Below are 144,179 nucleotides of genomic sequence, written 5' to 3'. Positions count from 1 at the left end.
AAGGATATTGTTTCGGATATTCATGATGTGAAATCTGTTTGGGTGGAGAGAAGAAGCAGCAAGGAGCAGGAAACGTCGGTAGGGGTTGTCTCCTCGCCACGAAATGGTAAATGAGATGTAAGGGAAAGCATTAAACAGGAAATTAGAGACGCATGCAAAAAGGATAAAACTATAGTCATGGGTGTATTTATTCTACATGTAGTTTCTACAAATCAAACTAGCTATTGTACTGTGGAGGAGGATTTCCTGGAGTGTATACGTGATGTCTGTTTAGACCAATATGTTGAGAAAACAATTGAGAGCAAGCTATGCGAGACTGGGCATTGTGCATTGAGAGAAAAAAAAGATTAATTGGCAATCTTGTTATGCAGGATCACTTAGGGAAGGGCTCCCATAACACAATAGCATTGTTCATTAAGATGGGGAGTAAGAAAGTTGACTGACTCAGCCACGGGTTACAAAATAAATTAAGGATCTTCTTAGATGTAAAGGTGCTGGAAAAATTAGCAAGTCTGAGGATTTGGAGCAGTTTTAGAATTCAGTAAAAGTGGTCACAAAATTGATCATGAAGGGGGAACTGTAGTATGAGAGTAAACTTTCGGGAACATAAAAAACACGGCTGTTAATGTTTCTACAAATATGTGAAGAGAAAACGATTAGCAATGGCAAATGTGAGCCCCTTACAATCAAAAAGGGGGGAAATTATAATGGGGAACAAAGAAATGGCAGAGGAATTAAAATATTATTGTTCTGTCTTCACAAAAGGGGACACAGATAATTTCCATGAATTGTGAGGGAACCAAGATTATATTGAGGGGGAGGAATTGAAGAAAATCAGTGTTAGTTAAAAATAATGGTGCTAGAGAAATTAATAATGTTAAAGGCTGAAAAATCCCCAGGGCCATAATCTACATCCGAGAGTAATAAAGGAAGTGCCCCTCGAAATATTAGATGCATTGGAGGTCATCTTCAAAAATTTTACAGGCTCTGGAACAGTTCCTACAGATTGAGGGGTGGCAAATGTCACCCTACTATTTAAAAGAAAAGAGGGAGAGAAAAAGAATAGAGAATTACAGATCAGTGAGCCTAATATGAGGAATGGGGAAAACGCTAGAGTCCATTTTAAAATGCGTGATAACATGAGACTTGGAAAGCATTAATAGGATTAGACAAAGTCAGCATGAGTTTAAGAAAGGGAAATCATGCTTAACTAATCTGCTAGAGTTTTTAAGGATGTAACTGGTAGAATAGATAAGGGAGAACCAGTGTGTGTGATGTATTTGGCTTTCAAGAAGGATTTTGAGAAGGTACAACAGAAGTGGCTAGTGGGCAAAATTAAAGCACATGGGATCGGGGGTAATATATCGGCATGGATTGAGATATGTTTAACAGACCAGCAACAGAAAGTGGGGATAAATGAGTCTTTTTACCATATAGCAGGCAGTGACTAGTGGCATACCTGCAGGCCACAACTCTTCACGATACATATGAATGGCTTGGGTGGGGAAACCAAATGCAATGTTTCTAAGTTTTCTGATGGCAGGAAACTGGGCGGGGTTGTGAGTTGTTAGGTGGATGCAAGGAGGCTTCAGGGCAATTTAGACAATATATGTGCGTGTGTGGGCAAACACAAAGCAGTTGCAGTATAACGTAGGTAAATGTGAAGGTATATGTCTCGATGTGATAAACAGAAAGGCACAGTATTATTTCAGTGGTGATATATTGGGAAATGTGGATGTACAAAGGCATCCGGGTGTCCTTGTACACCAGCCAATGAAAGTACACAGGCAGGTGCAGCAAACAATTACGACGCCAAATATAATGTAGGCCTTCATTGCAAGACAAATTGAGTCCAGGAGTAACAACGTCTTAATCCAGTTATACAAGGCCTTGGTGAGGCTGATACCGGGGATGGCAGGACTGTCATCTGAGGAGAGATTGGTTCCACGGGGCGTGTATTCACTAGAGTTCAGAAGAATGAGAAAGGATTTGATTGAAATGCATACAATTCAAACAGGTCTAGACAGGCTAATGCAGGGATAATGCTGAGGGTCCAGAACCAGGGGCCACAATCTCAGGATATGGGAAAGGCCATTTCGGGTTGACACAAAGAAAACGCTCTGCACCTAGATGTTCTTCAAACTGTGTAATTATTTACCACAGAAGTCTCTGGAGGACGCGCCACTGAGTGTATTCAAGAAAGAAAATAATTTCTTTGGATGTTATGGTATCGGGGGTATGGAGAGAACGATGGAATATGGCTTTGAGATAAATTGTCAGGCATGATCATATTGAACGGCGGAGCAGGCTGGAAAGGCAGAATGGCCAACTCCTGCTCCTAGCTCCTATGACTCTATGGTCAGAATCATAGAATTGTTGCAGCGCAGAAGGAGGCTATTCAGCCCGTTCCTGCCGCGGGTCTCCGAAAGAGCAATTCACTTAGTGCCATTCCTCCGCCTTTTCCATGTAACCCTGCACATCCCTCTCTTTCAGATAACAGTGGAATTCTGATTTGTATGCTTCGATTGAAACTGCATCAACTTCAATCTCAGGCAATGAACTCCATACCGTAACAATACGTCACCTCGTGAGAAAATGTGTTTCCTGTTCCCAACTGTGTTTCTTTTGCTCATTACATTAAACCTATGCCCCACTGTGGTCGAATATTTCACGAGTGGAAACAATTTCTCCTTATTTACTCCGTTCAGCCTTCTCATGATTTTGAATAACGTCGTTCAAGTCTTCTCTCTGCTGTATCTTCTACAATTGCAGCAGTCACAAATGCTTTAATCTAGCATTTTAACTGAAGTTCCTCACCCTTGGACCAATTCACGTGAACCTTTTCTGTGGTCACTCCAATGACTTGACACCCTTCACAAAGAGCAGCGCCCAGAACTGGAGGCAACACTCCAGCTGATGCCGAACTATTGCCTCATACAAGTCCAATCCAAACTCTGCGCTCCTTTACTGAATGCTCGTATTGAACAAAATAGCTTTCTGCATGGTTTGATAGCCAGGCTCTCGATCTGTCCTGCCACTTTCAATGACGTATGCAAATGTACAACAAGGCCCCTCGGCGCCTGCTCCACATTCAGAGTTGCATCCTTAATGTACAATAATTCACCATGTTTTTCTTACATAAGTGAATCACTTTACATTTCTCAGCATTGAAATTAATCTGCCATAAGCCCGCTCATTCCACCAACGTGGCAATTTGAGGCTCTATACTTCCTGGTTCAATTCTTCCAATTTCATATCAATCGAAAATGTTGAAATTATGCCCTGTACACCAATTTCTGTGCCACTAACTAATATCTGGAAAAAAACAAGGTTTCCAACTCTGTCCCCTGGGTGATTCCGCTACGATACACACTCCATCCTATTAACCACCATCCCCAGTGTCCTACCAATCAGCTAATTTAGTATTTCCATTAGTCCTTTCCCATTCATTCCACGTGGTATAGCTTTGCTCACAACTCTGCTGTGTGACACTGGATCAAATACATTTTGGAAGTTCATGTCCAACACATCAACAGTATTTCCCCTTCAGCCCTCTCATTTAACTCTTCAAAAAATTCCAGCAGGTTACTTAAAAAGGATCTTCCCTTAATAAATACGTGCTTTCTCTTCTTGATTAACCCGCATTTTTAGGGATATCTGCTACCCCGCATGGCTCAAGATGCCATAGGAAATGGAAGCCTTTGGGATTCACATAATCATGGAGTTTAACATACAAGCTACACAATGTGTGCTTCAAGAATCCTGAAAACCTTGGGGAATCCCACATTTCTGAAAAATGTGATGGCTCTCTCAATTATCTATGTGGGATCCTTACAAATTATACACATTAAGCTTTCAATTTAGAGCAGTGCCCAGAAAACTGGTTTACCTGACTAGAATCACAGAATCACACAGTGCAGAAGAGCCCCTTCGGCCAATCCAGTCTGCACCAACACATGAGAAAAACCTGACCTACCTACCTAATCCCATTTGCCAGCACTTGGCCCATAGTCTTCAATGTTGTGACCTGCCACTGCTCATCCAGGTACTTTTTAAAGGATGTGAGGCAACCCGCCTGCACCACTCTTCCAGGCAGCGCATCCCAGACCGTCACCACCCTCGGGGTTAAAAAGATTTTCCTCACATTCCTCCTGCCCCCTAACTTGAACTTATGCCCCCTTGTGATGAAACTTCAACTAAGGGCAACAGCTGCTCTCTATCCACCCTGTCCATGCCACTCATAATCTTGTACACTTCGATCAGGTCGCCCCTCCATCTTCTCTGCTCCAACAAAAACAGCCCCTGTCTATCCAACCTCTCTTCATAACTTAAATGTTTATTTCCAGGAAACATCCGGTTGAATCTACTCTGCACCCTGTCCAGTGCAAGCACATCCTTCCTATAATGTGGCGACCAGAACTGCACACAGTACTCTAGCTGTGGCCTCACCAAGATTCGATAAAACTTCAACATGACCTCCCTGTTTTTGTAATCTATGCCTCGATTGATAAAGGCACGTCTTCCATATGACTTATTCACCATCCCACTAACATGCCCCTCCGCCTTCAGAGATCTATGGACACACAGGACAAGGCCCTTTTGTTCCTGAAAACTTCCTAGTGTCGTGCCGTTCATTGAATACTTCCCTGTCAAATTACTCCTTCCGAAGTGTATCACCTCACACCTCTCAGGGTTAAATTCCACCTACCACTTATCTGCGCACTTGACCATCCCGTGTATGCCTTCCTGGAGTTCAAACACTCAGCCTCACTATTAACCACATTTGTCACATGACGATTCATTTCTTTCTGAATTATTGTTACCGGAAGTATCCCCAACAGCAAAATTAAACTGATTTCAAGGCATTTTAATAATTTTGAAGTGTCCTAACAGTTACAATTTGGGAACCCCATTAAATCAAAGAATAACACTAAATCAGTCAGTGGACATATCTCCATTGGCAGCAGTCATATCTTGGAAAAAAGGACTATGGACATGGTGCTTGGATGCCAGTTAGCTCAGACTAAGGATATTGTTGCCAGAGACCCTGGCTTTGTGTCCTCGGTTCACCCATCGTCAGGTGCTCTGTTGATGGAGCACTGTGACGGAAATTGCACAATATTCGAACTACAGATTAACGCATAGCAAGCAGCATTCTCTTAAAATATCTACATCTATCCATCCATCAGATCATCCGTGCTTCTGCACGTCAATTAACCTGTCCCGAAGAAGAGTCATTTTGGACTCGAAACGTTCACTAAGTTTCTCTATTCACGGATGCTGACAGACCTGTTGAGGTTTTGTTTTCTTTACCAGCAATGTTTTTATTTAAATTCGCGGAATTGAGATGCTTTTGCATGGAGCAGTGTTCCAAATTACTTTACGAGAATCATAGGAAGGGAGGAGCCAGAATGCAATGGATGTTGGTGGGCGTGATCTGTGCAGCAAGAAACAAAGGGAAATTTATCAAATAGAGAAAGTTCAAGGTTCATTTCTACAGGCGGTAGCATTTCTCCCAACGCCCCGGCCAACATTCATCCCTTTACCAAATAACTGAAAATCATTCAACTGGGCACTAGTCCCATTGCGTTTTTCACTAATCTGTTGCTGCTTTGCAATTTCAGCATAGATTTGACTCCTTTCAAATCAAACACTCGATTTATGCAAGTGACGATCGAAATATATGAAAACGAATTTCAACTGCAGAAGATACATTTTGTTAATAATCACATCATACTCCCGAAATTAGCACATAACTTCATATATAAGTAATCTCCAAATATTGAAGCAATTTCCGAACCTGGTATCTTTATTCTCGGTTTGAACAGCAGTTCATTTTCTGGTATTTTCTGGTCTCCAATATATGATAATTATTATCCTTTGCGCTGCTTTTTCGTGGGGCAGCGTTCTTTCCAGGCGCATTACTCGTCATTCACGGCAGCGACCAATCTGCTGGTTTTATCGCTGCTTCTTACATTCAGTGAGTGGCGTTTAACTGTGGGTTATTTTGGCATTCACCACTCTACCAGTGACGTCAGCACGATGCTCAATCTGCATCCAGAGGATTGTTCTGTCCAGTTATTCGTCACTCTCGCCTTCGATGACTACATATGTGTTCGTTGCCCGAATATAAAGTTGCGATATTTCTCTAGGAGAAGTGCCCATATGTTCGTTTTTGTGCTTTAAAAAGATGAACAAAAATAAACCTGAGGTACATTGTGCATGAATCAGTGAGGGTAAATAACAAAGTGCATCATTTTGAAGTATCGAATTACACTTCTACGTTTCATTTGCAGGAATAAGAACCCACTAGATCGATTACGTTTTATCTTCTTACTTCCATTTCTTGTATTATTCATCTCAAGGTTTTAAACGTTCCATGCATTCAATTCGCTGCCTGTGAAATCTGCTGGACTCTCTGGCACCAAAGACAATGGGAAGAATGAGAATGAGCCATAGATGCAGAGCCAGATAAATTCCAACATTTTACTCTTCAGGCAGTCTCTTCCTACTGTGGGCAGTATGATAAGTAAGCATTATGTATTAACTAACTGCAGTATTTCATATTTCACAGCTTATAAGTAAATTACCCCAACTTTAATGCTGAAGGAAGCGGGGCTTTGCAGCTGCTCCTGAGCCGTTGCATCTACAAGTGTAATTATGGATACACCCAGCGTAAGTTCCAAAAGGGACTAAGGCATGTGCTGGAATGTTCAGTGACTCGCTTTTTCAAATGTAGACCGTGGAATGCGGGCTTCACTGATAAGGGCAGCATTTATTACCCTAAATGTCCCTGAGATCCGTAAGTTTAGCTCTGTTTTCCGCTTTCTACATGCGCTGCCAGACCAGCCAGGCTATTCTAATTTTGGCTGCACATTTCAAGCAGCTACAGTTTTTGGTTTTGCACAATGCGGAATAATTTGAGGAAAAGGCGCTGCTTGATCCTGCCTTGTTCCATGGCAGCCGCGACAACGTCTAGAACAATCAGAACTGACTTGACAACCAATCACAACGCTTTAGCTGATGCAGTACACCTTGCTGTTCCCTTTGAAATTCGACATTCTTGCGTTTGCTCTGATGAGTGCAAAACTGAAAGTTTCGACAGCCTCTCTCTTTTCTCAGCAACACTCAGGATCAGTACTGCCAAGCAATTACTTATATTCCTCCTTGTGGAAATATACGCTGTTATACTCCTTCATAGCCTTCTGCAAGTTGACGACCCATTGCCATTTTTTGACGCCTTTGTTTCTGATTATTCATTAACTGGACTGTTTCCCTCCAAACTTGACAGGCGAGGATTGCAGTGCGTGATGCCATCACGTGATAGGCAGGGTTAGTGGAAGTTTTCGGATGGTAAGTGGAGAACTGTTCCGATATTACACTCGCAGTGCATTGTACAGGCCATGGGACACTACTCGACTTCCCACACTTATGTCCTGAACACTACACAGTATTTTAACTTTGGTTTCCCCCATATTTTGTCCCAATTCACCACACTGTGGATACAAGTAGCTTCCGATTCTCCTCTATAAATCCCAGAAAACAAGACGCCTCATCAGATAAAGACATCCAACATCTTCAATACCATCCCCTCACCCCAACCAACACCCCCACCCCCTTGCCCCGTCCCCCCAACCCGGACATCTGTACCAATGAGATTTTCGAAACAACTCCCGAAAATGCTACTTTTTTGGGGGGGGGGTTTCTTATTCTCTTGTAATTTTGTCATCTCTCCTCACAAATCGTGACATTGCCAATTTGGGATCATGAAAAAAACGCCCTTAAAATTCTTCAGGGAAATTATTTATGTTCAACTTCATATCATGGGAAATAGCACAAGCCAATGAGCAACGATCTGAGCGACTGCCATTTATTCCAAAGTTTCAATTCTGTCTACTCTACCTAACCTGCTCTCTCCACTCGCACGCTTTCAGTTGCCCTTTTTCTCCAAGCTACCTCTTCCAATTTTCACCTCTTCTCATCTGTGCCATTTCGCTTTTACACATAAAATCCCTCCTTCCACCTCCATTTAACCATTACAGGTTCCCTCTTCTTCTTCTGTCTTACTCCGCCTATCTGTCCCTGCATCTTCCATTTAATCCATTGTCTCCACTCTGCCTCTTCCAGCTATTCCCCTACCTCCTTCCTTCGTCTTCCCTTTTACGTTTTTCTACGCAGTCTGCTTCTTTCAATTTTTCCTCCTGTCCACCCTCTTTGTATTCAAATTAACCGCCTTTCAGCACTTTGTCGTTTTAGTTAAATAGCTGTAAGTAGGCTTGAGAGAATCTGTTGAATAGAACAGAAATTAAAACATTAAATGTTCACAATTGTTCCCATAACAACATAAGAATGTAGAGAGTGGAAACTGGAGTTGACCATTCAGCCCCCAGGCTCCGCTTCAACAATCAATGCGATCGTGGCTGATCTTCTACCTCAGCACTATTTTCTTGCACTACCCCCGTATCCATTGATGTTTGTAAGATGTTGTTGACATTTATCGATCTCAGGCTTGAACATAAGCGAGGACTGAGCCTCATCGGCCCTCTGGCCTAGAGAATTCCAAAGATTCATCACTCACTCAGTGAACAAATTCCTCCTCATCTCTGTCCTAAATGGCCCATCCCTTATTCTGACATGGTGTCCTCTCATTCTAGAAAGACCAGCTCGGGGAAACGTGCCATCAGAAATGAGCAATTTTTGCACCTCTGCTTAATTTTCCTCTGATATGTTCCACCTCTCCAAATATTTGGTTGCCTATGGAATACATAGAGTGATAATACCTATTTTGATAGTATAAAATCTGTTGTTCGGTAATTATTGAATGTTATAATGAAGGAGAGGCTGGTATGCGCTTATGGATTGCTCAAGTGGATTTTTAAAGCGCATGTCATGTCTACCGAACTTCTTTAAAATTTCTCAGGAAGAATGTATACTTGGGGACCGTGGCATGAGTATGGAAATCGTTGAAATGACCTCCAGAAAATTTTCAACTAGGTTTTTCCTTTGTGTCTAATAGCTATAATTAAAGCTCATGGAATCAATACAGATATTGACCAAAACAGAAAAAAATGATAGTGGAGAGAAGGCAGAGTGCTGTAGTAACGGACATGAAATACAATTGGAAAAAAGATTAAAAACAAAAAAACTGCGGATGCTGGAAATCCAAAACAAAAACAGAATTACCTGGAAAAACTCAGCAGGTCTGGCAGCATCGGCGGAGAAGAAAAGAGTTGATGTTTCGAGTCCTCATGACCCTTTGACAGAGTGAACTCAAGTTCTGTCGAAGGGTCATGAGGACTCAAAACGTCAACTCTTTTCTTCTCCGCCGATGCTGCCAGGCCTGCTGAGTTTTTCCAGGTAATTCTGTTTTTGTTTTGGAAAAAAGATTGATCGCCAGAGGGCGATGTGCGGAAGCTTCACCCATTCATTATAAGCATGAATGATTTTGACAACACAATAAAAAGTTTAGTATAAAGACACACAACAATGTTCATTGCTTATAACCAGAGAGCTTAAATAAACAGGGAAGGGCAGGATGACGTTTGCTACAGTTATAACATTTTGAAAAAAGCGAAAACTCTGGAGATACAGCACCCGGATTATTGTATGAATTTCTCGGCACTAGGCCATAAAAATAATATATATGCCTTGGATGAATTAACCAAAATGTTATCAAGATTCCAAAGGCTAAATTATTAGAAGTGATTACACAAGGAGAATCCGAACACGGAAGTTCCAAGCGGGATTTGATTGTGGCTCTTAGGTTTTATAATGGAATTGAAGATTCATGGAACCGTGTTGCTTTGATAGGATAGATTTGGGACATGCGAGAAAAAACACTTAAAATTAGGGCTGGAGCATCGATAACAGAAGAAGGGAAATAATTATTCATGCAAAGAGTGGCATAAGTGTGAAAGGATCAACAATGCAAAAATAAAAAGTATAATATCAAGTTATTTTTTCAACATGAGATGGCCACAGTTTTGGAGAGAGAGGGAGGGGATAAATATTTTGAATTGATGCCAATGGACATTCTTCATTCAGTTAAGGGACTTGGGCGTCGTTCACTGGGCCAGAATTTACTGCTCATCCCTAGTTCCCCTTTCGAAGAGAGCGGTTAGCTGCCTTACTGAACCTCTGCAGTCCATGTTCTGTAGGTACACTCACAGTGTTGCTGGACGGGGTCTTCCAGAATTTTGGCCCAGCGGCAGCGCAGGGAAAACAGTGAAACGTCGGGTTAGGATATAGGTCGTTCATGATCACAATGAGTAGCACAACATCGTCGATAGGCTGAATGGAAGGTTCGTTTTTCCCTCTCTTCTGAAATCGTCTTTAGCTAACCGACTACCCACTTTCTTTTCCTTTCAATCCGCAGACCCACAACATTGTTTCTTTAGCACATGTACCGACATGACACCCGTCATATTGACCTACAGCAGACATGTTGACTTCACAGCCGCATTAATGACTCTATGGCACACACGTGACCATATATTCGTAATCCTGAACTTATGACACAACAGGCTGAACGCTATATTCACGAGGCTTATTTTATGACTGATTTAGGTTCCGCCATATGTATATCCTACAACGAATATGCTGTGCCTCTTCTCAAAACACCGACTATATGCATACATCGATCTTATACCCACAATACTGACATGATTCCAAACATGCTGACCCGATAACAACAACGATGATCCTAAAGCCCATATGTAGATTTTATAACCACATTTACTTCCCACCAATTATTGCCTATAACAGTTTATTGGCCCTATACCAGTTGCAAATGTACATAATACAATTCCAATAATTTAGAATATAAATTTGAGTCTCAGGAATTAATTCGTTCAATGTGAGATTAGTGGAAAACGCAACACTAGTTTATCTTACAACCACACCGTAGAAACTGATTATACTTATAAAAAGCATGACCCACTTCGGGAATTCTTGTTGGGACCTGCGTGTCTGGAGGGAGGGAATTTATAACAATTGGAGATACAACTTACTCATCTGCGTTTTATAACTGAAGAGTAATATTGAAGGGAAAATTATTATTTAACGTTTAGGTTGGCAACACCCCACAGTATGCCACATTAGCATAGTGATGCGTGTGGGATTGCTGTATTTAACCTACCTGTATGTGTACGTTTGTTCATAGAAAGGTCCATGAAGCATTCAGCCAACTTCGAATGGGCATTTCGAAAGCATGTTCCATGAGCAGTGAAACAGCTATGAAACAAGCAGCTGTACTGAAAATGTGGTAGAATTGAGGATATTAGGGGCGAGAATATGTACTTGATGATTAAATCCCTAAGCAAGGAGGCAGTTAAGAAGAAGCTGAAACTGCAGGGACCACAATAGTGAGGTCTTTAAATAAAATTGGAAAATCGCTTAGCCAAAATCTCATGGAAGAACCCACAAGGATTTTCATACCTCAGAGAATTTCTGATGATCTGAGGACAATAACGTAAATTCAGGCTGGCTAAGGCTTGTACTGGGTAATCCCTCACATAAATGAACGGCCTTGACGATTTCTCCAGGTAAAAAGAAAAACTCTTGATGGGAAGTTACAAGAAAACCTGAGTTTCAGCAAGATTTTTTACAAACTACATTATTAGGTTAGTGGGGCTTAATTTGCTATTTTTTTGTATTTAACGAAGTGTGTTTTCATGATGTAAACGTGAATTTCCGTGGTATGGTTGTTTAAACTAAGCACTGGGTTTTCGAATTTCACTTGAAACTTAAACTGTCCCCAATAGGATCCTAATCTAATCCCTGAAAAGGTATTAAAGAATCTTAGCACAGATATTATACCTCCTATATACAGAGTGTATTGCATTGCAAATATAGCTTAGGAACATAGGAACATAGGATCAGGAATAGGCCAATTAAACACCTGCGTGGCTGCTCTGTTATTAAACCAGGTCACAGCTGACCACCTGTTTCAACGCCATTTTCGCTCTCTATTCCCATAAAGCCTTGATGTCATCAGTGCCCAGAAATCTATCGATATCTGTTTTGAGCATTAGTCAGTGACTGAGCTTCCACAGCCTTCTTAGGCAATGAATTCTAAAGGTTCCCTCAGAACGAAGAAATTCCTCCTTATCCGATTCCAAAGTGACTGGTCCCTTATTCTGACACCGTGTTCATTGGTTCTAGATCCCGCTACCAAGGGAAACTTACATTCCACATCCAACTATTTTTAATGCCTTGAGAAATCTGTAGGTTTCAATGACACCAAATCTCTTTCTTCCAATCTCAAGGGAAGAGAGACTCAGTCTCCCCGATATCCCTCCATACACCAGTCCTGCAATCACATGAATACGCCTGGTAAGTCTCTGCTGTTCTTTCCCTATGGCAAGTGCATTCTTCCATAAGTGAGGAGACAAAAGCTGTATGCAATGCTTCAGCCGTGTTTTAAACAAGCGTATATACATATGAAGCAAAACCTATTTACTCCTGCACTATGTATCCTTTTGCAATAAAGGCCAACATAACCCTTGCCTTCCTGATTGATTGCTGCACCTGCATGTTAGCTTTCAGTGACTAATGGACAAGGAAACCCAGGGCCCTTTGGACATTGCCACTTCCAAATCTCTCACCATTTATGAAGTGCTCTGTACATCTGTTTTTCCTACCAAATTGAATAATCCGACACGTAGCGGCATCATATTCAATATGCCTGGTGCTTGCCCAGTCACTTTGGCCTGTCGAAATGCGCTTCAATTCTCTTTGCAACCTTCTCACAAAACACATTCCCACCTATTTTTGTAACATCCGCAAACTTTGAAATAACAAATTTAGTCCTCGGATTCAAATCATTCTTATAGATTGTGAGCAGCTGAGACCAAGTCCTGACCCTGTCATTCCCCCACGTGTCATAATCTGCCCATTTGAGAATGACACATAAATTCCTACTTTTTATTTCATTCCGTTAACCAATTCTCAATCCATGCCACAATATTACTCGCTTTGTCGAGGGGCATTTTGCTGAAGTTATTTATAACTTGGATGGAGGCAGGCTGAGTTCTTTGTGTGTTTTGGTGGGGGAGTTGGAATGGGTGTCGTTCTATGAGAAAGATTGAAAAGGCTGGCCCTGTATCCATTGGAGATAAATGAATGAGGAGAGTTCTCATTGAAACAAAAATGACCCTGATGGTGCTTAACACGCTGAATGCTGCAATGATGTTTCCCTTCGTATTAGAGAGTAGAAATGGGAAACACCACTTTTTTTTAAAAAAGGATCTTGTATCTTGGAAGGAGATGAAGAGGTTTTCTTCTTCTCTCAGAGGGTTGTAAGTCTTTTGAACTGTCTTCCTTGGAGAAGGGCTGAGGCAGAGTTTTGCATATCACATCCTTTTTAATAGATTCCAGGATTTGCCCTACTACTGGCATCAGGAAACAGGTCTACAGTCCCACATTTTCCCTCTCCCTCCTTTCTTCAGTCGTGGGGATACACTTACAAGCTTCTTATCTGCAGGCACCGTTCAAGAATGTATAGAAGCGCAAATGGTGAGCACCAATGCATCCACACTCTCTATGGATGCTTCTTTAAACGCGTTGGGATGTAGGTCATTGGGCCCCCGGGATTTGTCGACGTTTCATCCCATAGGATCCTCCAATACTGATCTCTTACAAATACTGATTTCCTTCAGTTCTTGATTCTCATGGACCCGTTGGTTCTCTATTGCTCCTAGGGGATTCCTTGTAATTTCCTCGTGATGACAGACAAAGTAATTAATTATCACCTCTCCCATTTCACATGATTAATGATAAATTTTCCTGACTCTTCCTGTAGTGGGGCCACATTCGTCCCTAATAAACATTTAATATTATCAGTCCTATAGACACTGTTTGTCCGTTCTTATGTTTCTCGTTCGTTTGCATTCATATTCTATTCTCCCTTTCTTGACCAGTTTCTTGGGCTCCCATTGGTGAATTCTAAAATGCTCCCAACGCTCGGGCTTGCTGCTGTATTTTTTGGCAAATGTGTAACCTCTTCCTTTCATCTCTTGCAATTGTTAACTTCCACTGCTAGCCATCGGTGATTCACATTTCCTTTCTGGTTTGAGTGCCTTAGGGGAATGTTTCTTTAGTAAATTATGTATTAGTTATTGAAATACTAGCCATTGAATGTATCCAGTCATTTACCTTTTAATGTGTTTTGCTAATGCATAGCATGCAAATTGTCCCTCTTACCGTAATTGTTTCATTTTCTTGGAATAAGATTATAGCTTTAGATTGAATTTCATTGTTCTCAAACTTAATGGAACAATGTCATACAATGGTCACACTTCTGGAATGGCTGTTCTACAATAAAATTATTAATTATCCCTCTCACAGTGCACAATGCTGCACCAAAACTTTCCTGTTCCGTGGTTGGTTCCTCAACTTTCTGCTTTTGTTAGCCAACTTGTAGTCGCTACTGGAAACCATCCTAAACATTAGTGCTCATTAGGTTTACCAAGTAAATAAGTAGATTTAAGAATATTATGACTATTCCATCACAGTTGTTACAGGCGGCTCCATTTTTCCGATTTTTACAGTGCCCTAAACTACCATTAACATTTGTTTGCCTATAAATAGCCCTTATTAAATTTTGCGGTCCTTACTGTTTTTTTAACACCATCCAAACTGATGCTACATCTTGTTCATCTGATCTAAGATCCTCTGTCACTAATGTAGTGTCTCATCCTTTATCATCAGCGCTGCCAGATCTCCTTTGTCTTTTTGCCTGCCCTTCCTAAATTTCGAGCATTTTTGAGCATTTGATTTTTTCCTTGTATAATGACTAACTCCATTATTGCCCATACTATGAACACGTTCACCTCGCGGACTCGCACAACATTTAATAATGGCCTATAAATATAATGAATCTGCATCAATCTGGGGAAAAAAGTTGGTGCTTATAAAAAATGAAGCTGTCAATAAAGTTTACATCAACTTGACATTGACAGAGAGTTGGAAGTTGCAGAAAAGGACAAGTAAAAATATGACAATGCAGAGAAAGAGACACGTGGTGGGAGCGGATGGAGGAGAGAGAGCGAGAAAGAGAGAGAGCATGAGATGGAGAGGGAGACACTTCGAATGAGATGTATAAAGAGAACGTTGAAAGGAACTGAGCAAAGTTTGAGAATTCAATTGCCCAGCAATAAAGCCAGGATATCACTGGTACATAAGAGTTGAATTCCTAAACACCGAAAAGTAGGATGTGGCCAGCTAGAAATAATATTTGTAGCGGAATATAGACTATAATTAAAAACGCTGATTAGTTGCATCAATGTTCCTGGAGCCCTGAAAACTTTGCCAAATCAAGATATGACCATCAATAATCTGAGAAAATTGGATTATACAACTTGCCCGGGCAGTAGGTCATAAAAAGTCATCAATTTCAGCCTTGCTCTCCCAAAATGAATGCATAAAATGAAAAATATTATGTAGATATGGCAAGCATTACCCTCCTTTTGATTAACAAGGCCGTTTATCATCATTAGATCAAAAATAGTGGAACGCAATGCTCAAACTAAATGGAAGCTATCAAATATGCAGCCTAAGAAAACCAATATAAATTAACTTCAGTCTCTTCCTGGAGCGGCCTACCAATCAGCAACGCCAAAAATAGCCCGGAGTGAAAACGTAAATGTGCCAAAAGGCCTCTCCAAGTGTCTATGACGGAAACCAGAATCAATAGCGTGGTGTGGGATTGGATTTGTATGTAGACTTGACTCGGGATAATTGGAAATATCCATCGCCTGAACGGCAGTATGAAACAAGATGCGTACATGCAGATCCCCTGGGATTCTTCATCGATATGTTCGATGCCAACTCAAAGATAAACAGAATTTAATTATGTTCAATTTTACAACTTCCTCCCGTGGGACTTGGAACTCTTCGTAGCCATCCCAGTACCATACCAAAAGATCACAATATCAGTTGCTGAGGCAGACGTAAATTTATGAACATTAAGACCAATAATGGAATTGAACTAACACTGTGCACATAGGCCGAATGCTGGCTAAACTTTCTGCTCTTCTTTATTGTAATTAGAAATGGAGGCAGGGTAACTGCAATAACTTTTATAGCTATCTTCAGTTTTTGTGCCATTTCTTAATTACATTGAAGCCGTGTTTGACTGCGTCTTTCAACTCTCCCCTGAATTTTGTCTGGGTCCCTGAATATATACAAGTATTGGTGCTGGAAGTCAAGAGTTGCAGCATGTACCCGCTTTCCTGCAAGATAAATTTCGGGTCGTTGGAGTTAGAACCTACCGAATAGTTATTACCTGAAATTTGTACAAATAGGAAATTTACAGCATATGTTAAACAAAGCAGAAGGAAACTGCCCAAGATGATGAAAAGTAAAATGATGGACTTTCTGCGGCTCTACATTCTGGGTCACTCTGATTCTGTCCACTGTTTTGGGCTCGGAGTCTCCTCCGAGCCCAACTGGCTGATAAAATATGTCTGACAGTCGGTACACTGAGCAGAAAGATCAGGATGAAAGGAAGACATGGAGTTACAATACGGTCCAGCCAGTCAAACACTCTCCATTGCACCGAAACATAAGTGATTTCCCTTATTTTGCAGCACCATATTGATGACACCTATAGGTTCATATATAAAGTAAAACGGGGCGTTTTTCAAAAAGAACAGCACACAGACCATTCCACTTGCCACAGCTGCTGTTTTTTCAGTGCAATATTTTAATTTCAGCTGCTGGGAGCAAATGGCCATGAAGCGATCGAAGGTGAAAGCGACAATTAACCAGACAGAACTGTCTCTGGAAGCATAGTTGAGGACAATAACCACGCTGTAGGCAGGGGTACTGGACAGGAAACTAAGTGGGAAATAGCGCGAAGCCGGCTTAATATCACAGCAGTGATAACGACAAGGAGGGTCATTCACTGCCATGGATGCCAGGTAGGAAGTGATGCATCTGGAGAGACCGCATCTTCCTTGGAATAGGGCCACAATCGTCACTAAGTTAGCTATAAGACAGAGAGAAGGACCGGAGTTAGTGATCACAGTCACAGCTGCAACATCACTTTGGCGGCAGGGTGGGATAAAATTTGCACTGATCAACACTGACGCTGATTGGTTTACCAATGTATTACTCTTTGTCGAACAAAACAAATCACTTAAAAATAAAACTGGAATGCCAAACATCGAATAAAATGTAGCATTTCTTTCTATTATATTCATGCAAATTTTAGAAATTATCCAAGTAGATGGAACATAGTTGTCAAAGGTATTACATGGATGAAATAGCTACATTGGCACAAAAGTACTTATAATAAAATTCAATACGGTGATTCTTTTTTAACCATAGTAAATGATGACTATAGGAACTGCGGAAGAACTGGAATAAAAGGAAGAATAAAGCAAATGACAGGAATTAAAATATAGTTAATAAGGAGGCAATAATAAATATAATTGAGGATCAAGGCTGAGGAAAATAAAGTCTTGCACCAATCATGTTGATTGTAATCGGCCTCTACTCCTGTGAACAGAAGTCATGGAGGGTCAGCAGTTCTTTTGCAGTGGACTGGATCCATTATAGCGAGGTGCCATCACCAGCGAGATCCTGCTCCATTAAGGAGGGAGATTAGAGATTCCTCTGCATTTCATTCTGACATATTTTGCCGGTGCATTATTGTTTCTGGCTCAAGGATAGAGAAATATGATATTCCAACATTGTCACGGAGTCCTGTAATCGAAGAAGCAGGACGACCTCCACTGAACATTTCCTCAGAAAAACGGCAGACCTGATGGTGTTGCAATTCTCCAACAATGCACGGGGAATACGGACCTTTTTTGCAGACTCGGGATTTGGAGCGGAGTTCAGACTTACTGCCTTCTGGTGGAACAGGATAATTCGACAATATTTTTCAGGGAAACAAATTGCCTGAGTATGAGTAGAATGAACTTCGTCCCTGAAAGGTCACATACAGCCTGGACAATAACATACATTTATTGACAGAGTTGCTGAAACAGTTAAAGTTTATCGAGGATATCAGGATCTATTCACGATCTTCATAAAATCTGGTTGATTATAATGGTATGATAACGTCACTCCATGCAAAAGTAGCCACTGCAAATGTGAGGAGTGTAAACAAAAATTGCTGAAAATGCTAAATATGTTACAAGCAGCTTCTGTCAAGATGGAAACAACAACAGAAAGAAAAGAATCATATCAACCTGCTTCAGTACTTCTAACCTAGTTTAAACCCCTTTACACAGAGTGCATTACATTGTCCAAGATATTAATACCATTGTTTTAAATTATTTTTTGTTGCATTTCTATCGTCCACATCTATCTATGCCGTTGACATTTAAGAAAATCTGGCAGTGGAAAATCGTCAACGCAAGAGGAATATCCATGGAACTGTGAGGGGTTAATAAAATTATGTAATTCCAGCGCAGTTTGTAGACATGGATGTATTATAATGCGTCTTGAACGTTCAACAGCATGTCATAGAACACAATTCCCTTACAATAATCCACAGAACATTAATATCCTAACTGGGTCCTTTATTGTAGAGACGGACATAAACCTAACTTTCATGAAGAGACCACAGAAGGCACGTAGTGGAGAGTAATCGTACTGCAGTAATGAAATACAATGCTCGTAAATCAGTAGAGAGAAAATGCATGAAATCTGTGGTAAGCAATGAACAACTCATAGATAGCGCAGTTAAAGATTGACTGCCCAGTTATTCATTTTCGCCAGAAGTTTACCTGGAACACCGAAAGCAGCAAGAACAGAATAATAAATGGGAAATAATGGTCCATTTCGTGGAGCATGCATTTTCTGTGAAAGTGTTATGCTGTTGTCTTCTTCCCTCTGATTTAAGCTGAGTGGCACACACATTTATATCTAATGCTCACCGCTAGAGGGGCAATTCGCTTGCAACATCAAAGCTGTTTGTTACAGTTGTCTGAACAATCAAAGCAATGCAGTCATTTTCATGCTTATATTAATTAATGCAACATAGTGCAATCGAACAAAAACGACTACTTTAGAATGCAATATAAAATAGTTATAACTATAATCTTACATAGTTGCAACAAAGTGTACCTAAATGATGTGAAATGCATTTCAACTATAAGCTAATGTGAGGCTTCGTGAGGGATCTATAGTTGTCGAAGTTCCTATGACCTCTCAAGGGGTCATAAAGTTGTCTTGATCAGAAATCTAAAACGTGCTGGAGTGAACAGAGAGGTGCAGTGTGGCGTCCTCATTGCTTCACGATCCAGAAAGGATGGAACAGGAATGAAATGTTTTCTGTTTTGATTCAGACGGAAGGAAGGTAACATTGGTGTTCCACATGGGTTGGTGTTAGGGCTACTGCAGTCCTGAACATTTCATATCAGTAATATTGCAATATTACTTTTGTCTAATCCCTTCAAAATACCATATACTATTTTAAACTCCTGCATCAACACTTCGAATACTGTAAGTTGCACTTTATACCATTGGGTTATCCCTTGAAGTACCTTTTACCACAACTGAGGCATTGCTTCCTATTTGTTGCCAGCTACAGGGCAATATCTTATAGTTTAAACTTACGTATTAGCTCTGCAAGTTGGCTTTACTGCATTTTACACCCATTTTCCCTTACATCTAAGATGTTATGTTGTACATTGTCGCGGTGCATTTTCAATTAAATCTCCTTATATTTTATATCGGGCCACTGCTTTATCTTTTTCTATATCAATAAGGCCATGATATTCACGCAATGTAAAGTTTTGGTACCTCGCCGATAAATGCAAAACAAACAAGCCACCCTAAACCTAACGAATCATAAGCATTTCCACGACCATATGGTACAACCGATAACCCCTCGAGTATTGAATTTTCAATTCTTACATCTTAGGCCAATAGTGTCCATTCAAAACCCACCTTCCATATTGAACCAACTGTGAATTTTTTAAAGTGTCATAGTGCCGATACAGTGCAGAAGGAGGTTATTTGTCCCATCGAGTCTGCACTGGCTCTCCGAAAGAGCATTCCACCTACTCCCACTCCCCTGAATTATCCGTGTAACCATACACTTTTTCTCCTTTCAGATCGCAATCCAATTTTACTTGTGAATTCCCTTCAAAAGCTTCTGCATTGATTTTAAAGGCATTACTCCAACTGTGTATTCCACGCTAATTTTATCCTATTTATTATTAGCCTATTTACAATCTCCCTCTATCTTTACACATTTGTTTTCACTTCTTACAGATTTTCCTACATTGGTCCTGATTTCTCTATGTGCCTGTTTAGGGGTCTATAGGGAAGAAGGCAGGTGAGTTAAATGACAAAACGGATTGAAAAAAAGGCAGTTGGGATAGCAATAGGACAAGTAAATAAGCAGGAATGGTCGAGAGGAAGTGGAATGAGTGTTGCTAGAATAATTGCCTGCAGCTGTTGTCCAAAACAAAAATGGCAGGAAGGCGTATGATATGAAATGGTTTAACTCAGTATTGAGCCCTGGACACTTCCTAAACCTAAACTGAGGTCCTGTTTCATTGTTTCTGTTGATTTTTAACAGAGCAGTAGGGAAGGTCAAGGGCAGAGGGACATCAGTTGGAGTGGGATGCAGAATTATAACGGCAGCTACCTGAAAGTACAGATTCACATGCACATTATGAATAGATGTTCGCCAAAGTTCCCACCAAATCTGTGAGAACTTTTCTGACACATTCTCCTTATAACTCAGAAGAACAGAAAAATCGGGATGCCTCAATTATATGGTTTGCATTTATACTGAGACACAATCAAACGATCTTTTCACCATCTGATCAGGGAAGGTTTCTTCATCATTTAGCTGACCTTAGGACACGCCCATTATACTCGATCTACAGCACTGCGGCAGTCAAATTTGCTCCAGCCACTACCTCCCAGAACAGTTTGTGTACAATTGCCTGTGTGGTTCTGATCAAAAGCAAAAGTCTGGCATGGCTCTCCTCTAACCTGATCAGTTAGGATAAAATAGTATTCAGTTACAATGGCAAGTAGAATAGGAATAAAAATATAGACATCTGTTTTGCTACCCCGAGTTTAGATGACACAGCATCACGACCAAAAAATCCAATGCAATACCTTTGAAATAGGTTCACACAAATCGCCGAATGCACTTGGAAAGTATGTGTGGAAGTCAAATGGAAGAAAATGGGCATAAAAGGGAAGGTGTTGCACATCATGAAGGTGATGCAGGAAGAGGAGGAGCTGCGGACAGTGGTTAAATAACGGAGCAGGGGGCAGCGAAGGGAACGGTCCCTTCGAGATTCTGAAAGGTCAGGTGTCGATGTTTTTGTGAGGTCATCACGCTGGAAGTAGCGGAAATTTCAGCAGTTTGTCAAATGTGGAGGCTGGTGGCCATGACTCAACTTCAGGGAAACGGGCAGTGCTGAAAATACAAGATAGCTGGTAAATAAGTGAGCATCGATTTCATCCCAAGGGGGAACGTATAGAAGCTTTCAGAAATTAGAGTTATTAGATAACCAATTCGATTCAACGGCAACATGGGAGCTTCATGGTCTTATATCAGTTTTTAATTTGTATCCAACTGTATCCATTTTCCCACCAGCAGCAACAGCTCAATTTGATGATCATCTCAAGTTTTTATATGTATACTGTCATCTTAAAAGGATGTTCGGAACTTAGGTTATAGTTTTTTTGGATTACTTAATTCTATTTTTAGAGCCATGTTGCATTAATGATCGGCAATCACATTGGTTTCTGCTTTACATGGTGAAACAGGGGGGAAGATGTCATATTTGGAAACCAGTCCGTCTTTGAGCCTCAAATAGATTTCCTTGATTTTTGGGGAGCTCAGGTTTTACCCCCTTAGCCTTCAACCCTCCCAAAGTATCTACAATGCAGTGAAGCCATTTCACTGTAGCTGGCAGTTTTGTTCATGAATGCTGGTATAGGGTCCAACCCTACTCAGAGTTCCACTGCAAAATTAGCCTTGGGCCGCCAGGGTCCAAGCTCTCGGGTATTTTCACCAAGAGGCACAGCTGAAGACTTACCGATGTAATGTCTCTTTGCAGACAGGGAGAGATTTACAAATTTGGCTCTCGTTTTCACATCGGTGCTAGACAACGATGTGGGCTAATAATGAAATGCAAACTCAACTACAAAAGCATAAAGCATGATAACTCTCTTCACCCGCACACTCGACGCATCACAGCGACTACATATGACACATTGTTTTCAACATACCAAGTGCATTTGCACTTTACTAAAATTACTTTCTCATACATGCATGACAGTGGTTCGCAGTCTCCTTACTTTTTATGAGCACCTGCGGATGCAATGCATCTGGAATCATGTTTTTCGTCTTCATGAATGCCCTATTTCGCGTTTCTTTCTATGCTAACTGCAAAAAATGTACACAATGAATACGTTATTCCTTGTTCTTCGGCGGAAATTTAACCTAAATACATATCAATAAGACTGTAACATTACCAATCTGGACCTCTCGACATCTTAATTATTCTGTTCCTTGAGTGTCCGGGCAGCACAATTATTATGAGTTTCTATATCCTTTCATAAACCCTGTTTATGTTGCACATATTCACAGAATTGTTCCAGTGCAGAAGGAGGCAATTCTACCCTGACTGCCTGATTCAGCTGTATGAATAAGCAATTTACCAAGCGTAATTCTACCACCCTCTCCCTATAACCCTGTGGAATACTCTTGTTCAGATAGCAATCTAATTCCCTTATGATTGCCTCTATTGAACTTCTCTGCATGATATTTTCAGGCACCGCCTTCCAGATTTAAGCACCGCTGCATGAAACAGTCTTTTCTACTTTTGCTTATTTTTCCAATTACTTTAAATCTGTATCCGGTCGTTCTTGATTCTTTCACGATTAAGAATAGTTCTCCCTATTTGCTCCGCTTAGATCCCTCATGATTGAATACGCCTTGCAACACTCTTCTCAGCCTTCTTCGGAAAATAGTGCTAAATCCTGTCACCTCACTAGCTGAAGTTCCTCATCCCTGTCACCATTCTCGAGAATTGTTCCTGCACACTCTCAAGCTTTCACAAGCTTCCGAAAGTGTGGATGCCAAGAACTTGTCGCAATATACCTGATGAGGCAGAGATAGCATCTTATTAGAAATCGGCATAACCTCCTTATTCGTGTAATCAATGCCCCTGCTCATAAAGCCTCGGGTACCGAATGCTTCATTCATCGTCATCTTATGCTCTCATTCAACATTAAATGGTTTATGTACATATACACCCAGGTCCCTCAGTTCCTGCAACCCCTTAACTTTATGCCTCTTATTTGATATTGTCACTCCATGGTGTTGCCATCAAAAATAATAACTACACAGTTACCCACATTGAACTCCACTTGTCACCTGCCTTCCCATCCCAGCAACATGCCTAATGCCTTTTTAAATTCTCAGCCATCCTCACTGATACCTGGGGAGCACAACTACAAACATTCCTCCAGACCTCAAATAAAACGAAGAACCTCTAATTCCTATCACCTTCGATCATCCAATTTGTATCGATGTTGCTACTTTTCCATTTATTCCATGTAACGTTTCCCACAAATCTGTTGTGCGGCATTGTATCAATTGTCCCTTGGTAAACCTATGACTGCCACATAAAATGCTTTGGCTCCATCATGCATCCATATTACTTCCTAAAAAACACTCCAGCACGTTAGTTAAATATGATTTCCCCTTATGGAATCCATGCTGGTTTTCCTTAGTTAACACACATTTGTACATGTGATTATTTATGTTGTCTCAAATTACTATTGCGGAAGTTTCCCAAGCACCGAGGATACATTTACTGGCAAATAGTTTTAGGCACTTCTATTTTCACACGTTCTTTGAACGAGGCTTTAACGTTTGCCAATCTGCAGTCCTGTGAAACCATCCCTGAGTCTAAGGAAAACTAATAAATTATGGCCAATGCCACAGCAATTTCCAAACTCACTCCTCTGAGCATCCTTGGATGCAGCTGATCCGGCCGGAACTCATGCTTTACCAAATTGAATACAAGCTGTCCATTCCCCAGAATCTCCCTCCATAACCCAACCACCCTCCCCCACCACCCCCCCCCCCACGTCCCCCCACCACACAGCACCCCACTCCCCCCTCCCCCATATTAATTGTCAACAATTCTAGTGTCTACATTGCCTCCACTTTCACCATGGCCTGTTTAATATATTTTTCAATGGTAAAGACCAATGCGAAATATTCATGAAATATTCCAGCTACACCTTGTGTACTTGGTCCCTAATCGGTCCGACTCCTCGTTTTACCACCCTTTTATCATTTTTGCATTTACAGCAAACATTGAAATCAGAGTCTCGATTCCGACGCCCTCTCTCCTTCTCTTATTTTTTTCACCCTCTCTTTGGACGTTCTATATCCAGCTTGGTTTCTAATGTTATTTTCTAACTGCGATCTGTCCTAAACACCTTTGTTTTCTTCGTTATTAAACGTGAGAACTCTTCTGCCATGCAAAGAGCTCTGTATTTCCTTGCCGTACCTCTCCCTTTCGAGGAAATGATCTTGACTGTGTCAGAACTATCTCTTCTTTGAAGGCTATTGTTTGGTTGTCATCTTTCCTGCCAGTATTTGACTCCAGCTTATTTGGCCATCATCTGTTCTTATTCTATTCAAGCTAGCACTCCTCTACTTAACCATTCTAAGTAGAAATTTGTTTTGTCCGATTAGGTAATCAGTCAAAAACGTATGATACATTGGTCACTGTCACTTTAATGTTCACCTATTAACAGTTGATCTACTTGGCCCACCAAATTGCCAAGAAGCAGGTCTTGCTGTGCCTCATTCTTCGTTCCACTGTAAAAAGGCTGCTGTAGATTATTTTCCTGAACACTCTCAAACAACAGTTGCCACCATCCCCCACCACACCGTCCCACAAAACTTCCCTTTAAACCAATACTATGTCTACCTAAATTCAGATAATTATCGTCCCCCATTATAATTACTCCATAATTTTTGAACTTCTGTGTGATTTCCTTGCACACCTAATCTTCTAAATCCTTCCGATTAGTTGGTATCCTATATACGTCACCCAGCCATGTAATTGTACCTTTTTTGTCCCTCCCTTCCTGCCAAATTGATTATATCTTTGCCGTTCCGTGATATGTAATTTCTCCAACACTTCAATTCTCTCCTTAATCAAAACCACCACCACTTTCCAATTTCACCTTTCGCCACCTTTCCTGAGCACCTTGCATTCAGGAATATTTAACCAGCCCTGATGTTCTTTGAGCCAACTTTCGGTGAGGGATACAACATCATGTTTCAACACGTAATTTGCCTCTTTAAATCGCCAATCTTATTTACCATACTCTTGCTCCCTTATCATGACCTACTTATTAATTCACTATTCCCTGTTCTACTATTATCTATCGACCCCATTATGATTTACACTTTGTATTCCTCTCTAATATAATCTCCTGTTTCCACCGCACCTATAAAACTGATTTACAACTTTCATGCTAAGTTCATTACAAAACAGCCCGCCAGGAATCCAGGCCCATGTCTATTTATGTGCAATCTCTCCGGCATACAAATGTCTCATCTCCCCCAGGGCTGGTCCCAGAGTCTCATGAATCTAAAGTTTTTCATCATGTACCAAATTTCCATTCATGCATTCATCGGCTCTACCCTTTACTTTCTATACTCACAAGTGCGTTGCACTGGTAGCAAACCAAAGATTACACCGTTTGGGTTCCTATTTGCTAATTTCCAACTTAATTCCCTGCATTGTGACTGCAGGATGACAACCCTTTATCTGACAATGTTGTTCGTACTAATGTGCACCAAGATTTCTGGCTGTTCACCCACTTCATTAAGGATTCGCATTTCACAGGTGAATTTTCACTCCCATCAGTTTTCAGCAGTGAAAATTGGTTGTAGTGAGGGAAGCACTCAGTTCAACTCCTGCACTACTGCCACTTCCTATTTAATGGCTACGCATTTCCTCTAAAGCTTCATAAGCTAAAGCTGCGGGCTGACCACATGTATAGACTTGCTTCTCATGTTCTGAAACACTGAGCTAAATCTGCTGCAACTGACGACGTTTCTTGCTCAAATGGTTATGCAAGATATGGGAAGTGTACTGGGGTTCACACAGAGCAGCAGATGTGAATTCTGTCTTCTATCCATCTATCCTTTCTGTTGATCATAATTTATTTTCAAGCTCCCTTCCATTCTTTATTCACTTCGTGTATCTTTGTTTATCCATCAGCACATCTTAATATGTTTGAAACGTAATGTTTTCATGGAGCCCCTTCACTCTTGCATAGGCTTAGTTCCATCTGGGAATACACTTACCGCCTCCCCAACACCAGTATCCAGATCATTAATTGACATGAACACTTAAAAAATGTGTTTGCGCAAAGACACGCATAAACAATGCTTTCCCTATGTCTGTGTGTTTTTGAGAAGTTCAAATCATTTTAAAAATCAACAAAGCATCTTTTACTTAAAAAAGAAAGGGCCCATTAATTTTACTCAATTGCTCTTGCAAATAAAAAATGTAACGTAGCTAACAGACACAGACACAGAAGGGTGGATAAACGGATAAAACAATATTTATGAACATTAGTCAAGATGGGTCCATATTCGGTGCATTGATGATCTGTTTTGAATTTTGAACACTTGCACTGTCTAAATTTAATAGCTTGAGGTTGTAGTTTTGGCTGTTGAGGTGCGATGGCTTCCACTGTATTTTTGCCAAATGTTGCTTTACCAGATGAACTTAGTAGGTTGAATCAAGTTTACAGGGAGGGCAGAAGCCCCCTTACTTCTGTTCTGCAGGTGTGGCATTTGTAACTGCCTAGTTACTTTACAGCAGAACTTTACAGTAGCTCTTTTTAGGCTGCTTTCTCTGTCTCTCCCTGGAGAGATGCTTCTTCAGCATGGGTATCATTATTGTAGCCAGTTTCTTAACAAATTCAATGTTTTTAGCAGGTAAACTATGATGGCCGTTGTAATCACGAAACTTGTAGAAAATGCCAAGTCATCTCCCAAATAAGGGAATGACACTTCAAACAGACTCTCTCCTATCTCTCATTCTTAGGTTTCGTCCTGGCTAAGACACATTCATTTATTTGTGATAAGGCATCGGAAAAAAAAGAATTTGCTATCTCCTGAGGAGACCTGAGCGAACCATCATTAAATAAAAGATTGTCCTTTGCCCCTCCGAAGAGAAGACCTCTTTTAAAACGTACAATACCATTTGTTACCTTGGTGGTATTTTGAAACTGGCTTTGAACTCTCTTTTTAAATTTTCCAATTAAAGCATTATTCTAAATAAAATGTGATATCCTTACTGCACTTTAAAAGCCTTGAAATGCATTCTCAATAATGTTGACTCTCCACGCCACACGATCCTCACTGTGTCTGAATGTCACATCTAAATGTTTTTGTTGTATTTCTGAGATAGGCCAAATCCAGGGATGCTGTTGCAGCAGATTGGCTGATGACATGATCCAGAGTGTAAGACTATGTCTGGTTGCTGCTGAATTAGGGTTGCATCAGCTCTCCCAAATTTAGCGCCGGGATCCAGACGCTAGTGAGGATTAATATGCAGAGTCAGCTGGTGCAGAAGTATTTTTGTTAGCTCTAACTCTAGCAGGTAGAAAGGAATAGAGCAGTTAAACCGGGTAAAACACTGGAGCTGGGATCTAGCATACCTGAAGTGAATATCTTGAGTTTGTAGTGTTGCTTGTGCAGGTGCAATGGCTTCCTTTGTCGAGTTGAGGAATGTGGCTTTACCAGGTAAGCTTAGTGGGTGGAATCCTGGTTACAGGGAGGACACAAGGTTCCTTACTTCTGTTCTTCAGGTGTGGTACTTGCAGGTGTCTAGCAACGTTACAACAGAAAAATCGTTCATTTTAAATACTGATTGATGCAAATGACTGAATATCATGGCCAGGGTTCAGACAGTACGTAAGAGTCAATAGTTTTAGAGTGAGATTGAAGTTGCAAAAGCAAGTGTTAATCCTTAAAGTTATCAACTTTACCTTTAAATAATTGGGACATCGTTCCTATGCACTTGAATGCATCAAAACTAGAGACAAAATCGACTACATTTAATTATTTATTCAGCGACTGTACATAATGTAAGTGGTTATGTCAACAAACATGTTTGTTCAGTGACTGTAATTTATAGAAATGTTGATAATATGTAATTATGTCTCTTGGGATTGACATCAGGTATAATAACTGATTCTTTGAATGTCGAACAGAGCACGTGGAGGATCCCAACAACTAAGCGCTGCTTCTCTTTGACAATGCATACCCCGCCAAGAGGTCTGGTATATGCCGTTTACTACACTGCCCTTGCAGCTATCGCTGTTCCAGGTAAATTATTGCAAAATGCTAATCGCTACCTGAATGAATGCTGTCAGTTTCCAGAGTACAAAAAGCCTGCTAAGACTGAATTCAGCTCCGAGTTGCGAAGCTCAGAAAGGAATAATCGGCTTCAGATGGCGGAGGTTTAGGGGCTGGGGCGTTGGCAACGCAGATTCATTACAATGATACCGGGAGTATGTCATTGGGGACTTTTGGCTCAGCTGGCCGCATGGAAGGACATGGTGCCAAATGCTGTTAATAAAGCGAGTTGAATCCCACTACTGAATGAGTTGGTTATTACGGTGTTCCCCATCAGGTCACTCCCTCGTGACGTCACGGCATAAAGCATAATTGGCAATCCCAGGACAAGGAGCATGCTGTACGAAGAGAGGGATATGATACCGAAAGGATCTGTTGTGTAGATAAAATCTAACTTTCCTCTCGTGTGTAAATCCAAAAGATCGCGTGATGAAATTAAAATTAGAGTGAGACTAACAAGGCATGATTTCATGAAATGCTTCCACACACAAAATATATGCTGGTTTGGAGGGAACTGAAAATGTTAACGCTCACGTTGTTAATTTTCTTTTCATTGGAACGTAGGAAATCATTCGGCTGTCGATCTTGCTCCACTATTTAACTCGATCGTTTTGTAATGTAGTTAATTTTAGTTGTTAACTGTAGTTAAGCAGTGCAGTAAGTGATATGAAGCCACGGCGGTACATGGAGTGAATACATGTACTACACCTGCTGCAACTGAAAGGTCTGTATGTTTGGCGTTTGTGGAAACAAAAGCCATGAACAGTTAATGTGCTGTGTGACATATGAGGACGCCGGTGATGATTTCAAATGCAATCCCAACATTAAAGTGAGAATGTTTCAAATCCTGTGAGTGGAAGATGGCGATGCGGAACCAGACCTCCTGACTATCTCAGAACTGAAAAGAACATGAAAAAGCAGATGGGGCATTAATTAATTAGCATGCTTGTAAGAATTAACTGGAAATAAAAAGTGTATCAATTCTGAACGGATGCTGTCAGAATGGCAAGGTATGGCTATTGTTCAGACATTAATTGTTAATGTGCTGTATTTAGTATATAGTTAACTTAGAGGCTTGGTTCCGAAATATGTCTTTACGGGGAATGTATGAAAATTTAATCACCAACTGTTTGGCTAAATAATATAAGAAATTAACAATTGCTGACTTGATAAATTCAGAGGTGAAGTAATCATTTGGTTTGATGTAATTAACTTATTGAAGGTAAGTTGCAGCTCATTCTGGTTTGATCAATCAGAGCAAGGAATTCAGTGACAGCAGTGATGAATAATACATGTCCAGGAACATGCATCCCAGTCTCGCTATTCCTTCCATTCACTTTAGCTCTGAATTCTCTTTGAAAATTCTCTGCTGTGGGACATTTCACCTGAAAACTCCTTTCACTCTAAAAGTGGTTCCTGATCCTTGTGCCGTCCTTGAAATTTCCATTTCTGATTATTTGATCCATCCTCGCTCAAGACATGGAAATTCTGTCTAGAGTGCAGATTTCTCATTTCCCTCAAGGACTATTGATTTTCTGTACAGCAGCCAGGCCAGTCAACCTTCCATTTAGAAACACAGGTCGGGAAATGTATATCGAACTTTACCTTCTCAGACTTAATAGTTTATCCATTTGCTTCTGTGACAATGTTCATGAACAATCTTGGAAGAGTTCTTATATTAAAATGCGTACGTTCATTTCAAGCTGTCAAATCTTTTTCAGTTCGGAGTGCTCTTAGTTCGGGAATTATTGAAACCTTACTCAACGATCATAGTTCATAATTTATGCGGACATTAGAAATATTCAGGGAGTCCAGCTTTACACATGCAATGCTATAAACACGTTGTATTGATGAAAGTTAAACATTGGATTAAAATGGGGCCAACAGCCCTAATTTTTCTTTGGACAATAATCCTTTCTTGACTGATCTCATCAGTTCCAAAACAACATGTAAACAGTTTCAATTGAGCATGTGAAGCCAAAATCATTATGCTGGTCTATTGTATCTGTAATGTAATGTGCTCTGATCCATTCAACTAACTCTCTGGGCGAACAACGATGTAAGTCTCCTCCAACTTTGTTTCCTTCGTTGTACAAATGATTATGAAGCTGTTTTGAATTGTCTTCGATTTGCTATTCTGTTGGTTATGCAATTGTAATATATTATCTGAAATATGTATGCATTGCTTTTTAATCATTTTCATTTGTCAGTACACAATCGCCTATGTTTATGTATTGATATTTGCATTTTATTAACCTATTTATTTTCCTAATTGATTTACATATGTTTGTTTTACCTGCAAAGACCCCTGCCCCATTGCATAACAAGGGGGAGAGTTATATAATTCAAATCAATGTAATACTTCTGCTGGGAGAGTATTCTGTAACTTCCCTCTCTATCTTCCCTGCAGTTAATTTGCTGGCTATTGCGATCCTGTCCCGAGGAAAGTGCGGCCTCTCCAAATGTATCACTCAGTACCTGGTGTCCATGGCCATGACTGATCTCCTCGTTATTATCACTGCAGTCATAATAAATCGGATTCCTGGCATTTATTCTCCAGGTAGTTTTATGTCCATCACTCCCGTGTGCAGCCTCAGCATTACATTAATTCATGCAACCAGAGACAGTTCTGTCTGGTTAACAGTCGCTTTCACATTCGATCGGTTTGTGGCCATTTCTTACGATAAGCTGAAAACAAAATATTGCACTGAGAAAACGGCGGCTGTGGTGATAGGAATGGTTTGTGCACTTGTTTGTTTTAAATGTATTCCCTGGTATTTTATACACCAACCGATTTACCTATTGGACAATGTACCATGGTATTGCAGACTGAAGGATATACGTTACACCTCAGTTGTGTGGACAGCGTTTGATTGGTCAGACCGTATTTTAACTCCTTGCCTCTCTTTCTTTTTGATTCTTTTGCTGAATGTGCTGACGGTCAGGCACATTCTATTGGTAAACACAGCCCGCAGGCGACTCTGGGCCCAGAGCAATAGAGAGAATAAGAATGACCCAGAGATGGAGAATCGGAGAAAGTCCATCATTTTACTGTTTGCTATTTCGAGTAGTTTCATCCTGTTGTGGATAACGTATGTTGTACAGTTCTTTCATGACCGATTTACAAACAATTATAAAATCAAAAGTTTCAGTGACCCCAAATATATTCTCCGAGAAAGTGCAAATATGCTTCAGTTGCTGAGTTGCTGCACAAACACGTTTATTTATGCAGTGACCCAGAGGAAATTCAGGGAACAGTTAAGAAATATATTGGAATATCCTCTCACTCTAATTGGTAAATTGGTTCAATAAATACAGTAAAACACGTGCTGCAATATGTTGGTCTTATGACCATATCTCTGGCATTCTTTAGTGTAAACATAAGGATGAAACTCTGGAATTAGTGGCAAGATGTTCAGAATGGGGCAGATGAAAGAATATCCTAATGTATTCACTTGCTACCTTGCTGTAGCATTGACACAAATATCCCAATTTACTAACAGGTGCCCTCCCTTTAACAGTGTCACAAACATTCCCATTTACAGTAATCTGTCCTCACTGTGATCTTCATTAAACATCAAGTTATCAATCACTCAAAAATAAAGTTTCATCTGCTCCACGTTGATTTTTTCAGCTACAGATGAGAGTTATTATATGAGCTCGATCTCAAAATTTGTTGGAGGTTAATTCATGTTCACCCAGGCAACAAATGAATGGATGTTGATGTTCTACTTTCTGGATCAACGGGTATCTGTTCTTTTGGAATAAAGCTAATAATTTTCCTGTGTTTATTAAATACTGTGCACCCTTTCCACCATTCCTTATTGCACTGTGCAATATTACAGTGCATTGGGCCTTTGACAGGGATCAGATTGGTACAACTAACCACCATCAAAAGAGATTGAGATGCTGGAGATACTTTACACTGGAGATGCTTTGCCGGTTCTTTGAAGAAAATATGTTGCACAATAATGTGCCTGGGATTAATACAGGGTATGAGTAGCAGGATCTGCAAAGTGATGAGATTATTTTTTGTTTGATATGCGGCTCTGGGGAGAGCCTGGAACGTTCGGATCCAGGTGTAAACATCCCTGTGATGGATACACAGCATACTGAGTTGTTTTGAATTCATACGGGGCATTTGGGAGTGTGTGAGGCAGTAGGATCAATGTTAGATTTTGTAATGGCCATGGGAAGTGTTAATTGATTATGATCGGTACGTGGCTATAATGAGAGCAGGGGCATAGGAATATTTCTGACTGAATACTGGGCTGTAGTACGAAAGACGGGCAGTGCAAATTGTTCTGCATTAATGCAGGCCTATAATGAGAAGGAAGAAAATGATGAATTGTTCTGGATTGGTGCAGTATTATAGTGAGAAAGAAAAAGCAGTGTGAATTATTTCAGATTGTCAGATGCTTATACTAACAAAACAGGGTGGAGTGAATTGTTTCATTTTGTTGTGAATTGTAAGTCAATGTGAAAGGTTTTGAACTGTGACAGGCCTATAATGAGAGAGCTGAGACTTATTCATAGATACAGCGTTGGAGTGAGAATGCAGCAAGTGTGAACGTAAGGGTTCTATGACTATAAAGAAAGGAAGGAAATAATGATTTTTTTTGGATTCAGAGAGGCCTTTAGCGAGAGGACAGGGCCGTCAAAATTGTTTTGGGACGATACAGGGCCACGGTGATAGAGGAAGGCATTGTGAATGCTTTCTGCATTCGCTTGTTAACGTTGGGAAACACTCACGTGATAAATTTAGCAAGACCTTTCGAGACAGAACGAATTCATTCAGCCGTTTGTACACATTCAGGCTTTTGCAAGTGCAATTCAGTCACGCTCCTCCCCATTTTATATAAATGGCCCTACGTGTTTATTTCCATCATAATTCTATTGAAAATCACGAGTTATCTCCGTCTCCATCACATTCATAGGCAGAGCTTTGAGGTCTTGATCACTCGCTACATAAACACCTTTGTTTGTCACATGCTGCCGGCAGGTTTCGCAAGAACATTAATACTTCGTGCCCAAGTAACTTTAGGATCAGCAACTGGGGACATATTTGCTATTGTCTACCTCATCTGAACCTGCTTAAACTAGTAAATCGCTATCAAAAGTCCCATCAATTCCCTTTCCTCCACATAAAACAACCGAAGCTTCACTCACCGAATATTGCTGCCAAGACGCCTCACCTCTGGAACCATTCAGGTAATTCTCCTCTACACCATCTCAAGGACACAAACATCTTACTTGGAGGATGGTGACAAGAAACGGACACAACAATTTAATTTCGTTCTAATCAATTGTAAATTGCTTCAGTACAGCTTCCCCGTATTTTTGCTCAATTTCCGATTTATGAAGTCTGAAATTCCAAAGCCTGTTGTAACAATACTCTCAACTTGTCAAGGCCCCTTCACATGTCGATTCACGTGCGCCCCCCCAACCCCCACGTCCCTCTGTCCTTCTACACTCTTTAAAACCTTGGCATTAAGTGGGTATTGCTCCTCACTGGTCCTTTTACTAAATCTACCATTTCCTGGGTTAAGTGCCATCAGCCACTATGATTCATGTGCTGCTTGGCTTTTGAAAACAATAGGCCTCCTCCCACTCTTTTAAACATTCCAATCTTCATAGTCCTCATAGTATTTTCTATCAAGTAATTTAAATGTTGCTTGTCTAGCACTATCCAAAACTCTCATTGCTTTCTTCATCTTGTAGCTCGCTTTTATTTCTGTAATTTGATGAGCAGACACTCGCCAATTCAGTTTAAATTATTCACAATGACACTAGCCGTGCAACATCTCTGGTCATAGTTCTGTTGATTTGCACAATGTGTTTTTTGAACAAGTGCCTCCAACTGATTTCCCCCCACTCCACACAACCACGCACCCAACATAAATCGCTGATGAGTCAGCACTTCTACATGCTGAGCACCACTAGCAAGAGCATGAAGGATTAGCAAGGTCGCAGAACCTATTGAGGGTTAGGGGGCTTCAAAGTCCACCACCAAGCGTCACTTGGAAATACCGATACTAACTGACCAGGCCGAATGCCCAAGGAAATATCTACCAGATTGTTCCTGTGGTAAGTGGTGAGAGAGCCACAAACAGGGAAGAACATAAGTAACCTGATCCTAAGTAATCTAAGTGTCGCAGATGCACCTGTCCACCACAGTATTAGAATGAGCCTCCAATACACAGTCCGTGTAAATATGAAAACAGTAACAATCTATCATGTTGTGCGGCGCTACCATGGTACTACATGGGCGAGGTTCAGATCAAATCCAGAAAATCAAACCCGGGTTTTCATGAGGAGCAGTGAGCCAACAGCAGCCATAGCAGTTTTTCAAATCCTAGTTGGTAAACTTGTGGCCCGGTATATACCTCACCCTGACATTAACAATAGTTGAAGGGATCAATTCTGATGAAGTGATGGTTGTAGGACAGAATGCCAGGGACAGCACCCACCAGATATATAAAAGGAGGGTCCAACCAGCTGAAGCATAAACACAGCAACATGTGCATGCTAAGCAGCAGAAGCAGCATGCGATTTGCAGCGCCAAGAGATCCTCCAGCCAACGGATCAGATCAAGGATCTGGAATCCTTCCACAGCCAGTCATCAATAGTGGTGGAAAAGAGAAGAATTAAGTGAAGGAGGCTCTTCCACATATTCCCAGTCTTAAGGATGGCTGAAGACAAGCGCATCAGTGCAAAAAGGCAAGGTTGAAGGTTTTTAATCCGCCTTCAGCCAGAGCCCCCGAGTGTATGATCCATCTCGGCCTGAGGTCTGCAGCGTCCCAGGTGCCTGACGTCAGCCAATTCGATTGATTCTACTTGATATTAAAGACGGTTGAGGACACAGAATGTCACCAAGGCAAGGGGCCTTAAAATAAAAAAAATTCCAGCTGTAGAAGCGAATACTTATGCTCCAGAACAAGCATAGCGAAGATCCTTCAGTACAGCTTAGAAAACTGGCAGTGACCTAATATTTGGAAACTATCCAAGTGTGTGCTGTCCAGAAAAGGAAATAATAATTTAATCCAACCAAATGAAGCCGCAGCAGTCTATTCTGCATTACAAGCAGAGTGATAGAAAGCTCCATCATTTTTTTTCATCATTGGCAGAAAGCAACTCCCAGTTATAAATGTGAATGACGCCGTTCTTCAAGGAGAGCTTCAGAGTTTCGTTGAAGTGCTTTCTCTTTCCTCCCATAGAATGTTGACCATTTGAGAGTTGAAAAAGAAAAGGGATGTGGCGTAAAGTCAATTTCTTTGGGGCTTCAGCACAAGCGTAAAATCTGTGATAGTTCAGAGCAGTATTAATGGAGAGATGCATTGGCGGAGGTTCCATCCACCCAGAAGATTCTAAACTTAAGGAATTTGCACTCTCCTGGGTGGATGCAAGAAATATCAGTTGGTGTCATTCGCTCTGGAAGGGCATGATTTAAACGAAAATTCTCCAATTTTTGCCCTTAAATTCTATCGCATTGAGCAAAAGCGTGTGGCCACTGATGGTGTATTCATCAGGTTATCCAATAATAACGTAATATTGACCTCATGTGTATATTGTGAATATGTATGTTGACCGCATGTGTATATATGTGAATATTGGAGCGCATGTGTGTAAATGTACAAAGAGTGGTCGCAGTGGAAAATGATAGTCTAGCCATAACATCAATCTGAAATGTATTTTTGCATCTTTTTATTTAATACATGGAAGCCAAACTTCTATCGTCTTCCCACTGCCTTCTGACCTATGACATAGTCCAGGAACTGTGATGATTCAATCATAATTTATTATTGCCCACTAGTTTGTTTAGATCGTTGAAGTATTGATGAAATTCTCTCCAGGGCTGCCATATTGTCTTTGATCAGTACTGATCCTGCCTTCTTATTCATTCGTAGGATATGGCCATCTGTGACATGGTCAATCATTCTTTCCAATTGCTAACTGCCTTTAGAATGTGGTGGTGAGCTGCCCTCTTGGGCCATTTTCGTTCTTGTGCAATATGGACACCCGTATTGCTGTGAGACAGGGCGTTTCAGAATTGGACCAAGCAGCGATGAATATTTCCAAGCTTGGATTGTGAATGAAATAGAGGACATTTGCAGCTGCTGGTTTTCCACTGAGCCTGCTGTCTTTGTCTGTCCACACAGTAGAGTCTGGAATGTGACAGCTGCTTTTGCAGAATACTTGACAAGTTGACACTTACTTATTTTTTTATTCATTTCAGAGGGTGTGGTCATTGCTGGCAAGGCCACATCTGTTGCCAATTTGAGGGAACGTAAGAATCAACTACGTTGCTATGTGCCTACAGTCACATGCAAGCCAGATTTGGGAACGACGGTACATTATCTTCCCTAAAGGACATTAGTGAAGCGAGTGGTTGCTTCCAACAATTGATGATTGTTGTGAGCACAATTACTGTGACTTGTTTGATGTTTCATTTGCATTAGTTGAATTATCTGCCATGGTGAAATTTGAAACAATGTCACAAGGTTATTAGCCTCCCATTCATGATTGCTAATCCTGTGACATCACCAGCATACCTCCATCTACCTATTAATGCGGTTCATCTCCTGGATTGTTACACATGTCACCCCAGATGTTCCAGTGGGAGCGATATTGGGTTTGACAGATAAATGGGGTGGCAATCAAGCTGGCTGTGTTGCCCTGAATGTTGTCGAAACTTCCTGATTTTCAGTAGAACTTCCCACTCCTGGGGAAAAGGCAAGTGTTCCATCCGGCCGCTAATGTATGCCTTGCAGATTTGGCGGAACCTTATAGAGTCATGAGTTTATTTCTCCCCTCGGACTTCCGAGGCTATGACCTGCTGTTCTACTGATAAGTGATGCATTTGGATTGCACAGATTGAAGCTAATGGCGCTGAACAGGGGCAGTTCACACCGAAAATAAAAATGCCCATTTAAAGTAGTTCATTCTGAACACAGAGATCGAGAAGAGAATATTGTGCAATGAATATCATTCTCCAGACCTGGGCCAGTTCACACTCATTATAGTCTTACAGGCCCAGTCTCTGTCAAAAGGGGCCGAACAGGAATTGAACATTTTGTCTTGAATGTTGGACTTTATTTTCACAGACTGAGTGAGCATGAGCAATTAAACATGTACACAAGGTTGGTAACCGGGCTTCACCGGTCTACAGTGAACGTAGGGGTGCACAATGGAGATTATGCACATTCAATGTACCATGACTGAAAGCCCTGCGCATATTGAGCGCAACTCTGCTTAATTTGGCCAGACGAAAAGGGAAGAAATTTAGAAGAATTGGACGTTAAAGGTTTCAGGTTAATATCTTTTCATAAAAACTGGAAAAAGTAAAGCAACTGTTTTTTTTTGTAATGATGATATGTACTTTTGTAGTGGAGGACGTGAGACAAAAGAAAATTAAGTTAGCTATGTGTTGGAGTGGAAGGCTGAAAAGATTAAGCGACAAGAGGTGCAGGAAATTGTGGAATGTGAAATAAGTTGTTAATGGGGGAAGTAAAATCGCCTGTAATATGCCTAGAAGATTTGCAAAAAAGAAATAGCAGAAGCATCACCAACTGCTACTGCCGAAAAAAAATAAAACAAATTACATAAATAGAGAACAAATAACAGATTACTGGGAGAAGACGGTTAATATCCACAATTTCTGAACTTGATCTGAGGAATGTTCTTCAGTTCCTAAATGAAGGATTGGATAGTATTCCTCAATCTTCATTAGGATAAATGAAGATGGCCGTACACAGAGGGTTCCAAGTGAGAGTGTAGCAGATGAATAGAGTGACAAGCGATCAGGGACTTGGCGTCACATTGGTGGACTGAATGGAGGTGCTGTGGAAAAACATCATCCTCCCTGTTTTGTTTTGCATTACCTCGGTGAAACTGCATCTTGAGTAAAGAACGCCGAATACCCAATGGGAAGTATTGTGCAGAAACCAGTGTTTCAACTGGAAGTAGTATTTGAGGTCTTGGGCTTTGAGAAGGGCGGTGGGACAAAGTGCCTTTCCTCTGATTTAACGAGAATTTAATTTAATATGTGCTGTGTGAAACCTGGTCTGAGAGTTATTGTGGAGTAAATCAAGGCGGCAGTGAATAAATGGCCTGTTCCGAATGCTGCAGTGGAAAGGGGGATTATTGACTATTTGTGGGTTGTGTCATGCTGCTTGTCGCTGTAAATCGAATGATAGACGTTGGACGTCAGTAGGAACGGCACTGATCCTTTTATCAATCATTCACCAAAAGAGTGAATATTTGAGACATGAGAATGGTTATAACAACGAAACGTTCCTCATATCATTTAAAAAGGCAAACATAGCTGGGACCCATGAGGATACACAGGTCAATAGTGTTTATTTGTTGGAACTGAGTGGAGATAAATGAGAAGTTATTCGCTGTAATAAAACCTTCATCCAGGTGGATGTGTGTGGTTCTGGATGTCTACTGGGTGGACCTTCACGCAAGACAGTAATGTGAGGACATTGAAATGGTCCTGGTGGGAATGCAGAGGTGGAGAAATTGGTTTCAAAGCAAAGGTTTATTCCAGTGATCTGATAACTGGTTAAATGGTGGAAGGCATAAGAAAATTCATGCAAGAACATGAGTAGAGAACAAATGGAACATTTCCACTGTACACTTAAGCACTCTGCAGAGAATCAATGCACGCAGAATGTGCACTGGGGTAAATAACAGGGCAGTTGAAAACTGAATATAGCCAGGCAGATCTATCTATCACCAACTTGAAACCTATCTATCTATCTATCTATTTATCTATCTATCTGTCTGTCTGTCTGTCTTTCCCTCTATCTGTCCGTCTATCTATCCGTCTATTTATCTGTCCATCTATCCGCCCCTCTATCCATTTATCAATTTAACTATCTATCAATCTGTCCATTTTGACCTGTCCATTTTGAATATAACGACACTGACCTGGGCAAAACTGCATAGGAAATAACCATTGTGAACCGGGTCTCTGCACAGCCATTGTAATTGAGTCGATCTGTCCACACTGATTGCACACGCCATCGCGTTAAATTGGATGTACAGTCTCCGAGATATCTATTACAACTGATCAGTGATCAAAATGACGAACAATGATCAGGTGCGAAAACATGGCTACATTTAACCTTCGAGCCAGTTCTGCTTTGGTCAATTATACCTGATGCTGAAGTTTCTTAACACAAGACTTCATGATTCTTAACGTGAGGAATCTTCGTTTACAACGCTCGATTTCACTTTTGCAACAGCCAACCTAGTTTGTCAATGTCTTGCAGCTTCAGAATGCTTTTCAGAAATTGAAAATTGAAACGGGAGAATATAATTCGGTCCTTCTTTTCTGCTCTACATTTCAATATGAACATGTCTGATCCTCATAGTCAGGCTCCCGCTCTATCCCCCTGTCCTTTGAGGCCTTTAAAGTCGAGAATTCTATCTATATCCTTCTTAAATATTATCAGTGGCTTGACCTCCACATCCTTCTGTGGTAGAACTTTACAAATGTTCACCACCCTTGGAGAGATGAAATTCCTCCTCATCTTTGTCACCAATGTCCTAAAACTGTGACCATTTGTCCGAGACACCAGAGCCAGATTTGGCATGATCTCTGCATGCAATCTGTCCAGCCATGTCAGGATATTATTTGTTTCAATTTGTTTTGAACTCCATTGAGTGCAGGCTTAGGAGACCAAATCTCTCCCTAAGCGACAATCCTGCTATCCCAAGAATCAGTCTGCTGAACCTTTGCTGCACTCCCTCCATGGTAAGTATTTCTTATGCAAGGAGACAAAAACTGTACACAATATTCCAGGTGTGGTTTCACCAAGGCCTGGTACAGATATATCAACACATCTATGTTCCTGCTCTCAAATGATATTGAAATGAAAGACATTATGCTATTTGCCTTCCTTACTGCTTGCAGCACCTGTATACTTGCTTTTAGCGACTGGTGTACAAGAACGCCCAGGTCCCTTTGTATATCAACGATTCCCAATCTATCACTATTTTTATAATAATCTGCCATTCTGCTTTTCCTACCGAAGTCGAAAGCTTCACAGTTACCCTATATATAATTTATCTGCTATGTATATGCCACTCACTCAATGTGTCTAAATTGCCTTGAGACCTCTTTACATCCTTCTCACCATTCACAGTCTGACCAAATTTTGAGTCCTAAGTAAACTTCGAAATATTACATTTGGTTCCCTCATCCAAATCATTGAATAGTTGGGCCCCAAGCACTGATCCATGCAGTACTCCAGTAGTCATTGTCTGCCGCTCGAAAAATACTTTTTTTCCTACTATTGGTTTCCTGTGTGTTAACCAAATCTCAATCCATGCAAATATATCACCCACAACCCTATGTGATTTCGTTTTGAAAACTAACCTCTTATGTTGGACTTAATTAAAAGCTTTCCCAAAATCCGAATATGCCACAACAACTGGTTCTCCCTTATCTGTTCTACTACTAAAGTCCTCAAAAACCGCCAGTAGGTTTGTCGAAAGTTATTTGGCTTTCATAAATGCACGCTGACTTAATCCAATCCCATTAGTATTTTCTAAGTGTCCTGTTATCACGTTCGTTATAATATAATCTAGCATTTTCCCTACTATTGAAGCTTTGCTAACCAATGTTTAATAATCTGCCTATTCCTCACTGCTTCTAAAAGAGTGGGTTTGCATCTGCTAACCTCCAATATGCTGGGACTGTTCTAGAACCTACAAAATTTTGGAAGTTCACCACCAACTCATCCACTATTTCCATGGCCACCGCCTTTTGTGAGGATTGTTCTTCACAACAGTGTCAGTGGCCTTGAAGAGCTTTCAACTCCATCAAAACAAAAGCAAATTCCGGGCCGCGGCAACATTAAGGTTTCTACTTGAATTAGTGTCATTATTGCGACAGATCAAAACATCTAATTATCTCCCTGGAGCCTGGACTGAGATATAAATGTGAAGATGTTTAATTGTCAGGCAGAACACACTCGTAGCTGGAAATAGAAATGCACGGATTACCGAAAGATCTGTTTTTTGTCATTTACTACCCCATTCGTGCAGCGATCGGGATTCCAGGTAAACCATTCTCATTAGATATTAGTTATGAGAATTATTGTTTAATCAATTCTCTTTTCTTTGATATGAGTTCATGATTCCTCTCATTTATAATCAGTACTTTTCCATCATATTCATTCTCCCGTTTAACAGGGTAATCTAATACGATATTCTCCCCTTTTTTGCCTTTTAGAGCATGTTCTTCTTTCAACTTAAGGAAGAATTTTCCATTTAATTCTTCAATTTACTGACATGATTGCATATCATCACTGGTGAGGTTCCTTCATTTTAATGTTGTCATTCCAGCCCTTGACAATGGCTTCCTCCCATTGCCTGTATATTTTTATCCAATTTAACAATGTACTGCCTTTAACTGGTCAGTAATATTTCATTACTTTAGTTGGATAACTTCTGCTTACATCCATAATTTTACGTTTCAAATGTATTCTATTTTATGACTGACATCATTAATACTGAAGTATCACACAGTTCAAACTGCTAAGCATATTTCTATTGTGTTTGTGGCACTGCATGCGTAGGTCCATTGTTACATTCTGACTGTATCTCTCTTACATACATTATACACACACAGACTGCATTATCTCTTTTTTTTACGTTTTGCCTGGAATTAGAAAAGCGTGTACCTTATTAACCTGCATAACATATTAAATTACGGACCCTCCATTTACTGGCTTTACCAAAATGTGGCACCCGGGGCAGCAAAGCATTCTCTCAAAGCTGAAGCAATGACATTTTGACACTGAAGCGATGTTTCTACCAACTTAGCACCAACTGAATCTGTAAATGAGGGTAGCTTTTCTCGCTGCCATGAAGCACTGTTTTGTTAACTTCAGGTAATTTTCAATCAGGAGATCCAGGTATATTTGATGTTCCTTACAAGCTACTTCCTTTCTATTCAATGTTATTATCCTTCATTCTGCCACCATGGGAAGAATTTTATCTTTGTCTCCACGGAATGATATCTTCTAAATTTACTGCCCAATCCTCAGGTCGAAGTAACGTTGTGTTTCTTCGATTTTCAAATATTCCGTCCTGTTCTTCCCTTACCTAATCTCTAGGTTGTATGCAGGGGCATACTTCTGTTTCATATATCTGTGTCACGAAGTAAGAATTTAAATGTTAACTATATGACTTAGCCCATATACTTGCAGGGAGCACAGTACAGTGTTGACGATTAGCTGTGTTTTATGAAGTTATTTTTTCTCAAGTGGAACAGAAACATCATAAACCTGGAATACTAAATATGTTTCACTTCATAATTGATTCCTGGTCTGTGAGTTCACTAGCGTTTTTTGTCCTATATTCATTTGTCTCCACCACATATTCACTGGCTATATTTTTCTGTCACAGCTAACCTGGCAATCATTGTCATCCTATCTCAAGGAAGATGTGGTCTCTCCAGATGTATCACTTACTACTTGATGTCCATGGCTGTGACGGATCTTCTGATCATGATCATGGCCGTGGTATTAAACCGGATTGTAGGTAAATATTTACCATTCAGCTTTCTCTACATCACTCTGATCTTTGTTCTCAGCCTTGTCTTAATATATGGTATCAGAGATTCATCTGTCTGGTTAACAGTCACTTTCACGTTTGATTGATTTGTAGCCATTTGTTGCCAATTTCTGAAACGCAAATATTGCACGAAGTAAACAGCTGCTGTGGTCATAGGAACTGTCTGTACTTTGCACTGTGCCAAACAAGTTCCCTTGTACTTAGCTTGTGAACCTTCTGTTATCATTAACATTGTACCCTGGTACTGCAAATTGAAATCAGTATCTTGTACTTCACCCGGATGGGCTGCATAAGTTAGCATAAATGCTGCTTTAATCCCTTGTCTCCCATTTATCCTGCACATTGGCAGGGCAAGCCGAGCCCACAGAAGACTCCGAGCCCACAGCAATGGAGAAAATCAGAGTGACCCAGAGATGGAGAAGAGGAGAAAGTCCATCGTTTTACTTTTCACAATCTCGGGCAGTTTCATCCTGTTAGATGTATTAGTTGTTATAAATTTCCTCTACGTCCGAATTGTGAGCGCTAGTTATTTAGGAGGTTCAATTTTCAACAAATCAACATTTATTCTAGAAGAAAGTGACCTTATGCTGCAGCTTCTAAGTTCCGGCATCGATCCATTTATTTATGCATGGACCCAGACCAAATTCACGGAGGAGTTAAAAAATGGCATGCAATATCTATTGAGACTGATAGCTAAATTAATTAAATGGTGACAATAGTAATATACGACATGAATTTCACTTTTTATTACATCTATTGTGATTCTTGTTCATGTCACATTTGCCCTGCCCACGCAGAAGGAGAGTCATTTCCTATCAGAAACTTATCCTCTTTGTGGATTCAGGAATGAACAATGAACACTGCTCTCAGTTAGTTTTTAGTTCTCTTCCCCGTGCTGACACAGGCTTGGTGCATTCCCAATGGCTCCACGGGCCCCGTGCTATCTCTATATTCATGTGGGAGACAGACAATCCAAAGTAGATATGTAATTGGATAAAATGTTTACCCAGTTAATGTAGGAATCTCAACATCACCCTTATTTTTGATTTGCATTTTCAGTGTAGAAGAAGCTGTGAAATGAGGATAAATACTATTGTTCTCTAATGTGTAGGCACCCGCTGCACCCTCGAACTCATTTGACACTAAACATTATATTGAAGAAATTGCTGCAGGAATAAGGCGAGGAAAAACATCTAGTTCGCCTGATAATCTTTCCATTTTTCAGTTGAGATGACATCCCCAGACCAAAACGTTCTATGCTTTCAAGAAGGAGTTAGAAATAACATTTTTTGTGATAGGGATCTAAGGATATGGGGAGAAAGCAGGATCAGGCTATTAAGTTGGATGATAAGCCATGATCATAATGAATGGCGGATCAGGCTGGAAGGGCCGAATGGCCTACTGCTGCTCCTAATTTCTACGTTTCTATGTTTCTATGTCATCAGCAGGGCACTTCGACTTAAGCAAAGGTTTCCGATTTTAAACGTGCAAAAATCATATGTAACTGAATCATAAGAAGATATTATCAACTTTAATGGCGACAATACCTTGATCATTGACTATTATTGCCTTCCTGATACCCACAAAATGCAACGATATTGAATTAGCAGACTACTCATAGCAATGAATTTCCATCACAATCTCCGGTGCACATGCATTGGGGTATGGAATTTCGCCAGATCACGACGTACAACACAGGCAAAAGTCTGAAGATACTTTTGACACCAGAAATTCTGGCCCCAGGAAGTCATGTTAAATATTTATTATCCCTCAGTAGGTCTTTCAGAGTCATGCCTGAAAATGGCTTCCATTTCGCTTTATTTGATTTTTGTCTAAGCTATTAAATCTCAGTCCCAGATTAGATTAATACAAGTATTATATAATATAAGTAACAGCAGTAGCGAATCTCTGCTCTCACAGGGAAATTCGCTGATGTCACAGGTAAATTCGCAGTTCAAATGAACGAGTGACTCTCGCCCCACCACATACCATTTTAATGCCTTTTTACTTTGCGGATGTACTGGACTTTGAGCAGCTGAGACACATGGCAAAATCTTTCCTTAGCAATGGTGCACGTTAATAGTTTATTAATTGTGCAAACATTTCGATAAATACCCAGTTGGATTGGGGGAGCAAACCCTGCCTAAAGCTTCCATGTTTCCAACATTTCTCTGTAAGAGGGAGTCCTTGTGTCTTTTCAGGTTGGATAATGAGTTGAAACCTCGAGCACACACAGAATATGTGTACGATCTCAGCCAATTGTAAAAGATGTGATTTTATTTATAACTGTTTAAAGCTTCTGGACAAATTTCGACACAAAAGTGCAAAGCCAATCAGGTGGAGTTTATTAATGCAACCATTAAGTCTACAAATAATACTTCTCACTGGATCAGAGAATTTGATTGCAGATATGTTCCCTAGACTTTGAAATTTAAGGAAAATTGGCCTAGTTTCAGTTTTGCATGTACCAATACTCCTTGTGTTCCTCTCTGGAGGATGCTGACTCATATGTAGGTATATTGTTATGTTAATGCAGGCATCTGGTTATGTAATCGTCTGATAGCAGAGGAGATACTGCAAGATCCATTATTAAAAATGAAGCCGTCTCTTAAAATTATGATTGTTCATTTTTCAGTGAGGGGGATGTGATGAAGTGGTAATGAGCTGTATAATTTTATTGGAAATGATTTTTAAAAAATAGGATTCCAGTGTGGGTCTGTGTCTAGGTTTGTGTCTGCATGTGTCTTAATTGGATTAAAGCCAGCTCGCCTCGGTGCTTTGGTGTAAAGTAATTTTGAGATGTTCATTCGGTGAACAGTAAGGAGAACAGGAAGGGAAAGTGCTCATTTGCATTTGTTGAATAAACTATTCAAGATTGTAGTTAAAATCTTGCAATATCTAGAAGAAAGCAAATAATATTTTGATTTTTCTTTTCGCCTTACCAGTTAAATTGGTGCCATGAAAGGGGTTTTATTGTTAGAAGAACTGAAGTTCAAAATATCTAGTCATGTAATGGAAAATTTACGTTGATAGGAAAGTTAGCTACCTAAATAAAGGAATTTGTGTACAAGGTAGAGGCAGTTAAGTACTCACCAGCTTGTATGCCACCAACCAATTTGCAAAAGCACCTCATTTCGAATTTGTAATGTCAAATTATTTTGCCTGGTGTCTGTTTAAAGTCTATGGGCTGGTGTTGCCTTAGTGGAGATTTAGCTGCACGTGATTGATTTGGTGACGTGTTACAAGTTATTTTCGTAGTAACTTTCAGCCACATGTATGTGTCTAATTTTCTGTTAAATTAATAGATGTTTAATTTTGTTTTATATCAAAACCACGAGACTCTGTGGTCGTATTCCTACCGAATGCAAAGTCTGCATTCGAAAATTTGAATTGCAAACAATGGTCATGACAGTTATTTCAATTTCTCTCTGGGATTTGAACAATTCAGCCATTATCATCGACAGTGACATAATAATGGTATGCAGTTACTGGGCAAGAACTATGTCATACGGATTGAAAACGTTACCTCTGTTTCTCTCTCCACATATGCTGTCAGACCTGCTGAGATTTTCCAGCATCTTGTGTTCTTCTTTCAGATTTTTAGCATGCATAGTAATTTTTTTACACATCTGCTCCTACTTAGTTTTTTTCTGGTCGTAAGATGGTGGCTGATCACTATTTTTCATTTCTTATTACCGATAAAGAATAAATGCTGGCTTAGCCAGTGGTGCCAGCATTCAGAGGTAGAACAAGAAAATGCAGCTCAACAACTATTGTGGATAAAAATGGGATGGCAAAAACAATCCTTTACGACTACCAGTGATCTAAACAGATGGTTAAATCCACAGTAAAAAAAGAAACGCATAAATAAGCACCATGTTTAATAGAACCCAAAATGGTGATGCGTAAAGTGAAAGATAGAGTATCGCCAAATTGGCTCATTGTTGCTCCATTTGCGACAAAAAAATCTAAGTGCTTGCAAATGACTTGTCATGAGAAAAGACAAGAGTCATCAGAAGTTTATATTTTTTAACCAATATTTAGCATTCTACGTGCTCTGTATCATTTGCATTTCTGAGTGTATCATGACCAGCTGACTAAAGACTCAGACATTCCAATGAACTTAATTGCCATTCTTTCGAAACCCTGGGAGTGCAGATGCTTTCCTTCAAACACTCCCCCCTACACTAAATGTCCCATTGTTTGAATCACTCTGCTCCACCTCTGTTATGCTCAGACCATTAATGAAGCACATTGATCCAATTGAGTTTGATATGAGTCCATTTTACTGGGTTCATCATGGATGCTCCATTGGCCTTGAAGTTGCAATTATAAGTTTGAGTTTAATGTGCAAAAATGTGAACTTGACCACTTTGACAGGAATATTAGTATAGTAGCATGATATCTAAATGGAGAAAAACGACACCATTCTGAGGTACAGTGAGTCCAGGTGCCCTGGTACCTGAATTCCCAAAATGTTAGTATGTAGCTACAAACAATGATTAAGAATACACATGAAATATTGCAGTTTATTGCAAAGGGAATGGGATATAGATGTATAGATAGTTTTCTACAGTTCTACAGGACATTGGTAAGACATTATTCATACTGTTGTGTACAGTTTTGGCCTCCATATTCAATAAAAGACAGAAGCAGTTCAGAGAAGGCATAGTGATTTCTGGGATGAGAGGGTTGTATTGTAAGGGAAGGTTCAACGGTTAGGCCTCTATCCATTGGAGTTTAGAAGAATGAGAAAAAATAACACCCCAAGGGAACATGAAAGGGTCGATGGTGAGAAGATAGTCGAGACCAGGGCGGGGAGACAGATTTTAAATTAATGGGTCTGCTCGTTGAGACCTAGCTGACGAGGTTGATTTTCTCTCTCAGAGTCTAGTTAGCTTGTGGACCTCCCTTTCTCAGATATCTTCAGAGGCAGGGTCACGGGATACTTTTTTTTAAGACAGGGTTACATAGATTAGTGACACCCAAGGGTGTCAAAGGTTACATGATGTAGGAAGAAAAATTCCAGGACTGTAGGAAACTCTGCTACGCGTCAAGGGAAATATTTTGATCAGCTATGGGCAACGCACCTGATGTATGAACTCAGAGAGAGAAGGATTGGAGAATTTACAGTGAGACAGGCAGATCGAACAGGAGCGTGACAGAACGAGTGAAATTGTGTGAAAGGCAGGCAGCTTGAGAGATATAAACTCTGAGAGAGAAGGAGAGACACAGAAGCTTGCAGAAATTGAGATACAGTGAAAGACAGGAGAACAGGAGGAGGGGAGATACTGAAAGGGAGATAGAGAAAATACTAAAGGAAGCTCAAGAGAGAAATTGAGAGAGACAGTGAGAGTACAATACTATACCCGCTGTCTGCCAAAAACTGGGTGACGGAGTCTTATAAACAGGGAAAATGTAACTCCAGCAATCATAATTTGAGGAAGTCTTTTTCGTTCAGGGGGATCTGTAAGTTTCAGATATTGTTTGGCTCATAGGTCTGTGTGGTTCAGCGTGTTAGTGAAATTCAGGGGGCTGTGGGGTGAAGGAGCCCATTATATTCAAGATTTGTGTGTTTCAGGAATTCTGCATTGTACTGGGTGCCTGTGCGTTCAAGGAGGCAAGTAAGATCAAGTTGGCCTTTGCTATCAGAAGCATTCACCGCATTAAAACTTGGAAAATATAAGCTGGTCATAGAGAGAAAGACAACTGATGTGTAACACGCTATGCCATGCCCAACAAAAAATGCTTACGTTGGAGGAGGTTACTATTATAGTTGGTAAGGGAATGTCTATCGATCTTAATTATACTGCCTTGCAGGAGGCATTCAATAAGGTTCCACGCAAGAGACTATGATCAAAAATAAAAGTGCCTGGAATGAGGGACAACCAATTACTTGTGCAGTTAATCGATGAGGAATTAGGTAGAAGAGTTCGGGTTTTGGGGATCTACTGCAGTTGGCATTATGTGCCCCGCATTGTCAAACAGGGTTCTCTATTCGGGCTTTGGCTTTTCAGTGCATTTATCATTGACTTCGATTAAGGAATTGGGGTGTCTATATCCAACTTTGTTGTTGCTGTTAAATTATGTTGCATATTGTGAATCGGGGAAGAAAGTTGTGAAGGAACTTTGATTAACTTAGAGAGTGGGGGTGACATAGGCTAGAGGCTAGATGAAAGGAATATGAATCAGGGTTTCACCTAAGTGATTCTGAACTTTTGAGAGGGCAGAAAGATATAGGTTTTATAGGACAAGAGTCATTTAGAACTGGTGGACAGGTAGGAAAATGAATTAAATGACTCCTGCGATGTTAGTCCTTATCTGAGGAGAGCGGGGGCAGAAAGGGATGAAAGGAATGCTACAGTTGGATAAAACACAGGTAACAGCTCATCTGGATTAATTGGGCTCAAGTCTGAGCCGCTCACCTCAGGCAGCATGTATTGGCAGTGGAGGGGATGGAATACACGTTCTCTAGAGTGATATCTGGGCTAAAACGGGAGGAGCAGTCAACTAGATATTGCATTCGTGTGAGTATAAAAGATTAGGGAATGCTCAAGTTCAGGTATTCAAGAAATTAAAGAATGTGATAAAGACATGTAATTTTATATACTGGGGAGCACAAGACCAAAGTGGAAAAATGATATAATTAGGACTAAAATGCTCAGGAGTGCTATCAGGATACATTCGGTTATGCAAAGGGTTTTGGATATCTGGCATTCCCATCAAAATGGCTGATCATGCTACTGGCTAATTTAAAATGCCTAAACCGCTTATGTATTTTTTGTTTCGGGAATGTTATTAAGGAACATAAGATCATAACAGGCAATTGTGTTTGAGGTTAATATAAATTATGATGTAATTGAATAGTATATCAGATGCTATGTAAAGAATGGCCACCTCCCGTTCAAATATTCTGGTTTACAGGATCACAGTTAACTGATGCCCTGATGCTCCAATCACAATACCCAGATCTCTATTCCTCAGAGTTCTGGAGCGACATTTTTGAGAGTTTTGCAGAACGGACTAGACTCACCCCTTCACATCCACATGGTTCCAGCCATGAACTGATGGTGAGTCTGAAGGGAACGATGGGTGGGTATTTGATGTGCTTTCTTGTTCATGATGATTAAACAAATCGGTCGTTCAATATGGTCGTCCAATTAAACATGGAATTTAACTCGCAGCAAATCAGGCCCTTGATTCACTTTCTCACACATGGATGCGAACTTGGCCTATGTTATCCAGCTGATGGTTTTGGACATGGCATGACCCAGAGCGCACAGTATAGGAGAGGAAACTCTGCTTTGACATAAGGCCAAAAAACAACACACGACTATATGATTATCATTGTTTCCTTAATCTTAAAATAATACAGTGGATAATTAATCCCATTTTTAACTACTGCCTGAATTTACTCTGTGTCAATGCATAGATGCACGTGCTGGTGCAGGAACTTAAAAATTGAAGAGTATTACCTGTTTCTTGGAGGATGAATCTTTGGTCATTGATATTGGAACCTGAAGAATAATTATTGTTTGTAACTTGAACATAAAATAAGTTCACAATGCGCACCGTCCATAACAGGATGAAACTGCCCGAAATACTGAAGAGTAAGATAATGGACTCCACCTGTTCTCTATCTCTGGGTCACGCTGATTGTCTACATTGCTGTGGGTCCGGAGTCTCCTTCGGGATCGACTGGCCGCTAGAATATGTCTAACTGTCAGAGCATTCAGCAGTAACAACAGGAATAATTTAAGGCACGGCGTTGAAATTCTGTCTAGTCAGTCATATAGTGTCCATCCAAGAGATGTTTAAAATGTTTCTTTGATGTTGCACAGCCACTGACCATTGTCAACTGGGAACATCGGTTCGTAAGTGAGATAAGATGGGGTGTTTTTGAAAAATCTCAGGGCGCACACTGTTCCTATCACCGCCGCCGCCATTTTCTCTGCAGTATTTTGTTTTCAGTTTCTGGCAACAAATAGCCAAAAACCTCTCTAAGGTGAAAGTGACCGTTAACCACACAGAACGCTCTGTGGCAGCAGAAATTAGGATAGAGGTTACTGTGCAGCCCGGAGTGGTGGAAAGCGCACTGAATCTGAAATATATACCAGCAACCCTGTTTAATATCACAGTGGTGACAATGACCAGGAGATCCGTCACCGCCATCGACACTAGGTAAAGAGTGATGCATCTGGAGGGACCGCATCATCCTCTGGACATGATCACAATGGTCACAAATTTAGCTGTAAGAAAGAGAAAGACATATTCAGTAAAATTGGACATTGCTCCCATCAACAGTTTCTTTAATCTTATGCCTTTAGTTTTGAACCACACAAGGCGGGTTTGATAATTCCTAATGGAGAGATTGATCTGGTAGGAGGTGGACAGTTGCTGAGGAAGCAACAGGAACAGCTAATGTAAAGGAGCATGGTCGAATCGTGGCAACGATTGAGGATCATTGGATTGAGAACATACCTTGGAGCTCTACTTACAGTTTCATGAATAAAACCACCAAAATCATTCACGAAGTGGCAGCAACTGACTCACTGTGAAATAATTTTTCAATAAACATTCTGGTTAGATACCCATCTCAGACAATTTTTCCCATATATTTCATTTTCTGGTTTGAAATAACAGTCTGAGAAAATTAAACACATATTGTACAGGTAGACAGAATGTCAGCAGCTCTGTCCATAGGAGAATGTGTATTGACCTCTGCCCATTTACTTAATGTCGGGGATCTTGTCCGAAGACAGAATGCCTGGACCTCTAATTTTAAAAAGCAGAATATTATGGATGCTGGAAATCTGAAAGAAAAGCCAAAAATGCTGGAAATGATCGACATGTGAGCCAGAACCTGTGGTAAGAAACAGAGTTAAAGTTTTAGGTCGATGACGTTTGATCAGGAGCATCTCATCTTTGTTCACATGTGTAATAAGGAATTAGGTTTTCACAGTCGCATTTCCTTCCTCAGCAACTGGCTCCGTGTTCCAGTCATTCCACATGCATTCCAGCTGAAATCCCAACCTTCCTGTTATGATCACAGATATCTCCAATACATCCTCAAATAGCTGTTGTCACCACATCCGAAGATAAACTTTCAATTCCATGGGGCAATACACGTAAGCTCTCAACATTCCCCTTAAGTAACACCGACTCGCACAAGCTCAAAACTCTCCTGGTCCATAAGGATTCTTTGCCACATTCAAAGCTGAATAAACAACTTTTCGCCTTTCTTCCAGTTGTGAAGGATCGCAAGTGACAGAAAATCATAGTTACCATAACCTGCGTGCACTCTTTTTCTGATTCACTAAGTCTCCCATCGATCCATTCCTTGAATCTCACCCTTTGCTCTTTATTCACAAGAGCGTTTGAGATTCCCCTATCTCTCCCTGATCGCTCTGTCCTCAGCCAGCACATCAGCTTCATGCCATTACCACCGTTCCTGAATGGCGTTCGGTCATAGCTCATTCAACTGAGGATGCAGTGGAAGAAAGTCTGGATAACACAGTGAGACAAACCAGCTGAAAACTCAGACACTCAGTGCAGGCGACAATGTCCTAAAACAAAAAAAGTTGCTGTAATAACATACCCAGCACACCGACAACACCTAGAGTAGGATAGCAAATAAGAAGTACTGGATTGTTTCCCAGGGTGTGCATTCTCTGCGAGAAACAAAGTGCTGGAGAGAACAACCACACATCGGCTGCAATTCATTCCTATGACACGTTACTTATACCGAATGTGAACGCCTCATGAGACAATGACATTGCATCATCTCAGCATTAGTCCTGGTCTCCCAAACAAACAAACCATGGCAGCCAACGTCATAAAACCTTAGCTAAATTATGATATAGTTCAATAATGTTACACCATTTAAAGGATAAATAACGCTTTTCTGGCATGTTAAAAATTACATGTCCACCAGATCTTTTCATGGCGTCAAAGGAACATATACTATTTCCCAGGCTCCATCTGCGAAAATGTTCGTTTTCACCCATCACATTAGGCGAGCACAGTCATAACGGTTGTACTTAGACCCATCTACTTGCCTTCCAGAGCACATGATTCATCCCGCAGTAGGGAGAGCTAGAATTGGCAAAATGCATTCCATTCTGCGGTACATGAATCATAAGCACGTGAGAGGGCATTAAACCAGGGCATTTATTGTATTCTGGCACATCAGGTAGGGAACGGCTCCTGATCATTCTCTTGTGACTCGAAGTGGTCAGCCTGCATTGTGTGAGTGTGAAATGAGGACAGGATGATACCGAGATGGCCCGTCCACACCTCCAACGAAGTAATACATCACATGCAAACGGAAAAAAATGAGGAGATATGAAAACTATGAAAAGGTGATGGTCATCCGACTCTCCTGAAATCGCTCCATTAGCAAAGAACATCTTGTACCAGAGGGGAGGGGAAAAGGAGAAGTCAAGCTATACGGCACAGAGCTGATAAACCAGCTCACTCATGACACATTGCTGACTCTCTTCTGTCAACTGAACAAACACAGCCTGATGCTGAGTGCAGAACCAACAGCACTTACGAGACTTGACACCATTCAGGACAAAGCTGCCCATCATCATGCTTCATTATTCACCCCCCGCCCCTGTCATTTCCTAATATTTTTCGAATGTTACTGTGGGATACGTTAAAACAGTCTTATGTTTGGGTGCATGTGTGCTCTGTGTATGTGGCTAATTTCATTAAAGTTGAAACCATTAAGCTGCAAGGTTCAAATTATCGTTGGAGTTATGCACTAGAAATTGCGATAATAAACTTGGTTGAGGTCTCAGCAGAGACGATGCGAATGAAATTTCATTTTTTAGATAAATGCAAAAGGTGTTTGATTTTCAATGGGACGTGGAAAAATGTTTACAACTGGCAAGTTAAACCTGTAAAGGTTATTACAAAAACTTCTCCCAAAAGTAGTGTTCATAATGACAACATGAAATCTTGTTATATTTAGGTAAAAGTAAACTTCAAAAGGCAAGTTGAAACAATTGGATTTTCCGGCAAAAAAGGGAGTAATACATTTATGGAAGGATGCAAGGCTGTGTGAGGTGTGGTCATGTGAGACCTTTGAATGTGCACCGTGTGAAACAAATGTGGGGGAAGAGCCTCCAGCCACCCTGCAGATGTTTACTGCTCCAAGAACCAAAGTTGTGTTGAAAGCCTTTGGGATTCCCTTGCCCAGTGGTTAATTGTTATGATATTGCTAGATGACTTTATACATTATGAATCTATGTGGACTCTTGCCTTAAATAGGCTGTGTAATTGGGAGACTAGATAAGTAGAGATTTTGGGAACTGTTGTAATTGCATTACTGTAATCTTGCGTGTACTGAGGTTTATGTCTTATTTTGTTAATTAATGTTTTAATTTCATCTTTACATTATCCAAAGGTGGTAGTGGATTTATTACTTCATATTTCCATGCATAAGCCTACTCATAAGAAATAGTAATTGCAAAATCGTTGTGATAGAGTGGCCAAGATTCCCTTGTGGATTTGGTCAGCCTGGCAACTACCACTGCCATATCATAGGACCTCCACCATCGACTCACAGCAGCAGCAACGTACACCACCGACAGGTAACATTGCAACAACTCACCGTTCCTTGGTGTTACCTTTCAAATTAGCTATTTCTACCAGTTTCAAGGACAAGGGCAGCATGTGCATTGGAACTCAAGCATATCCAAGCTCCCCTCCAAGCCACAGAACATCTTGCCTTGGAATTATACTGTCCTTTCCTTCATTGTCGCTGCGTTTATATCCTGTAAGTCCTTTCCTAACAGCACTGTAGCTTTACCTACATTACATGGACTGTTCTAGTTCAAGAAGGCAGCCCACCGGACCTTCACAAGTGGCAATGAGCGCTGAGCAACAAACGGTGGCCTAACGTAGGATGCCCACATCCAGTGAAATAATAAACAAACCAAAAAAATGATTTATGTACGTCGCCCACTCAAAGGCAGCATGTTTATAGAGTAAATCGGGCTTCGTGCCTCTTCCAACAGTGTTGGTGCCTGCCTGGGAAGAGTCATAACTATTAAGATACGGCTTCTGTTAAAAGTTACAAAGTTGTTAATAGCCGTGTTCTTCAACTGGGCAATGTTCCAATCATTCACTGCAAGCAAAGTTCCATTCACATTTCAGAAAGGTTTGCCACCAGATATTGCGACGGTTGCACGTGGATCCTTTTTCTGAATTTCTATTGAACCTGAGGGCCACAAGTCACAGCCAACAGCTTTTGTGGAAGATTAAACATCCTCCTTGTGGAGAGTTGTTGATATTCTTTCTATTCTCCCTGATAAGCTTCTTTTCATGTTTAATTTTGTAAACGTTTGTTTCCTGTGCTTCTTTCACCCTAAGATCTAGGAATAAGGTCTGATGTAATTGAGTTTGCAAAGGATGCTCAGATTGTGAAGAATCCAGGGGTAAAAAAAATTGGGATAATTCTAGACGTGATATTGAGCTACATAGAATTGCATTGCTATTGAAAGACAAAAAAAAAACATTCACCCCAAGCGGTCGATGGCCACGTTTACAACTATTTAGAGCACTTCTCCTTCCTCACCTCTAACTATCTGCATGGCTCTCTATTTTATTTCCACGACTTGTTCCTACAATCCATAACCTCCCTGCAAATGTCCATTGAATTCGCCTCAAACAATCATTTACACAGAAACACAAGGTCAGGAGAAGGAATTGGTCATTTAGCCCCGCAAGCCTGCTCCATCAATCGGCAAGGTAATAGCTGATTTGATTGTGGCCACAACTCTATTTCCCTGCCTGCCCCAGTAACCTTTTGAATCCCTTTTCGATCAATAATCTGTCTAACTCCGTCTTGAATACATGCAATTATCCAGCCTCTACTGCTCTCTGGGGAAGACAATTTCACAGACAAACGAAGCTGAGAAAGAAATCACAAACTCCTCACGCCAGTCTTGAATGGAAGTCTTCTAGTTTGTATCTCGGTTATACATTTTGTGGTAACCAGACTCACAATTTCAACACTCATTGAGTAAAGCTTTTTTTCTCTGATACCTGTGTGAATTATTATATTTTTGAGTAAATGGGTGACATTAAATTTAAGTTGAAAAATATTTTCTGTACGGTGTCCATTAAAGCCTTTCAAAATTCTAAAGAGCCCTCGCTGTGTTTTATTCACTTCTAGGAAAAAATCAATAGAGCCAGGCTCTTCATATATTTTCCTAATTGACATTTCTAGTATCAACCTGTAAGTCTTCGTTTGCACGCTCTCCATACCATGTCTATCTCCTTATGATATGGCGACCAGGTGCACACATAGCACCACCAGTCTGTCATAAGAAAAGTTGCTTTCAGATTTTGAATACATTTGTTGCTTTGAAATCATTTTCCAGCTGAAATTGCTGCGAAAACGTCCTTTATTTTCTTATGGTTTCATTTGGTTATTTCACTCTATAGGGTGACTTATTAACTTGCTCCCCCAGACACATTTTGACTGCTACTGAGCTTACATAGTATTTTCCAAGAAAAGTGCCACCTTATTATTTTCTTAACAAAATGAAGGACATCATAATTAGCTGTGTTAAAATTAACTTGCCAATTACATGTAATGCTACCCACGTTTGTTCATGCCTTTTTGTCATTCCTTGCAGCTATCCGCAGTATTCACAATCTCCCCAATTTTCATCGTTACCAATTTTGTAAATTGTGTTTTTGATACTGAAGACTACACAATTACGGAAAGGCTGGAACAATGGTTTCCCCAGCATAGATCCTTGAGGGAGCCTCTTCCCAACACCTCAGACTTATACATGCTCTGGGATTTCTGCTTTGCATCCACCCAGAGATCTATTATCCGGAATGTCCCCTGACATCCCGAGTTCAGAATATATTCATTGGTGTGTCTTGAAGTACCTGATAGAAGGCCTTTTGGTAATCGAGATAAATTACATCCAAGTAACTTCTCCACTCTGCTTGTTTCCTCTTCAAATACGTCAATGTGTTTGTTCAATAAAGGCGTTCCCTTTCGAAATCCATTTTTTTATTAATGCAACATGTTTCTCTTATTCCATTACACACCACCCGCATCATCTCCCCGCCCCTCGTCATTTTCTCGTTTAGCAATGGTTTCAATATTTTCCCCACTGCTACTGTGTTAAAGTGACTGATCCGTAGTCCTTAACATGGTGTATGTGATTTTTTTTTTAATATAGACATAACATTAGCTATCAAGAAATCGTCTCGCACATTTTTTGTACCAACGAATTTTTAAATATTTGCAATAGTTCTATCTCTTCCCTAGATTGTTTGAAACTGCTTAGCAAGAGTCCAACTGCATGAGGTGTTTGTTTCACTTCGTATTTGTTTTTGTAATTTAACAACATTCTTCTTATTTTCAAAGTTTCGACATAATTTTTAATTGCATTGTTTCATGTCATTTCCACCTTATTTCTTTCGGTGGCAAACACGGAAGCCAAATACTTATTTCCTGTTCCTGCCATTTTGCAGCTGTTTTCTGAGATTTTATCCTGTGAATCCCTTAGTGAACCTATTCCCATCGATAATTCCTTCACTGTAATATTCTTCTTGATCATTTAATTCTGTTGTTCCTCTTTGTCTTCTGAATGGTCTTTTCTGCCCCAATCTTCACGACCAGGCTCTTAGTATTCTCTTTGTTATTATCTCCGCTGCTGCCCATGTACATAGTTATTTGAGTTAAGCATAAGCAAATTATTCTTGCAAATTATATTTCAATGATTAGCAGACAATCTTTTACAGTCATTCATACAACTGCCCAGTAGAAAAGATTTTACAGTCATTCTTATAACTGAAGTGTTATTAACGAAAGTGTTTTTCAGCCAACAAATATAGTAAATTAAGATGATGGCACTTCCTGCAGTTAGAAAGCCTTTCTTCTACCATGACACTAGATTGCATGTTGTCTGGAGAAAAATGAGCAATGAAATAAATAAAACATGCATCTTTCTGAAGTAAATGGAAGCGGACTGAAACAAATTGAACAACAAACTGCATGTCTGGAGTGAGGGAATAGGGAGTTGTAAATCCACGTGTACCGACGCCAATGGTAGGCGATACATTAATGTCGATGGAAGCAATATCATAAATACATGTATATGAAAGAAGGATTTATTATCTGTATTTCCACTAGGTCTCACAAAAATCTATTTTGGGCAGCGTTCATTAATGGGTCCATTAATAATCTCGAACTTGGTGCCCAGAGGGGAATAGAAAATTATGTTTCAGATTAAACAAGCAAAGCTTACGAAGATAGTTGACCATAATATTGAACAGGATAAAGTAAAGGAGAATTAAATGGCTTGGAAATTGGACAGACAAGCGGCAGATGAAATTCACTTGAGGGAATGGCAAAATATTTCCCATGAAGTGTAGAAATCCCAGAAGAGACTTGGAACACAAAGGTAAAATAAGTCACCATGCCTGGAAAATGGGACCTTTATGTTTCCGGATTGACAACAAATTGAAGTTATCATAACAATAACTATAAGAATCAAATATTGAGGTGCATTCAGAGTTCAACATTGAAGCGAGATAATGACATATTCCTGACAGATTATGACTTTTGTATGCAATGGATTTTAGATTAATGTGCAATATTCTGTGCATTACAACAGATTGCAGCTACTGAATCAAAAGAGAAGAGAGTAAGGAGAATAATTAAATGGATGGATTTGATTGACTTGGAGGAAATCAAATGCAAATTGAAGATGCTCTTCTTTAAAAGTGAAGTTCGAACAATGACATAGATTACGTTTTTTTAACATACTAATGGGATTAGTTCAGGTCAAGCTCTATAGGCTGAGCCCAACAAAAGAACGGGAGTGCACGGACAAACCTTGAATGGGGCAAAATCAAAAATAATCTTCTGTAACAATATTTGACCAAGCACTCTATATTTGGAGTAGCATGTATGGAAATACAATGCTAGTAGTTAATTTTGATTCTGGCAATGCAAATTAGGCACACTCCATTCAGAGAATACAATTTTGGGAATGAGCGTGTGAGTAATTTGAGACATGAAATGTGATAAGCACAGCCTAGCCTGGGCAAAGCAGCGAACTTTGGCCATATGATTCCAAAAACTCTCCAGCGCTGGCACTTTCTTGCCCTAATGATTCAGAGTGTTGCAGGCGATGTGGTAGAGATTCATTTCCGGAATTAGTCAACAGCTGTATATAAGGAACCGCAGGATCGTGCAAGCGAAAGCACCGGAAGTATGTAAAAAAATGCTTGCAAAACTCAGCAGTTCTGACAGCATTTGTGGAGACGACAAAGTTAACATTTCGATTCTGTATGACTCTTCTTCAGATCTCTGAAGAAGTCATACGGACTCGAAGCATTAACACTGTCATTCTCTCCTCAGAAGTTGTCAGACATGCTGAGCTTTTCCAGCATTTTTTTGGGTTTCAGATTTCCAGCAGCTGCAGTGTTTTGCTTTTATCACCGGAAGGATAATGCTTGATAGTGCAGTTAATAACATGAAGTAATTTGATACATTATTTTTCCGATATATTTTTGTTTGTTTTTTTGCCCCTTTTAATTTGCTGTTGTTGTAATAATTGCAGGAACGATAGAGTAGCAGATTAATTGGATGATGATTTGTCTTTTTCGTGCAACAAATCCTCTGTTACATGTTTATAGACATAGTGGTATGCCTGTGGGGGCACAGCCCAGTGAAAGAGAACCAAAGCATGAGAAAGTAGGTGCTCAAACTTCAAAGCATCACCGACACTTAAGGTCCAAACTGTTCCCAGAAGGGTGAGTTGGGTCAATTCATTAAACAGCTAAACTTTGGCATCCACTGACAGTCAGAGGTCGAAATCCACGTCTCCCACATTAAAACAGAAATGCTCAGTGGTAATTGGGGATTCATAGGAATGCATCAGGCCTGAGTCTAACGGGCAAGACAACTGGAAACTAACTGACAACTGGCAAAAGCATTGAATGGGCATGGCGTTTATTAAATATTCTCACACTCACATTTGGCCAGGATCACAAAATGAGAAAAGATGTAGCTGGGAGGGAAGTCCGTGTCTGACATGGATCGAACGAAGATCTATGGTAAACTACAACGTTAAATTAATGTTTAATCTAACTACATTTGTCGTTAAACTAATTTAAGAATTAGATGCAGCGAATATTTCACCCCATTCTTTAACTTTCCCTGATTTTCTTTTTTTTCTGAGGCCCTGCATAAATGAGCGGGTTTATGCAGCTACTCAAGAGCTGAAGCATATATATGTTTTCCTCCAGAATGAATGCAGACTCACTGTAATTTGCACCTGAGAAATAAGTGACATTTGCAATTCGGACGTAGAGGATGGTTAAAAAAAACAAGAAGTATAAAATGATGAAACTGCCTGAAATGGCGAAGAGTAAAATGGCGAAGCCTCATTTGGGCTCTACTGGCCAATAGAATATATTAACGGTCAGAGCATTCAGCAGTAAAATCAGAATGAAAGGAAGGCAAGGGGTTAAATTACAGTAAATCCAGTCAAATGCAACCCATCCAGCTGAGGTATAGAACGTTGGTTTTATGCCACAGAACCAAGGTACATTGTTAATTATGGTCAACGGTTCATGCGTAAAATACAGGAAAGTATTTTTGATGCAACTCAGGGCGCAAACAATCATTATGACCCGGGCCGCTGTTCTCTCAGTGCAATATTTGATCTTTAACTGATGGCAGCAAATGGCCACAAATCTATCAAAGGTGAAAGCCACCGTTAACCAAGCGGAACTGTCAATAGCTGCATAGGTTACAACAGAACAAAAACTGCATTCTGACGTGATGGACAGGAAACTCAATGGGAAATAGATACAAACAATCCGGTTCAATATCACAATGCTGATAATGAGCAGGAGATCAGTCACCGCCATAGACACCTAGCAGGTGATCCATCTGGAGAGGCCACATCTTCCTCGACATAAGATCGCAATTACTGTTAAGTTAGCTGTTACAGAGGGGGGCAAAGTGATTTTGGGAAAAAAAATGACTATTAGTCTGGGCGAGAGTGAGAAGAAAAACATTTCCTGTGCCAATGCCCTGAAAAATCATCTGAATTGACAGGTTCTGTTAACGTTTTCCAGCTTTGTTACGGGAAAAGAAAACTAACCTTTAATCTGAGGGCACTTGTTCTTGTGTTTAAAATAAATATTTTGTTTAAAAATAAGAAATGTCAAAAACACCAGAACGTGGTGTAAAAAATGAAACATAAAGGAGAAGAAGAAAACAACGAAACATGTCGAATCCAACACAGGAACATACTATAAATCAAAAAAAAACAAGAATAAATACCACATCAGCAAATACCTGCAGACGAAATGTAAGGATTACTGAGCAGCGAACCAACAAAGGTTGTGGCAGCTAATTTGAAAATGGGTTATATTTGAGGATGTAAACGGCACATATCTAATAAACTAGTGTAAAATTACTCATTGTTACAAAATTCAGCGTCAACTTACTCAACATATTTTCAAATAGAAAGGAATGATTGAATAAATGGTATTTCCTGAATTTGTGGAACAGATGTTTTTTTCAAGGCTGCACTGATACCACCAAATCCTCCTCCCTATAGAAAGCTGGGATTTCCGTGTTTATCTGAGCGAAGTCCATGCAGGGAAGCAGTGGAACTTGTATTTCAAGCCTCTTAAACTGAATAGGCAAAGCATACAAAATAGAATTGATGGATTCGTGGCAAAGAGAGAGATACGTGCTTCTGATCTATTCAACATCACGGAAGGATGTTTCATGTTGAGCAATGTTGAGTAATTAATATGCAAGTGTGCACAACACTTTCAAGCATCGGAGAGAATGGAAAAGAAGGAGGGGTAATCCTGTTTGTAAAGAATGACATAGCACAGTAGCCATGAAGGAGCTTTGTTCAGATGAAAATGAACTAAAATCAATATGTGGAAAGCTGGAATGCACTGAGTTTCGACAATGAGCCGGACCTTTTAATTTGTGTTAGATAAAATTCTATCAATCGATATGCAGTAATTGTGAGGATATTTACCCTTGATATAGAATGGAACAATCGATTTGGCAAGGTTGGTCTTGAAGATAAATTCTCAGAATATTATCGTGACAGTTTCCTGCAGCAATATTTCGTGCAAACAACTGGATAATAAAGCGATATTAGATCTAGAATTGTGTAAAGAGGCAGAGTTAATTTGTTGTCATATAGCAGAATATTCGCAGAGAAATTGCAAATATAATACAAGCGGATTACATATCAGGATTGAAATGACATTCTCTAATTGCAACACCACAAGGTTTAATTTAAATTATGAAAATTATATCGCTTGAGGGGTGAACTGTCTCATGTTGAATTGACAAGTAGACTCAAAGGTATGGCATTAAATAAAGATGTGAAGACATTTCATGAAGCAATTCAGAATGTTCAGCAAGAATCAAATCCATTAAGAAATAAAAACTTAGCGTGAAATATGCAACCGTGTCTTAGTCTCTAAATTAAGTATAATGTGCGATCTGAGGAAAATACTTATTATGTCCCAAAGAGTTGTCGCAAGTCTGAGGATTAGAAGCGTTTCCGATATCAGCAAATGAACAACAATAAGTTGCTAAAAAGGATAAGACACATTTTAAAAGAGTTAACTGAAAACAATGTGGTAGAACGAGTAGAAAGCGGCGAGGTTTGAGGTTATTCACCTGGGTATTAGGAATAGAAAAGGAGGATTGCTTTATGGAGTGGAGGTTGCTACATGTTGATGTTCAGAAAAACTTGGGTGCCCTTATACACGCAACATAGAAAGTTACAATGCAGATACAGTAAATTGCAATGTAATTGGAAGGTGAACTTAAAGTTTGCCTTTATTTCAAGGGTAGTGGAGTACAAGTATAAATATGCCTTCGCACAATTGCAGGAGGCTTTCGGGGACCACAGATGGAATGTTGTATGCGTTTTTGTCGCCATATTTAAGAAAGGATACATTTGTAGGATACAATATAGCAAAGGTTCACTTGATTGACCCCCGAGGTGAGACGCTCTCCTCCGATGAGAGGCTGGCTGGACCGATGTTCTCTGGATTTCAGCAGAATGGAGGTTGTCTCATTGAAACATGCAAGGCTTCGAAGGGCCTTCAGATAGTAGACACCGAGAGGCTGTTTCCAATATCTGAGGAATCTGAACTACAGGGCAGAGATTCGAAATAATGGGAAGGTCATGTAGGATGGAGATGACAAGAAATGTCTGCACTCAAATATTTGTAATTCTTTAGAATACTCAATGCATGAAGGTTTTGGGCGCACTTATAATTTGGGGAAAATTCATTCATAAACAATTCCCTGTTACATTGAGCATATTTCTTTAAGCATTTTGATACTTAATTAAATCATTTTAACGAATCAGTTAATGATTTTCAGTCAGCAACTGTTGTATTATTCAGTGCTCAATTAACAATGAATGTTTTCTAGAAAATATTCTGCCACCATCAGTGTCAATAACACAATAGAACAGCAAAAAAACATCCATAGTATCATTGACACATTCACGCATTGGTAATATTGGGGTACTTCATCCCTGATAGCAATATAAGGAATTTAATAAAGTTGCATTTTCATCACATCAGTGTGGAACACTCACTGTAACAATGTTAAAAACATATAGGATCTAAATTCTGACCGAGATAACATTTTCGTTATTGAGCAAACGTCACAGTCTGAACAGCACATTGACATGTATATACTATGGTGACGGTGTGATGGTTCAGCAACAGAAACAGTGAAAGTTGCACGTTAAAGCTACATTCAACACGCTAGCAAAGTGATATTTCACTAAAAGTAACAGTGCCAATAAATAACTCATTTGACCAGCTGCGTATGCTATAGGCATCCTGTAGGATTACATTGACCAGAAATTGACCTGGTGCAGTCATATCAATCCAGTTTGTAGAAGGATCAGATGCTAAGAATCATGCGGCTCGTAACTTATGCAAAGCCTGTCCACAACCTACAAGGAGCAAGCCCGGATTTTGATGGAATATTCTCCACTTGCCTCGATGAGTGTAGTTCCAACAGCACTCAAATTTAACTCATTTGGCACCATACAGGACAAAGCAGCCCGCTTGTTTGATACCCGGAGCGCTCACATGCACTCCCTCTACCACAGACAATAGATGCTGGCCTCGTCAGCCACGCTCGCATCCCGTGAAGGAATAAGTAGGGTAAATATCGTATGTAGTGGGGGAAAATACACTATTATGTGCAAAAAAATCTATAACGGTAAAGGGAATAAACGTCACAGTTAAATTTGAGAGATTACAACATAAATGACGACAACTTATGTCAGTAAAGGCAAGAATTTATATCGTTAAAACAGAGATTTCATGCTGATGGAACAAGCCGGAAAATCAATATTGGAAAGGAGGGCAATTTGCAGCAATTCAAATGGAGAAATTCTCCAGTTCAAGGAGCTAATATGCTGAGGAGACGAGATAGCATGGAGTAGCGCCGCTGGTAATTGACAGCAGAAATTAAGGCTAACCAATGATTCCTGTAACTAAAACCCAAGTACAATGCTTCAGCTTTAACCCCGAGAGCTGCAAGGACAGGGTAGTGAATGGCAAACAACAGGCCCTTTGGTGATCCGTGCATTTCTGACTGAATCTCTCAACGCGTTGAGTATTCAGTCAAAGTTTGTCAAATTTATATTCATTGTCAGGCTCCAGGGAGATGATGACATGATCTGCATTTTTTTTAACATTTATTGCGCTAAAGTAATCAAACAGATTTTGTGCCGCTGCTGTCAGACCCTTGATTATTCTTTGATTGAAATGAATGTTTTTTTCAAGGGATCTCACACCGCCCTAATTGAAATTCTCCTGGGCGGCAGCACAATTCTGGTGACATATTTATTTTCTAAAATGTAAGGAAAATCCAAATGGGCGCCTGCAATGGTGAAATTGGGCGTTAATCGGGAGGAAATCGGGTCCTGAACCCCTCAAAGCTGAGGGTGAAAGAGTGGGATAAGGAAATGCTCCTGCACCTGCAATGCAGAGGCCCCGGCCAGTATCCTGTCGACATGGGAGACAAAACTCTGATGATAGATGTCAAAATTTGAATTGAATTAATAATACCTGGCATTGAAAGCTACTCACAGGTACTGGCGGCATTAAAGCCATGACCTATTGCTGTAAAATCCTATATGCTTCGCTAATCACTTCCCTTGAGGGAAGAAAACCTGCCACCCTTAGCCTACATGCGACTCTTGACCCACAACACTGTGGTTGACTCTTAATTGCCCTCTTATTTTACCAGAAAGGCGAAAGTATCAAGGGCAATTAGGAATGAGCAATAAATTCTGATCTAGCTAGCGATACCATCAACCGATGAAACGAAAAAGAAAGGAAAGTTGTTTCAGCAGAAGGTATACCTGACGAGCAGTATCATTTACTTAATGGAAAACGCAGCCAAATTCTCCTTCCATGTAATTATTCAGTCTGTGTGACCACGGATCAACACAACGTGGTTCCAAACCTCTCTGTGACTTTGCACACACTGTAGCAGAACTGGTTCTGGACTCATTATGGGCAGATCCATTTAATTACCATTATTTTCGGCGTTCACTGACCAGTTCTGCATTAGCTCTTTGATTCCGGTCATTTCCAGGTCATTGCTGCTATATTCAATGTGCACAGCCCCAGTTCCTTTTGAACACGCTCTTTTCAGAACATGTAAATTTGTTATGACGATAACTCTTTCAACATTGTTGCATTCAGGTCTTGATCACCCTCTTAAAGTTTATTGCAAGCTGGCTAAGGTCAGCATACATGGATTTGGTGTGTACAAGCTCAAATATTTGCGGATACATTCACTATGTAATGTTTCATCCCAGCAGACTTTTATGCATTAGGGAGCTGGTCTATTTCAGCATGCTTAAAAGCAGTATGGACAGTTCCAATTTACACTCAATTAGGGCAAATAGATTTCAGAACAGGGAGTTTATAGTCACAGCAGAAAGGTCCAGCTCGGCACGGACAAATTTAGAGCAAGTTCAGTAAGTTAAAGGTTATTGTGGACTAATCCCGTTCAGCATGGTGACATTTCAGGTGGACTGGAAAAGTCCAGTTAATTTATTTACAGTCTTAAAAAATTCATATTGGTTCAATACGATATCGCCTTACCCTACCAAGACTAGCATGCAGCGATTGCATTCAGTGCACGTAGTTTAAGTTTAGCACGGTAACATTCAGCTTGCACAGATCGAAGTCCAGAAAACCATGGCTTAAGTGGATAGGATCCTCTTCAACAATGTAAAAAAACTCTGCAAGCCACGAAAAGCCTGCAGTTTTGAGAAATGCCTAGCTAAAGTAAATTTAAGATAATTCTAGAAAACTGGTTTTAATTGGATTTCCTGGTTTGGAATTCATTTGTAAGAAGGGATCGGCTAACGTGCTGTTCCACTGGAAATGAAGTAGTTCAGCCATAGTTGGTCCACATTACCAGGTCCTTTAGCTTTTTTTTTTACCTTCATCTACTTTGTTATTAATCTCCCCTGCATTCCATTACATACACAACTTCCACTTATGATATTCCCTTCCCACTCCCACCCTTTGACTGCCTAAATAATTCATTTAAACATGTTACGTTTCTCATTTTTTGAATCTCTGATAAACAATAATGGAACTGAAACGTCAAGTCAGTTTCTCTCCACAGAAGATACCTGGCCTCATTTATGTTTCCTGAATTTTGTTTCTCGTATTATTGCATTTGGCATGGCAACATTCAGTGTAGAAATGAGTAGATCGAGAAGGCTATATTCCAGCTGTTAGGCTCTAAACTCTAGCCTTCAGCGTGTTAGTCCAATTTAGTTCCATTCGGTGTGGACATGCCATGCCTGCCTATAGTGAATATGCAATGGTATGGTTGTAGCGCTTTATGTTTAGTGGGCAAAAATCTTGTTCAGCATGGCTTTGTTTGGTACTGACTGCTTCACACTGACGTCCAGTGGAGAAAAGCCCAACTGAGTATTTTTCAAATTGTTTTCCACCAGTCCAGGTTAGTTGGATAGGAACGTTCCATTCAGCATGTTACGTTCATAGCGGACAGGTGAAAGCCCCCATCTGCCTCGTCGCACAAAAACTGGACTTCTGGAGAAAACAGGACTTAACAGAAAAGGACCTGATGGATAATGCCCATCCTCTGAAGAGGGTTCAGAGGAGCAATCAGAGGACGGGATGGAGGAGCCAGAACAACCGGCAGCAGATGCCGAGGGGCAATTGACTGAAAGACCCGGGAGTGTTGCGCGCTGAGACACCTCAGCCTTAGAGTGTAGCAGACATCTGTAGAAAAAATATAAATCATGTTATGGATCTTTGCTGTGTCAATGCAAACTACATGACCAAAAAGGAAGACCATTATCCATAAGTCAAATGAAATCCAAACAAAATGGAGCGCCTCTGGGGTAACAAAGGCTTACACGTTACTGCCTAACAGCCCCTCAAGTCAGTATGCTTGCCTGAAACAAGTCACTTAACTTTGTTAAGCATTTAGTCTTTGATAAAGGGAATCAATAATTAATGTCACATACCAAGGGTTGGGGTTATATGTGACACCTTGGGGGCCAAGGTGAAAGCGTTCAAGTTGCAGCCCTGTTTCAACCAATTCTACCACCACCACGCACAACAGATATGGATACAACATTCTCGTACCACTGATTTGATCAAGTAACAACATAATGCCTGAAGACGGAAGTCATTGAAGTCAGAAACACGGGTCTTTTTCAAGACTGGCATTGAATGCTATATCTGCTTACGTTGGAGCTAAACAAAACATCCTCGCTACATTATGCATTGAGGTGCAGTGTGATATCCTCTGCCTGCAGGAGGCACATAGAGGAAGTGAGAACAACCGCCCAAAAATAACAGGAATGTTCCTGGTTAATGAAAGACCTCATCGACAATACGGCAGTGCTGTATTTGTTAGAGCTGGTTCAGTTGTAGAAGCTAGTTCGAAAACAGAGGAGGACAGCATCGAAATTACAACTGTAGAGCTGAGCAAAGTAGCAGTGACCTCAGTGTACAAGCCACCTGGCACAGATACCAGCTTCTCAAACTCTGTACCCAACCTGCACAGTAAACAACAGATCATCATTGGAGACTTTAATAGCTACAGTACCCAATGGGGGTACAAGGAGTCTAACAGCGATGGAGAATCAGTCGAAGAATGGATGGACACTAACCAGCTTAGTCTCATCCTCGAGCCGAAAGTACCAGCCTCTTTCCACTGTGCCCGCTGGAAGTGTAGTTATAACCCAGATCTTGCCATTGTCAGCAACTACGTTGCTGACATCTGCAAGAAGCTTGTCACAGACACAAAACCACAGACACAACACCGGCCTATTAGTATCCAGGTAAATGCAGCAGTGTTATCAACTGTCGTGCAATTCAAAAGGTGCTTCAACTTCAAGAAGGCCGTTTGGAACAGCTTTATACGAGCACCTGACTGTAAGGTTAACGCATTAAACCATTACCTGAGCACTACAACCTGTTTGCAAAAACTGTTCAGAAAGCAACCAGAAGGAATATCCTCTGAGGTTGTAAAGCACACTACATATCTGGTCTCACCAAGGAGAATGCTGAACTCTACTGGGAGTATGCCTCAATGTTTGAATCTGACCCCTTCTCAGAGGAAACAATACCTACCGGTGAAAGGGTGATATTAAGTATCTCTCAGGAGCGTCAAACCGTCTGGGACACCTTGATAGAGACAACAGTTATTAGAAAAAACAGCAAGAAGGCATGGTCTCTCATATGCAAACTTGGAGGCAATCCCAAGAAAGCTGCCCAACATTCAAATGTGCCTGCAAACTAACTTGCACACCAGTTGCTCCTAAATGGAAAAATCAACAAGAAACAACCAAAAGCACAACTAGATAGGAAGAGGTACAGCAATGACCATGGCTTCACTGGACCATTCACCAAAATGGAACCATTCACCACGCTGTAAAATGGTATATCTACTCTACAGCAGGGGAAAGCAATTGGTCTTGACAACACAGCAACGGAGCAGATAAAGCATTTTGTACAGCAAGCAAAGAAATGACTCCTACAATTGTTTAACCACTGCCTGGCAACACACAAGCTACCTAATATTTGACAGAAGGCACATGTAATAGCACAATTAAAGCCCGTAAAAGATCCATCAGAGCCTAAGAATTCTCCACCAATTTCACTGCTTTGCCACACCAATAAGCTGTTTGAAAGCCTGATACTCAATAGGATAGCGCCACCTGTAGATGAGAAGATGATTCCAGCGCAAGCAGGTTTCCGCCCCGGCAAATCAACAACGAGTCAACTGCCCAACCTCACACAGCATATCGAAGATGGTTTTGAGCAAGGGCTGGTAACAGGTGCTGTTTTTGTAGACCTGTCAGCACATACGATACAGTGAACCTAGACATCTCCTCTGCAAAATCCTAGAGATGACAAAAGATATTCACTTATCAGTGCTGTTAGAATGCATGCTTCAGAATCGCCGGTTCGATGTTGAACTAGGCGGGAAGCGCAGCAGATGACATATTCAGAAGATTAGTCTTCCTCAGGGAAGCGTGCTTGCACCGCTGCTGTACAACAACTCGAATGACCAACCTATAGACGATGTAACACGCCATTTCATATATGGTGATGATTTATGTGTCACTGCCCAAAGCACTGTTTTAAGACCGTGGAAAAATCGCTTTCTGTGGCCTTGGAGGGACGAACATCCTACTATGAAGAAAATCACCTTCGCGCAAACCCTTCAAAGACGCAAGTTTGTGCATTCCACCTCAGAAACCGTGAAGCCAAATGCCAGCTTAAAATATCCTGATGTGGAGCAACACTGACGCATTTCGAGCACCCTATCTACTTAGGAGTCACCCTTTACAGACGCCTCACTTTCAAGGACCACATCGAAAAGACAAAGGCAAAAGTGAGCACATGAAACAACATCCTGAATAAGCTCACTAACACAAGATGGGGAGCAAGCTCGAAAACATTGCGAACCAGTGCACTTATTCCTTGCTATTCTACCGCTAAATACACCTGCCCTGCATGGGAAATATCTACTCATGCTAAGAAGATGGATGCCTTTCTGAATGCCAGCTGCCCACGTATCACAGGTTGTTTAAAACCAACAAACACCAACAGCCTATATATCCTGGCCAGTATCGCCCCCACTCATATAAGAAGAAAGAAAGAAAGCAAGAAAGAGCGACTTCGTCAAACATCAGAAGAGAGGCACACTCTACATGGCCATACAACTACACCCAGCTGCCTAAAGTCAAGGAAGAGCTTCATGAACAGTATTGTTCCATTACAATCAATCTGACCTGAAGCCTGCATCGCCTTGTAGAAACATCGGCTCTCCAGTCTCGAACAACCCCCAGCGATGGAAATTGTACCGGATGAAAGCCTTCCCCCAGGGACTAACTGCAACAGGGCAACCTGGAAGTGCCTTAATAGGCTTAGGACTGGTGTAGGTCGTTCAAAGGCAAATGGGGATTTACAACCAGCTCGACAACTTGTGAATGAGGAGCTGACCAACAGACTGTGCAACATCTCCTGCAATACCTACCGCTAGGGGATCCCTGCACTGTTGCAGATCTTGTCGAATTCAAGAACAGGAGCAAAAATGTGTCCAGATCTGGCTGGGCCATGCACAGACTGTCAGTGGACACAATAAGTAGAGGTCACACAGAAACAAAGGACATAAACCTGCCTTTCGCCCCACGTGCGTCCAATGTGATTTATGAACTTACGAACATAAGAAATAGGAGCATGATTAGGCCACTCGGCCTCTCGAGCCCCGAAAGTATCAGTTATGTTTCAACCAACTCGCCTCTTGCTCTTACATGTAGCCGGGTAGATGCCACAGTGTAACAATATGGAAGTAGTTGACTAGGGGTGGGGCAAGTTCTGGAGCACAATTCTGGCTGAGGATGGTTGCAAATTCTTCAGTATTGTCTTTAACACTGATGTGCTGGGTTCTCCCATCATCGAGGATGGGGATACTTGTGGTGCCTCCTTCAGATAGTTATTTAATAGTCCAGTACCATTCACAACTGGATGTGAAGGACTGTGCAGTGTTTTCTACTGCTAAACCTGTCATGCACAGATGCAGCTGAGAGACATATGTTGGTAAGGGCGAAGTAAAATAATTCCCTCAGCATCTGCTGCAGACCCATTAGAGCAATTATATCCTTTAGCACTCTGCCATTCCGGTCAATATCGGTGCTACAGAGACATTATTGGTGTTGAACATTGAAGTCCCCAACGCAGAGTCAATTATGTGCCCTTTCCACCCTCAATGCATCTTCCAAGTAGTGTTCAACATTGAGTAGTACAAAATGATCAGTTGAGGGGGTGGGAAGTGTGAGGGTGTTGGGTTGGTGGAAATCCAAAGGAGTTTTACTTGACCATGTTTGGCCTGGTGCCATGAGACTTCATGGGGCCCGGAGTCAATGTTGATGTCTCGCAGGGAAAGTCCCACCATGCCACCACCTCTGGCAAGTCTGTCCTGTCGGTGATACAGGACATACACAGGGATGGTGATGGTGCTGCCTGCAACAAGATGTGAAGTGTGGTCAGCGAAGATCAGTATGCCATCAATACATTCCTTGGCCGGCCTGTGGGACAGCTCTCCCAAATTTGTTACAAGCCCCATATATATATATGGCCGACTTTGCAGCGCCGGCAGGGCTGGTTATGTTGTTGTTCTTTCTGGTTCGCAAGTCGATGCAAGGTTCTCCGTCTGAGTTCAGTCCTTATAGACTTTCTAGCTGTTCTGATACAGCTAAGTGAATTGATGAATTATTTCAGAGCGCGTTTAGAAGTCAACCCCATTGTTATGAGTCGGGAGTCACATGTACTTCAGATCAAGTAACGGCGGCACATTGCGTTTCCTAAAGGACATTCGTGATCTAGGTGGGTTGTTTTAAAAGACAAATGGCAACAGTGCCTTGATGAACATTTGGTTAGCTTTTCCTTCCAGATTTATTAATTGCATGAAAATTCCACTCGAAATCCTGATGGGATTTGAACTCGTGTCCTCCGAATATTTGCTTTGATCTTTGGATTAGTAGTTCAACGACATTATCAATACTCTTCCAACACCGGCGTGGTGAAAGCTGGGTCTCCGCCGCTGTCAGCTGCATGTTCGATGGATCAGCTTTTGGAAAACAAATGCAAGGTGCCAGAATGTCTTCATGCTCACACGTGGTCACCAAAGAGCAAACCGTTTCATTGCATATAATCTCGGCATGGAAACCGTTGACTAGTGTCACAACCTTCCTTATTTCAGCGGACACACCAACATTCCTTCCTCTGCCAATGCTCCAAGGCGGTAAGTGCTACACGCAGGACATAAAAACAACCAGTGGCCCTCATATATATCTCTTTCCCTAAGAGAAATGGTGCCCCTCACAACATCCAGCCCAAGTGCCGAAATCCAGCCTCTGTCCGGTCTAATATTCTGCAATCCTAAAGATTGGGCAGCTCAAGAATCTGGTTCATCATGAAGATCAGGACAGACATGTTATTCTCACCTGCACTGGGTATCCTCTGCTCCCGGCTGTCATGTCTCATTTTCTCTTGCAGAGGAAAGTACAGATGGTGTGTGAGACGGAAATTAATATTTCCTTTATGTACTCAACATGCCGGCCTGTAGATCTTAACTTTTGTTTTGTTATCACGTCCTTTCATCCTGAAAGTCCTTTTCCTCCTGGGAGCAACACAAGGTGGCTTGGCTGCTTAACGAACCCTTCTGAATGGTTTAAAACTGAACACAGAACACAGTCGCCACCCATTGACCCGGACCACCAATTCCTGATACGTGTGCTCAAATCAGGAAAATAAAATGCCAGCCAGGGGCTTTAACCGAAGGTATAAGGTCATTCAGGACCTTACAGAAATGCTGACCTCCTGTCCAAAATCCATCCAGCCTTGCTTGATCTTACGGCGAGGCCATTTTCCTTTCATGGGATGTGGGTGTCGCTGGCTAGGCCAGCATTTACTGGTCATCCCTAATTATCATTGTTCAGAAAGCATTTAAGAGTCAAGACATTACTGGTGGGCCTGAGCCGGAAGTCACCTGTAGGCCAAGCACGAGCTAAGGGTGGCCGATTCCTTCCCTAAAGGACATTAGTAAACCAGATAGGATTTTACAACATCATCAGCCTTTTAATTACAGATCTTTATCGAATTCAAATTTCACTGTCTGTCCCGCGTCCCAACAGCAGTAACTTGGGTCTCTGAAACACGAGCAGAGAGACAATGCCACAGCACCACTGCCTCCCTGTGCTGGGTCTTCATGGAGATCAGAAATTTAAAAAAAAAACAGTAACATGATGGAAACACTCAAATGGTCTGAAAACATCTATACTGAGCATTTCTAGCAATTTGCATTTTATTGCTGAAAAGCACAATCTCTCTGACGTGGGATCAACCATTCTGCCAATAACGGTGAGGAGTCGGGCCTGCCCACGCTCAAAGTAAAGGCACTGAATAGAGCATTTTCAACACAGAATGTCAGCGTGTGGATCTTGGGCTGTACCTGAGAGGTAATGTAACCACACTGAACTGAAAGTGTAAACGCTGATTAGAATCATGTTCATCTGGACTTGTCAACACTGAATGTAACCGTGCTGAACTGGAGCAGTCCAAGCTCAATACAGCCGAGCTGAACTGGAGCAGGACACCATGAATGTGACAGTCCTGAACTGGGCCAACGGCACAAGAATATAACCGCGCTGAACTGGGCCAGGACACAATGAATATCAGTGCTCTGAACTGAAGTGGACTCGTCATTACTGAACGCAAATTTACTGACCTGGTGCTGTCCAGGAGAAATATACCAATGGCGAACTGGACAATTCTACACTGAATATAATTATCCTGAGCTGAAACTCGACCTGTCCGTTTTAAATATAACCCTACTGAATTAAACATAGTTATGTTAAAGCGGATGCACAATAACTGCTTTCCATATGTGCGGTGATCACACGGACTGAAAAATGATTTGGTTGAGGCCTTGACTGTGTTAACTTTTCGGACAGGAATATCTCTGGTCACTTCTCTTTTGTGCTGAGACAGCGTCACTCAGCACTATGGAGTTTGAACCCGCTAATTCATAATGTCCAACGTTCACTTTAATCATTGCAACTGCTTTCAAAGCTTTTTATTACCGTTCATGGACAAATAAACATGACATCGTTATATAGCCTCGTCTATTTCAGTTTTAAACTGATCTCTTAAAAAAAAACATTTCATCCCATCAAAAGACAAGCATACACCTGAAATCAGCTGCAATTAAATATTTTTTTCAATCAATATAATTAATTAAAAATAATAATGCTTCTAATTATGTCCCTGGAGCCTGGCATTTAGCATAAATGTGACAGCTTTGCGGAGTAGTAGAGAACACGCTCGAAATTCTGTCAGAAATGCACGGAGCACCAAAAGGCCTGGCCTTTGCCATTTACTATCCTTTCCTCGCAGCTGTAGGGATTCCAGGTAAAGTATGGTTGGCAGTTATTACCTTACCGTATCACTGAATAGCTATTTTAATGTTTCCATCTATCAGTAGCTCTTCCTCCGAAGTACAATATTGTTCCTCCACTTTAAAGTGATAATTTAGCTGTCTTTTCTTTACTTTTTTTAACTGAGTTCTTTCTCCACTTATAGCGGGCATAATTGCGCTTAATTTAAAGTATAATTTTAACACTTTAAATATTAATGCTAAATTTCTCAATGTTAACGCTATAATTAATTTCTATTGATGACACAATATCTCACCTTTAACGGTTTCGTTTCAAATAATTCACCAACATGTTTTTTTTTCACACTACCGGTGTAACATCTTCCTTTGTAATATTATACTATAATTCTTAACCAATGCCACTCCGCCCCTTTGATTATACAATTCCTATTATTACCATAGCATCACACGTGTAAATATATTTTTCTTGCGTTATTGGCAATGTTGCTGTGGGTAAAATGTCACATTATTAACCAAATGTAAGCGTAGTTTGATTATGTTATTAGCATTGTTAGTCTTGGTGGATTAACACACGGTTATCTCGGTGTACAAACAGCACTCATGCGTCTTTTTTTGTATCGACAATAATTAATATCCACAAATACATTACTGATTGAAATTATTTAACCATTAAATTATTCTCGGTTAAGTTTTAGGCATGAATTTATTGAAGGAACATTATTCGATATCGATGTTTAACAGAAATCTAAGCTATGTAACAGGTATCCATTTTCTCATTCAGTCTGTGTTGTTTTTCCAATCTCACAGTCGCTGTGCTTTTGCTCTCAGTTTTCTAACATTCAATAGTTAAGACCAGCTCTTGCTTTCTGCATTACTGCTGAATGTTCCAAAATGAGCCCTGCTAAATTCTGGTGTTCTTTCTGTTCCTAACACCTGGAAGGTTCCGGGACTATACCCGTTTCACTATTTCATCAACATTACGTGGGGTTGTTTAAATTTCAGCATCTCTCTTATCCGAGTTAAAAAATATTAAAGACAAAATGTGCTGGAAAAAGCTCAGCAGCTCTGGCAGTATCTGTTGAGAGAGAAAGAGACTTAATATTTCGAGTCCGTATGACTCTTCTTCGGAACAGCAGTCCTATTGGACTCGAAGCCCTAGCTCTACTTGTCTCTCCACACCTGCTGCCAGGCCTGCTGAGTTTTTCCCCGCATTTCTTTTTTTCCATTTTAATTCAGATCTCCAATGTCCGCAGCATTTTGCTATTTTTAAAATTAGTATTACATTCAATACCCATTCTCTGTTAAGCTGAACATTAATCCACGGAACATAAGGCAAGTTGATGCATTCTAGGAGGAGTTTTTCTCTGATTGAGATCCCATCTTTTGCCACTGCACTTGGTTCAAATCGAACTGGCGATTCTTTATTCTGTCACAGAGTGTGGTGGAATTGGCAAGGAAAGTGTTTCTTCTCTATCCCTAATTATCCATGAACCAATTGGCTTATCAGACCATCGTATAGGGCAGTCAATCACATTGTGGTGAGTCTGCAGTCACATGTGCAGACCAAAGCAAGTAATGGTAGATGCCATTCTAGTGATCCCGATGAGGTTGTATGATAAACAACAATAATTACTGCATCATTATCGGAAGTAGCTTTCAATTACAGATTTCTTATTTAATTAATTCTTCCTGGATTATTTGCCCAGTGATATAATTACTTTGCCACTATCTGCTGGGTGACTACATAAGCAGGCGGCCGGTGATTTAACTTGCCTTCGCCAACATGCCGTCGCAAATTAAGGATACGATAATTGTCCGTTCACTTCTCGGTGATGCTTTCGAACATGGTTATTGCCGTGGATTCGAGATGTGAGTATTTTTAACTATGTTCATCGGACGAGGGCGCTCTAGGCCCTTAGTGGGATGTGATCTGTGAGAAGTGCATGTTTTTGTATGTCTTTGATTGAACTAACTTCCGATGCCTCCTTGTTTTCCATTATCTTCCATTTTATTATTGTTCACTCTGATGTCTTTGGGTCACCTTATTGCGAATAAGAATGATAATTTTACTTGCAGAAACAGTGCCCGGAGAGGGAGCCGTAGTTTCTAACTCAGTATCACGGATAAAGATACAGATATCAATGAAGTTGCTGCAAAGCCAATGGTTTTGTTTGGTGTCGGTTTAATAACCTTTCCTTCCTCGCTGTGTCACACACACACGTTCTCCAAATTTCCTCATTCTTTCTCTGCCTCTCTGTCTGTGTTCCAGCTAATTTGGTGGCCATTGCTATTCTCTCCCGAGGAAGGTGTGGTCTTTCCAGGTGCATCACTCGGTACCTGGTAGTCATGGCAATGGCGGATCTCCTGGTCATTATTACCGGCATGATCTTTAACAGGATTGTTGGCATCTATTTCCCAGTGAGTTTCTTGTCCATCACGCCATTATGCAGCCTTCGCGCCGTGCTGAACTCTGCAACTTTTGGCACTTCTGCCTGGTTAACAGTCGCTTTTACCTTTGATCGATTTGTGGCCATTTGTTGCCAAAAGCTGAAAATAAAATATTGCACAGAGAAGACGGCGACGTACGTTATATGTGTAGTCTGTACAGTGAATTGTTTCAAATCTTCGTTCTTGTATTTTATATATGAACCCCTGTACATAAGTAACAATACTCCCTGGTTCTGCAGCGTAAAAATTGCTTTTTATACATCACCTGCATGGGCTGCATATGACCTGATTCTTCACATTTTAATGCCTTGTCTTGCATTCATTCTAATCTTACTGCTCAATGCTCAGACCGTCAAACGCATTCTAGAGGCCAGTAGAGCCCGCAGGAGACTCTGGAACCAGAGGGATGGAGAGAATCAGAGTGACCCAGAAATGGAGAACCGGAGAAGGTCCATTGTCTTACTCTTCTGTATCTCGGGCAGCTTCATCCTGTTGTGGATTTGGTTTCTAATTAATTGTCTCTATGTCAGAATTGCGAGGGTCACGTATTTCTCTGGTTCAGATTTCAATGGGCTAAATTTTATTCTGGAGGAAATCGGAATAATGCTTCAGCTTTTGAGTTCCTGCATCAACCCGCTTATTTATGCAGGGACCCAGAGTAAGTTCAGGGAGGATTTAAAGAATGTGCTGAAATTTCCATGGATTCTCATTGTAAAATTTATTCAACAATAGCAACGTGTGCACGTGTGTTTAATTACGGCCTATATCACCTTTCATTGGGACCACCCTGTTCTGCCGGCTGTGGGTCAGGCCGTGTGCAGATCCACAAGCCGCGATATCAAGGACCGTTTTGATTAACAAGCTTGAAAAAGACAGCCTGAGCCATGATGTGCAGTAAATTAAATTTCGTACTTAATTGAAGGGCCTTAATTCATTCGTGCCTCTGTTTATTGTTTGAGTGAAATATTACCATTAAAATGGCCACACTATGTCGTCTCATCATTCTCCGTTGCTCTAACCGCACATCTAGTTCAAGTGTCCATGAAGGGGATATAGACGTCCTGTTTAGCGCATTGTGTACACCCTTGCTCCAGACTCTCAGAGACAGTACCGCGAGTGGAGCCTGGGGAATCTGGGATCCTATGAAATAGAAGATAACAAGGGCAAGAAGAGACCATTCAACCCCTCCAGGCAATTTCACCATTCATGTATATCGTGACTGGCCTGCGTCTAAACCATTTTCTCATTTGTGCTTAGGATCGCTTAATAACCAACACTATATACTAATCCATAGATTTGAAGGAGAGGCTATCTGCCTCTCACTCATATTTTCTCTCTCATTTTGTACTCTCGCTGTCTCCGTCTTTACCATCTTTAGCCCTCTCTGCCGATCTTGCTCCGTGTATCTCACATTTGGTCTCGGTGGTCGTCTCTCACTCTCTCTCTCTCTCCCTCTCTTTCTCTTTCTTGACCTCGAAGACAAACACAATCATTCTGTTTTTCGTTCCTTATCCATCTCTGATTGTGTTTCCATCTCTGGTTATGTCCCTTTCTCTCATTTTCTTTTAATGAAGCTGAAATCAATACTTAACTTCTGACACAAAATAGCTTCCACTCCAATGTCAACACAACACCGAAGAATCAATTGAGTTCAGATCTCGGTCTTCATGGTGGACACAATGGAACCAGCTTTGCGAATGTTTGTTTTCATTTGTGCCAACGAAGCTGCCGCTCTATACGAACAACATTTAACAGAATGGAATGAAATCGGGCTTCCGTTTTATGAGGAAAGTTTGGGCAGACTAGGTTCGTACCCGCTGGAGCTCAGAAGAGTAAGAGGCTACTTGATTGGAACTTATATGGTTCTGAGGAATGTACGTGTACATGGAAATTTTGTGAGAGAGTCTAGAACTTGGAGCCACCATTGTAAAGTACTCGGTCACCCATTTCTGTGGGAAATGCGTTTTTTTTCTCTGTCTCAAAGGATTATGTGTCTTTGGAACCATTTCCCATAAAAGACGGTTAAACAGAGTCGTTGAAATGTTTCAAGGAGGAGATAGATATATTCTTGATGAACAAGGGTTGAAAAGTTGCAGCGGGGAGGCTATAGTAAGAAACAATAGCAGAAAATGTTGGAAAAACTCAGCGTTTCAGATTTCGAGCACCCGCAGTATATTGCTTCTCTCTTTGGCTACAGTCAGGCCAGGTATGATTTTGTTGAATCGTGGAGCAGGCCAGAGGGGCCAATTGGCCAACTGCTGCTCCTAACTCGGATGTGCATATGTTCTTATGGTTTACCGAGGTGTCGGCTAAATGCATTAAATTCTAATTTCAAATGCAATATCTTCCCTTCTTGAGATATAATTTTCCTTAAGGTTGTCAGTTTCCCTTAAACCAGTGCTAGGCAAAGGCTAACTGCCGTAGAGCCGATCTTCTGATTTAGCCGGGTCTGTAAAAGTGCCACAGTGTAAACCTAAATTTAATATTGAAATTTTCAATAAATTAATTCCAATTTATTTTCACTGATTTGACATCGAGTTTATACTGTTGGAAGCCGAGGTTCTTCTGAAAAATCTGAATTGATTTCCAGAATGAAGTTCAAAGTTTGAAATTCCGACCTGGAAGCTAATAATCTCTGGATTTCCCGAAGCGCCATTTACTAGCGAGATTAAGCCAGCGTTCAATGCGTGGCTTCAGGATTGCGGCAGGAGGGACGGCTTCCAATTGCGATCCATTCTGAAAGAAGAGCCACCGATACAAAATGGACGGATTGCACCTCAACAGGACTGGGGCTCATATACTCGTTGGAAGGTTCACTGCTTCAGTTGGGAGGGGTCACCATCCCTTGGAAGTGATGGATCAGAAATAGCATCCATGCAATGTTAGCGTTTTATTGAACGGGAGATGGAAATAATATCACGTTAGATTCGGAGCAGAGAAAAAAGTACTATGCGGAATACAAGTAAAGGTTTAGCACCCATGTTTGTCATTGCACAATTCGGGGTGGATAATCTTGCTGAGTTACAAACACAAACAGCCACATGGTAAATTAGAAGCTCAAACAGTGATATGGGAATATGCTGCAGGGGCAATAATGCAAACCGGGCTGAAATGTTCTGAGGACAGGAAACTTATTACTCCACATTAAAAATGTTCTTAAAAGGCAGACTTCCAAAAAGGAATGGTGCTAGCGTAACTGATTGGAGGAGATGCCGAGAATATTAAAAGACAGGATATTATTAAAGTGGCAAGAATATAAGGCATCAGGTTAGAGTTCAGAAGCCAAATCGGTACAATACCATTTCCTGGGGTTGCTTTATTGGTCCTAAGAAAATGCGAGTCAGAGAGAGAGGTTGGGAGAGAGAGAGAGAGAGAGGTGTGAGAGGTCATAAAGGGGTGAATTCAAAGAGTTAAGTGTAATATGGTGCAAATCATAATGCAATACCTATAAAGTGTGATACTGACGAAATTTAAATACCCAAATGTCGTTTACAATAATGTTAAAACAAAGGGTAAGGAGGGGGGAGGATATCTGCAATTTTTTCAGGGGAACATCCTTGACCAGCAAGTTCTCAGTCCAAATAGAAAGGATTTTTGGTTGGCCTGGCACTGGGGAATCAAGTGGGTCAAGTGAGCCAAATAACGTTAGCAGGAACTTTTGAGTAAGAGCGACTATCGTGTAGCAAGGTATAGATTATTAAGTGAGATGTACACAGAGCAAATTATCAGACAGCTAAATTCAATGTAAGAAGAGGAATCTGGAAAATTAAAAACACATCCAAAGTTTAATGAGGAAACTCTAACGTAACAATAGGTGACATTTCAGGAAGAGACGTCTCAGCTCAGGTTTGGCCCATTCCAACAAGTGTTGAAAGCCAGGTCTCCAAATATGACGACGGAGATGGAGAATGAGATGGTGGAAAATAGAGCCTGCAGATGGCATGTGAGCTGAAATACTCAAGTGAAGGGCAGGCTAAATATGATATGTCCAGTCATGAAGTAAAGAGAAAGTAAGACTGATAAAGAGAGAAATGAGAATAAAATGTCAGTTAACATAGAATAGAACTAAACAAAATGACTGTGCCGGCTGCCAAAGCCAGCGGGGCCGTTCAAGATGACCCACAATACATATCTGTCCGTACATGAACAGGCAACTAATGACGCCATTGGACAGAGACACAGTGCCAGTGAAATATGTTCCTTAAAGAAAGAATTCTTTAGAGGGGACTGGGGCAGGGCTTCTCGTTCAAATACACAGCTCAGGCAAGATGTACTGCTGTGTGATTTGTTTTCCATTTTCAAACTAAACAATTTGATTTCAAAAGCTATAATTGTTTTCAAATCTCTGAAATTTAATTTTATAGATTCCGCTACACTTATTCATGAAAAGAAAGGTCCATGAGTTTGCATGTAACGGAGAAAAATGAAATTGCTTGATTTCTGATCTTCCAGACATATGAATAAATGTAAAGTTTTACTGGCTTTGCCCACCAGCCTTTTAAAGCTAAGGAGGAGACTGAACTTGATTTCCTTGCCACAAACATAGTAACGTCTATGCAAAAATGTTGATAATCGATTGAAAAAATAGCTGCCTCTTCAGTTTTGACTGCTCTAATTATTGCATTTTCAAATTATTCAGACTGTGCACACCGATCTCAGGAGCAGAAAAGGTGCTGAAGATCACTTTAAATGCCAGGGATGACAATGTGTGGAATGTGGGGCGCAACGTGAGTTTTTCTTTAAACTGTTTTGGAGACGGGATATTGGCCGTTGTTTTCTTACAGCGTCTGCATTGGCGCGAAATATCTTTCAAAATTGATGGCAAGATGGCTTCATTAACTGTTTCATTGGCATCCCTGCTCCTGGCTGCTGTGTCTTTTGTCGCTCGCAATGACGTCACAGAGTAACTCAATGCAACGTCACATGCACCACAATGACAGCAACGGAGCTCCCCTCAACCCTCGAACACAACCATAGCACTCGCAATTTTCCTCAACAGATTTTAGCTTATCTGCTCTCTCCCCTGATGCGTTCAAGCTCTGCAGCAAGGATGGATGGCATTCCCTATGGCGCAGTATTGGTTCAGGTTTATAGATACCCTGGGATGTCCAATTATCACGGCATTTTTTTCCTCTGCAGTTGGATCAAAAGTAATGCAAAGCATTATGTTTCACATTAGTTTGCTGGAGTTTCCGGATAGATGGCATGTTTCAAATTCGGTTCAGGTTTGGGCTCCACTCAACACTTACTTGGTCAGCCAACACTCCATTGGCTTCCATCTCTCCCGAGGTATCCACACGCAGTTGTGTTTTTCCTTCACAGCGGGGTGCTCAGTTCATTAACCATGTCCACTTGCGCACTGCTTATCACAGAATCACCGAATTTTAACGGCACTGAAGAAGTCCATTCGGTCCATCGTTTATGCACCGACTCTCCAAATTAGCATTATGGTCTAGTGCCATTGTTCTGCATTTGCCCTGGACCCCTGCACATTTTTTCTACTTAAAAGGTAAACGTACGCCCTCTTAAATGCCCTGATTTAACCTGCATCCACGACACTTCCAGGCACTGCATTCCAGACCTGAAATACTCGTTGTTTGATAAAGCTTTTCTCATGTCACATTTACTTATTTTGCAAATCACTTTAAAACTGTGCCCTCTCGTTCTTGCTCATTTTGCGAGTGGGAACAGCTTCTCCCTGTCTACTTTGTCCGCCGCCCCGCCACCCGCCCCCCTCATGATTTTGAAAACTTCTATCAAGTCTTCTTTTAGCCTTCTTCTTCCCAAGGAGAACAATCTTTCCCTCTCCAATCTGTCCTCACAGCTGAAGTTTCTCATGCCCCGACATTTTCCTGTAAACCTCTTCTGCACTCTCTCCAATGCATTCACATCTTCCTTATAATGTCGCGGCCAGAACTGTACACAGTACTCTAGCTGAGGTCTAAAGTGTGTCATCCTTAAACTCAGAATAACCTCCTTGTTTTGCACTAAATTCTCATATTAATAATACGCAGGTAACTGTGTACTTTATTAACTGCTCTCTCTACCTGTCCTGCCACCTTCAATGATCTATGTACAAAAACGCTGAGGTCGTTTTGTTCCCTGCACCTCATTTAAAATTTCACCACTTATTTTATATTGCCTGTCAATATTCTTAAGACTAAACAGCATCACCTCTTACTTCTGCACATTGGACTGCATCTGCCACTTGTCTGTCCACTCTACCAAATTATCTATGACCTTTTGAAGATCTAGACTGTCCTCCTCGCAGTTTGCGACATTCCTACGCATCGTATCATCCAACAACTTTGAAATTCTCCTCTGCAACCAAGGTCGAGATCATTAATATATATTAGGAACCGCAAGCGTCCCAAATCCAACCACTACAAACCAACCTCAGTTCAAATATTATCCATTGACCATTATTCTCTGTTCCCTATTTTACATCCAAATTGTATCCATGTTGCCACTGTGCCTTTTATTCAATGAGCAATGAGTTTTCTCACAAGTCTGTTTTGTGGCACAATATCAAATGCTTTTTTTCAAATCCCATCTACACCACATGAAGAGCGTTACCCTGATTGACCTTTTCTGTTACCGCTACAAAAAACTCCAGCAAGTTATTTAAACAAGACTCTACCTTTACAATCCCATGTCAACCCACATAGTTCCATGTGACGACTAATTATATCCCGAATAATTGTTTCTAGAATCTTGCCCACCACTAAGCTTAAAGTTACTGGTCTGTAATTCTTGGGTTTATCCTGACAACATGTTTGAATAAGGGCGCAATGTTTGCAATTCACCAGTCCTCTGGCACATCGCCTGAGTCACAGGAAGACTGAAAATTTATTGCCTGTGCCCCTACGATTTCTACTCTCCATCGCTTCAATATCCTTGGATGTACCTTGTCCAGTTCCGTCTCTTGTCACCTTAACGGACCGACAGTCTATTCACTTATCAATTCTGAACCCTTCAAATGACAGAGTTTCCTCTTTTGTCAGCATTGCCTGGGTAGAATCTACGTCCTTGGTAAAGATGGATGCAATGTAATCATTTAATAAAACAGCAATAGTCACTGCGTCGAAGTGTAAATTGTTTTAGGTCCCTAATTAGTCAGACTCCTCACCTTAGATCCCTTTTCCTATTCTTATGACTTTGTGATTCCCCTTTATGTTGGCTGCCAGTCTTTTTTAATAATCCCACTTCGACTGTCTAATATGCTTTTGTCATCTCCCCTCTGAACCATCTGCATCCATTTTAGTTCTCCATTGTATTTTCTATCTGGCACCTGTCGTAAACACAATTTTTATTCATTATCTTAACATCTATATCCTTTTTCACCTACAGACTTCTGGTTTTGTTTTCTCTACCTTTCCCTTTCGATAGAACATACCTTGACTGTGCACGAACCAATTCGTTTTTGAAGGTAAGCTATTATTCAGCTGCAAATTTTCCCGTCAATCTTTCATTCCAGTCTATTCAGCTGTTCTCCGTTCTTGCTCCATCGAGGTTGGCTGTTGTGCAGATAAATATTTTTACTCTGAATTACCTATCGGTCGTTTCTACGATTATCCCAAAATGTACAATGCAATGAACACCGTCCCCAAAATTTTCCCCCAAAGACACTTAATCTATTTGGCCCACCTCACCTCCAGGTCCAGAATCAGGTCCAACAGTCCATATTGTTCTTGATCGATTGGACACATGTTGCTCTGGAAAATTTTCCTGAACGTAATATAGGAACATTTGTCCCTTTCCGCCCTTTAAACAACCATAGTCCCAACACTTTCGCAGGGGTAATTAAAGTCCCCTACTGTAACGGCTCCATAATGCTTGCATTTCCCTCCAATTTGCCTGCAGATTTATTCTTCTACATCTTTCTCATTAGTTCACGGTCCAAAGACCACACAGGGCAATGTAATTGCACACTTTTCTTTCTTAGATCTTGCCAAATTTATTCAATCCTTGAACCCCCTGAGACATCCTCTTTCTACGGCACTTCAATGCCCACCTTAACCAATGCCACCACGCCTCCTCCTTTCTTTCCTTCCCTATCTTTTCTGAACACCTTTTCCTGGGAATATTTAACACCTAGTTCTGCCCTTTCTTCAGCCAGGTCTTTGTTATCACACTAACATCATGTTTCCACATGGCATTCTGTGCCTGTAACGCCTCAATCTTACTATGCTCTGCATATTCAAAAAAACATAGTAACACTGACTTAAATTTTATTACTTTCTCCCGCAACCTTATTCCACCTGTTAACTTTATATTCTCTAATCTAGTGCTATCGGCCCCTCCCAGTATTTTGTGCACCTCTGTAATATCTTCTCTTGGTTCCCGCACCATCCCAACAGCACTAGCGAAATGCCCTGGATGGAACTCAGTCCCAGATCTGTACACGTGTTACCTATCCAGCTTGTACAGATTCATCTCCCCGAGAGCCAACCCCAGTGTCCCAGCATTCGAAAGCCCTCCCTCCTGCGCCGTCTTTCCAGTCACGTATTCATCTACCCTATCCTCCTATTTCTGTGCTACCTAGCTCCCTTAATCCTGATTGCAGGACCACATCCTCTCTTCCTACCTAAGTCATTGGTACCAATGTGGACCACGACCTCCTTCTGTTCAACAAGCCCCCCACACCCCACCCCCACGCCGAAGAATATTTTGCAGCCCCTCTGTGACATCCTTGACCCTAGCATCAGGGTGGTAACATGCCATTGTAGAGTCATATCTCCTTCCACTTCCTCTGACCCTTTAGCCAAGGGCCACGAAATCCCATGTGTCTTCACGACCAGCAACAGACAAGGACTTGACATGGACAAGCTGTTTACTAACAGGCAGAGACTTACACATTTGATTCTCTGCTAACCAGCAGCCTGTATTAACAATCATGAATAAACCAGCATACAGAAGCAAAGAGCATGTCAACTCCCTTCGCTCACATACTAGAAGTATAACGTCGGTCTATTGGATAACCTAGTTAGTTCCACGTTATTGTAGTGGTTAGCACCTACACCAGTTCAGGTGGAGACCCGAGTTCAATCTCCCAGCACGGAATCGTTACTGCCTTAATGATTTACGATCGAAAAAGGGTAGCTTTGATATGCTGAATGTCCAACACTGTATGGGATTTGGAGTAACTCGAGCTCATAGTGACTGGAACCAAATGAACTGAATTTCCACACAGACAGGATGTGACCCTGCTGCGCTGAGCGAGTTAGTGCTGATTTCGCACATGCTGAATATGATATATGAATACCGAATGTAACTGTGCTGAACTGGAGACAGAATGTAATCAGGAAGAAATCGGCCTGTCACTAGTGAAATTGGCTGATTTGGCCAAAATGCATGCCTACCTATTTTTGTTTTAATGCAGCCATTTAACTGTGATCACCTTGTACATTTCACTTTAGATCTGTGTCAGATTCCATGAAAAACATTTCATTCAACTGCAATAAAACAAACAGCAGTCCCAGCAGCTGATGCACTAATTTGTTTCTTACAAAATTATTTGACGTTATGGCAAGCCAAGTAATTATCTCCCTGGAGCCTGACACCAGGTGTAAATTTGTCAATTTTTGGTGCAGTGCTGAATGCGCTCAGACCTTCTGATCGAATTGCATGGAATGCCAAAAGGCCTGCTGTTTGCCATTTACAATCCCGCCATTGCAGCTATCGGGGTTCCAGGTAAAGCTAGTAAGTAGCTGCGTGAATTATTGGTTAGCTATATCAATTCTCCCACTTTAGCAGTAGCGCATTTCCATGTAACCGATGTCATTTTCCAATGTAATGGAAAATATCTTCTGTTTCCTTTTCAATTAACTGCCATAATTTCTCTTCCGCTATCATTCTTCCACTTTAATAGTATTATCTCTCCATTTGATGCTATATTTTCTTCAATTTACTGGCATAATTTCGCAGTATTATTGCTATAATTCCTTCCCTTCAACAGTATTACTTAATCCTTTTACCAGCGAATTATATTTACATTATCTGCATATTTTAAACACTTTAACTGATTTTCTCGTGTTAAGCATCATTTGATCATATTAGTTGAATAATTTGTCCCGATTATCACGCCATTTCGCGATGTAAGTACAATTGCATTGCTGGTTTGCACTGTTACTGTGTTTAAATTAATACACTGTTATCAGAATATGAAGGCAATTCAATTGCATGTTTGACAATACTATTGTGGGGGGCTTGCCATTAGGTTATTCTGGTGCCAAGCGTGTTCAATTGTGACAATGGTACTGTTCCTGTGGCTACATTTTCAAACTGTGATCACAGTGTAATTGGAGTTCTAATGTGCCATTGTCTGTGACAGATGGAGCAGTATTACCGTGTCATCCCTGTGAACACGTAGATCAACTGAGCTACAGACATTGTGTTTGTGAGTGAATTAGGACGCCATTATCACTGTGCGATTGCAACTCAATTGTGTTGTTGCCATTGTTACTGTGGGTGAATTATCATAGCGTGGTTACTGTGAGTGTAGATCTATTGACTTCGATAATGGGGGGCTAATTCCCACATGTGCTTCATTGATTGAGATCTGAACACTTCCCGACTGGGAGGACTTGTTTTGCAGTGGGTAGCGTCTCTGCCTTTGAACCAGATATTCTGGATTCGAGCCAGGGCCTGATAATCTCGGGAGGAGCGGACATAAATGGCTAAATAGATTGAGCATTAAGCTGCAACTCCTTCCAAACGTCCATGACAGTCGTTAAGCCGATTAGAGGCTCCTGGTCAGCCGGGAGATGCGGTAGTTGTGGCATTAGAACCTCCTGACGTTAAAAGGCAGCACATTCACCTTATTCCCACGTGATGTACTTCATGGCCATCGCCCTCATTGCTTCGACGGGCAATCACTCAACAAATTCCCGAATGACTTCATTGAAGGGAAGCTATTGGGCATTGAAATGCTGAAAGATGTACAAGCAAAGTAAAAAATTGTCCATGAATGAATAATTGACATATGTCTCTCACTCACAGAGCACAGTGTTTCTGCACTCAGTCTACCCCACTCACTTCTTCATCCGGCTCTCCTCTTCCTCATGCGCTATTGCTGTTGGTTCTAAGTTGATGACTGCTGATTGTGGGATTCCCTTCTGTTCCTAGCATGCGGCAATGTGTCGGAATTTCTCGGCATTATTTGAGGACCCATAAGTGGCTGTACTCTCTTAGACAATATACAATATTTTTATTTCAAATATTCGTTCTTGGCTACACATGGAGATTACACGGACTGTGGAGTGTAGGACGGGGGAAGTGTTGCATTGTGGAAGTTTATTTCTCTAAAGGAGACCACGCCAACTGCCAATTGTTCTATTGGTTGAGATCGACACCCAAAATTATCAGGTGAAGAGATCCAACATACCCTGCATCCTGCATAAAATGTCCACCGCCTAGTCTGACGTGGTAATGTTCCAAACGCTTCGCTCTGTTTCAGAATACGTCTGTTCATTACAGACATTTTAAACAGTGAGTAAGTTTACAGAATTTCATTTGTAGGACCAACTTCTGATCCTCAGTGAGAAATAATCCGTGTTCTTGTTAGATTTCAGACTTGTTGGTTGCTTTATTTGTCTACTTCAATAGTTTCTATAATTCTTCGATGATGGGTTTTCATTTTTGTTTGTTCGATTATTCTGTGTTGTTATAGATAAGATTTGATTTCTTTGTCATTCTCCGTTAAGTTTCTAGAGAATATCTTTTATTCCCAAACCATTGGCTCAATTTCTTTTGAAACAGAATGATTATTTCAAATGCAAAATAATAGTCCATAGAATGAAAGATAATTTCCAACTGAGTATCAAGTCTCGAAGCTCTAAGTTTCGCAGACAACTGTATAAGTAATTATTTTGTTTGGAGACAAGCAAGTAATTTTCCTGTTCTCAATCTAACTCACACACATTGTCTCTCTCTCTCCCTTTCTCTATTGCAGCTAATTTGGCAGTGATCGTGATCCTGTCTCGAGGAAGATGTGGCCTCTCTGGATGTATCATTAATACGTGGTGTCCATGGAGGTGACAGATCTCCTGGTCATGGTTACGGCTGTAATATTGAACCGAATTGCTGGGATTTATTTCCTTTTCAGCTTCCTCTCTATCACACCAATGTGCAGTCTCCGTTCTGCACTAATTTCTGAAGCTATAGACAGTTCTGCCTTGTTAACAGTCGCTTTCACCTTTGATCGATTTGTGGTCATTTGTTGCCGGGAACTGACACTAAAATATTACACTGAGAGGATGGAAGCATGAATGAAAAGAATCATATCCGCACTGATCTGTGTAAAAAATGCCTTCTTGTATTTTATATATGAATCGAGGAAAACAATTAAAAATATACCCTGGAGCTGCACTGTAAAAACAATATTTTACAAGTCGCCAGCATGGGCCGCATATGCCTGGATTTGTTTCATTGTAACCCCTTTTCTCCCATTCATTCTGAACTTACTCCTAATGCTCTGTCCGCCAGGTACATTCTAGCGGCCTATCATGCTTGCAGGAGACCCCGTACCCAGAGTAATGGAGAGAATCAGAGTGACCCAGAGATGGAGAAGAGGACAAAGTCCATAGTTTACTCTTTGCCATCTCGGTAAGTTTCATTCTGTTATATTTGCTATTTTTTGTAACTATCCTCTATTTCCAAATTGCGAAAGTAACCTATTTCTCAGGATCCACTTCTACTCATGAACATTTAGTCTTGAGCAAAAAAGATTTATGCTTCAGTTATTGTCCTCCAGTTTCAACCCATTTATTGATGCAGGGACTCAGAGTAAGCTTAGGGCCGAGTTAAAGAATGGGCTGAAATACCCACTCAAACTTTTGAATAAATTATTTCAAATTTGATAATAGGTAAATTCTGCTTGAACTGTACGTTATTTCCCAATATTTCATCTCCTACTCCGTGCCACGTAAGACAACACATCCAAGGTCCTCTCAGTTTCAAATCCATTCCAGTGTGTCAATATAAAAATGAATAAGGAAAAGAGCATCACCGCAGGATTAAGTGAGAGAAATGATCACAGTTAGTTTCCTGTTCTCTTACCGGTACTTACCCAGGCCTGGTGCATCCCATCAGCCTCAACGACATCTTCCATCCATCCATCCATCCATCCATCCATCCTTCGATCCTTCCTTCCTTCCTTCTGTCCATCAGTGCATCCCTCTATTCGACAACTATCTACCCATCTATCTATCTATCTATCTATCTATCTATATATATATATATATATATATATAAAATTATCCATCTAGCCCTCTATATGTCTATCCCTCTATCTATCAATCTCCCTATCTATCAATCTCTCTATCTATTTGTCCATCTATCTGTCTATCTGTCTGTCTGCATGCCCATTTGTCTGCCCATCCATTAGCTTGTCTATATACCTGCCTGCCTGATTGACTCTCTGTATTTCTGCATGCCTTTGTGTTTGTTTGCTTTTGTTTGTCTTTATTGTGTTATTTATTTATTTTTCATGAGATTTGAGCATTCCTGGCGAGGGCACCATTCTGTGCCCATCTCTGATTTTCCCTATCATGCCAGCGTTCTGTCTGTGCTTTTCACCTTCATTGGCTCTTCTATTGTTCACGAATAAGCGTGCATAGCCTCCTGTATTCGTTCCAGATGTTGTTACACTTCCGCTGCAGCACCTGCATCTGCGGCCTTGGTGATGACTCCAGAGACATGTCATCAGTCTGAAGCTGAGCTGAAGCCAGCAGCCTTCCGAGTGTGAGTGGCCTCAACTGTCAAAGCCCCTCTCAGTGCTTGAGTGAGTCTGCCCTTGGCTCTCGGAACTGTGACCCTATTAGTGCGGTCATTCCACCCACCACCAAACTGAGAGTACCTGCTCTGCTGGATGGCAGTGGGGTGATGTGACGTGAACCCTGTGAGATCTCTTTCTCTTCCTCAGTGTTGGAGGAATGTTTTCCAGTCAACACCGTCTGGCTGCTCTCTTTCATACTCTCTGAGAGAAAGAAGAGAGATGGGAGAACAATATTTCCCTCTGACTACTCATCATTTGGAGCTCTGTCTGACCAGTCGAGCACACGTGGGCCTGAGGTATTGTGCTCCATCCTTTAGGGCATTCGTTACTCAGGGGTTTCACACCCGCCTCCACCATGAGGGAATATCCACCCTGCTTCCTTGCCTTCCCGCTCCAGAGCCTCTCTCTCCCCGCTTTGTGGGCGGCCATGCCTGGCACACCACATTCAGTTCTTGCCGTGTCCTATATGTTTTGAGCTACCTTTTCCTGCAGGCATGTAGCCTCCCATTCGTGATCGCCCATCAGAAACTAATTAAATGATCAAAATGGTGGATAACTAACTTACCATCATGGTGCCAATCGCATGGCTCCTGCATTTACATATTCGGCACAGTGCAAGAATCACCAATGCCTCACTGGTGGCTTTCACAGAGAGGCTAACAGTCCTCTGGCAGCCGAAGTTGATATCTGGGAATCATTTGAATGGGCAGCCCCTGCATTTTTCCTCAGATTTATGGTTGAAGGTTTATTACTATTCAATTGCCTTGACAGCAAGTTTAAGCCCATTGATCCTCTTTCAGAATTGCAGCCAGGTAGGTGCATTGGACCAACACACAGCTTCTCACGTCTTCTTCTGCTATCACCACCGTGCTCAGCTTGGTGAAGCAATCTCCTCCTGCAGCCCCCAGGGGAACAGAACGTTCCTCTGGGTCCAATGGCCTGTTAGAGCACGACCAGGCGCGCATCATTGAGCCTAGGCCGCAATCCTTCCTCTACTCTCTCCATGACGCTATCAGTGGCGGTTTTGTCGAGGCTGCTTCCTTTCAAAGTCCTGCTGGCTACACTTACACATGGAGCACGCCTTGCTTTCGACGGTATTTCCAACCACAAGTGAGGCTTAACTGCCTGAGTCCCCCACATTGCAGGCCTTAATTAAATTGCCCTGAGAAGATCACGTTCCCAATTCCACACCTGCGGCTCCCTTTTGTGGACACCGACAAAACCCCGGCCATCACAACATGAAGCACCCTTTCTCGGCAGGGGACTGGGTGATTGTGATTTTGATCAAATTTCACTTTCGCTTTGGTGCTCCTCGTTGCACTGTATCAGACAAAATAAATATTTCGAGATGTAAAAAATCAGATTCTATGTTAAAATGCAATTCTAAAGTCTTTAATTGCGATTTTCTGTATCTCTATTTCTCTTTTAACCCTGACAATCGATTACAATGCATTTCAATAACTCGAAAAAACCCCCGTTGGTGTCAGGCGCATTCTGAATTAAAGGGCTTTCCATTTTAATTTCCCACAATCTAATCGAGTTTCTTGCATGCATTGCATGGTATAAAATGTGCCACTCGCCAACACTATCGAGTGCCACTGTTCAAGTTATCCTTTGTATGTGGAGATGAATCTTGGAAAAGCAATACAGAGTGTCCAGAGGACAGACTGGTGAATTAGAAATTTCGGTTTAACGCCCGCGGGGGAAATGTCCAATCGCCCTGGTAATGCTTCAGACAAGGTTAGGTTATACATCTTGTGATAGTTTCAGGTCGCTGCCCGATCTGAGGCTCCATTGGTGAATTCCTACCTAGCGAGGTCATCGCCTGGTCAGTCTGCGGAAAGGAATTCACCCAGTCCCCTAAACTTCTGAGACACGAACTGTTCCTTTCAGGAGATTGTATTTGCGATTGTATGACTTCTTAAAGAGCTACTTGACTTGTTTGTAGAACATAAAGAGAATGTACAACATTCTAGTATTTGTTAGTTGAAGACGGTTTAGAGACCTGACTCTTTGGGACACACTTTTTGGGAATACTAAACGATTGAAATTGCAATTCAGCAGCATCTCAAAACTCAAGAAACCACAAGTACTGCTGGATCTGCATCTGGCAAAGAGTTGATATGGAAAGATAGATCCATGCTTGTAAATAATTCCTGAGGCTTCTTTATGTATCTGTCCATTTTGCATTTTTCTTATAACTCGATCATTACATTACAACAGTGACTACACTTCAAAAATTCTTCCTTGGCAGTTCAGCAATTTGAATTTCTGAGTTAATGAATCACGCTTTGTCAATGTAATTCTTGCTTTCTGTCAGTCATTATAAATAAACAAAGGAACGGGATTATGAAAGCTAGCTACACTTTCCGGCCTTTGGCTGTCTGTGTCTCAATGGGTGTTCTTGTGTCTTATCTGTCTGTGCCTTTCTCTCCATTTTGGCCGATCACTGTCGTTCTGTCTGGGTCCCTAAATCTGTTTTTCCCACTCGCTTTTCTTCTCTTTCCTTGATGTCGAGTGATGAAAACTCTCCCTCTGCTATTAGACAGTTAAGACAGGACTGCTTCTAGTTCGATTCGTGCTCTGAGGCTTCAGTAAGAAATTCATAATGGCGCAATAGGTTATTTCAGCTTGATTAAGCTATTACTTCTATTACTGGTGATTCTGTCTTCCTTTCGCTGATGACAAGGAATTATTTTTGTCGTGTCAAATTGCACTTATATTTCCTGTGTTTCATGTTAATTGTTACAGAAAGAAACAGAAGGTTAAATATGCAAGAGGACAATGTGTCTGTGGTTTTTACTCAGTGAAGGCTGTTAAACACTAAAACTAAAACAACGGATATAAAAAACTCCAAAATCTAGGGGAGGAAAGAAAGGGAGATGGGAGAGCCAGGGCGTGAAGGAAAGGGATGTTACACATCAGCAACTCTACCAGAGCTTTGGCAGAATCTCCCAAACTCGCAACATCTACCAGCTAGAAGGACCAGAGTAGCAGGTGTCTGTGAACATAATCACCTCCAAGTTACACACCGTCCTGGTTTGACATCCAGTGCTGGATGAACAGAAATTTCCACCATTTAAATATTGGGAAGACTGAAGCCATTGTCTTCAGTCCCAGCTACAATCTCCACTCATTAACCATCATTGCCATCCATCTCACTGACAACATTGAGACTGAACCAGACGATTCAGAATCTTGGTGTCATATTTCACCCCAGGCTGAGCCTCTAACTACATATCACTAATACTGCCTATGTCCAGTTCAGTAACTTTGCCAAACTTCACACCTGCCTCAGCCCATCTGCTGGAAACTCATCCTTTCATTTGTTCTCGCTAAACTGGACTATTACTAGCTACCTACATAAAGATGGGGACATTTAATACTCTGCTTCCCTTATCCTTACTCGCATTAAGACTCATTCATCCATCACCCCTGTGCTCACTGAGCTTCATCAGCTTCTCATTAGGCAGCACCACAATGTTCAAATTCTCATCCTTGTTCTCAAATCCTACCGTGACCTTACACCTCACTATCTCTATAATATCCTCCAATCTACATCTCTCCCAGATATCTGGACTCATTTAATTCACGCTGGGTGCTGTAATATTTAAAAAATCCAAACAAGATTCGTGTGGCTTGGAAACATTCATTCTGTTTCTCTGACGAGCTGCAAAGTTTTTCCCATCGTTCACAGTAATTTGCTTTTATCTTTTTACTTTTAAAATCTGCTGCTTGAAATAAAAGCACCAATTGCTGCGGCTCACGTGAAACGTACAAGACAGACATTCACCACTGAAAGCAACTGACACACATCAAATTCAATGCATGTCCCATCTCTTTCTTCTCCGGTCTGTGCCTCACCTCCAGGTCCCTCTGCCCTTCCAGCTCCCAGGTCAATTAGCTGTTGCTTGATGCAGACACAGTTAAGTTGTGGGAATGGGTAAAACTCGTGGGTAAAGAGACACCTGGATCTCACCTTCCTGGTTCTCCCAGATACTGATTACAGGAATGTGCCCAGTGCCGATTATGCACAGTAACTCCCCTTCCAGTTGTTCAGTTTTGAAATTGATTTTCACATTGGATTTCAATGTGAAGAAAGCAGAGTTGTGATAAGCTTATATTGTGCACCATCCAAAAGATGCATGGCAGAAATTCACCAAGTCTCGTTTAACAGCAACTCCCATGCCCACAGCCGCTACCATCGAGAATCACATGGGCAGCAGGTGCAAGGCAACATGACCGCCTGTCAGTTCCCCTACAAATTACTCACTATACTGCCTTGGAAATATGTCGCAGTTCCGATGTTGTTGCTGGGACAAAATCCTCTATATCCCTGCATAACAGCATTATAGGTGCACCTACACACAGGGACTGCAGGCGTTCAAGAAGGAAGCTCACCATCACCTTCGCAAAGAGCAACTATAGGTGGGTAATAAATGTTGGCCTAGCCAGTGACGCACACATCCCATGAATGAACGAAGAAATTAACACTACTGAAGTTATCCTTGGTCAGCTGAATGTTTCCAGAGAAAATGCAATCATGCCGACAGGAATGAAACAGAAAAATTGGGAAATGCTTAACAAACTAGGCAGCATCTTTGGAGAGGGGGTTGCGGGGGGCGGGGTGTGCTAGTTAAAAGTTCCCTGTACATATCCTTTCATTGAAACTGGAAAAACGTAAAGGAACCGTTGTTTTCTTTTTGCATTAGGAAGACAGGAAACGGTGACAGTGGAGGACGTGAGACAAAAGAACATAAAGTTAGCTATGTGTTGGAGTGACAGACAGAAGAGATTAAATGACAAGAAGAACATTTGTGGGATGTGAAATGAATTGAAAATGGAGCGTGTGATATGTCTTGAAGAGTTACAAAAAAGAAATAGTAGAAGCATCAGCAACGACTACTGTTCAAATACAATAAAAAAACAAATTACATAAATTAAGAACGAATAAGAGATAATTGGGAGCATTGGTTATTATCTGCAATTGCTGAACTTGACCTTGAGAATTTTATTTAATTCTTAAATATAAGATGAAATACTATTCCTCAATCTTGATTAGAATATGAAGATTGCCATGTGGACAAGGGGCTCCAAGTGAGAGTGGAGCTGGTAAGCAGAGTGACAAGAAATCAAAGACTTGGCATTACAGTGGAGAACTGAATTGAGTTGCTCTGGAAAATGATCATCCCCTCTTTTGTGTTTCCCATTACCTCGATGGGACTGCATCTTTTGGATAGAATGCACAATACTCAGTGGAAAGTGTTGTACATAAACCATTACTTCGCCTGAAAGTAGTATTTGAAGTCTTGGGCGTTGGGAAGGGCAGAGGGACAAGGGTATTTGTTGCTGTTCCTCTGTTTTAATGATACTTTTATTTAATATGCGCTGTGGGAAATCTGGTTTGAGAGGTATTGTGGAGTAGATCAAGGTGGCAATGAATAAAAGGTCCCTTCTGAATGCTGCAGTTGAAGGGGGATTATTAAATATTTGCAGGTGTTATCACGCTGGATCTGGTTGGAATTCGAATGTTAGAAATTGGATGCAGATTTAACTTCATATTGCTGTTGAGGATGTCAGTAGAAAATGGAACTGATCCTTTTTATCAATCATTCACTGATACAGTGAAAGTTGGAGAGCTGAGTATGATTGGAACAACGGATGTTCCACATGTGATACAAAAAGGCAGACATAGCTGGGACACATCAGGATACATACGTCAATAGCGTTTATTCCTAGGAAGTGAGTGGAGTTAAATGAGAAGTTATTCGCGGTAAGAAAATCTTCATCCAGGTGGATGTGTGTGGTGCTGAATGTCGGCTGGTTGCGTCTTCATACAAGACAATAAGGTGACAACGTTGAGATGGCCCTGGTATGGATGCAGAGATAGAGAAATTTGTTAAAAAGGGAGGATTTAGTCCAGTGATGTGATAACTGGCGGATAGCATAAGAAGATTCACGCATGAACGTGAGTAGAGAATAAATAGAACATTCCCACTGCACGTTTAACCATTCTGCAGAGAAACAATGCACGCAGAATGTGTACTTGTCCAGTAAATACCAGGACAGTTGAAAGCTAAATGTAGCCATGCTGATCTAGCTATCACCACATTGAAACCAACCTATCTTTCTATCTATATATCCATCTCTCTATATATCTATTTATTTATGTATGCAGCGATTGCTTGAATTCTGAGATATGAGGAATAAAATAAACATTAAGTTCAAGAAACACTCAGCAGGTCTGGTATCGCCTATAGATATGGATGCTTTCATTCCTACAGAGATTTGTTTTTCCCCCATCGTTTTATGTTTAGATTACGGACGAAGTACAATTTCAATGAGATTCAACAGTAACCGTGCTGAGCTCGATCTGTGCATCGCGAATGACATCGTTCTACACTGAACCTGTGTGTGGTCTCTGTAAATGACTGGAGCGAAATGGACTTGTTAACACTGAATGTAATGTTACTGAAATCGCTCTGCCTTCCTGAACAATAGTGGGGCTAACCTAAATACTTTCACAATGGCTTTAACTTTGCTGAAGTGAATCTGTCGATAATGCAACTCACCAAGATTAATTTAATTTTCCGCCGTCACTATAACAGCACTGAATTGAATCTGGACCTGCTAATACTGAAAGTTAAGGTACCGAACCAAGCCTGCTTACAGCGAATTTAACACGAATTAAAGAGGGCTTCTTCCGGCTTTTGTGTAATCTTGCTGGAAGGAAGACGCGCCTAGTGACTACAACCGCCCTAACCTGATTCTGCACAGATAGAATATTACCATGTTGAAGTGGGCGAGGCGATATCGAATGCGAGTACGCTGAACAGGGCATGTGCACGCTGAATGCAAAATCTCTGAACTTCAAATTCAAAATCGGAATTACCTGCAGAACTGGAACATTTCAGCCTGAATTTGGCCTGTCCACTTTGAATATAACGGCACTGATCTGGGCAAAACTGCAGAGGAAATAACCAGAGAGAACCGGGCCTGTGCAAAGCCATTGGAGTTGAGTGGATCAGTCCACGCTGATTGCACACACCATCGCTTTAAAGTGGATGCACAGTATCAGGGATATGTATTACAACTGATCAATGATCAAACGGACGAATAACCATCAGGGGTGGAAACGTGGGTACACTTAAACTTCGGACCAGTTTTTCTTTGGTCAGTTATAACTTATGCTGAAATTTCTTAACACAAACCTTCCTTACCCATAACGTGGGGAAGCCTCGTTTACAACGCTCGATTTCACTTTTGCAACAGCCGACTTAGTTTTTCAATATATTGTAGCAATAATATTGCGCTGTAGAAATTTAGGAACTTGAAACGGGAGCAGGTCATTCGGCCCTCCGTTCCTGCTCCACAAATGAACCTGATCATGTCTGGTCCTCATCATCATGCTCCCGCTCTCTCCCCATGCCCCTTGAGGCCTTTAGAGTCTGGAATTCTATGAATTTCATAATTAAATATATTCAGCGGCTTGACCTCCACTGAATTCTGTGGTAGGTCTTTTCACAGGTTCACCAACCTCTGAGAGATGAAATTCCACCTCATCTGTGTCACCCATACCCTCAGACTGTGACCCCACAACCAGAGAAAGCACTATCTCTGCATCCAATATGTCCAGCCCTGTCAGAATATTACATGTTTCAATGAGATCCCATTTCATTCTTCCAAACTCCATTGAATGCATGTCTAGGTGCCCCAATCTCTCATTAAGTGACACTCCTGCCATCCCAGGAATCATTCAGTTGAACCTTCGCTGCACTCCATCTATGGAAAATATTTCATTTTTTATGCAAGAAGACCAAAACAGCACACAATATCCCAAGTGTGATTTCACCAAGGCCCGGTACAGATATAGCAACATATCTATGCTCCTGCACTGAAATGTTCAGGAAGTCAATGACAATATGCTATTTCCCTTCCCTACCGCTTGCAGCACCTGTGTACTTACTTTCAGTGACTGGTGTACAAGAACCCTCAGGTCCCTTTGTACATCAACATTTCCCAGTCTATCACTATTTTTATAATAATCTGCCATTCTGCTTTTCCGACCAAAGTCGATATCTTCACAGTTATCCTAGTTATAATTTATCTGCCATGTACCTTCCATTCACGCAATGTGCCTAAATCACTGTGAGACCTCTTTACATCCTGATCACCACCCACATTCTCAAGAGGTTTAGTGTCGTCAGCAAACTTGGGAATGTTACATTTGGTCCCCCCGTCCAAATAATTGAATAGCTGGGCCCCAAGCATTTACCGCAGTAGTCATTGTCTGCCGCTCAAAAAATACTTATTTCTTTCCTTCAATAGGTTTCCTGTTTGTTAACCAATTCTCAATCCATGCGAATATATAATGTACAATCCTACGTGCTTTCATTTTGAACACTAACCTCTTATGTTGGACTTTATTAAAAGCTTCTCAAAATCCAAATATGCCACAACCACTGCTTCTGTCTTATATGTTCTACTACTTAAGTCCTCAACAACCACCTTGTGATTTAGCTTTCAAAAATGCGTGTTTACTTTCTCTATTTTCATTGATATTTTATAAGTGTCCTGTTATCACATCCTTTATAATAGACTCTTGCATTTTCCCTACGACTGATGTTACGCTAACCAGCCTGTAACAATCTGCCTTATTCCTCGGGGTTGCACATGCCACCGTCCAACTTGCTGGGACTGTTCTAGGACCTACAAAAATTTGGAAGATGACCTCCAACTCATCTATTATTTCCATGGCCACCTCCTTTTGTGAGGATTGTTCTTTAGAGCAGTGACAGTGGCATTGAAGAGCTTTCAACCCCATCAAAACAAAAGCAACTTCCTGGCAGCAGCAACATTAACCTGTTTGTTTGATTTCGAGTCATTATTGCGAAAGATCAAACCATCTAATTTTCTCCCTGGTGCCTGGGTTGAGAAATAAATGTGATGATCTTTAATTGTCGTGCAGAGGACACTTGCAGCTGGAATTAGAAATGCATGGATTACGGAACGGTCCGTTTTTTGTCATTTACTACCCCATCCTTGCTGCGATCGGGATTCCAGGTAAACAATTCTCACTAGATATACGTTACGGGAATCATTGTTTAATCACTTCTCTTATATTTGATGAGAGTTAATGTTTCTTCTCATTTATCATTAGTATTTTTCCATCATATTTTTTCTCCCGTTTAACATGATAATCTCCTAATTTTACAGCAATATTCTCCATTTTTATTGCATTTTAAAGTATGTTATTTTTTTCAATATAAGAAAAAATGTTACATTTAAAGTCTTTAATTTACTGACATGATTACATATCATCACTGATGAGGTTACTTCATTTTAATGGTGTCATTTCTCTCTTGACCATAGCTTCTTCCTATTGCCTGTATATTTTTTCAACCTTAACAATTTACTATCTTTCACTGACCAGTAACTTTCGATTACTTTAGTTGGATAACTTCTGCTTGTCTCCATCATTTCACATTTCAAATGTAATTCTATTTTATAAGTGACTTTATTAATAATGACGAAGTATCACACAGTGAAAACTAGCTTATTAAACAGTTATTAATCATATTTCCATTGTGTTCATGGCACTGCATGTGTGGGTTCATTAATACATTCTGACTGTATATCTCTTACGTTACGCACACACCTATTGCATTATATCTTTAAAAACAAATTCTTGGCTGGAATTTGAAAAGCGGGTATCTTTTAAATCTGTGTAGCACATTAAATGGGGGGCCTTCCATTTATCGGCTTAGCCAAAATCTGGCATTCGGGGCAGCAAAGCATTCTCTCAATGCTGAAGACAACACATTTTGACTCGGAAGCGAGGTTTCTGCCAACTTAGCTACAACTGAATCCATGAATGAGGCTAGCCTTTCTAGCTGCTGTGAAGCACTTATGCGTTAGCTTCAGATCATTAAAAAACAGGAGATCCAGGTATCTTTAATTTTCCTTACAAGCTACTTTCTTTCCATTCAATTATGTTATTTTTCCTTGATTCTGCCCCCATGAGAAGAATTTTATATTTGTCTCTGCCGAATGTTATCTTCTACATTTACAGCCAAATCCTCAGGTCGATGTAACATTGTGCTCCTTGCACATTCAAATATTCCACCCTATCCTTGCCTTAGCTAACCTCTAAACAGTATGCAGGGACATAATTTTGTTTCACATATCTGAGTAACGAATTAGGAAGTTAAAGGTTAATTACAGGGCTTAGCCCATATTCTTCCTGGGACCACAGTACAGTGTTGACGATTAGTTGCGTTTTAGGAAGATTATTTTCTCAAGTAGAACAGAAATATCATAAACCTGGAATGCTAAATGTGTTCTCACTGCATAATTGATCCCTAACCTTTGAGTTTTCCAAGGTTGTTTGTTCTATATTCATTTGTCACCATCAAATATTCACTGGATATATTTTTCTGTCACAGCTAAACTGGCAGTCATTGTGATCCTATCTCGAGGAAGATGTGGTTTCTCTGAATGTATCACTTACTATTTGATGTCCATGGCTATGACTGATCTGGTCATCTTCACGGCTGTGGCATTAAACCGGATTTTAGGTACACATTTACCATTCAGTTTTCTCTCCATCACTCCGACGTTTGCTCTTACCTTTGTCTTAATACATGGCATCAGAGATTCTTCTGTTTGGTTAACAGTGGCTTTCATGTTTGATCGATTTGTAGCCGTTTGTTGCCAATTTCTGAAAATCAAATATTGCATGAAGAAAACAGCGGTTGTGGTCATAGGAACTGTCTGTACTTTGCACTCTGCCAAAAATGTCCCCTTGTACTTTGCTTGTGAAAATTCTGTTATCATTAGCAATGTAACCAGCTACTGCAAATTGAAATCAGTATTTTACACTTCACCCGGATGGGCTGCATATGACAGCATAAACGCTGCTTTAATCCCTTGTCTCCCATTGATCCATGTTTTGCTACTCAATGTTCTGACTGTCAGGCACATTGCCACGGCAGGCCGAGCCCGCAGAAGACTCCGAGCCCACAACGATAGAGCGACTCAGAGAGACACAGAGATGGAGAAGAGGAGTAAGTCCATCATTTTACTTTTCACAATCTCGGGCAGTTTCATCCTATTATATGTGTTAGTTGTTATAAATTTCCTCTATGTCCGAAATGCGAGCGTTATTTATATAGAAGGTTCAATTTCAACAAATCAACGTTTCTTCTGGAAGAAAGCAGACTTACGCTACATCTTTTGAGTTCCTGCATGAACCCGCTTATTTATGCAGGGACCCAGAGTAAATTCAGGGAGGAGTTAAAAAATGAAATGAAATACCCTTTGAGACTGATAGTTAAATAAATTAAATGGTGGCAATCGTCATAAACGACATGAATTGCACTTTTTATTACATCCGTTGCCATTCTTGTTTATGTCACACTTGCCTTGCCCACGCAGGGGGATAGTCGCTTCCTATCAGAAACGTACCCTCTTTGCAGATTTAGAAATGTATAATTAACACTGCCTGCTCTCAGTTAGTTTTTAGTTCTCTTTGCCGTGCTGACACGGCCCTGGTACATTCCCACCAGCCCTGCGGGCTCCATCGTATCTCAATATTCATGTGGGAGGCATAATCAGACCTAGATATGTAATTGGATAAAATGTTTACCCACTTAATGTAGGAATCTCAACATCACCCCTACTTATGATTTGGATCTTGAGGGTAGAAGAAGCTCTGAAATGGGGCTAAATGCTTTTGTTCTTCACTGATCAGGCACAGCTTCAGCCTCGAACTCATTTGCCCATGAAGATAAGAATTGGGAAATTACTGGACGAATAAAACATCTAGTTCGTCTGCCATTCTATCAATTGGTCGGTTAATGTGACATTCTCAGTGTCACTGGCAGGGCAACATGACTTTAGCAAAAGCGCTCGATTTTAAACATGCACAAATAATATATAGCTGAACCATAAGAAGAGTATATTAAGTTTAATGGAGACTGTATCTTGATCATTGACTATTATTGACTTACTGCTAATCAAAATATGTAAAGAAATTGAATTAGCAGACTCCTCATAGCAATGAATTTGTATCACAATCTCGGGTGCAAATGTACTCGGGTGTGGAATTGCGCCAGGGCACGACGTACAACAGTGGTGAAAGCCTGAAGATTCATCACTATTGACAGCAGGAAATCTGGGCTAAGGAAGTCATGGTAAATATTTATTATCCCTTGGTAGGTCTTTCCGAATCATTTCTGAAAATGACCGTCAATTACATTTTGCTTTATTTGATGCTTGTCTAAAGTATAAAACAGTCCCGGATGAGGTTAGTACCATAATTAACAGCAGAAATTAATCTCTGCTGTCACAGGTAAATTCGTTGATGTCACAGGTGAATTAACATTTGAACTGAACGATTGACTCTCGACCCACCACATATCATTTTAATGCCGTTTTACTTTGCGGATGTACTGGACTTTCAGCAGTTGAGACAGCTGGCAAAATATTTCCTCGCCAATGGTGCACGTGCATAATTTCTTAATTGTGGGGACAGTTCAATAAATATCCAGTTGGATTGAAGAACCGAATCCCTGCCTAAAGCTTCCACATGTCCATGAAACTGCAGCATTGCCAAGAAGAAAATAGAATCATGTTCATTAAGGCAGCTGGTGGAAGAAATTTAGCTCACACGTGACTCCAGGCCAATGGAGATGTCATTAAGTGTTCCCTAACGTCTTTCATGGTCAAGCAAGTCACCATGAAAAAAAGTTGAAAAATACAACTGGTGGAACACTCGAGAGTGACACTGGCGCCGGAAGCCACAACGATCCTGCAAATTGCTCTTTATTCGCAGCTGGGGACCTGAGAACTGTCCCACAGGCTAGTCAAGCAACTGCCTGATCTTGTCGTACTCACCAAAGCCAACAGATCAGAAACGTTTCAAACTCTTGCATGACAATTACTAGTTATTTTCTGCCCGACTAGCAACCAAAACACTTAGGATGTTGAGTTCTGTTTGGCTGCAACCGAAAATTTACATGCAATTTCCAAACAGGCGGAATGACAGTTAAATTATGATTATGTTCAAATATCCATTCACTGTTTATTTGGTGCAATTAGATTTCTTGGCCTTTAAAAAAAAAACTTGTCATCTTGAAAAAGCCATAGCAATTCCATTCAAAATTATAAATTGTGCAATATTTGGTCAGTTATCTACTCATTATAAAACAGGTGATCTTTCAAGTTTGCACTTATAGTTCTGGGGTCATTGTACTTGTTACACGCAATACATCACAAACCAGGTGTCGTGCTTTGTTAAAAATACAAAACAAGCTACAAAAAACACAGTCCCTGCTGGCGATGTATTGCAGCTATCTTCTTCGATGGATTGGACAACTTAGAGAGGTGGCTCTTGAAATGGACACCAGACTGGCAGTTAGAAGTTCCAACTGTAATCCAGCATTGTGACTACTTGTCACCAATGATGCAAGATATCCAGTTCAGTAAGATTACGCATTCAAATTGAATGTAAAAGCATTTTCATAATAATATCCTAATTTGAAATGTGTAATATTAGGGAATGACCTGGTGATATGAATGTCAAAGTTTTCTATAGAAGGCTGGAATCGTAAACACAATAATTCAAAATAACATGTAGAGAATCGCACGCAGGTTAGTAAATCAATGAAATTCTATTAAACAGCTTTAGGTCACAGCCTTAACAATTTTCTAGTTTCAGTTCTCTGATGTGCTTCAGCCTACATATCCGTTTCACTCCTCTACTTAAGATATTTGAAAAAAGATTACTTATGAGTTATCAAAAGTTGTTTCACAATTGAACAAATGGACTAATACCAAAGTGAAATAATTGAAACTAATTCAAAAGCAGACACGCCAAACATAAATATGCAGATGCATTTTTTAAAAATACATGTTATGCAAACATGCAATTGGGCCAAAGGCCACCAGGATCGGGCATGTAGAATGTCATGCCTACCTCAAATTACTTTGGAAAGCTCAAGTATCCCTAAAATTCGAACAATAGGGTTAAAAAGTGTTTTCTGCTTAGCAAACAATTGAGCAATATTTTGTATGAATTTCCATGCCAGTACGATGCCACTTACCAATAACAGGCCTCCCAATATTTGGCTGACCGTATCAAACAACATGTTCTTCCGCCTATTCGTGATAGGTGCATTACAGGCGACGGTCAACCAATTGGTGCTAGCAAAACTCAAAACAAAACGACACTGTTAAATATAATTCTACAGTTTAACAGCATTGGCCGAAGAGTGCTCAGTGAGTGAATACATACATCAGCAACCAAATAACATTCTCAGTCAAGCTCGTAACGTGGCTCATTAGCACTTACTGGAAGCGAAATACATCATTCATGCTCAATAAGTTCTCTGCAAACTCAAGCATTCTACGTGTTAATATTTATTCATTTATGGAACGTTGGACCCCTAGCTGAGCCCAGCAGTATTTACCTCGGGGAAGGTGGTAGTGAGCCGCCTTACTGAAATGCTCCAGTACTCTTGGTGTATGTCGACCCACAATGCAGTTGGGAATTGAGTTCCAGGATTTTGATTCAGCGGCAGTGAACGAATGACAATAGTGGTACAGGTCAGTCTGCTGCGTGGCTTGGAGAGGAACTTGCATGTGGTTGGTGTCTCCAGCTATATGCTGCCCTTTTCCTTGGAAGTGGGAGGGCTTTGATGCTACTGTCAAAGAAGCCTTGGCAAATTGTCGCGGTCCACCTTTTAGATGGCACGCACTGTTGGCACTGTGCAGGGAGTGAAAATATATGGGGATGGCTGGGGTGACAATCCAGCGGGCTGTGTTTTGCTTTGTTTTTTAAATCACCCAACTTTATGGGGAGAAAACGCTTCTCCATTGTTTTCTCCATGGCAGTCCTGTGGCAATTCAGAATCGACTTGTAAACCAATCAGAACCTTCTGATCACTCTATGTGATCCTTCAGAATTTGGCATTCGTGCTTTTGTCCTGACCAGTGCCTGGCTAGAGAAGGTATTAAATCGCCTGTTTATCCTTTCAGATGTAAAGGCACGATGACCAGATATGATGCATCCAAGCATGCTGACTGAATTGGAAGTGGAAAATATACAGATAGTGGTCATAATTTTCAAGCCATCCTTAGACTCACAGGTGGTGCCACAGGGCAGGAGGTGTGTAAATGTCACACCATTATTCATCAAACGGTGTGATGTTAGTTTCAGTAATTACAGGCCAGTCAGCTTCATCTCAGTGTTAGGGAAGTCTCTGGAAAATATGATGCTAGACAAAATTAAAATTCACTTGGCAAAAGCGAGTTATGTGAGGAAAGCCTGCACTGTTATCTTAAGGGAAAATTGTGTTTAACTGGCTTGCTTGAGATTTTGATGTGGTAACTGCGAGGGTTGATAATGGCAATATCTTTCCTTGTTGTGCATAGACTTATAAAAGGCATTTGATAGATCATCGCACAAAAGAACACTGAGCCAAGGTACAAAGCATGGAAATGCTCTCTTAGCCAATGGAGACAGCATTCCAAGTTAGAACAAGAAAATGCAGCTCAACAACTATTGTGGATAAAAATGGGAGAGTAAATAAAATGCTTTACACCCAACAGGGAACTGAATAGATGGCTAAATCCGCGGTAAAAACAGAATGCATAAATAAGCCCCGAGTTTAATAGAGTCCAAAACAGTTACCCGTACATAGAAAGATAAAGCGTCGCCAGATGGGTTCATTTTTGTTCCATTTGCGACAAAAAAATCTAAGTTTTTGCCAAATACTTTGGCATGAGAAAAGACAGGAGGCATCAGAAGTTCAGATTCCTTTATCCAATATTTAATACCTTGCTCTCTCTGTATCATTTACACTTCGGAATGCACCCTGTCCAGCTGTCGGAAGATTCAGACATTGCTTTCAATTTAATTGTCATTCTGAAACCCTGTGCAGTCTCATTTATTCAGTCTCTCGCCATACACCTAAGGGCTCCACCTTGGTATGCCCAGACAGCCAATGAAGTACACTGGTCCAATTGAGTTTGGTATGAGTTCATATTCCTGGACTCATCTTTGGTGCTCCATTGGCCTTGAAGATGCAACTATAATGTTGGAGTTTAATGTGCAAAAACATTTGCCAGAAACATTAGTAAAGCAGCATGCTACCTAAATGGAGAGTAATTGCAGAATTCTGAGATACAGAGGGGTCCGGGTGCCCTGCTACATGAATCCCAGAAAAGTTAGTATGCAGGTACAACAAATTACTTCCACCAAACCTTTGACAAGGCCCCACATGGGAGGCTTATAAAGAAGGCATAGGCACATGGGATACAGGGTAATTTGAAAATTTGGATTCAAAATTCGCTTAGCTGTAGGAGGCAGGGGGTGATGACAGAAGGATGCTTTAGTGACTAGAAGTCCGTGTCAAGTAGTGTACCACAGGGATCTGACCTCGGTCCCCTATTATTTGTCATTTATATAAACGACATAAACAGCAATGTGGGGGTAGGATTAGTAAGTTTGCGAATGACACAAATATTGGCCAGGTGGTTAACAGTGAGGTTGAGTATCTTGGGCTGCGGGGGGATATAGATGGTTTGGTCAAATGTGCAGATAAGTGGCAGATGGAAATTAACCCTGAAAAGTGTGAGGTGATACAATTTGGAAGGAGTCATTTTACAAGGAAATATTCAATGAACAACATGGCACTGGGAAGGTATGAGGAAACTTGACGTGTGTATCCATAGTTCTCTGATGGCAGTGGGGCATGTTAGTGGGGTGGTGAAAAAAGCATATGCGACACTTGCCTTTATCAATCGAGGCATAGAATACAAAATCAGGGAGGTCATGCTGGAGTTGTATAGAACTTTGGTGAGGCCACAGCTGGAGTACAGTGTGTAGTTCTGGTCGCCACGTTATATGAATGATCTAATTGCACTGGAGGAGGTGCAGAGGAGATTCACCAGGATGTTGCCTGGGGTGAAACATTTAAGTTATGAAGAAAGGTTGGTTGGACTTGGGTTGTTTTCTTTGGAGCATAGAAGATTGAGGGGAGACCTGAACGAGGTGTACAAGATTATGATGGGCATGGACATGATGGATAGCGAGCAACTATTCCCCTTTGTTGAATGATAAGTCACAAGGGAGCATGAGTTCAATGTGAGGGGCAAGAGGTTTAGGGGGGATGTGTGGAAAAACTTTTTTTCGCAGAGGGTGGTGACGGTCTGGAATGCAGTGCCTGGGAGGGTGGTTGAGGCTGGTTCCCTCACATCCTTTAGAAAGTGCCTTGATGAGCACTTGTCACGTCATAATATTCAAGGCAAAGGGCCAAGTGCTGGTAAATGGGATTTGATACGTTAGGTTTTTCTCTTAGGTGTGGGTGCAGACTCGATGGGCCGAAGGGCCTCATCTGGAAACAGGATTTCTCTCCAGATCTGCAGTGTGATTCTGTAATTTGGAACATAAATGAAATTTTGACGTTCATTGCAATTGGAATTGAATATAAATGTACTGATGTTTTGCTGCCGTACTACAGGACATTGGCAAGACCTTATCCAGACTGCCATGTAAAATTTTGGTCTCCATATTCAATAAAGTATATCATTGCACCAGAAGCAGTTCAGAAAGGCACAGTAATTCCTGGGATGAGGGGGTTGTCGCGTGAGAGAAGGTTGAACAGTTTAGGCCTCTATCCGTTGAAGCTCAGAAGAAAGAGAAAATGTAAGATCCTGAGGGGACATGGCAGGATCGATGATGAGAAGGTGTTTCCACTTGTGGAAGAGGCCAAACTGGGGAACATATTTAAATTCATGTTTCTGCCATTTGAGACGTAGCTCATGAGGATGATTTTTTTTCTCTCAAATTCTCGTCAGCTTGTGGATCTCCCTTCAACAGATATTAGTAGAGGCAGGGACATTGAATATTCCCTTAAGGCAGAGTTAGGTAGATTATTGACCAACAAGGTAGTCAAATGGTACAGGAGGTAGGAAGGAAAATTCCTGGGCTGTACGCAACTCTGCAATGCATCACTGGAACTATTTAGATCAGCTCTGAGCAACGCATCTGATGTAAGATCTCAGGGAGAGAAGGAATTATAGATTAATAATGAGACAGGCAGAGCGAATGGGAGCGTGACATAACGAGTGAAATTGTGTGAGAGACAGGCAGGTTGACAGATGAACAATGAGAGAGAAGGAGAGATTCAGAAGCAGGCAGAAATTGAGATAAAGAGAAGGACAGGAGAAAAGGAGAGGTAGCGACTGAAAGGGAGACAGAGAAAATGCTGAATGACAGCATAAGAGGGGAATGAAGAGAGGCAGAGAGAGAACATTGTTCGACCCGTTGTCTGTCATTAACTGGGTGATGGAGTCTTATAAACCGGAAAAATAAAACTCCAACAATCATAAGCTCAGGTAGTATTTTTGTTTCAGGGGTATCTGTAAGATTCAGGTATCTGTTTGGCTCATAATTCTGTGAGGTTCAGTGTGCCGGTGAGATTCAGGGGCCAATGTACTTAAGGAGCCTGTTATATTCAAGGTTTCTGTGTTTCAGGCGGCCTGTACTGTGCTGTGTGTCTGCGAGTTTAAGGAGGCCAATGAGATTGCGTGCAGCCTTGTTGTTAGAATTATTTACCGCTTTGAGATTTGGAACATATGAGCTAGACGCTAGATTGAAAGAAGATGAAAGAGATATTTATCTAAATGATTAAAAGAAAATGAACTTTTGAGGAGCAGACCCATTTATGTTTAAAAGTATAAGAATCAGCTTAAGCTGGTGGACACGTAGAAAAGATTTAAATGACTCCTGGAATGTTAGTCGTTATCTGTGTACAGCTGGGGCAGAAAGAGGTGAAAGTAATGCCACAGTTGGATAAAACACTGGTGACAACTCATCTGGATTAATTGAGCTCAAATCTGAACCAAGTACCTCAGGGAGCATATATCGGCTGTGGAGGGAATGGAATGCAAGTTCACCAGAAGGATATCTGGGCTAAAATGTGTCCCCTAGGCATTGCAATCGAGTAAGTATACAATTTTAGGGAATGCTGAAATTCAGGTATTCAAGAATTTAAAGAATTTAATAATCTGATAAAGGCATATTATTATATATATTGCAGGAGACGGGAACAAAGTCGTAAAATTATAAAATTAAGACTAGAGTACTCAGGGGTGATGTCAGGATGCATTTGGTAATGTAATGGGCTGTGTATACCCGGCATTTCATAAAAATGTTTGCTGACGCTACTGGTTAATTGAAAATGCCAAACCGCTTATATCTTTTTGGTTGGGCAATGTTACTAAGGAGCATAAAATCATAACGGGTATTTGTAGTTGAGCTAAGTATCAATTCTGATATAATTGAATAGTGTAGCAGATGCTAGGGAATGAATGGCCACCTCCCGTTCAAATATTCTGATTTACAGGATCACCATTAATTGATACCCCGATGCTCCTCTCACAAAACCCAGACCTCTATTCCTCAGGTTATGAAGTGACGTGATTCAGAGTGGTCTCGACAAGACAGCGTTCTCCCTTTCATATGCACATGGCTCCGGCAATGAAACGATGGTGTGGCTGAAGAGAACGATGCTTGGTCATTTTATGTGTGTATTTTTCCTGATAATTATGTTGTGCATAAATAACCCGCTCTCAGAGTGATATATGGTCGTTCAATTAAACATGGCATTTAAATCACAGCAAATCAGGCCCATGTTTCACTTTCTTACACATGGATGTGACGGTCGCGTATGTTATCCGGCTGCTGGTATTGGACATGGCATGACCCAGGGAACACAGTACAGGAGTGGAAACTGTGTTTTGACATTAGGCAAAAACACAAAACACGACTGTATGATTGCCATTGTTTCCTTCATCTTAAAATAATATGCAGTGGATAATTAATCCCATTTTTTAACTACTGCCTGAACTTACTCTTGGTCACTGCATAAATACTCGTGTTGGTGCAGGAACTTAAAAGTTGAAGGGTGTTACCGGTTACTTGGAGAATGAATTTTGGATCATTGAAATTGGAAACTGAAAAATAATTACTGTTTGTAACTCGAACATACAAGAAATTTACAATGTACACCATCCATAACAGGATGAAACTGCCCGAAATACTGAAGAGTAAAATAATGGAATTTCTCCAGTTCTCTATCTCTAGGGCACGCTTATTCTCTCCATTTCCGTGGGCCCGGGGTCTCCTTCGGGCTCGACTGGCCACTAGAATATATCTAACTGTCAGCGCACTCAGTGGTAACAACAGGCATAATGGAAGGCACGGCGTTGAAATTCGGTCAAACCAGTCATATATTGTCCATCCAAGAGATGTGTAAGATGGTTCTTTGTTGTTACACATCATTGCAACATTGTCAACTATGAACATCTGTTCGTAAGTGAGATAAGGCGGGGCGTTTTTAAACAACTCTGGCGCACACTGTTCGTATCACCGCCGCCACCATTTTCTCTGTGCTTTATTTTGTTTTCAGTTTCTGGCAACAAATAGCCACAAACCGATCAAAGGTGAAAGCGACCATTAACCACACAGAACTCTCTCTGGCAGCATAAATTAAGATAGAGGTTACTATGCAGCACGGAGTGGTGGAAAGCGCACTGAATCTGAAATACATACCGGCAACCCTGTTTAATATCACAGCGGTGATAATGACCAAGAGATACGTCACCGTCATCGACACTAGGTAAAGAGTGATGCATCTGGAGAGACCGCATCTTCCTCTGGACAGGAGCACAATGGTCACAAAGTTAGCTGCAAGAAAGAGAAACAACTAATCAGTGAAATTGGACATTGCTCCAATCAGCAGTTTCTTTAATCTTAGTTTTGAACCACACAAGGGGAGTTTGATAATTCCTAATGGAGAGATTGATCTGGTAGGAGGTGGACAGTTGCTGAGGAAGCTTAAGAGGAACAGCTAATGTAAAGGAGCATGGTCTAATCGTGGCAACGATTGAGGATCAGTGGATTGAGAACATACCTTAGTACTCTACGTACAGTTTCATGAATAAAACCACTAACATCATTCACGAAGTGACAGTAACTGGCTGACTGTGAAATCATTTTTCAATAAACATGCTGGTTAGATACACCCCTCAGAAAACGTTTTCCCATATATTTCATTATTTCATTTTCGGGTTTGAAATAGCAGTCTGAGAAACATTAACGTGTAATGTACAGATAGACAGAATGTCAGCAAGCCTGTCCTTAGGAGCATGTGTATTGACCTCTGCCAATGTACTTAATGTCTGGGGTTCTGTCCAAAGACAGAATGTCTGGGTCTTTAATTTTAAAAAGCAGAATATTGTGCATGCTGGAAATCTGAAAGAAAAGCCCAAAATGCTGGAAATGATCGACAGGTGAGCTAGAACTTGTGGCAAGAAACCGAGTTATAGTTTTTAGGTCGATGACGTATGATCAGGAGCGTCTCATCTTTGATCACATGTGCAATAACAAATTAGACTTTCACAGTCGCATTTCCTTCCTCAGCAAATGTCTTCGGGTTCCATTCATTTCATGTGCATTCCAGCTGAAATCCCACCCATCTTGTTATGATCACTGATATCTGTAAGATATCCAGAACTCCTCAAAAACCTGTTGTCGACACATCCGAAGATGGACTTTCAATTCCATGTGCTACTTGAAGCAAACTCTCAATCTTCCCCTTAAGCAACACCGACTCACACAAGCTCAAAGATGTCCTGGTCCATAAGGATTTTTCACGTCATTCAAAGCTTTAAAAAATAACAGTTCACATTTCTTTCACTTTTGAAGGATTGCAAGTGATAGCAAGTCATGGTTACCAAAACCTGCGTGCACTCTTATTACGATTCACTAAGCCTCCAACTGATTCATTCCTTGAATCTCACCCTTTGCTCTTTATTCACAATAGCGTTTGAGATTCCCCTATCTCTCCCTGATCGCTCTGTCCTCAGCCAGCACATCAGCTTCATGCCATTACCACCGTTCCTGAATGGCGTTCGGTCATAGCTCATTCAACTGAGGATGCAGTGGAAGAAAGTATGTATAACACAGTGAGCCAGACCAGCTGAAAACTCAGACACTCAGTGCAGACCACAATGTCGTAAACCAAAAAAGTTGCTGTAATAACATACCCAGCACACCGACAACACCTAGAATAGGATAGTAAATAAGAAGTACTGGATTGTTTCCTGGGGCATGCATTCTCTGCGAGAAACGAAGTGCTGGAGACAACAACCACACATTGGCTGCAACTCATTCCTATGACAACTTACTTATACCGAATGTGAACGCCTCATGAGACAATAACATTGCATCATCTCAGCATTAGTCATGGTCACCCAAACAAACAAACCATGGCAACCAACGTCATAAAACCTTAGCTAAATTATTATATAGTTCAATGATGTTACATCATTTAAAGGATAAATAAGACTTTGGTGACATTTTAACAAACTAAATGTCCACCAGATCTTTTCACGGTATCAGAGGAACACATACTATTCCTGGGCTCAATCTGCGATAATGTTCGTTTTCACCCATCACATTGGGTGAGCAAGTCATAGTGGTTACAATTACACTTATTGACATGATGCCCAGAGCACATGATTCATCCCGCTGTAGGAAGAGCTAAAATTGGCAAAATGCATTCCATTCTGCAGTACACGAATCATAAGCCAGAGAGAGGGCATTAAGGCAGGGCATTTATTGCACTGTGCCACAACGGGTAAGGCCCGGAACCTTATCACTCTCTTGGGACTCCAAATGGTCAGCCTGCCTTGCGTGAGTGTGAAATGAAGGCAGAATCATACTGAGATGGCTCGTCCAGACTTCCAACGAAGTAATACAAAACATGCAGACGGAACAAAGTGAAGGGATATGATAACTGTGAAAAGACGATGGTCATCCGACTCTCTTGAAATCACTCCATTAGCAAGGAGCATCTTGTGCCAGAGTGGAGGGGATAAAACAGATGTCAAGCTATACGGCACAGTGCTGATACACCAGATCACTCCTGGCACATTGTATTAAATGATTGTTGACTCTCTTCTGTCAACTAAACAAACACAGCCTGAGGCAGAGTGCAGAACCAACAGCACTTACGTGTCCTGACACCATTCAGGATAAAGCTGCCCATCATCAAGCTTCATTATTCACTCCCCCTGTCATTTTCTAATATTTTCCGAAGGTTACTGTGGGATACGTTAAAACAGGCTTATGTTTGGGTGCGTGTGTGCTCTGTGGGTGTGGCTAATTTCATTAAAGTAGAGACCATTGGACTGCAATGTTTAAATTATCGTTGGCATTACGCATTAGAAATGGAGATAATAAACTAGGTTGAAGTCTCAGCAGAGACGGTGTGAATGAAATTTCAATTTTTAGATAATTGCAAAAGGTGTTTGATTTTCAATGGGACGTGGAAAAATGTTTACAACTGGCAAGTTAACCATGTCAAGGTTATTACAAGAATTCTCCCAAAAGTGGTGTTCATAATGATAACATGAATGATTGTTTTATTCAGGTAAACTAAGCTTCGAAAGGCAAGTTGAAAAAATTGGATTTGCCGGTAAAAAACGGGAGAAATATATTTCAGGAAGGATGCAAGGCTGTGTGAAGTGTGGCCATGTGAGATCTTTGAAGTTGCACCATGTGAAACACATGTGGGTAAAGAGCCTCCAGCCACCCTGCAGATGTTTGCTGCTCCAAGAACCAAAGTTGTGTTGAAAGCCTTTGGAAGTCCCTTGCCCACTGGGTACTTATTCTGATATTGCTAGTTGTCTTTATACATTATGAATCTATTTGGGCTCTTGCCTAAAATCGGGTGTGTAATTGGGAAACTGATTAAGTAGAAATTTTGGGAACTGTTGTAATTGCATTACTGTAATCTTGTGTGTGCTGAGGTTTATGTCTTAGTTGGCTAATCAATGTTTTAATTTCATCTTTACATTATCCAAAGTTGGTAGAGGATTCATTACTTCATATTTCTATGCACAAGCCTAAAGGTAATAAATAGAAATTGCAAAATCGGTGTGATAGCGTGGCCAAGTTTCCCTTGTGGATTTGGTCAGCCAGGTAAATACCACTGTCATAACATAATACTTCCACCATCGGCTCACAGCTGCATCAACGTGCACCACCGACAGGTAACATTGCAACAACTCACCAAGGTTCCTTGGCATTACCTTTCAAATGTGCTATTTCTACTAGTTTGAAGGACAAGACCAGCATCTGCTTGAGAACTCAAGCATTTCCAAGCTCCCCTCCAAGCCACACATCATCTTGCCTTAGAACTATACTGGCCTTTCTTTCATTGTCGCTTCGTTAATATCCTGTAAGTCCCTTACTAACAACACTGTGGCTTTACCTACATCACATGGACTGCTCTGGTTCACAAAAGCAGCCCACCGGACCTTCACAAGTCGCAATGAGGGCTGAACAATAAATGATGGTCTGGCGTGCGATGCCCACATCCCGTGAAACAATGAACAAACCAAAAAAAGGATTTACACACGTGGCCCACACATAGGCGACATGCTCATGAAGTAAATCGGGCTTCCTGTCTCTTCCAAAAGTGTAGGTGCCTGCCTGGGGAGAGTCATAACTTTTCAGATATGGCTTTTGTTAACAGTTATAAAGTGGTTAATAGGCGTGTTCTTAAACTGGGCAAAGTTCCAGTCATTCACTGCAAGCAAAGGTACATTCACAGATTTGCCACCAGATATTGTGACTGTTGCACGTGGGTCCTTCTTCTGAATTTTTATTGAACCTGAGGGCCGCAAGTCACAGGCAACACCTTTCGTGGAAAATTAAACATCCTCCTGGAGGAGAGTGATTGATCTTCGTTCTATTCTCCCTGACATGCTTCTTTCCATGTTTAATTTTATAAACGTTTGTTTCCTGTACTTCTTTCACCCCAAACTCTAGGAATAAGGTCCGATGTAGTTGAGTTTGCAGCAGATGCTCAGATTGTGAAGGATCCAGGGGTAAAAAAAAGTTTTGGATAATTCTGGACCTGATATCGAGCTACATACAATTGCATTGCTGTTAAACAACAAAAGAGAACCATTCACCCAAAGCGGTCGATGGCCACGTTTACAACTCTTTAGAGTACTTCTTCCTCACCTTTTTCTATCTGCATGGCTCTCTATTTTATTTCCCCGACTTGTTCCTACAACCCATTAACCTCCCTGTAAATGTCCATTGAATTCGCCTCAATCATTAACACAGAAACACAGGGTCAGGAGAATGAATTGGTCATTCAGCCCTGCAAGCCTGCTCCATCAATCGACATAACTGATTTGATAGTGGCCACGATTCCATTTCCCTACCTGCCCCGATAACCTTTGGAATCCCTTTTCGATCAATAATCTGTCTAACTCCGTCTTAAATACATGCAATGATCCAGCCTCCACAGCTCTCTGGGGAAGACAATTTCACAGACTAACGAAGCTGAGAAAAAAATAACAAACTCCTCACGCTAATCTTGAATGGAAGACCTCTAGTTTGTATCTAGGTTATACCTACTGTGGTAACCAGACCCATAATTTCACCACTCACTGAGCAAAGCTTTTTTTTTTCTCTGATCCGTGTATGAATTATTATATTTTTGAGTAAATGGGTGACATTAAATTTAAGTTGAAAACTATTCTCTGTATGGTGTCCATTAAAGCCTTTCAAAATTCTAAAGAGACCTTGCTGTTTTTTATTCACTTCAAAAAAAAATAAATAGAGCCAGGCTCTTCAAGTCTTTTCCTCGTTGACTTTTCTGGTATCAACCTATAAATCTTCGTTTGCCCGCTCTCCATACCATGTCTATCTCCTTATGATATGGCGACCAGATGCGCACATAGCGCCACCAGTCTGTCATAAGAAATTTTGCTTTCAAATTTTGCATAAATTTGCTACTTTGAAATTATCTTCCTGCTGAAATTGCTCCTAAATCGTGCTTTCTTTACTTATGGTTTCATTTGTTCATTTCACTCTTTAGGGTGACTTATTGACCTGTGCCCCTAGACACATTTTGACTGCTACCGAGTTTACACAGTATTTTCCAACAAAAGTGTCACCTTATTATTTTCTTAACAAAATGAAAGAGGTCATAATTATCTGCCAATTACATGCATTACTACCCACCTTTGTCCCTGCCTTTTTGTCATTCGTTGCAACTATCCGCAGTATTCACAATCATCATTATCAATTTTATAAATTGTGCTTTTGATACCGAACACTACACAATTACGGAAAGGCCATGACAACGGTTTCCCCAGCATAGATATTTGAAGTACCCTCTTCCCAACACCTATGACTTATACATGCTCTGGAATTCCTGCTTTACAGCCACGCAGAAATCTCTTATCCGGAATGTCCCCTCGCATTCCGACTTCTGAATGTATTCATTGGTGTGTCATGTGGTGCCTGATAGAAGCCCTTTTGGAAATCCAGATAAATTATATCTAAGAAACTTCTGCACTCTGGTTGTTTCCTCTTCAAATAAGTCAGTCAATGAGCTTGTTCAATAAAGCTTTTCGAAATCCGTTATTTTTATTAAATACAACATGTTTCCCCTTATTCCATTACACTTACCCACATCATCTCCCCGCCCCTCACCATTTTCTTGTTTAGTAATGGTTTCAATATTTTCCCCACTGCTACTGTGTTAAAGTGACTGATCCGTAGTCCTTAACATGGTGTATGCCATTCTTTTTTTTAATATAGACGTAACATTAGCTATCAAGAAACCCTCTTGCACATTTTGTTCCAGCGAATTTTTAAATATTTGCATTAGTTCTATCTCTTTCCTAGATTGTTGTAAACTGCACAGACAGAGTCCAACTGCATCAGGTGTTTGATTCTCTTTGTATTTGTTCTTTTTATTTTAGCAACTTTCTTCTTATTTTCAAAGTTCGAAATGATTTGTAATTGCATCTTTTCCTCTCATTTCCACCTCATTTCTTTCGGTGGCAAACACTGAAGCCAAATACTTGTTTCATTTTCTTGCTATTTTGCATCTGCTTTCTGAGATGTTATCCTGTCAATCCCTTAGTGAACCTATTCCCATCGATAATTCCTGTACCCTTATACTCTTCTTTATCATTTGATTGTATTGTTCCTCTTTGTCTTCTGAATGGTCTTTTTCTCCCAATCTTCACGAGCAGGCTCTTCGTATTGTCTTTGTCATTATCACTGCCGCTGCCCATGTGCATAGTTATTTGAGGTAAACATGATCAAATTATTGTTGCACATTATATTTCAATGATTAGTACACAATCTTATACAGTCATTCATATAACTGTATTGTTATTAACGAAAGTGTGTTTCAACCAACAAATACAGTACACGAGGATGATTGCACTTATTCTATTAGAAAGCCTTCCTTCTGCCGTGACCCTCGATTGTATGTTGCTCTGATAAAAATGAGCAATGAAATAAATAATAAATGCATCTTTCTGAAGTAAATGAAAGCGAACTAAAACAAATTGAACAATAAAATGCATGTCTGGAGTGAGGGAATAGAGAGTTGTACATCCATGTGTACTGATGCTACTGTTAAGCGATACATTAACTCATGTCAATGGAAGCAATATCATAAATACATGTGTATGAATGGAGGAATTGTTATCTGTATTTCCAGTAGGTCTCACAAAAATCTCTTTTGGGCAGCGTTGGTTAATGTATCTATCAATAATCTCGAACTTGGTGCCCAGAGGGGAATAAACAATTATATTTCAGATGAAACAAGCAAATCTTGCAAAGATAGTTTATTGTAATGTTGAACAGGATAAAGTAAAGGAAAATTAAATGGCTTGGAATTTGGATAGACAAGCGGCAGATGAAATTCACTGCAGAGAAAGGCAAAATATTTCCAATGAAGTGTAGAAATCCCAAAAGGGACTTGGAACACAAAGGGAAAATAAGTCACTTTGCCTGCAAAATGGGATCTTTATGTTTTCGGGTTGAGAAAAAATTGAATTTATCATAACAATGACTATAAGAATCAAACATTGAGTTTAATTCAAAGTTCAACATTGAAGGGAACTAATGACATATTCTTGCCAGATTAAGGGTTATGTATGCAATATATTTTAAATTAAAGTGCAATATTCAGTACGTTACAGCAGACTGCAGCTACTGAATGAACACAGAAGAGAGTAAGGAGAATAATTAAAGGGATGGGTTTGTTTGACTTGGCGGAAATCAAAAGCAAATTGAAGATGCTCTCCTTTAAGAGTGAAGTTCGAACAATGACATAGATTATTTTTTTTAATATACTAATACGACTCGTTCAGGTCAAGCTCTGTAGGCTTGGCCTTACAAAAGAACGGGAGTGCACGGACAAACCTTGAATGGGGCAAAATCAAATATAATCTTCTGTAACAATATTTGACCAAGCACTCTATATTTGGAGCACCATGTGTACATACAATGTAAGTAGTTAATATTGATTCTGGTAATGCAAATTAGGCACACTCCATTCAAAGAACACAGTTTTGTGAATGAGTGTGTGAGTAATTTGAGACATGAAATGTGCTAAGTACAGCCTAGCCTGGGTGAAGCAGCGAACTTTGGCCATATGATTCCAAAAACTCTCCAGCGCTGGCACTTTTTGCCCTAATGATTCAAAATATTGCAGGCGATGTGGTAGAGATTTATCTCCAGAAGCAGTCAACAGCTGTATAATAGGAACCTCAGGATCATGCAAGCAAAAGGACCAGAATTATGTACAAAAAATGCTGGGAAAACTCAGCAGTTCTGACAGCATTTGTGGAGAGGACAAAGTTAACGTTTCGATTCTATATGACTCTTCTTCCGAGCTCTGAAGAAGTCACACAGATTCGAAGCATTAACACGGTCCTTCTCTCCACAGATGTTGTCAGACCTGCTGAGCTTTTCCAGCATTTTTTTTAGGTTTCAGATTTCCAGCACCTGTAGTGTTTTGTTTTTATTACCGGAAGGATAATGCTTGCTAGTGCAGTTAATAACATGAGTTAATTTGATACATTATTTTTCTGATGTATTTTTGTTTGTTCTTTGTGCCCCTTCTAAGTTGTTGTTGTTGTAATAATTGCTAAAGGACAGAGTAGCAGATTAAGTGGATGATGATTTGTCTTTTTCGTGCAACAAATCCCCTGTTTCATGTTTATAGACAAAGTGGTATGCTTGTGGGGGCACTGCCTAGTGAAAGAGAACCAATGCAAGAGGAAGGTAGGTGCTCAAACTTCAAAGCATCACCGACATTTAAGATCCAAACTGGTCCCAGAAGGGTGAGTTGGGTCAATTCATTAAACAGCTAAACTTTGGCATCCACTGACAGTCAGAGGTCGATAGCCAGTCTCCCACATTAAAGCAGAGATGCTCAGTGGTAATTGGGGATTCAGAGGAATGCACCAGGCCTGAGACTAACAGGCAAGACACCTAGAAACTAACTGACAACTGGCAAAAGCATTAAATGGCGTTTATTAAATATTCTGAGACTCAAATTTTGTCAGGATCACAAAATGAGAAAAGATGCAGCTGGGAGGGAAGTCCATGTGTGACATGGATAGAACGAAGATCTATGGTCAACTACAAAGTTAGATTAATTTTTATCTAACTATATTCATTGTTTAACTAATTTAAGAATTAGACGCAGTGGATACTTCGCCCCATTCTTTAACTCCTCCCTGAATTTTTTCTGAGGCCCTGCATAAATGAACGGGTTGATGCAACAACTCAAGAGCTGAAGCATATAACCATTTTCCTCGAGAATGAAAGTAGACTCACTGTAATTTGACCCTGAGAAATAAGTGACATTTGCAACTCGGACGTAGAGGATGGTTATAAAAAACAATAAATATAAAATGATGAAACTGCCTGAAATGGCGAAGAGTAAAACAATGGACTTTTGCCGGTTTTCCAACTCTGGGTCACTCTGGTCCCCTCCATTGCTCGGGGTCCGAAGCCTCTTTCGGGCTCTACTGGCCAATAGAATAAATTTGACGGTCAGAGCATTCAGCAGTAAAATCAGAATGAAAGGAAGGCAAGGGGTTAAAATACAATGAATCCAGTCAAATGCAACCCATCCAGCTGAGGTATAGAATGTTGATTTTATGCCGCAGAACCAAGGTACATTGTTAATTATGGTCAACGGTTCATGTGTAAAATACAGGAAAGTATTTTTGATGCAACTCAGGGCGCAAACAATCATTATGACCCGGGCCGCTGTTCTCTCAGTGCAATATTTGATCTTTAACTGGTGGCAGCAAATGGCCACAAATCTATCAAAGGTGAAAGCCACCGTTAACCAAGCGGAACTGTCAATAGCTGCATAGGTTACAACAGAACGAAAACTGCATACTGGCGTGATGGACAGGAAACTCAATGGGAAATAGATACCAGCAATCCGGTTCAATATCACAGTGCTGATAATGAGCAGGAGATCAGTCACCGCCATAGACACCAGGTAGCAGGTGATGCATCTGGAGAGGCCACATCTTCCTCGACATAAGATCGCAATTACTGTTAAGTTAGCTGTAACAGAGGGGGACAAAGTGACTTGGGGGAAAAAAATGATTATTAGTCTGGGCGAGAGTGAAAAGAAAAAAAATTGCCTGTGCCAACGCCCTGAAAAATCACTTGAATTGACATGTGCTGTTAACATTTTCCAGCTTTGTTACGGGAAAAGAAACCTAACCTTTAATCTGAGGGTACTTGTTCTTGTGTTTAAAATAAATATTTTGTTTCAAAATAGGACAGGTCAGACACACCAGAACGTGGTGTAAAAAATGAAACGTAAAGGATAAGAATAAAACCTCGAAAACATGTCGAAACCAACACAGGAACATACTATAAATCAAATAAACAAGAATAAATACCACGTCAGCAAATACATGCAAACTATATTTAAGGGTTACTGAGCCGCGAACCAACAAAGGTTGTGGCAGCTAATTTGAAAATGGGTTATAAATGAAGATCTAAACTGCACATATCCAATAAACTAGTGTAAAATTGCTCATTGTTACAAAATTCGGCGTCAACTTGCACAACATATTTTCGAACAGAAAGGAAAGATTGAACAATTAGCATTTTCTGACTTAGTGGAACAGATTTTTTTTTCAAGGCTGCACTGATACCACCACACCCTCCTCCCGATAGAAAGCTGGGATTTCCGTGTTTATCTGAGCGAGGCCCATGCAGGGAAGCAGTGGAACATGCATTTAAAGCCTCTTAAACTGAATAGGCAAAGCATACAAAATAGAATTGATGGATTCGTGGCAGAGAGAGATACATGGTTCTGATCTATTCGACATCCTGGAAGTATGTTTCATGTTGAACAATGTTGAGGAATTAATATGTAAGTGTACACTTTAAAACATCGGACAGAATGGCAAAGAAGGAGGGGTAACCCTGTTAGCAAAGAATGACATACCACAGTAGCGAAGAAGAAGCTTTGTTCAGATGAAAATGAACTAAAATCAGTATGGAAAAAGTTAGAAAGCACTAATGAGTTGCGACCATAAGCCGGACTTTTACTTTGTGTTAGATAAAATTTTATCAATGGATATGAAGTAATTGTGAGGAAATTTAGCCTTGATATTGAATGGAACAATCGATTTGGCAAGGTTGTTCTTTAAGATAATTTCTCAGAATATTATCGTGACAGTTTCCTGCATCAATATTTCGTGCAAACAACCCCCGAATAATAAAGCTTTATTAGATCCCGAATTGTGTAAAGCGGCAGAGTTAATTTGTTCTCATATAGCAGAAGATTCGCAAAGAATTTGTCAGTATAACACAAGTGAATTACATGTCAAGTTTGAAAGTGACATTCTCTAATTGCAACACCACAAGGTTTAATTTAAATCTTGAAAATTATTTCGTTTGAGGGGTGAACTGGCTCAAGCTGAATGGATAAATAGAATCAAAAGTATGACATTAAATAAACATGTGGAGACATTTCATGAAGCAATTCAGAATGTTCAGCAAGAATAAAATCCATTAAGAAATAACAACTTAGCGTGAAATATGCACCTGTGTCTTAGTCTCTAAATTAAGGATAATGTGTGATCTGAGGAAAAACTTATAATGTCGCAAAGAGTTGTCGCAAGTCTAAAGATTAGAAGCGTGTCTGATATCAGCAAATGAAAAGCAATAAGTTGATAAAAAGGCTAAGATGAGGTGAAAAGAGTTAACTGGCCAGGAATGCAAAAAAATAAGATTGAGAGAGTTTTTACATTTATATAAAAGTGAGCAGAGTAACTGAAACAAACGTTGATCCCGTCGAAAAAAACGGGCAGTAGGAATTATTATGGAGAATAAAGGAAATAGCATGAGCATTGATCAATTATTTAATGACTGCCTTCACTGCAGGTGACAAATTTGGCATTCTTGGAAGATAAGTAAAATGGGGAAATTAAGAAAATTATTATCAACTGATAAAAATTATTCGAGAAACTCAATGCATTAAAACCCGACAGACCACGAGCACCCGGTTTTCTCTATCCTTGTGCTCTAGAACAGATAGGTGCAGAGAAAGTGGATTGGGCTGCCTATTAATTTTGAAACTTCCCTAGGTTCTCGATCAGTCCCAGGTGATTGTAAGTTAGCAAGTATAACATTGATATTCATAAAAGCTGAGAGAATTGTCATAACTAAGATATTGTCAAATTAACAGTTTGTGTCAAATGGGTTGATGCAAGGCACAATGTTTGTTCCTCGATTATTCGCAATCTGTACTGATGACTTAGACGAAGAGACAGAGCTCGATAGATGTAAGTATACAGACGACACTAGGCTAGTAGAAAGTTAAGTTTTAAGAAGGAAACAGAGAGGCTGAGTTTTGGAGATTTAGCTAAGCTCACTGAATGGAAAACAATGTGGCAGAACGAGTAGAAAGCGGCGAGGTTTGAGGTTACTCACCTGGGTTTTAGGAATAGAAAAGTAGAATTGCTTTAAGGGGTGGAGGTTGCTACATGTTGATGTTCAGAAAAACTTGGGTGCCCTTATACCGGCAAGTTTGAAAGTTAGCATCTAGCAAGGTAATTGGAAGGCAAACTTAAAGTTGGCCTTTATTTCAAGAGTAGTGGAGTACAAGAATAAATACGCCTTCGCACAATTATAGGACGCTTTGAGGCACCACAGCTGGAACGTTGTGTGTGCTCTTGTCGCCATATTTAAGGAAGGATACATTTTTTATTGGAGGCAATATAGCAAAGGTTCACTTGATTGACCCCTAAGGTGATACGCTCTTCTCTGATGAGAGGCTGGCTGGACCGATGTTCTCTGGATTTCAGTGGAATGAGGGTTGTCTCATTGAAGCATGCAAGGCCCCGAAGGGCCTTCAGATAGTAGTCACTGATAGGCTGTTTCCAATATCTGAGGAATCTGAACTACAGGGCAAAGATTCAAAATAACGGGAAGGTCATGTGGGACAGAGATGACAAGAAATGTCTACACTCAAATGTTTGTTATTCTTTAGAATACTCCATGCATGAAGGTTTTGGGTGCACTTATAATTTGGGGAAAATGCATTCATAAACAATTCCCTGTTACATTGAGCATATTTCTTTAAGCATTTCGATAATTAATCATTTTAACGAATCAATTAATGATTTCCAGTCGGCAACTGTTGTATTATTGAGTGCTCAGTTAACAATGAATATTTTCTAGAAAACATTCTGTCACCATCAGCATCAATAACACTATAGAACAGCAATACCACATCCATAGTATCATTCACACATTCACGCAGTGGTAACATTGGATTACTTCATCCATGATAACAATATTTGGATTTAATAAAGCTGCATTTATATCATAACAGTGTGGAACCCCCATTTTAACAATGTTAAAAAACATAAAGGATCTAAATTCTGACCGAGATAACACTTTCATTATTAAACAAACGTCATAGCCTGAACAGCACATTGGCATTTATATACTATGGTGACGGTGTGATGGTTCAGCAACAGAAGCAGTGAAAGTTGCACGTTAAAGCTACATTTAAAACGCTAGCAATGTGATATTTCACTAAAAGTAACAGTGCCAATAAATAACTGAATGAACGAGCTGCTTATGCTATAGGCATCCTGTGGGATTACATTGATCAGAAATTGACCTGGAGCAGTCATATTAATACAGTTTGTAGAAAGATCAGATGCTAAGAATCCTGTGGCTAGTGACGTGTGCAAAGCCTGTCCACAACCTACAAGGCATAAGTCCGGATTTTGATGGAATATTCTCCACTTGCTTGGATGAGTGTAGTTCCAACGCACTCAAGAACCTTGAAACCATCCAGGACAAAGCAGCCCACTTGTTTGGTACCAAGTGCACTCACATGCACTCCCTCCACCAACGACACAAATTTGCAGCAGTGTGTGCACCACCTACATGATGCACTGCAGGAGCTCACCAAACCTCGCTAGACAGCACCTTCCAAACCCACAGTGCAAATTCAAAGGGCAATGGCAACAGATATATGGAATACCACCACCTAGAATCCAAGCCCCCAACCCCAAGCCACTCACCGCTCTGACTTGCAACTATTTCGGCGTTCCTTCACTGTCACTAGGCCAAAATCCTGCAACTCCATCCCAAACAGCATTGCGGGTGAACATACACCACACGGACGGTAGCAGTTCAAGAAGGCAGCTCACCAGCACCTTGTCAAGGGCAATAACGTATGGGCAATAAATGCTGGCCTCTTCAGCCACGGTCGCATCCCGAGAAGGAATAAATGGGGTAAATGTCGTATTTAGTAGGGGAAAATACACTATTGAGTGCAAAAAAAATCTATAATGGTAAAGGGAATAAACGTCGCAGTTAAAGTTGAGAGATTACAACATAAATGACGCCAACTTATGTTAGTAAAGGCAAGAATTAATATCGTTAAAACAGAGATTTCATGCTGATGAAACAAGCTGGAAAATCAATATTGGAAAAGAGGGCAATTTGCAGTAATTCAAATGGAGAAAATCTCCAGTTCAAGGAGATGATATATCCTGCTGAGGAGATGAGATAAGGAGAGGTAGCGCCACTGGTAAATAACAGCAGTAATACACGTTAACCAATGATGCCTGTGACTAAAACCCAAGTACAATACTTCACCTGGAACCCCGAGAGCTGCAAGGACAGGGTAGTAAATAGAAAACAACAGCCCTTTTGGTGATCCGTGCATTTCTGACTGAATCTCTCAATGCGTCCAGTATTCACACAAAGATTGTCAAATTTATATTCATTGTCAGGCTCCAGGGAGATGATGACATGATTTGCATTTTTTTAACATTTATTACGCTAAAGTAAACAAACAGATTTTTTGCTGCTGCTGTCGAACCCTTGTTTATTCTTTGATGGAACTGCATGTTTTTTTCAAGGGATCTTACACGGCTCTAATTGAAATTCTCCTGGACGGCAGCGCAATTCTGGTGACATATTGATTTTCTAAAATGTAACAAAAATCCAAATGGGCGCTGCAATAGTGAAATTGGGCGTTAAGCAGGAGGAACTCGGGTCCTGAACCCCCTCAAAGCTGAGGGTAAGAGAGTGGGTTAAGAAAATGTTCCTGCACCAGTAATGCAGAGGCCCGGGCCAGTACCCTGTCGATTTGGGAAACATAACCCTGATGATATATGTCAAAATTCGAATTGAATTAATAATACCTGGCATTGAAAGCTACTCACAGGTACTGGCAACATTAGATCCATGACCGATTGCTGTAAAATCCTACCTGGTTCGCTAATCACTTCCCTTGAGGGAACAAAACCCGTCACCCTTAGCCTACATGCGACTCTTGACCCACAACACTGTGGTTAATTCTTGATTGTCCGCTTATTTTACGAGAAAGGCAAAAGTATCAAGGACAATTAGGAATGAACAACAAATTCTGGCCTTGCTAGCGATGCCAGCAACCGATGAAACGAAAAAGAAAGGAAAGTTGTTTCAGCAGAAGATATAACTGACGAGCAGTACCCTTTACCTAATGGAAAACGCAGCCAAATTCTCCCTGCTTGTCAATATTCAGTCTGTGTGACCATGGATCAACACAACGTGGTTCCAAACTTCTCTATGACTTTGCATACACTGTAGCACAACTGTTTCTGGACTCATTATGGGCAGATCCATTTAATTACCATCATTTTCGGCGTTCACTGACCAGTTCTTCATTATCTCTTTGACTCTGGTCGTTTCCAGGTCAGTGCTGATATATTCAATGTGCACAGCCCCAGTTCCTAGTGATCACGTTCACTTCAGCACGTGTAAATTTGTTATGACGATAACTCTTTCAACCTTGTTGCATTCAGGTCTTCATCACCCTGTTAAAGTTCATTGTAAGCTGGCTAACTTCGGCATACATGGATTTGGTGTTTGCAAGCTCAAATATTTGCGGATACATTAACTATGTAATGCTTCATCCCAGCAGGTTTTCAAGCAGTAAGGAGCAGGTCTATTTCAGCATGCTTAAAATCAGTATGGACAGTTCCAATTTACATTCAATTAGGGCAAATAGTTTTCAGAACAGGGAGTTTATAGTCACGGCAGAAATGTCCAGCTCAGCACCAACAATCTTCGAGCAAGTTCAGCAAGTTTAAAGTCATTGTGGACTAATCCCGTTCAGTTTGGTGACACTTCAGGTGGACTGGAATATTGCAGTTAATCTACTTACAATGTTAAATATTTCAAATTGGTTCAATACGATTTCAGCTTGCCCTACCAAGACTAGCATGCAGCGATTGCATTCAGTGCACGTAGTTTCACTTTAGCACTGTAACATTCAGCCTGCACAGATCGAGGTCCAGAAAACCATGGCTTAAGTGGATAGGATCCTCTTTAACAATGTGATAAACTCTAAGCCACGAAAAGCCTGCAGTTTTGAGAAATGCCTAGCCAAGGTAAATTTAAGATAATTCTAGAAAACTGGTTTTAATTGGATTTCCTGGTTTGGAATTCATTTGTAAGAAGTGATCGGCTAATATGCTGTTCCAATGGAAATGAAGTAGTCCAGCCATAGTTGGTCCATATTTCCACGTCCTTTAGCTTTTTTTGTACCATTATCCACTTTGTTATTAATCTCCCCTGCCTTCCACTACATCACACAACTTCCACTTATGATATTCCCTCACCACTCCCATTCTTTGATTGCCTAAATAATTCATTTAAACCTGTTAAGTTTCTCATTTTTTGAATCTCTGATAATCAATAATGGAACTGAAACGTCAAATCTGCTTCTGTCCACAGAAGCTACCTGGCCTAATTTAAGTTTCCAGTATTTTGTTTCTCGTACTATTGCATTTGGCATGGCAACATTCAGTGTAGAAATAACGAGATCGAGAAGGTTATATTCCAGCTGCATATGTTAGGCTTTGAACTCTAGCCTTCAGCGTGTTAGTCCAATTTAGTTCCATTCAGTGTGAACGTGCGATGCCTGACTCTATTGAATTGTATGGTTGCACTGCCTTTAGTGGGCAAAAATCTTGTTCAGCATGGTTGTGTCTGGTTTTGCCAGCTTCACACTGACGTCCAGTGGAGACAGGCCCAACTGAGTATACTTCAGATTATTTTGCACCGGTCCAGATTAGTTAGATAAGAAGGTTCCGTTCAGCACGTTGCGTTCACAGCGGACAGTTGAATGCCCCCTCGCTGCACAAAAACTAGATTTCTGGAGAGAACAGGACTTATCAGAAAAGGGCCTGGTGGTTCATGCCCATCCTCTTAAGAGGGTTCAGAGGAGCAATCTGGGACGAGATGGAGGAGCCAGGTCAACCGGCAGCAGAAGCCTAGGGGCAAATTGACTGAAGGACCCAGGAGTGTTGCAGGCTGAGACACCTCAGCCTTAGAGTGTAACAGACATCCGTAAAAAAAAATTAAATCGTGTTATGGATCTTTGCTGTGTCAATGCAAACTACATGACCAAAAAGAAAGACCATTTTGCATAAGTCAAATGAAATCCAAACACAATGGAGCTCCTCTGGGGTACACAAGACCTACAAGTTACTGTCTAACAGCCCCTCAAGTTAATATGCTTGCCTGAAATTAGTCACCTAACTGAGATAAACATTTAGTCTTTGATAAAGTGAATCAATAATTAACGTCACATACCAAGGAGGGGTATATGACACCTTGGGGGCCAAGATAGAAGCGTTCAAGTCGCAGCCCTGTTCCAACCAATTCCACCACCTCCACGTACAAAAGTCATGTATACAACATTCCTGTACCGCTGATTTGATCAAGTAACAGCATTATGCCTGAAGACGGAAGTTGTCGATGTCAGAAACACGGGTGTTTTTCAAGACTGGCATTGACTGTTATATCTGCTTACGTTGAAGGGTTCTCTGTAGCTAAACAAAACATCCTCGCTACATTATGCATTGAGGTGCAGTGTGAAATCTTCTGCCTGCAGGAGGCACATAGAGGAAGTGAGAACAACCGCCCAAAAATAACAGGAATGTTCCTGATTATTGAAAGACCTCATCAACAATATGGCAGTGCTGTATTTGTTAGAGCTGGTTCAGTTGTAGAAGCCACTTCGAAAACAGAGGAGGACAGCATCGAACTTCCAACTGTAGAGCTGAGCAAAGTAGCAGTGACCTCAGTGTACAAGCCACCTGGCACAGATACCAGCTTCTCAAACTCTGTACCCAACCTGCACAGTAAACCACAGATCATCATTGGAGACTTTAATAGCTACAGTACCCAATGGGGGTACAAGGAGTCTAACAGGGATAGAGAAGCAGTCGAAAAAGTGATGGACGCTAACCAACTTAGTCTTATTCTCGATCCAAAAGTACCAGCCTCTTTCCACACTGCCCACTGAAAGTGTAGTTATAACACAGATCTTGCCATTGTCAGCAACGACATTCTGACCTCTGCAAGAAGCTTGTCACAGACACAAAACCAGAGACACAACACCGGCCTATTGGTATCGAGGTAAATGCAGCAGTATTATCAACAGTCGTGCAATTCAAAAGGCGCTTCAACTTCAAGAAGGCCAATTGGAACAGGTTCATACGAACACTTGACTGTAGGGTTGACGCATTAAACAATTACCTGAGCACTACAACCTGTTTGCAAAAGCTGTTCAGAAAGCGACCAGAAGGAATATCCTCCGAGGTTGTAGAGCACACTACATCGCTGGTCTCACCAAGGAGAATGCTGAACTCTACTGAGAGTATGCCTCAATGTTTGAATCTGACCCCTTCTCAGAGGAAACAATACCTACCGGTGAGAGGGTGATATTGAGTATCTCTCAAGAGCGTCAAACCATCTGGGTCACCTTTCTAGAGACAACAGTTCTTAGAAAAAACAGCAAGAAGGCATGGTCTCTCATATACAAACTTGGAGGCAATCCCAAGAAAGCTGCCCAACATCCAAATGTGACTGCAAACCAAGTTGCACACCAGTTGCTCCTAAATGGAAAAATCGACAAGAAACAACCAAAAGCACAACTAGATAGGAAGAAATATAGCAATGACCCTGGCTTCACTGGACCATTCACCACAATTAAACCATTCACCACGCTGTAAAATGGTATATCTAGTCTACAACAGGGGAAAGCAATTGCTCTTGACAACATAGCAACGGAGCAGATAAAGCATTTTGGACAGCAAGCAGAGAATTGGCTTCTACAATTGTTTAACCACTGCCTGGCAAACACAAAAGCTACCTAATATTTGACAGAAGACACATGTAATAGCACAATTAAAGCCCTTTAAAGATCCATCAGATCCTAAGAATTCTTGGTAAATTTCATTGTTTTGCCACACCAATAAGCTGTTTGAAAGCCTGATACTCAAAAGGATAGCACCAACTGTAGATGAGAAGATCATTCCAAAGCAAGCAGGTTTCCGCCCCGGCAAATCAACAACGAGCCAACTGCTCAACCTCACACAGCATATCGAAGATGGTTTTGAGCAAGGGCTGGTAACAGGTGCTGTTTTTGTAGACCTGTCAGCACATACGATACAGTGAACCATAGACGTCTCCTCTGTAAGATCCTAGAGATGACAAAAGATATTCCCTTAGCCAAGCTGTTAGAAAGCATGCTTCAGAATCGCCGGTTCTATGTTGAACTCGGTGGGAAGCGAAGCAGATTGCATATTCAGAAGAATATTCTCCCTCAGGGAAGCGTGCTTGCACCACTGCTGTACAACCTCTACACGAATGACCAAACTATAGACGGTGCCACATGCCGTTTCATATATGGAAATGATTTATGTGTCACTGCCCAAAGCACTGTTTTAAGACCGTGGAAAAATCGCTATCTGAGGCCTTGGAGGGACGAACATCCTACTATGAAGAAAACCACTTTCGTGTAAACCCTTCAAAGATGCAAGTTTGTGCATTCCACCTCAGAAACCGTGAAGCCAAACGCCAGCTTAAAGTAACCTGATGTGGAGCAACACTGACACATTTCGAGCACCCTATCTACTTAGGAGTCACCTTGACAGATGCCTCACCTTCAAGGATCACATCAAAAAGACAAAGGCAAAAGTGAGCGCACGAAGCAACATCCGGAATAAGCTCACTTACACAAGATGAGGAGCAAGCTCGAAAACATTGCGAACCAGTGCACTTGCTCTTTGCTATTCTACCGCTAAATACACCTGCCCTGCATGGGAAAGATCTACTCATGCTAAGAAGATGGATGCCGTTCTGAATGCAATCTGCCGACGTATCACAGGTTGTTTAAAACCAACAAACACCAACAGCCTATATATCCTGGCCGGTATCGCCCCCACTCATATACGAAGAGTGGTAGCCAGCAAGAAAGAGCGACTTTGTCAAACATCAGAAGAGAGGCACCCTCTACACGGCCATACACCTACACCCAGCTGCCTAAAGTCAAGGAAGAGCTTCATGAACAGTATTGTTCCATTAACATAAATCTGATCTGAAGCCTGCATCGCCTTGTGGAAACATCGGCTCTCCAGTCTCGAACAACACACAGCGATGGAAATTGTACAGGATGAAAGCATTCCCCCAGAAGCTAACTGCAACTAGGCAACCTGGAAGTGCCTTAATTGGCTTAGGACTGGCGTGGGTCGTTCAAAGGCAAATGGGGATATACAACCAGCTCGACAACTTGTGAATGTGGAACTGAGCCACAGACTGTGCAACATCTCCTGCCATACCAATCACTAGAGGAACCCTACATTTTTACAGATCTTGCCAAATTCAACAACAGGCGCAAAGATGTGTCCAGATCTGCCTGAGCCATGCACAGACTGTCCGTAGACACAATAAAAAGAAGTCACACAGAAACAAAGGACATAATCTAGCCTTTCTCCCCACGTGCATCCAATGTGATTTATGAACTTACGAACATACAAAATAGGAGCATGATTAGGCCGCTCGGCCTCTCGTGCCCCGAAAGTATCAGTTATGTTTCAACCAACTCGCCTCTTGCTCTTACATGTAGCCGGGTAGATGCCACAGTGTAGCAATATGGAAGTAGTTGACTAGGGGTGGGGCAGGTTCTGGAGCACAATTCTGGCTGAGGATGGTTGCAAATTCTTCAGTATTGTCTTTAACTCTGATGTGCTGGTTTCTCCCATCATCGAGGATGGGGATACTTGTGGTGCCTCCTTCAGATAGTTATTTTATAGTCTAGTACCATTCACAACTGGATGTGAAGGACTGTGCAGTGTTTTCTACTGCTAAACCTGTCATGCACAGATGCAGCTGGGAGACATATGTTGGTAAGGGCGAAGTAAAATAATTCCCTCAGCATCTGCTGCAGACCCATTAGAGCAATTATATCCTTTTGCACTCGGCCAGTCCGGTCAATATCGGTGCTACAGAGACATTATTGGTGTTGAACATTGAATTCCCCAACGCAGAGTCAATTATGCGCCCTTTCCAGCCTCAGTGCATCTTCCAAGTAATGTTCAGCATTGAGTAGTACAAAATGATCAGCTGAGGGGGTAGGAAGTGTGAGGGTATTGGATTGGTGATAATCAAAAAGAGTTTTACTTGACCATGTTTGGCCTGGTACCATGAGACTTCATGGGGCCCGGAGTCGATGTTGATGTCTCCCAGGGAAAGTCCCACGTGACTGTTTACCACCATGCTGCCACCTCTGGCAAGTCTGTCCTGTCAGTGATACAGGACATACACAGAAATGGTGATGGTGCTGCCTGCAACAAGATGTAAAGTATGGTCAGCGAAGATCAGTATGCCATCAATATGTTCCTTGGCCGGACTGTGGGTCAGCGCTCCCAAATTTGTTACAAGCCCCATATATATATGGACGACTTTGCAGCGCCGGCAGGGCTGGTTTGGTCGTTCTTCTTTCTGGTTCGCAAGTCGATGCAAGGTTTTCCGTCTGAGTTCAGTCCTTATAGACTTTCTAGCTGTTCTGATACAGCTAAGTGAATTGATGAATTATTTCAGAGCGCGTTTAGTTGTCAACCCCATTGTTATGGGTTGGGAGTCATATGTACTTCAGATCAAGTAACGGCGGCAGATTGTGTTTCCTAAAGGACATTCATGATCTAGATGGCTTGTTTTAAAAGACAAACGGCAACTGTGTCTTGATGAACATTTGGTTAGCTTTTCCTTCCAGATTTATTAATTGCATGAAAATTCCACTCGAAATCTTGTTGGGATTTGAACTCATGTCCTGCGAATATTTGCTTTGGTCTTTGGATTAGTAGTTCAACGACATTATCAATACTCTTCCAGCACCTGCGTGGTCAAAGCTGGGTTTTCGGGGCTGTCAGCTGCATGTTCGAAAGATCAGCTTTTGGAACACAAATGCAAGGTGCTAGAATGACTTCATGTTCACATATGGTCACCAAAGAGCAAACCGTTTCTTGCCATACAATCTCGGCATGGAAACCGTTGACTAGTGTCACAACCTTCCTTTTATCAGCGGACACGCCAACATTCCTCCCTCTGCCAATGCTCCAAGGCGGTAAGTGCTACATTCAGGACCTCAAAACAACCAGCGGCCCTCACATGTACCTCTTCCCCTAAGCAGAATGGTGCCCCTCACAACATCCAGCCCAAGCGCCAAAATCCAGCCTCTGTCCGGCCAAATGTTCTGCAGTCCTAAAGATTGGGCAGCTCAAGAATCTGCTTCATCATGAAGATCAGGATAGATATGTTGTTCTCACCTGCACTGGGTATCCTCTGCTCCCGGCTGTCATGTCTCATTTTCTCTTGCAGAGGAAAGGACAGATGGTGTGTGAGACGGAAATTAATATGTCATTTATGTACTCAACATGCCGGCCTGTAGATCTTAACTATTATTTGTTATCACGTCCTTTCATCTTAAAGTCTTTTTCCTCCCGGGAGCAACACAAGGTGGCTTGGCTGCTTAATGAACCCTTCTGAATGGTTTAAAACTGAACACAGAACACAGTCGCCGCCCATTGACCAGGACGACCAATTCCTGATATGTGTGCTCAAATCAGGAAAGAAATGCCAGCCAGGGGCTTTAACCGAATGTAAAAGGTCATTCAGGACCTTACAGAAATGCTGACCTCCTGTCCGAACCCCATCCAGCCTTGCTTGATCTTACGACTAGGCCATCTTTTTTTTAATATTCTTTCATGGGATGTGGGTGTCGCTGGCTAGGCCAGCATTTACTGCTCATACCTAACTGTCATTGTTCAAAAAGCTTTTAAGAGTCAAGACATTACTGGTGGGCCTGAGCCTGGTGTCACCTGTAGGCCAAGCACGAGCTAAGGGTGGCCGCTTTCTTTCCCTAAAGGACATTAGTAAACCAGATAGGATTTTACAATATCATCAGACTTTTAATTACAGATCTTTATCGAATTCAAATTTCACTGTCTGTCAGGGTGGATGCGGACCTGGTTCCCACGTCCCAACTGCATTAACTTGGGTCTCTGAAACACGAGCACAGAGACAATGCCACAGTACCACCACCTCCCTGTGCTGGGTCTTCATGGAGATCAGGAATTTAAAAAAAAACAGTAACATGATGGAAACACTCAGATGGTCTGAAATAATCTCTACTGAGCATTTCTAGTAACGTGCATTTTATTGCTAAAATCACAGTCTCTCTGACGTGGGATCAACCATTCTGCCAATAACGGTGAGGAGTTGGGCCTGCCCACGCTCAAATTAAAGGCACTAAAGGCATTTTCAACACAGAATGTCAGCGTGTGGATCTTGGGCTGTACCTAAGAGGTAATGTAACCACACTGAACTGAAAGTGTAAACGCTGATTAGAATCATGTTCATCTGGACTTGTCAACACTGAATGTAACCGTGCTGAACTGGAGCAGTCCAAGCTCAATGCAGCCGAGCTGAACTGGAGCAGGACACCATGAATGCGACAGTCCTGAACTGGGCCAACGGCACAAGAATATAACCGTGCTGAACCGGGCCGGGACGCAATGAATATCACTGCTCTGAACTGAAGTGGACTCGTCATTACTGAATGCAAATTTACTGACTTGGTGCTGTCCAGGAGAAATATACCAATGGCGAACTGGACATTTCTACACTGAATATAATTATTCTGAGCTGAAACTCGACCTGTCCGTTTAAAATATAACCATACTGAATTAAACATAGTTATGTTAAAGCGGATGCACAATAATTGCTTTCCATATGGGCGGTGATCACACGGACTGAAAAAATGATTTGGTTGGGGTCTTGACTGTTAATTTTTCGGACTGGAATATCTCTGGTCAGTTCTCTTTTGTGCTGAGACCGCGTCACTCAGCACTCAGGAGCTTGAACCCGCTAATTCATAGTGTCCAACGTTCACTTTAATCATTGCAACTGCTTTAAAAGCTTTTTATTACCGATCATGGAAAAATAAACATGACATAGTTCGGTAGCCTCGGCTATTTCAGTTTTAAACTGATCTCTTAAAAAAAATCATCCCATCAAAAGACAAGCTTACACCTGGAATCAGCTGCAATTATATATTTTTTTCAATCAATGTAATTAATTAAAAATAATAATGCATCTAATTATGTCCCTGGAGCCTGGCATTTAGCATAAATGTGACAGCTTTGCGGAATAGTAGAGAACGCGCTCGAAATTCAGTCAGAAATGCACGGAGCACCAAAAGGCCTGGCCTTTGCCATTTACTATCCTTTCCTGGCAGTTGTCGGGATTCCAGGTAAAGTATGGTTGGCAGTTACTACCTTACCGTATCACTGACTAGCTATTTTAATGGTTCCATCCAGCAGTAGCTCTTCCTCCATGGTACAATATGCTTCCTCCACTTTAAAGTGATAATTTAGCTGTCTTTTATTTACTTTTTAGCTAATTTTCTCTCCTTATAGCGGGTATAATTGCGCTTAATTTAAAGTATAATTTTAACACTTTAAATTTTAATGCTAAATTTCTCAGTGTTAACGCTGTAATTAATTTCTATTGAAGACACGATATCTCACCTTTAACGGTGTCATTTCAAACAATTCACCAACATGTTTTTCTTCACACTACCGGTGTAACATCGTCCTTTGTAATATTATACTGTAATTCTTAACCAATACCACTCCGCCCCTTTAATTATACAATTCCTACTATTACCATAGCATCACACATGTAAATATATTTTTCTTGCGTTATTAGCATTGTTACTGTGGAAAAAGTGTCATATTATTAACCAAATGTAAGCGTAGTTTGATTATGTTATTAGCATTGTTAGTTTTGGTGGATTAATACATGGTTATCTCGGTATACAAATAGCTCTCATGCGTCTTTTTTTGTATTGACAATAATTAATATCCACAAATACATTTCTGATTGAAATTATTTAACCATTAAATTATTCTCGGTTGAATTTTAGGAATGGATTTATTGAAAGAACATTATTCGATATCGATGTTGAACAGAAATCTAAGCTATGTGACAGGTATCCATTTTTTCAGTCAGTCTGTGTTGTTTTCTCAATCTCACAGTCGCTGTGCTTTTGCTCTCAGTTTCTAACATTCAGCATTACTGCTGCTGAACGTTCCAAAATGAGCCCTGCTGAATTCTAGTGTTCTTTCTGTTCCTAACACCAGGAAAGTTCCGGGAATATACCCGTTTCACTATTTCATCAACATTACGTGGGGTTGTTTGAATTTCAGCATCTCTCTTATCCGAGTTAAAAAATGTTAAAGAACAAATGTGCTGGAAAAAGCTCAGCAGCTCTGGCAGCATCTGTTGAGAGAGAAAGAGACTTAATATTTCGAGTCGGTATGACCCTTCTTCGGAACAGCAGTCATATTGGACTCGAAGCCCTAGCTCTACTCATCTCTCCACAGATGCTGCCAGGCCTGCTGAGTTTTTCCCAGCATTTCTTTTTTTCCCTTTTAGTTCAGATCTCCAATGTCCACAGCATATTGCTTTTTTTTTTTAAATTAGTATTACATCCAATACCCACTCTCTGTGAAGCTGAACATAAGGCAGGATGGTGCATTACAGGAGGAGCTTTTCTCTGATTGAGACCCCCTCTTTTGCCACTCCACTTGGGTCAAATCAAGCTGGCGATTCTTTATTTTGTCATACGGTGTGGTGGAATTAGCAAGGAAAGCGTTTCTTCTCTATCCCTAATTATCCTTGAACCAACTGGCTTATCAGACCATCGTATAGGGCAGTCAATCGCATTGCGATGAGTCTGCAGTCACATGTGCAGACCAAAGGAAGTAATGTTAGATGCCATTCTAGTGATCTCGATGAGGTTGTATGATAAACAACAATGATTACTGCATAATTATTGGAAGTAGCTTTCAATTATAGATTTCTTAATGAAGTTCAAAGTCCATGAGCTTCTGTGCTGGGATTTGTACCCACGTCCACTGCACATTAACCCAACTTCCTGGATTATTTGCCCAGTGATATAATTAATTTGCCACTATCTGCTGGGTGACGACATAAGCAGGCGGCCGGAGATTTAACTTGTCTTCGCCAACATGCCCTCGCAAATTAGGGATACAATAATTGTCCGTTCACTTTTCTGTGAAGCTTTCGAACATGGTTATTGCCGTGGATTCGAGATGTAGGTATTTTTACATGTGTTCATCGGACGAGGGCGCTCTAGGCCCTTCGCGGGATGTGACCTGTGAGAAGTGCGTGTTTTTGTATGTCTTTGATTGAACTAACTTCCGATGCCTCCTTGTTTTCCATTATCTTCCATTGTATTATTGTTCGCTTTGATGTCTTTGGGCCACCTTATTGCGAATGAGAATGATAATTTTATTCACAGAAACAGTTCCCGGAGAGGGAGCCGTAGTTTCCAACTCAGTATCACGGATAAGGATACAGATATCAATGAAATTGCTGCAAAGCCAATGGTTTTGTTTGGTGTCGGTTTATTAACATTTCCTTCCTCGCTTTGTCACACACATACTTTCTCCAAATTTCCTCATCCTCTCTCTGCCTCTCTGACTGTGTTCCAGCTAGTTTGGTGGCCATTGCTATTCTCTCCCGAGGAAGGTGTGGTCTTTCCAGGTGCATCACTCGGTACCTGGTAGTCATGGCAATGGCGGATCTCCTGGTCATTATTACTGGCCTGATCTTTAACAGGATTGTTGGCATCTATTTCCCAGTGAGTTTCTTGTCCATCACGCCATTATGCAGCCTTCGCCCCGTGCTGAACTCTGCAACTTTTGGCACTTCTGCCTGGTTAACATTCGCTTTTACCTTTGATAGATTTGTGGCCATTTGCTGCCAAAAGCAGGAAATAAAATATTGCACAGAGAAGACGGCGACGTACGTTATACGTACAGTTTGTACAGTGAATTGTTTCAAATCTTCATTCTTGCATTTTATATATGAGCCCCTGTACATTAGTAACAATACTCCCTGGTTCTGCAGCGTAAAAAATTATTTTTATACATCACCTGCATGGGCTGCATATGACTTGATTCTTCACATTTTAAAGCCTTGTCTCGCATTCATTCTAATCTTACCGCTCAATTCTCAGACCATCAGACGCATTCGAGAGGCCAGTAGAGCCCGCAGGAGACTCCGGACCCAGAGCGACGGAGAGAATCAGAGTGACCCAGAAATGGAGAACCGGAGAAGGTCCATCGTCTTCCTCTTCTGCATCTCTGGCAGCTTCATCCTGTTGTGGATTTGGTTTCTAATTAATTGTCTCTATGTCAGAATTGCGAGAGTCACGTATTTCTCTGGTTCAGATTTCAATAGGCTAAATTTTATTCTGGAGGAAATCGGAATAATGCTTCAGCTTTTGAGTTCCTGCATCACCCCGTTTATTTGTGCAGGCACACAGAGTAAATTCAGGGAGGATTTAAAGAATGCGCTGAAATTTCCATGGATTCTCATTGTAAAATTTATCCAACAATAGCAATTTGTGCACTTGTGCTTAATTACGGCCTTTATCACCTTTCACCGGGACCATCTTATTCTGCCGACGGTGGGTCAGGCCGTGTGCAGATTTACAAGCCGCGATATAAAGGACCATTTTGATTGACATGCTTGAAAAAGACAGCCTGAGCCATGATGTGCAGTAAATTAAATTTCGTATTTAATTGAAGGGCCTTATTTCATTCTTGCGGCTGTTTATTGTTTGAGTGAAATATTACCATTAAAATGGCAACACTATGTCGTCTCATCGTTCTCCATTGATCTAACCGCACATCTAGTTCAAGTGTCCATGAAGGGGATATAATGCACTGTTTAGGGCATTGTGTACACACTTGCTCCAGACTCTCAGAGAAAGTACCGCGAGTGGAGCCTGGGGAATCTGGGATCCTATGAAATAGAGGATAACAAGGGCAAGAAGAGACCATTCAACCCCTCCAGGCTATGTCACCATTCATGTATATCGTGACTGACCTGCGTTTAAACCAGTTTCTCATTTGTGCTTAGGAACACTTAATAACCAAGACTATATACTAATCCCTAGATTTGAAAGAGAGGCATCTATCTCTCACTCACAGTTTCTCTCTCATTTTGTACTCTCCTGTCTCCGTCTTTACCATCTTTAGCCCTCTCTGCCGATCTGTCTCCGTGTATCTTACATTTGGTCTCTCTCTCTCTCCCTCTCTTGCTCTCTCTTGACCTCAAAGACAAAGGCAATCATTCTGTTTTTCATTCCTAATCCATCTCCAATTGTGTTTCCATCTCTGGTTATGTCCCATTCTCTCGTATTATTTAAATGAAGCTGAAATCAATACTTAACTTGTGACACATAATTGCTTCCACTCCAATGTCAACACAACAACGAAGAATCAATTGAGCTCAGATCTAGGTCTTCATGGTGGACACAATGGAACCAGCGTTGTGAATGTTTGTTTTCATTTGTGTAAACGAAGCTGCCGCTCTATACGAACAACATTTAACAGAATGGAATGAAATTGGGCTTCCGTTTTATGAGGAAAGTTTGGGCAGACTAGGTTCGTACCCGCTGGAGCTCAGAAGAGTAAGAGGCTACTTGATTGGAACTTATATGGTTCTGAGGAATGTACGTGTACATGGAAAGTTTGTGAGAGAGTCTAGAACTTGGAGCCACCATTGTAAAGTACGCGGTCACCCATTTCTGTGGGAAATGAGTTTTGTTTCTCTCTCTCAGAGGATTGCGAGTCTTTGGAACCATTTCCCATAAAAGACGGTGTACACAGAGTCTTTGAAATGCTTCTAGGCGGAGATAGATATATTCTTGATGAACAAGGGCTGAAAAGTTGCCGCAGGGAGGCTATAGTAAGAGGCAATAGCAGAAAATGTTGGAAAAACTCAGGGTTTCAGATTTCAAGCATCCGCAGTATATTGCTTCTCTTTTGGGCTACCGGCAGGCCAGGTATGATATTGTTAAATCGTGGAGCAGGCCGGAGGGGCCAATTGGCCAACTGCTGCTCCTAACTCGGATGTGCATATGCTCTTATAGTTTACCGAGGTGTCGGCTAAATGCTTTAAATTCAAATTTCAAATGCAATATCTTCCCTTCTTGAGAAATAATTTTCCTTAAGGATGTCAGTTTCCCTTAAACCAGTGCTAGGCAAAGGCTAACTCCCGCAGAGCTGATCTTCTGATTTGGCCGGGTCTGTAAAAATGCCACAGCGTAAACCTAAATTTCATATTGAAATTTTGAATAAATTAATTCCAATATACTTTCACTGATTTAACTTTGAGTTTATACTTTTGGAAGCCGAAGTTCTTCTGAAAAATCTGAATTGATTTCCAGAATGAAGTTCAAAGTTTGAAATTCCGACCTGGAAGCTAATAATCTCTGGATTTCCCGAAGTGCCATTTACTAGTGAGATTAAGCCAGCGTTCAATGCGTGGCTTCAGGATTGCGGCAGGAGGGACGGCTTCCAATTGCGATCAATTCTGAAAGAAGCGCCACCGATACAAAATGGACGGATTCCACCTCAACAGGACTGGGGCTCAGATACTCGTCGGAAGGTTCACTGCTTCAGTTGGGTGGGGGGTGGGGGGGTTAAACTCAGTTTGTAATGAATGGCCACCATCCCATAGAAGTGATGGATCAGAAATAGCATCCATGCAATGTTAGCGTTTTATTGGACGGGAGAAGGAAATAATATCACGTTAGATTGGGAGCAGAGAAAAAAGGACTACGCGGAATACAAGTAAAGGTTTAGCACCCATCTTTGTCATTGCACAATTCGGGGTGGATAATCTTGCTGAGTTACAAACACAAACAGCCACATGGTAAATTACAAGCACAAACAGTGATATGAGAATATGCTGCAGGGGTAATAATGCAAACCTGGCTGAAATATTCTGAGGACAGGAAACTGATTATTCCACATTAAAAATGTTCTTAAAAGGCAGACTTCCAAAAAGGAATGGTGCTAGCATAACTGATTGGAGAAGACGCTGAGAATATTGAAAGAAAGGATGTTATTAAAGTGGCAATAATATAAAGCATCAGGTTCGAGTTCAGAAGCCAAACCAGTAGAATACCACTTCGTGGGGTAGCTTTATTGGTCTTAAGAAAATGCGAATGAGAGAGAGTTTGGGAGAGAGAGAGAGGAGGTGTGAGAGGTCATAAAGGGGTGAATCCAAAGGATTAAGTGTAACATGGTGCAAATCATAATGCAATACCTATAAAGTGCTGATATTGGCGAAATTTAAATACCCAAATGTCGTTTACAATAATGTTAAAACAAAGGGTAAGGAGGGGGAAGGATTTCTGCAATTTGTTCAGGGGAACATCCTTGACCAGCAAGTTCTCAGTCCAAATTGAAAGGAACGTTGCTTGGCCTGGCACTGGGGAATCAAGTGGGTCTAGTGAGCCAAATAACGTTAGCAGGAACTTTTGATTAAGAGCGACCATCGTATAGCAAGCTATAGTTTATTAAGAGAAATGCACACAGAGCAATGAAGGCAGATTTTTTAAATTATCAGACAGCTAAATTCAATGTAAGAAGAGGAATCTAGAAAATTAAAAACACATCCAAGGTTTAATGAGGAAACTCTAACGTAACAATAGGTGACATTTCAGGAAGAGACGTCTCAGCTCAGGTTTGGCCCATTCCAACAAGTGTTGAAAGCCAGGTCTCCAAATATGACGATGGAGATGGAGAATGAGATGGTGGAAAATAGAGCCTGCAGGTGGCATGTGAGCTGAAATACTCAAGTGAAGGGCAGGCTAAATATAATAAGTCCAGTCATGAAGTAAGGAGAAAGTAAGACTGATAAAGAGAGAAATGAGAATAGAATGTTAGTTAACATAAAATAGAACTAAACAAAATGACTGTGCCGGCTGCCAAAGCTAGGGGGCCATTCAAGATGACACACAATACATGTCTGTCCGTGCGTGAACAGGCAACCAATGATGCCATTGGATGGAGACACAGTGCCCAGTGAAATACGTTCCTTAAAAAAAGAATTCTGTAGAGGGGACTGGGGCAGAGCTTCTCGTTCAAATACAAAGCTCAGGCAAGATGTACTGCTGTGTGATTTGTTTTCCATTTTCAAACTAAACAATTTGAGTTCAAAAGCTATAATTGTTTTCAAATCTCTGAAATTTAATTTTATAGATTCTGCTACACTTATTCATGAAAAAGAAGGTCCATGAGTTTGCATTTAACGGAGAAAAATGAAATTGCTTGATTTCTGATCTTCCAGACATATGAATAAATGTAAGGTTTGACTGGCAATGCCCACCAGCGTTTTAAAGCTACGGTGGAGACTGAACTTGATTTCCTTGCCACAAAAACAGTAACGTCTATGCAAAAATTTTAATCATCGATTGAAAAAATAGCTGCCTCCCCAGTTTTGACTGCTCTAATTGTTGCATTTTCAATTTTTTCAGACTGTGCACACCGATCTCAATAGCAGGAAAGGTGCTGAAGATCACTTTAAATGCCAGGGATGACAATGTGTGGAATGTGGGATGCAATGTGAGTTTTTCTTTAAACTGTTTTGGAGACGGGAAATTGGCTGCTGTTTTCTTACAGTGTCTGCATTGGCGCGAAATATCTTTCAAAATTGATGACAAGATGGCTTCATTAACTGTTTCATTGGCAACCCTGCTCCTGGCTGCTGCGTCTTTTGTCGCTCACAATGACGTCACGGAGTAACAATGCAACGTCGCATGCACCACAATGACAGCAAAGGCAGCTCCCCTCAACCCTCGAACACAACCCATAGCACTCGCCCTTTTCCTCAACAGTTTTGAGCTTATCTGCTCTCTCCCCTGACGTGTTCAAGCTCTTCAGCAAAGATGGATTGCCTTTCCCATGGCGCAGTATTGGTTCAAATTTATAGATACCCTGAGATGGCCAAACATCACGGCATTCTTTTCCTCTGCAGTTGGATGAAAAGTAATGCAAAGCATTATGTTTCACATTAGTTTGCTGGAGTTTCGGGATAGATGGTATGTTTCGAATTCGGTTGAGCTTTGAGCTCCACTCAACACTTACTTGGTCAGCCTGCACTCCATTGGCCTCTACCTCTCCCGAGGTATCCGCATCAGTTGTGTTTTTCGCTCAAAACTGGGTGATCAGTTCATTAGCTGTGTCCACCTGTTCACTGCTTATCACAGAATCACCGAATTTTAACGACACTGAAGAAGTCCATTCGGTCCATTGTTTCTACACTGGCTCTCCAAATTAGCATTATGGCCTAGTGCCATTGTTCTGCCTTTGCCCTGGACACCTGCACATTTTTTCTACTTAAATAGTCATCGAACGCCCTCCTAAATGCCCTGATTGAACCTGCATCCACGACACTTCCAGGCACTGCATTCCAGACCTGAAATACTCGTTGTTTGATAAAGCTTTTCTCACGTCACATTTACTTATTTTGCAAATCACTTTAAATCTGTGTGCCCTCGTTATTGCTCATTTTGCGAGCGGGAACAGCTTCTCCCTGTCTACTTTGTCCGCCCCCCGTCACCCGCCCCCCTCATGATTTTGAAAACATCTATTGAGTCTTGTTTTAGCCTTCTTCTTCCCAAGGAGAACAATCTTTACCACTCCAATCTGTCCTCACAGCTGAAGTTTCTCATCCCCGGACATTTTCCTGTAAACCTCTTCTGCACTCTCTCCAATGCATTCATATTTTCCTCATA

The 144,179-nt window shown here is 41.0% G+C and overlaps 1 protein-coding gene across 1 annotated transcript; it reads right to left on the bottom strand.

The window, feature by feature from the left end:
* Positions 1 to 120,329: 120,329 nt before the first annotated feature.
* On the bottom strand, positions 120,330 to 121,163 carry LOC121293388 (probable G-protein coupled receptor 139). The gene has a single exon (XM_041216421.1). The coding sequence runs from the start codon at positions 121,161 to 121,163 to the stop codon at positions 120,330 to 120,332; it is 834 nt and encodes a 277-aa protein (XP_041072355.1).
* Between the last annotated feature and the right edge of the window lie 23,016 nt (positions 121,164 to 144,179).

This window comes from Carcharodon carcharias, chromosome 21 (genome assembly GCF_017639515.1).
Source record: "Carcharodon carcharias isolate sCarCar2 chromosome 21, sCarCar2.pri, whole genome shotgun sequence".
Classification (NCBI taxonomy): domain Eukaryota; kingdom Metazoa; phylum Chordata; class Chondrichthyes; order Lamniformes; family Lamnidae; genus Carcharodon; species Carcharodon carcharias.
Note: the sequence above shows the minus strand (reverse complement) of the source record. Positions and strands in the feature narration are given on the sequence as shown.

Bases quoted from the DNA above. Each gene is read 5' to 3' on its own strand.
- LOC121293388 (XM_041216421.1), bottom strand. From the start codon at position 121,163: ATGGCGGTGACTGATCTCCTGCTCATTATCAGCACTGTGATATTGAAC.